Source organism: Dermacentor variabilis, chromosome 1, assembly GCF_050947875.1.
Source record: "Dermacentor variabilis isolate Ectoservices chromosome 1, ASM5094787v1, whole genome shotgun sequence".
NCBI lineage: Eukaryota > Metazoa > Arthropoda > Arachnida > Ixodida > Ixodidae > Dermacentor > Dermacentor variabilis.
Genome location: NC_134568.1, coordinates 209,373,914 through 209,518,092, shown reverse-complemented (window position 1 = coordinate 209,518,092; position 144,179 = coordinate 209,373,914). Strand labels below are relative to the sequence as shown.

The window sequence follows — 144,179 nt, the reverse complement described above, 5'->3', positions numbered from 1 at the left end:
ATACATCGTGTAAGTGCATTATCGCATATAGTCACAACTGAACAGTCAACATAACATAATCCACAAGCACATAGTTATATACAGCGACATTGAAATTAAAAGAACGTGTTAATAACGGCCAACAATGCCGTTGTCTTCGAGAAAAGTCATTAATGCTTTTAAAGCGCTCTTCTGCAAGGCCATTGTTGGCCGAGGACCCAGAAGTTTATTTAAACTGAAAGGTCTGCGGTCTAATATGATTAGGGTTGATTTAAGCCGGCGTCTTGGTGTGTCGTGATGTGGGCAATCTAGATGAAGGTGATGTATATCTTCATCTACAAATCCACAATCACATTCTGGGGTTTCCGCAAGACCAATTCTGTGTAAGAAATGTTTTGTGTAGGCCGTGTCTAGCCTTAGTCGATGAATAAGGGTTTCCATATTTCTGTCTAACGAAAACGGAAATTTGAATTCAATAACCGGATTGATATGATACAAATCCGAGCTCTTAGAATTCTGGTCAAACCACGCATTTCTACACATATTGAAAGACGTTGCCCTTATAATGCAGCGTAATTAATTCGTTGATATTGGGAACGGAACCAGATCACCTTGGAGGTGTGCTTGTCGTGCTGCTTCATTGGCTGCTGTTTACCGGGCATGTTACAATGCCCTGGTGTTCCCTGGAATGCTATTTCATGCTTCGCTTAGCTTGCCTTTGTGAGCTCTTTAAGAGTTTCGTATATTATACTTTCACTGATTGTTTTTCCTTTTGCGCTGCAGAGTGATGTTAGAGCCGCCTGTGAATCACTAAAAATTACCCATTTTTGCGCATCTTTTACTGACGTTATAAATTTTATCGCACACAGGATTGAGAACAGTTCAGCCGTTGTGGATGAAGTTGCACGAGATAACTTAAATGATTCTTTTTGATTGAGGTGCGGTATAATGAATGCTGAAGTTGAAGAGGTTGCTGTACTGGAGCCATCTGTACTGACGTGTCTCTATCCTGAATACCGCATATATACCTGGTAAAGTGCTAGTTGTTGAGCAGCTTGAATGAACATGTCTCTTTTTCTGAATATCCCGTCTACTGACAATTTGATCTTTGGAACTGTAAGCAGCCATGGGGGATATTCGACATCGAAAATTCATTTCTTGTCAATATATGAAGTTTTTCTGGAATTTCTTTATGAACATAACTTCTATCTCGTTGCATTATGTCTTGAGCCAATGGGTGGCTTTTATGCTGTGTTTGAAGACGGAGATGATGTCGGCATGTTTCTGTAGTTTTCATAACTGGAAATAGTCATTGGCGAGCCTCAGCTATTACAAGATAGCTAGAAGTCGCTCGTGGAACTCCTAGACACATGCGTAGTCCTCTAGCTAAGTCTTTGAAGTCGCTCTTCTGACGTGCGGGAAAGTGCGTGTAAGACGGACGCGGAATACGCAATTTTTTGCCGTATTACTGCATTGTAAACAGTCAGCATGAACGATACTGATCCGCCCCATAATGTGCCTGCAAGTCTCCGAAGTACAGTCACTATCGCATTGACCTCGTTTTCGAGTTTCTTTATGTGGGGTGCCCAAGATAGCTGCTGATCAAGTATTATACCAAGAAATGCATGCTGTGTGCCAATCATTAGAGGCTGTCCTTCCAGATAAGGAGTGAACATTTTGAACTGCCTCCGAGGGAAGGGCAATACAGCTGTTTTTGCGTGTGATAGAACCATTCCTCTCTCTCTCTCTCTCTCTCTCTCTCTCTCCCTCAAACATTGGTTAATGATATTTATGCCGTCTTTCAATGCCTTAGGAAGTAATTGATCATCAGACCCAGATGTCCAAATACAACTGTCATCTGCATACAGTGAAAATCTTAACGGGGATGGCAGTCTTCTTGTTAAATCAGCCATTACCCAGTTAAAAATAAAAGGGCTGAGTACGCTTCCTTGTGGTACTCCCTGTTTGACAACATGTTCAGCACTATTTCCTTAACCCGTCTGATCAAATATTTTGCGGCCTGATAAAAATTCAGAAATCCATCGCAAGGACCTGACAGACACTCCAAGTTCCTACATACTTAGCAGAACATGAACGTGGCTAACAGTGTCAAATGCCCTCTTGATGTCTAGGAATACTGCTATCGCCAAGTTTCCACGTGCACGTTCGTATTCCACACAGGTTACTATATCTACTATTGCATCCATTGTACATCTCTGTTTTCTAAAACCTGCTAAGTAGTTGGACAACGCATCCGTTTCATTACACCACCATTGAAGTCGCGCGTCAATCATTTTCTCCATTACCTCGCACAAACAACTAATCAAACTAACTGGGCGGAAGGATTAAAGGCTCAAGGGCGTCTTACCCGGTTTTAAAATTGGGATGATTCAAGCGACTTTCCAAGAGTCGGGCACAGTTTCTTCTATCTATAGATTATTGCAGATGTCTAAGTGAGCATTTTTACCTGTCGGTCCGAGGTTTCTTAGCATAGTGTGCGTAATGCCGTCCCGCCCAGCAGCAGACTTTTGGCGACATGATGCAATTGCACATTGAAGCTCGCTTGATGTGAAAGCATGATCTAATTGAGGATGTTGTGCCCAATAGCAAGCAGTAGTTTTCTGCTTAACTAACACTACTTAATTATCAAATTCTGCACATTGTGATGGAAAAGCAGGTCTGGAAATAAGCTCGCACAATTGATCTGCAACTATTATCTCACACGTGTCCTGAGCTACATCGAGAGCACGAAATCGGAAGCACTGTGTTACAGGTCCGCTTAAAGAACGAATTACTTGAAAAATTCGTGAGACAGACGTTTCAGGCGACAAAGTGCCGCCGAAATCGCCCCAGCGCCGTTTGCCTAAATTTTCCATGCGTCTGCGCATTACATTGTGAATTTTCTGAGCGTTTCTGTATGCTTCTAAACTTCCGTTTCGTCGGTACGCCCTTTCGGATCGGCGCTTAATTGACGGCTCTTAGGTGTTCATACATTCCGTCAGCTGCAGCATAATATTTTGGAATTTAAACCTCCTTTGTACATATGTTCACATTCCCCTACAATAAATTTATAAATCTTTCAACTGTTGTATTTTGATTAATTTGATTCGTTAGGCGGTACCGAAAAGCTTTCCAATTGGTTAGTCTGCTAACGCCTGATATTAATGTGCATGCTAGGGTGATTTACAAGGATGGGAAAATTATCACTTCCGCGCGTTTCCATATCCGTTGTCCGTCCCACACCATTCACAAGATCTTGTGAACACAGGGCAACATCTATGCAGCTTGAATAATTGTATCCACGAAGAAATGTTGGCGATCCATCGTTCAAAACAGTCAAATTGCATTTATCTGTGGCGCACTCAATAACGTTACCACGTGCATCACAATGATCACTGCCCCAGCTTATTGCTGTGTGCATTGAAGTTTCCACATATGAATACATTAGAATAAGCTATTTTGAAGATCTCTACTAGCGCTTCTACTGAAATACGGTTTCAAAATTGTAGTTATAGAGTAATCCCTGTTATGTACAGCTTACCAAAGCATAGTTTACAAGTGATGAATTCCGGAAAGTCTTAATCACTTGACTGAATTTGATAAGATGGCAAGTCGTTTCTGACGCATACGAGCACTCTGCTAGCAGCACCTTGACGAGATGTCTTGTATATCACATAATTAGAGAGACGAAAATCGGCACACATTCCCGCCTCTTGAATGCAAAGTATTGGAAAGTTGTATTGGGGGGGGGGGGGGAGGGAAGCAGTTTACGAAAGTTAGCACACTTCGTACGAATACTTTTTGCATTCCGCTGAAATACGGAGACATTGTTGTAGCGGTTATTCATGTACTGATTGTTGACAGAATAGTGCTTCCAGAGGCAACAAGGCTTTCACTTCTGGTAGGTTGTTTGCTTCCGGCAGAGCAGATAGGATTGCCTTAAAAGCTGCGAGAAGCATTGGCAAAATCTGTTGCGTCACCGAGGCTGTGGTATGGTCGCTATTAACTGGCGTTACTTCTGAAGTAGGTGCTGCGTAAGGTCGCTGAGAATAATCAGTGCGAATATTCGAGCTTTCTGGTGTACTACTTTCTGCATGTTGTCGCGTGTTTTTCCGTAGCATTCACGCATAAGGCTGTGCGCTTGACTGTGATCCTCTTGACTGGTTTCTTGCTTCCGTAATGATCACCACCAGCAAGTACACCCTTAGCTGGGTAACCCTTAGTATAGGTGCACAAATTCGCATTTATAAAGTACATTGCAGCTAATACAATATATAAGGTACATTGTTACCCTCAAAAATGTTAAAATTTTGAGGTTACGCCATAACTTTCTATTTTCTAAAAAGCGAATTGAGCCTTTAATAGACCTGTTAAATTTAGCGGTTACTTCAGCTACTTATACGAATCTTTTTCTTTTTGATTGCACTCTATTTTATGAGAACCTACAAAATTCACATTGTTCCACTTCAAGATATTTTGCATCTCGAATCGGGCCGATATTGTCGTTCCTGCCAGTTAACTGGTTTTTTCTCACCTCAGATTGCTATGCAGATCTTTAAATTGTGGCACTAAAGAAGAGACTTCCATTGTCAGTGCATTTCATTAAACCTTTGAAGAGAGCATGTAATTTGCTCGAATTGGTATTGTACCCCGACGTTTTTCTTTCAGTCCCATAATTCATACTTCTGTGTAAGAATCTGTGGTGGGATCAAATCAGAGGCAACTGGCAGGCATCAGAACGTTGGCCCAATTCGAGATGCACAACATTTTGATGCATGACGTTGGGCTAGATGCTCTATAGGTTAGCAAGAAAAATATAGCACAATCAAAATACAAACGTCTGTGTAAATCGCTGAAGTAAACCCTTAATTTAACATATCCTTTTGGGTACACTCCCTGCTGGACCGGCCACATAACTGAGCTGTAGGTTTCAAACATATACTGCCTGTGAGTTATTCTCCCTCCAAAATATGTGGAACCCAAAAATACTTCCAGTTCCTGCAGTATTACATGTGCACAAGAGCCACTATTTAATAAAAATCCATCCTCCTTCAGGCATAAAAATATCTGAGCTTGACCTACACACTCAACAAAAAAATCACTTGTGGCAGCAACACCTTGGTGGGTATTGCAGGTTGGCTATAATAATTTAATGCAGGTGAGTATATTGCAAAGAGCTACTGGCAATAATATAGTAACAATGAATTGTTTTCATGTATTTAATGGCAACATCATGTTTCACTTGCTAACTACGCGCCTGAGAATTTGTAATAAGCTGTTTTGTTAAATATTTTGTGAATGTTGTCGAAAAATAAATTGGAGTACTCTCGGGTACGAAATTCTTTATTATAAGTATTTTGTTCAACAAGACGTAAACAAAAAATACCATCCTTGGGACTTCCCATGTGCTGTCAGGCCACCACAACTGTGTGAAATGACAAAAATATCACAAATGATGGTACATAATAACAACTACAACACTAGATTTCTGCACAGATGTAGATATACACTCATCTGCTAGCACTGAGCAAGGAAGGGCAAATAGTGCACATTATTTGTTTGCAAAACAGAAACATCTACGTGGGTCAACGAAATGCATAGGCTATGTTTCTAAGAAATTGTGAAACTAATAAATACGCAAGTAAAACAAAATCAAGCAGCCTTCACCACAAGTGAAAGCAACAAATGGCTAGAGGCAAGTAAATGCACCACTGGTGACTAGAAGTGAACAATATTCCTTATACTTGTGCTTTGCTTTGTACCTTTGATTTGTGTACCCCCTTTTGCTGTGTGTGTGGCACCCTTGATTTTGTACCGCACTCCTGCGATAACCCTCTTAAGGTTGCAGTATGTATAAACAAAATAAAATAAAATAAAAATGCATGATGTGCGAAATCAGCTGCTTATGGGTTTAAGCCTCTCCCAGCTTTGGAGCTAACCAACAGTATTGAAGTAAATCACATATGTTGTTATTTCTGTCGCTTCACAGTTGCTAAGAAACATGGAAAGCAGCGAGAAGAGAACTCCCTAGATTACATTTTTCTTGCTTAGGAACGGAAAGAAACGCTTCATAAGTTCAGAAAACAGTCCTTTTACTACCTTGTCTCCTCGCAGCACAAATTTTTGCACGAGATCAAGCATTTGGTAAAACGCGAACGGGCATTCTAGGTTCTTAGTGTAATACGTCAAAAGACAAAAAATAAGTAAAGTAAGTATCCATTGTAATCCAGATGTGGAGACAGTGATCACTTCGGCTTGGTTGCCAGCAAAAATGCAGATCCTGTCAAAAGCACAGTAAATATGAGGTGCTGTTACTTGAAGCTCATCAGTTGGCAAACAATCTAGGAAAAGAAATTAAGAAAATCACTGCCCGGAGTTTGTTCATGTAGTTTAGAGCACAGCCTGAATGTCGCATTTGCCCACACAATAAAACAAAAACATGTAGCAACAAGGGCAAAAGGAGAAAAGTGAGTTAGTAATGCTGGAACTAGTAAACTAGACAGGTGTGTTACACAGAATCAACCCACAATGATCGAGCCTTAGTAGTTTGGACTTGCTACTTCACTGACAACACCTCTAATGTAATGCTCAAAACTCCCGTAACATCACAATTAAATTTTTGTCACGGGAACTCCCAAAAGGATGTGTCTGAAATCTCGTTCCATCAGTGAAATCTTGGAGGAGGTAACTTGTTGAGATGTCCAATTTGGACTTGAAGCAATGGAAAAAAATTTGGGTGGTGCAGCAGATCTTTTAAGCACGCTTTTAAGAGGAATAATATTGCCTTTACTCCCACAATCAAGGATTACCTCTACTGGAGGCACATATATACCTTCGGAACAATAAAATGCCTTCCTTGCACTGGAATTATGAATATCCGAAACATCAAGTGCAACGCCGGCTGCTGCCGAGATATCTGCAACTCAATATGCTACTGCGCCTGCAGCCGATTTCGTACAGCGATGTGTGACTCAAGTCACCGAGCCAAACATGAATGTTTGGTAACCAGTTGAGGGCTTGAAGCCTGTGTCTCTGCAGCACTAATGTTTGTGCTAGCCTTAACGGTCAGCTGCTCAGCTGAACTAGGTTCCGCATCCATCATGTACGAGGCGCAAAAAGACTGGCTGCCAGCCTGAGTACCAGACATTTCCGAGTCAAGCATATTTACAGGTATTAACATGTTATCAACAGCAGATGACGAGCAAGGTTTTTCTATGTGATCCGTGTAATGTTTCTTGTGGGCATACCGCATGTGGCATATTGTAAATTCTAGTGTTACCTTGCTCATGTGCACATCTTTCGTGTGATGTAGAAGACCATAAAAATATCTTGTGGTGAACTGGCACACACTGCAGACTTCCTAACCTTGCTTTTCGTAGGTAGCAGTGGCATATCATTGGTGCTTCTCGTAGGCGGCAGGGACAGGTCACGGGTGCTTTTCTTAGGCAGCAGTGACAGATCATCCGTGCTTCTTGTAGGGAGAAGGGACAGGTCGTTGGCGCGTCGTAAGTTGCTGTTCTCAACTGTTTCACCAAGAGATGTGGTACGTAAGTCTGAATTTGCTGAAAACTATTAATAAAGTAGCTTATTCTATATATAAGCGCTGATTTCAGACTACTTGAATAAAATGTGGCAATGCATGTTAAAAAGATGGAGAAACAGTGCCAGTTTAATGAATTATAAAAACAAATATCACAAAAAAGCAAGCTACAGCCAGATTTAGCTAAAAGTCCACAAATTTGATGCATCGAGTATACTTGGCGCATCGAACTATTAGGTTGAGTTAGGCTAACCCGTCATGCTTCCTTTAAAATTGATACATGTCCACTAAGAGGACAATACCCTGCTTCCTTATATATGGAGTCATATAATATACATCAAGTATTATATACATCAAGTATTTCCAGCAACAGCATAGCACTGGGACACAGTAGACAGCAACAAACATTTTAAAGAAACAAGTGTATTGCTACCTTGTTGAACAACAATTAGAAAACTTTGAGGTGAGTCAAAACAGGAGTTTTAGCAAACCAAATTTAGCTAATTTTGAACAGTGAGGTATTTCCAAAAGATATAAACCATCAGATTTTTTATATTATTGTCAGTTTAACCGGTCTGCCACTGCATTCACACTTAAAGGATTAGTCAAGATATTTTTTATATCCACACCACATTTTTCTCCAGAGTCTTGCAGTTCACTAGCCTCAGTGGCATCTGTGCCGTTCACATGCCAACCCATAGTCCAAGTACTGCTGCGGGAAAGAAAATTTGATCATGAGTGATAAAACATCTTTATATTTGACAGCTGTCCAACCTGTTGAGCAACCAGGCAGCGAGGAAGTTGTCATATCGTAGTGGTCCAGCACACCATGAGCAACTTGGCCGGAAGAAAATTTCATTTCTGGTTTCATAAAACACCAAAGAAAGCACAACGAATTGGGCATAAATTTCTACTGCACTAACCATTATGTTCTTCCCAAGAACCACTGTGACTTTCTGTATTTGCATCATATGTCTCTTGTCTGTTCACTGCAGTAAAGCAAGAAAACGCCAAAATAAGTTACTCGTAAAAAATGCGAGAATATGGAAGCCAATAATGCGACATACCAGCGGCAACTATATACGACGTTGTGACAGCACTTCTGATCGACATTACTGCATTTTCTAAATACCTTGAAGTCACTGTGGAAAACACGGGGAATGCGGGAGATGGAAGTCACTGTGTACTTTCACAATTTTTACTACAATCCTTTTTATTTTTAAAACGTCTGGCGAGAATTTTTGAAGTTCAACATATTTTGTTTTCTGTATTTTGTTTTCTGTAACGCCCGACAAACAGTGCCACCTTATCACGTAATCCGCTACGAGTGACTGCTCCCTGCGAAGTTTGGCAGCAGCACGTCGCTGATATACAGGGTGTTTTTAATGGGTCTGAAATTTTATCAAAATGGGAAGACGCTTTCAAGAATTTCCAAGCATCGTCGATAAGTTCAGGAGCATGGCGGACACTAAGTGGGAATTAACCGTGAAAGTAGTAGTAAACTGATTATTTTTATTTTGTTTGTATTTAGAGAATTTCAACCTATAGCCAAACCACTCGCTGGCCCAGCGGTTAAATTTCAGCTATAAATTTCATACTGGGCGCCAAGGGCCTAGTAAGCTTTCCGTTAAGTGTGCCAGTAAACCAGAACTGAGCGCGCAGAGCGCCGATGGCATCCGTCTGTTGCGCCCACTAAGTATCTTACAGTCGATCTTTACCCTCTGGGCTAGCTTTCACTAAGTCAGGGCCCCAATTATATCAACAAAATGTGGCCCGCAAATAAAGAAAATGTAAGATGTAAATAAAATTTACGTAATTGGCGAACTAATTATTGTCATTCCACGCCTTCCTGATGTTCACTATGAAATTCAAGTTATTATTGATTCTCAGAGAGTCGTATCCCACGTTATCTTTTTATTGAATGCTGGACCCACTGAAATCACCCTGTACAAAAAATGCCCGGCGCGAATAGCGCGAATGTTGCCTGTTATAGCATACGCTGTAAAACAAACATAGGAAACCGCTTTGCTAAGTATATACGTATGTATTTATTTTGTGCGAAATTGGCTTTATATACTCACCATGATCGACGCTTACAGCTTGGCTGGAGTTCGGCGCATTAGAGACATCATTAGAAGCTACAGCCGATTCCATAGACGCTACAGAACATTAAATTTATCAGATTATTTCTTCGCACAGAAGGGCATATACATGCGAGGCAATGGCAATATAATGCAGAAGTCTGGTTAGAACGCATGGTACAGGTTCCAACGCACTGGAATGAATTCGCGCGTTGGAACAACCGTGTTGTGCAGTATAGCGATATATGGAGCGCTGCAGGGGTTTACTCGTACAGTTCCTTAGTACGCAAATAATAATGCGGAAAACGTATCAAGCGCATCAATGATTGCATTTTGCTTGCTCCCGTTTCGCACCTCGCCTGCAGAGAGTGTTTGCTAAACATGCTCAATCAGTATATCTTCCGTTTAGGCAACACTCATTAAGTGCTTGGGGCGCTTTCTAGGCAACGATGCATTTCACCAACTGGTGAGGAAAATGTTGATACATCAGTCCGCGATTGAGCTCGCTCGATGAATACACGCACTTGGTAACCACGACAAAGGGGCCTTCCAGTTTCCTACCATATAAACCAAAATAGTAATGATGCTTTATTTCTCGCCTCGTGAACAAACCAGAAGTGCCAGAGGGGCATTATTTTGTCACGAAATAAAGTTAACGTGTGTCAAAAGCGGTCCCCAATCCGTTTATTTGTGAATAAAAACAAACATCAGCAAAAACATTTGCGCGGACATGTGTCGGCTTATCTGGGAATTTAAAATGTTATATACAACCAAATCGCGTGTAGCGACCGAATGTGATCCGGTAGAAAAACGAGGCAGCTTTCTGCAGGACACATGCGGGGCCTGTGAAAAGCGCTAAATGTGTAATATTTGTTCAGTCGGTGACTGTACTTTAGGCAAGAATCGATTGCAGGACATTATTTTCTCCCTGGCTACTTCCGTTATGCAACTCTGCTGGCTCAATAAGTAATTTGCCCTCAGGCAACATTTGCGTCTGAGCAGCCGTACACGTGCTTATCAAGCGGATGAACCATGTGTGCACGCAGGCAACTTATCCTGCGCTTCGATGATGTGTAAATTGCGAACTTCCACTTCCTATATGAGGTCTCCGTAAAGTCTCGGTTAAAGGCTACATAGAATTTAATAGGTTACGATATAGTGGTTACATGCGGGCAGCAGATCAATGTAACTAATAAACAGCTCCCGTCGCACTCAGTTGCGTCATTGTGACCCTCAGGATGAGCAATATATTGAAAACATCAAAAGGGTGGACGATGTAACCCTTATTTTATTTGTTACTCATGTTTATAGGTAAACTTATAGGTTACCGAGATTAGAGTGTAAGCTGCGATATGTACACCCATAATGAAAACAAATGAAAAGGCTCGAACGCTAATGTCAATGACGCAATTTATCCTGAAAATGGGATGTGTAACCTTGCAACCGCAGTCAACATTTATCGATACTTCTTAAATGAAAACGGGCATTGAACTATACGTATTGCAACTATGCATTATGATAACCTGCATTTGCAACGCGAAAACAGTCAAGCTCAATACTGGGTTTGTTGTCCATTCGTTTGTTGTCCGTCTATCCGTCCGCCCTTTGGACGACAACCAGATCACAACCTCCTCAGCTTCACTTCCTCAGCTTAATGCAGAAAAATTAAAGCAGATAAGAGGCACAGGCCGTTGCTTTAGACAGCACACGCCAGCATATATGCTCCATTCGCTCGTGCATCAATGCTCAGACGCGTCAAACCGGTTTTATAAACATTTCATGACTCCTCCCCCTCCCCCTTGTTAGCGCATCCTCCATGCGTAAGCTTCTCGCGGCTAATCTTCGCTTTGTGCTTCAGTGACATGTTTGACAACCCTGCATGCCTCCGTCGGGAGCGATGGCTGCGTCGACGGCAAAGAATTCAACGGAACGCTTTAAGCTGCCCCGCATGGATGACATTCCAGTAGGATCTTCCAAACGAACAAAAAATGCTTGAATCGGGCTGGTGACTATACAAATCGGCGACCACGCGCAAGCACACATTTAAATGCCATATACACTGTAAACGGAAATAACTCCGAGGTGGGAGTATACTGCTTGTCCTATAGCGACCCCCCGGTTCGGAGTTTTTTTTGCTCCGTATGATCGGAGTAGAATTTTTACTCCGTACGAGCGGAATTTTCGCGTGGAATTATGGGAGTTTTTTTTTCTGTCTTTTCTTTATTTTTTGCTTTGCTATTGACGGAGTTCTTTCGAGGTGCAATGGGAGTATAAAAAGAGCCATCGCGTGAGTTTGCGCGAACATTTTTACATGCAGAGGCTGCTGGTCAAATTTCGAAATATGCACACGAGACCGCGTCGAATTCGACGGAACAAGTCAATGAAAGCACATATATCATGACATACATAAACATTTCAGAAACACCCAATGCAGAAATTTGAAAGACATCACACGTACACGCGATACTCAAGAAGCAACGGTGCCAGTATATATAGCCACGATATTGTGTGCCTCGAAACCGCCTAGGGAGCAGCTGTGCTGTTTTCAGAATTACGACTCACATGCTCGTTCATACGAGATCTCTCTCTCTGAAATTAACAGAATACCTTAAGCAACACAAAACTGTTAATTCAAAATAGTGAGAGAGAAAAAGTTAATGGCGTAATTTTTCAAAATTATCATGCCATTCTGTGAGTGCTGAAGCGACTTCGCACACTGCCGGCGTTCGCGGCCAAAAAGTAGTGCGTTAGTTACAGTAAGCAAGAAAAATGTAAGTGCATGTGTTGCATAGCAAAATTAAATTTTTGCGATATAGTGGTAGCGTAGCAAGAAATTATTACGTTTGAGCATGACCCGCAGCAGCCGACATAATTAACACCGAGAAATGCGCAGTCATACATTTTATACACCGCACTACTTGCTCTGCGTCCGAGCAATCTGTCTCGGTTGCGAAAAGGAGCTACATCGCTGATCTGTCGAGTGAATCCCTAAACTCGGAGCCAGCAGGCATGCGTCTAAATCAATGTCTCGGATAGAGCGTAATGTTAATGCAATATAGGAAGCAACGACGTGACCAAAACATATATGCGCGATAACAATTCGATTCACATCGCTCAATAAGAAGCTTTATTTTCAGTACGCATACTTATGTCCTACCGTTTTTCTTCGGGCGAGGATATCCGTTCACAGATACATAAAAACAGTTGCTTGCACTCCGGTCTTTCTCACTGGCAACACAGCACCGCAACGAACTTGGGTTACGCCATTCATGCGCGACTAGCACGGATGTCGTCGCTCGAACAGTGGCTACTGTTGCCATTGCTACGCGGTCCTTTCAAACACTACACTGGACGTTGTCAGCATGTACTAAAAGGTCATAGAAGTCGCATTTCACGTACTGAAGAACACAAGACAGGGTGACGCAGCACGAAAACACAGCCAGAACGTGAGCCGACATCACGAGCCAGTGAGCAGCTTCGAGGTATACCTAAGCCTTTTTCCGCACTTGAAAACGTGGTTCTTGCAATCATCGTTGTCAGCAAAGCGATCACAGCTAATGTACTTGATGCTGAGATACAGTGAGCTTCAGGCATGCCAATAACACTTTCTGGAAGGAAATACGGGAAACAAATTGACGAAACGCTGTCGCGGAACGACACTTCACAGACGTAAACAAACCGTCAGCCATGAGCACTGCCCGCTCCGCCGAACGCGCCCGGTCGCTGGCGAGGCGCACAGCCTCATGGGAAGCGCCACGTGACCAACCTGTATCGGCGGATGGGAGTTTTTTTAAAACTCCCTGTCGGAGTTTCACGGGAGAACAAGATTTTTAAGCGGAGTAAAATCGCGTCATGTCGCCTTAATACTCCCGCAGCTAGCCAGCGGAGTGAAACGAGGGGATGGCGCTGTTTTGCTCCCATACATCGGAGTAAATATTTGAGAGGGGAGGTTTTAGGGCACATCACCTCTTAAAAACTCCCAGGTGGGTTTATTTTCGTTTACAGTGTATACTCGCAAACCTACTTGCAACCACTTTCACTTTTCCTTTGGCGCTCAGTAAAAGCAGCTTCTGCGGTAACCTACTGTATTTTTGAGCGGGCCACCTGCACCAAAAATTCGAAAAATTTAACAGTAAAGTCAAGGTGCGGATTACATAAAAATTTCGCTTTGAGGTGTGCCTTTACGTCAGCGTCGCGCACGCTGACGTGAAGCCACATCTTGAGGCAAAGTTCCCCGCCATCTAAAGTTTCGTTATCTCCTAAGGAGAGTTCCAATCGGTCGGCCGAAGTGAACGGACGTGTCGTCGGCGCGCTCCGCAACCACCGAGACTACGCGACCTTCACCGACCACCCTTGACCGCCCTTGCCCGGGCCGCTTTCGCCGGGAGTCGTATGGGAAGCGGCTTTCTCGCCGTTTCCCACCGACCGCCTTTTCTTCCCGGGACTTTGTTGCCGCTCCCCGCGCCTCTACAGCTCTGAAGCAGTTCCAACGCGGCTGCCCCTGCCGGGGCCATAGCTGCCTTGGCGTGTTTTCTACACCATGAACCAAGAGCGCCAAGCGACCAGCTCTTCCGATGCCCATGTTCTAAAAGGGCGTGCAAAGGGCCTTCGACCAATTCACCGCTCTGTTTCGATGGAGCATTTATCTACCGCAACGTCATTTTCCAACGAGCAGAAGACGCAATCGGCGACGGAGAACGCCGACGCGCGTTCCTCGACAACAACGAAGACGCCCGAGGTCGATACCGCGGGAGTGGCCGCCGATCCCATCGTCGCCGATTTTCCCTCCCAACAACGAGAGGTAGACACTCCGACAGGGGAAAGGATGGAGGAAGATGCTGCCCCGAACATTTACGACGACAAAACTAACGACGACACAGGTGGCTGTTGGAAGACAGTCATACATAAGCGACGCAACCGTCAAACGCGCGCTAAGACGCAACCCTCCGAGAACATCTTGGGCATTCCGGATGCCTCCCAGCCTACCGTACGCAAAGGATGGAGGAAGATGCTGCCCCGAACATTTACGACGACAAAACTAACGACGACACAGGTGGCTGTTGGAAGACAGTCATACATAAGCGACGCAACCGTCAAACGCGCGCTAAGACGCAACCCTCCGAGAACATCTTGGGCATTCCGGACGCCTCCCAGCCTACCGTACGCAAGCGCATTCGGAATCAGAACCTGCCTCAACTTCCTTTGCACGATGAAAAGATAATTCTGCGGTCTTACGGAGGACTTTGTCTCGATAAGTGGACGCGCCCAGAACTCGCCAGTGCTCTATGGAGTGCTGCCGGCTTGACCACCGAGGATCGTCAGGACATCATATTCCGACTGCGACCTCAGCAGAACTTGGCAATCATCAGCACACCCCAGTCACACGTAGCCAACGCATTGTACAAGGTGAGGGAGCTGAACCTTGGTCAGCGGGTCTATCCCATCACGACATATTTTGCGGCCCCAGACAACTCATGCAAGGGAATTGTTCCTGGCCTTTTACCCGGTACATCGTCATCCAAGCTAGTGGATGAGCTTGTGGCTCCTGGAACTCAACTACTTCAAGCACGAATGATGGGTCAAACCAACGTTACGTTGGTAACATTTGAAGGACTTAAAGTGCCTCGCTACGTGCGTTTCTATGGTGCCGAACTCCGCTGCTACCCCCATCGACCACGCCAACTGGTTTGCAAGATATGTCACAAGCTCGGTCATTGGGCTGATTACTGTCCTACGCCGCACGTGGTCATTTGCGCGACGTGCGGGACTGACAACCCCACCTCGTCACATCCGTGCACCCCACACTGCAGATCCTGTGACGGCACCCACCCTACAGCGGATCCAAACTGCCCGCGGCGTGCTAGGCAGACACTGAACAAAGCTTGGGTGCGGAAAGCTCTCGAGAAAGAGCAGCGTGAACTCCAACCCTCCAGCGACCCGACCACTACCACAGATACGGCGGAGACCCGAACGTCGCGCGCCCCAACGAAGGAGACCAGAAAAGTCCGGTCGGAGACCCGTTCGAGCTCCCGTCGCAAGTTCCGGACCCGCTCCAAGTCTCGGTCCCGATCCCACGAGGCATCGGTGCGCCTCCCAGAGAAGCGCCCTCCTTCCCCATCTTCCCGACAACCCTACAAGAAGGCCCTGCAGACCAACGCCCCAGCCAAGGTGACCCTGGTCCCTTCAGGGGTGCAGCGGACCCCGGAGAAGAAAACAGCAATGGAGGCGCCTCGGGAGGTAGGTCGGGCGAAGGGTACCCCACAGCTCGCTCCGCCCAGTAAATCTCTCCCTACCCCTTCCCCTATTACCAATTCGTTACCAAATCCCGATCCTCTAATAGAAATAGCCCGCCTACGTCGTGACATGGAGGCGCGCTGTGAGCGCCTACAAAAACAAATGGACGCGCTGGTGGCAGACATGAGCACTAGTATGCAGGCGGCTCTGGACAGGATAGAACGCCAAATGGAGGCCCTTCAAATAGGGATTACGGAGAAAGTAAAATCATGTATAGAGTGCACTTTCGCACGCATGCAAGTTCCTGAGCTTAGCGGTAACAACGAAAGCGCGCTTTCCGACCAAGGCTCTCGGCCGCAACCTTCAAATGTGGGCACCCGGCGCCCGCATCCCTATGCACGACCGCCTGCTTCCTCTCGCGATGATGATGGCGCCGCGTAACGCGGAGCAACTAGTGGTGTGGCAGTGGAATTGTAGGGGATTCCGCCGAAAACGAGGTTCCCTACAGCAGTATATCGCCACATCCACGAACCCTCCCGATGTCATCCTCTTACAGGAAGTCAATTGCACCCCTTCTTTATCCGGCTACAGCACGGTCTCGGGTGTCCCTCCTCTTGTGGGAGCCTTAGTTTCGAAACATGTTACATGTCGCATGCATACCACTAACAGTGACATTCCTCACCAAATATTGGAAATAATTACGCAAGGTAAACGCAGCGAGAGTCTGTTTATACTCAATGCATACAGTTCCCCCCGTTCGCGAACGCACTGTTTTCAGCACCTACTAACAGAATTTGGTAGGTTCGGACGGGTTTGTGTGGTGGCCGGCGACTTTAACGCTCCGCATACTGCATGGGGTTACGTTAAATCGCAGGCTAAAGGGACCCGCTTATGGAATGCCATCTGTAACATGAGATACACACTCCTTACCGACCCAGAGCACCCCACTCGGATGGGCAACAGCGTATCTCGTGACACCTGCCCTGACCTTACCTTCGTGCGCAATACTGGCCCAGTCGTTGTTCACGGGCCTTTAGAGGAGCACCTTGGTAGTGACCAGTACATTGTGGCGACCACCTTGTCATTACGGGGTGCGCGCAGGCCCGAGCGAAATGTGCGTATAACGGATTGGGCGAAATTCAGGGAATGTCGCCAGGACCCACCTGAGCGCCAAGGGTACGAACGCTGGCTTGACTCTCTCGCACAAGATCAAGAGGCCACCACGAGCACACTGCGCACCACAACCGAGACACCAGACATAGACCCGCATTTACTTCATCTTTGGAACGCCCGCAGAGGGTTGACACGACGATGGAAACGACAACGCCTCAACCGCAAACTTAGGAAACGTATAGATCAAATTACACGGGAATCTCAGGAGTATGCAGAGATCCTTACGAGGAATAACTGGCGAGGATTTTGCGATCGCCTCTCAGGCACATTGAGCACAGCAAAAACGTGGTCGATTCTTCGCTCACTCACAGATCCCACCACAACAAAGGGAAAGACATTTCAACAGCTGCACATCCTAATGCACGAGTACAGGGACGATGTCTCGACACTCCTCAGAGAGCTAGAGAAGCATTTCATACCCACAGGCCCGCCGCCGCAGTACCCTGACTATCCTTATGTAGGCGAGGCGAACGAATTGCTAGATGCGGACATCACATCTGACGAGGTGCGGGTGGTCCTACAAGACCTACGCCGCAACACGGCACCGGGAGCCGACCACATCCGATTCGCCACCCTTCGTAACCTCAGTGATGCGGATATTAACCACCTCACCCATATCTTCAATGATTGCTGGCGCAAGGGCATGCTTCCCCAAGCATGGCGACACGCCGACATCACACTGATCCCCAAACCGGGCAAGCCTGTTAAGGTTGAAAACTTACGACCCATCTCCCTAACATCCTGCATTGGTAAGCTCATGGAGCATGTACTCTTGCGGTGTCGGCAGCCCTTCCTCGAAGAAAAATCATTCTTTTCTAACTCTCAATTCGGATATCGGGCTCATCTGTCTGCCAAAGATGTGCTTTTACAATTGCGGGAGGAAGTCATAGGACCTCCGTCGTCCACCCAAACGAGAGCACTCATAGCCTTAGACCTAAAAGGTGCATTCGATAATGTTGAATATGACCTCATCCTTCGCAATGTTGCACATTCACACTGTAGAATTCGTATGTACAACTATATCCGCGCATTTCTTCGAGATCGCACAGTCACCGTAGGAATGGGACCGCATCGATCCGGTACGATTCGACTTGTAGGACGTGGGACACCCCAGGGCTCAGTTCTTTCCCCTACTTTATTCAATATCACGCTCGCAGGACTCCCCCGACTACTCGACCAGATCCCTGATGTCGCCCACGCTATTTATGCGTACGACATTACTATCTCGTCGACACGGGGTTCCGACGGAGCCATCCAGGACCGACTGCAGCAAGCAGTCGATATAGTTTCCGAGTACACGAGAAAATGCGGATTAAGATGTGCTCCGGAAAAGTCGGAGCTCATAATCATTCGCCCCCGGAGCCGTTCCTCTACTCCCCCTATCACTGTGCACGTGGATGGCACACCGATACCACAGGTTAATCATGCTCGTATCCTCGGCCTACACATCCAAGCGGATGGCAGGTCAAACTACACTGTTTCCCTTCTATCCAGACAGATTGAGCAAATTCTGGCCATGATCCGGAGGGTCTCCAACAGGCGCTCGGGCCTTCGAGAAGAGGACCTGCTGCGCTTGGTGCAGGCATGCGTGATCACCCGCCTTACATACCATCTCCCATTTCAGCGGTTGACCCAAGCGCAACAACTTCGCATAGACGCAATGATTCGCAAAGCGACGAAGCTGGCCCATGGCCTCCCGAATTATACTTCCACACACCGTCTCCTTAACTTGGGGACACATAACACACTAGGCGAGCTGCTAGAGGCACATTGGGTCAGCCATCGCCAGCGCCTCCTACTCACTCCTACTGGCCGCCATCTTCTCACACGGCTAGGATACTCTGTCCCACCCCTTGAGTCTGAAACCCGTCCAACGATCTTGTCGTCAGCGATACGCCAAGCACTAAGTATTCATCCATTGCCACGTAATATGCACCCCGAGCATGACAAAGGGCGGCGCAAAGCCCGTGTACGATACATTGGCCGCATGCTTGCAAACATCCCGGAAACACACACTTTATACACGGACACATCACGCACTCAAGAGGGCTATACCTCGGTAGTTTTGGATGGCACCGAATCCCTGAGAGACTCTGCTGCAATGCGCGGAACAAATGCCGCTTTTGGAGAAATTCTCGGTGTTGCTCTTGCAATTCGATACGCCATCCGTGTTCCTGATGAAGTGTATATATTGACGGACTCGCAACCGGCGTGCCGGGCGTTCCTATCAGGACATGGCATCCCGAGAGCGGCGCACCAAATTCTCAAACAGATCCCGCAAAATACACTAACCACACCTCCCCGCATCCACTTACTCTGGACCTCTGGTCATACCTCGCTGCCGGGTAACGAACGCGCACATGCGGTTGCCCGAGAAATTTCCCTCCGGGCGACTCGGCGTGGTGAGGCGACTAGTTCAGAGTGGGGGGATCCCTTGCTCCGTTATAAAGACATACTCCGTCATTATACACGCATTCGTTGCACCCACGCTGCACCACCGCCGTCCTTCTCGCGGGAGGAAGCAGTGGCATTACGCCAGTTACAAACCGCAACTTTTCCTAATCTTGTCTCTCTCAATAAATTCTACCCACACTGTTATGCAGATCGTTGCCCTGGCTGTGGCAGCTCGCCCACAATCTTCCACGTCACGATTGAGTGCATTGCAAACCTCTTTCCTCCCTTGCCAACTCTCCTTTACCCTCTACGCAACAAAGAGCTGTGGGACGATGCCCTCCGCGACGGACCTCCCGAGGTCCTCCGAGCAGTGATACAACGGGCTCGAAACATCGCCGGAATTGTCTTAGGGACCCTGGACTGAGGGTTCCTCCCACACTGCTATCGCCATTCAAATATTATTAATAAAGGTGTTTCACTCTCTCTCTCTCTCTCTCTCTCTCTCTCTCTCTCCTACGGAACACCATCCTCGCGTGTTGAAGCTCCCGTTCCCGTTCTTACAGAGTCCGACCGTGCATACTTGAGCAAATGAAGAATGTATGGGACACGCGTAGCTTGCCAGAAGAATGGAAGACAGCCAGCATCATTTTCATTCCGAATCGCGTCAAGCCCCAAGCCATAGCGAATCTGCGTCCAATATCGCTAACATCATGCGTCGGTAAACTGACGGAGCGAATTGGGCTCAACAGACTTCTTAATCGCTATGACAAAACCCAACACCTACCCGCAAAACACCGCCATGAACTATTACCAACTCGCTCAAGCTTCCATCCTTGTACCTGCCCCATAATTTGATTGGATGCAGGCATCACTTAAATACTTAAGACGTTCTGCTGCAGCTCCAGGAAGAAATCCCTAAGGAGCCAAGTAGCGCTCAGCTTAAAGCCATTCTTGCTATCGACCTCACATAAGCTTTTGATTGTGTTAACCACAACGTTATGTTGTAAACGCTCGAAGCTACGGGCTGCGGGACCAAGCTTTATGATTATATCAGGTATTTCCCATGGAGCCCCATTTACACGCTAAGAGTTGGCGACACCACATCACAACAGTATCCCCATCCGCAGAGAGGTATCCCGCAGGGTTCAACAATCTCACCCATAGTGATCTTTAATCTTGTCATATTTGTGGTGCATAGAGCGCTACGAGACATCCACCACGTCAAATATGCGATCTGCGCAGATGACATCGCCATATTGGTAACGAGGGGTTCGCCAGGACACATCCAAGGAGCTCTCCAACAGGCAATAAACGGGGTTCATGAGGCTGCTCAGAACATTGGCCTTAGATGTGCGCCGTAAATATCCGAGTTGCTACTGGTTCACCACAAAAGATGGCAACCGCCCACCACAAATCGTAAATGAAGGCGTGCCCATTTCCCAACCAAACTATATTAAAATACTCGGTCTCCATATCCAGAAAGATCGAGGTCCGGCTCAAACCCGCCGTGGTTGCTCAGTGGCTATGGTGTTAGGCTGCTGAGTACAAGGTCGCGGGATCGAATCCCGGCCACGGCGGCCGCATTTCGATGGGGGCGAAATGCGAAAACACCCGTGTACTTAGATTTAGGTGTACGTTAAAGAACCCCAGGTGGTCGAAATTTCCGGAGTCCTCATACGGCGTGCCTCATAATCAGAAAGTGGTTTTGGCACGTAAAACCCCATAATTTTTTTTAGGTCCGGCTCCGATGGGGCAGCGCCTGCTTAGGCAAGGAGAACCGTTGCTGCACGTGATGCGCATAAGGTCTCCAACCGAGCCAGAGCGGTGAAGGAAGAGGATAGGCTGCAACTGCGAAACGCACTACGTTGCGTCTGCGGTACCACCTGCCCTGCACCAATCTCCACCAGCAAGATATCAATCGCCTTGATGCTTTCATCCGAAAAGTGACAAAGCTGGTCATCGGCATTCCATTTAGTGCCAGCAGTAAGTTCTTCCTTGACCTGGGTTCTCGTGACACGGTGGCGGAACTAATTAGTATTCATCGCCGTCGACAAGAACTTCATTTGCAGCACATATGTTCAGGCACATACATCTTACATAGCATCGCTTAGCTTCGCCTATTGCGGTCAGGCGCCCAATACATCCGAAACAACGCGAACTCCTAACCATAGCTCCACTGCTACGCCCCATGAATTGCGAACGAAACAACAAGTGGCGACGCCAACGGGTTGCCTACTTCAAGAGGTACACAGCAAGGCAACCTAATGGTATCTTCTATTACGCTGATGCTAGCGTTGGGGCACAGAGCTCCGCTATAGCAGTCGTGAATAACAACCTCCAAACTATACAGACAGAGGTTCTCCCAGAGACAGCTCCGACCTTAGCGGAGCTGACGGCCATTGCAATCGCGATCAAACACATGCCCCCCAGCAACTCGGCCTACCCAACAATCATATTTACCAACTCCATGGCAGCATGCAGGAAATTGTTGCGCAACGCGGCTGACGCGTCGGAACGCAATGAGGACCACATTGAGACGGCACACGCAGCGGCGCGAGCGCTAACCAACCGCTCCCCGGCGACAGACCGTCCGACGTGGTTCGGAACCAAGGACCGCATGACGGATTACAACGAAATCACGAAGGCCTACCGCCTGGCTTGCAGGACTCTCCCACCCCCGCACCCGAGGCTGCGTCGAGCGGAGGCGGTACTACTTAGACAGCTAAAGACCGGATCACTACCGAGCCCGACACTGATACATCGCATGTACCCCGAGACATATCCGACCGATAAGTGCAGAGTCTGCCGGAGGGAGACGGCAGATTACACGCACATCTTGTGGGACTGTATTAAAAATCCAGTAGAAGCAAAATCAAGAACGCTCCCACCGCGGCTCGAGGCAGCCGCGAAGAGCTACGACCGAGACGAACAGCTCTGGGCCATCCAGCAGGTCCTCAAGGCGCTCGAAAGGCAGGGACCCAGCGAGCCGGCAACGGCCAGCGGATACCCGCGCCGAGTAACGGCGACTTCGTAGATGACGTAGGCCCTCGTCGGGGTGCGCGAGAGCCCAACTGCAGGCATAAATAAAGTTGGCTCCAATCCAATACAATGCGCAACCATGTCTCGGCCCGCATCTCCACACTTATGCAAGAGCACCAACAGGGTCCTTTAGAAATCTTCTGGATACTTAGTCGTGACGGGATGCCGGGAAATGAAAGAGCTAATCAGCTCGCCTGAGAGACTGAACCAGGCACCCGACATTCCGCGACTAGCCCGCTCGACAAGGTGGGCTCCCCAGCTTCTGCGGCCTTATCTGGAGGCAAGACGCATTTCCCCAAGCTAAGCAAAGCGCTCACCCATGGGGTCACCCATAGGGTGACGCATCCCACATCTTCTGGTCCACGGGACCTACAAATCTTTGCCATAAACCTCATGCCAGATGGCTGACAGAACCCACCAGCGCCGACCATCCTCAGTACCCTGCGGCGTTTGTCAGTGCTAAACTGAAGAATGCCGCAAGCGAGGCTCTCAACTGAGGGCCTTTTCACCATACCCACCCAACATGAAAATAAAGTTGCTGTTGTGCTCTCTCTCCCCCCTTTTTGGTGGTTGCCCGTTATCTTCCTCTTTTCAGATCGCCATTTTAAGGCTTAAGTGGCTCATGCCGCCGATGGCCTAGAAGAAAATGCGTAGTCCGGTCCAATGGTACAAAAATTGTCATCATCAGCAATGGCTCATACCCTCCTAAGTAAGCAAAAAAGCAATGACTTATCCCTCTCGTATGCAAAGGCTACACACACTCATCAAAGTGAAGCGTACGGTGCATAAATTCATTGGAATCGCGCATGCGACGTACAGAAATGCGGCGTCTAGTGCAATGGTACAAAAAAAAGCCACGTGACCTTCTCAATGGCTCATACATCCTTAGAGCAGAGGCTACAAGCGCTCAGCAAAGTGAAACGAACGGTGCATACATTCATCGAAATCACCCATACAACACACAGAATAGCATACGTTTCAATCCCCTGCTGAGAGCATGCAACCTAAAGTCGAAGAGAAATGTCGTTGGCGCGAGTCCAACCACGCTATATAGTGCGCGAAGCCACAGCTCCGCGTCGAAAAGGAGCAGAAGAAGCCTAACTGCGAAAGCAGCAACGCGACGATGCGAGACGGCGCATTATTAAGTGTGCAGCAGGTTTTCGCATTCACGTGTTACAGGAGTGTAACATGCTGCCGAATTTTTTTGCGTTTACTGCGCTAGCAGTTGGCAAATAATGTACACGGCGCCAGCGAACTCAGATCACGAGAGCTGCGCTGTTCTTTACAGCGTTGCAGAATATGATGAGCGTCAGCGAACAGGCGGGGAACAGAGCCGCGAGCCAGAGATACGACGTGGATGAGTCGTTCATCCGCGAGGTTCTTTTTACAAGATTTGAGCATTTTTGTGCTCAGTGGCAGTGACAAGAACTTTATTGGAGTATCCTGAGGAACTTGATTGGGGGGAACCGAAGGCTCCCTAATCAAGTTGGTGGTTCCGCCCACGACGGGACAAGGAGGTGGTGACTCTCTGCGACGTCGCAGGCCCTCTGGACGGCCTGTAGTTGGTTCGTGAAATCCGAGCTCTTCAGCAAGGTGTCCCACTTGGACTTGTATTGAACGTCGGAGTCCGCGTTGTACGGGCAAAGCCAGAACATGTGGTCGAAGGAGCAGCACGCGTGACCACATTTGGAGCACGATTGCGGGAAGTTGGGGTCTATCTACTTACTTCTGCGAGTCATACGCGGGCTTTTCCTTTCATTTTATTTTCTTTATTTAGAGGGGGGCGGGGGAGTTGTAATTGGGGGTGCGTGTTTACGAAGACGCTGGTTTAAGCAGAAAACTATGGGAATTTGGTTCAAAAATTGAAATAATCCGTTTTCTTCTTCGGCGCTACCTTTCTGCGGCGCCTACTGGCATTGAATTTTTACCGAGCTGCTTGTTACAAAAGGTGAAATGAGAAATGTCTCACGGCTTGTTTGCAGAAAACGTGGCATGACCGTAGTTCCAATGGTGGCACGTTTGTACAAGTGGCAGCACACTGGGCAACATCTCCGTCAACACCGGCCGCGATAGGTGGTTTTTAGGCGCGTCTGTATCGACAAAGTAACAGAAATTATCTCGATGCATGACGAGTACACGTATCGTGATAATTTTGGTTGCTTCGGTGCAGCAAGACGAGCTACAACTTGCGCGTTCCTACACCTCCATGTATACAGGGCCCGCTTTCGGTGCTCCAACTTCGCCGCTTGGGCTAGTAGTAAGATGGTCACTTTCCTGTCACTCAGCTGCTTGTCCGAGTACTGCCCACTCGTAGTCGTCCTACAGTGCCCCCTTCTGCGCAGTGCATGCTACACTCGCTGTTTGTTCGCGTCAACTACGAGGCAGAAGCGGGAAAAATGCCACGTTTTGGGAAAAGACCAAGGAAAGCAATATAGCGAGCCGTGGATTCCGTTTAACTGCTGATCTTACCACCAAATTTTTATATCTGTTTGTTTAAGGCAACAAATGAGCGTCAGCAGTAGATACGATCGAATCAAAATGCCAGCTCATATTCGGAAAATGGTTTAATTTTCATTAAGTAGCACGTCTTGGCAAGTGACCGCACTCACGTAGTAAAGTATAACTTTGTCGTCTTGCAAAAAGAAATAATAAAGAACAATCTCGAATCCCTCGGCGGGCACTTCTGGTCGTCAAGCAGTGGCGGCTATGGGCGTAAAGCTGGCGGCCTCCAAGAGAGACGTGTCCTTAATATCAATGGCCTTGAAGCCGTCCACGTCGGTCAGTTCCTTGGAGTTGAATTTGGCAATGATGGCTTTGGGTCCAGCAGTTTTGGGAGTCAGGTAGAAGGTGACCTTCACTTCATCACCCGGGGGAATTTTCCTGGAAGAGAAACATCGTGCAAGAGGGTCACCGAAAAGAATTGGATCTGCGAGTCAGGTGACCTTGGCTTTAATGTTGGTAATGGACTGCTTTTCCCTCGTTCTCTCTTAAAATGAATCTTTATCTCGAGGTTAACTCCGACTTTTCTGTTCTATTACGCGTAAAACGCAGAAATGCTCCCATGAGACAACCGCTGGACCAATTTCAAAAAAAGAAAATTGTTGTTTTTGAAAGAAAACAATTGTAGCAACTGTAGTAAGGAGTATTTTTATTTAGGACTTCATATGCTTTAAAAAAATTGCCGAATATGAGCAAGTGTGTAAAAATTGAAGCAACAAGTTTACAAATCTGTAAAGTTGCACTAAAAACAGATATCGCCGTTCTGCAAACTGCAGCTGTTCAAGTACATGAGCGAACAAATTGGCTATATAAGTTTACAGCGTACGTGAGACTGTTACAATGCTTACGAAGGTTTTACAAAAGTCCTGCTGACAAATTAGTGTTATGCTTGAGAGTGGTGTACATTACATTAAGTTTGGCCGTTTAACATGTATAAATAAGTGCATTTTCATGAATTGTGATGTCGTTGTTTATAGCTGAGTTGAAAACTTCGTACTTAAGTTTTTATATTTTTATTTAGCAATTTACGAAAATTTAAAAAACTGACGGCCTAATAAAAATCTAGGTCCGTATTTATCAAAAGGTCTTGCGCAAAGATTGATTGCAAGAGCAAATTCTAACCAGTCGTCATGGTGGGCATATTATTAGCGAAAGACAGCCGGTCCATGGAAACTGTTACGAACAAAAAGCTTTTTGAATTCGTCCCCGGGGCCCGCCCGTATTAGCAAAAACTTCTTGCGCTAGAACTGGTCACAAGAGCGGCTACCAGCCAATCGGGATGCTGAACATATAATCAGCGAAAAGCGCCGGCCAATAGCAAACACCTCTTACGAGCAAAAAGCAAAAAATTAAGCCCCTGCCTTCCTAGTGTCACTAGAGTTCAACATTTTCTTTTAAATGCAACAAAGCTTATCAAACTGGATACACTTGATGCCGAACATTGTGATTTCTTCGTTCATGTGTATTTTTATAGAAACTACCGGGCTAAAAAAATTAGCTTGAGTGGTCTTATTAGCATGACGATTAGCTTGACCACCGTGAGAGGATTTCTTGTGCGACTATACGAACTGAGGACGTGTATTATCCCGCGCTTTAAGGATGTCTTGCTTTGCAATAACGCCACATCGCTTCCCTTGCGTCACTTGGGGTTTCCAGCTGCCAGTATTAAAGCGCGTGCTGCTGTAACCATTATTTCCCGAATGTTTTCCTGTACTTCACTGCGGTCATTCCTCAAGTTATAACACCCTTAGAGCATGCCCTTGAATACGCTGTATCGGCAAGGGAAAGCGCTCCTAATTTGGACTATCTCAAGTGCATGAATTGCTAGAGCAAGTGTTCAATGAATGTACGGACATATAGATCAAATAATGAAAAAAATGCATTATTTGATGCTTACGATGATAAACTAATTAAAATCTAGGGTTTTACGTGCCAAAACCACGTTATGATTGTGAGGCAAGCTGTAGTGGAATTTTGACCACCTGGGGTTCTTTAGTGTGCACCCAATGCACGGTACACGGCCATTTTTGCACTTCGGCTCCATCTAAATGTGGCCGATGCGGCTAGGAATCGAACCCATGACTTCGTGCATAGCAGCGAAACATCATGGCCGCTAAGCCACTACGGCGGGTGCTCCTGAGCTAAAGCTTCCTCTTAAGCGACAACGTACAAAATGATTTTTTAAATGGTGTACTTAAAAAACGTATGCTTAGAAAACAAGGTCTATAAAAGTTACTCGAATAAAATGTAGGTTAATTACCTACACAGGCAGACATCTCGTACGAAAGAAGCGAGAGTACAAATCACTAATTTAACTAAGTGCATCAATTACCTTCCTAATTACGAACTTTACAGTGGATGTTTATGTTAGTAAGTGGAAGGGAAGAACGAGATAACCGCCACCATGCCATTCGTTAAATTTACCTCGTTACGCACGGCTCGCTGTCCAACCCATTTTTTTTTTTTACACAGAAGGGTGGCATAAAATCAAGCTGCCTTGGTGATTCCTTCTTTCCACGAGGTTCCATTGCAATTGCCACCTTGCGCACTGCCGATCATCAACACGTATAGTCACTTCAGCAGCAGGAGCTAAGGCGGGCTGCTTTTTATCATGCGGTTCTGCCCCACAAAGCAGCGTGAGGTGTCGGAACGCTGAATTGTTAGCTGGAATTTCAGACTGCCTTTGGGAGACTGAGATTTCAGCTAAGAGAAACCCTAGCTGTAAGAATTGGGCCTTGGGCAGTCTCAAAGTCGGCGCTATCTTCTGCATCCTTGAGGGAGCACGGATCTGCGAGGAAGTCTCATAGGTAGCGGTACGACATCTTTCGTGGCCGAGTCTCAAGTTACCAAGTCTGCCACTACAGGTGACAACCTATGGCACAATTCTAATACTATAGTCTTATTTTTTTTGTAATTTCTGCCTTCAACGATGAAGATACGAAGGGACGTTCTGGCGAAGCCTTGTTGCCTTTAGAATTTTTGTTCTGGTATAGTGGACTAGAAGCTCTTAGATGCGTTCTACTTCCCAATTGTGTTCCGTAGTCTACTTACTGCTTGACGTCCAGCCTCAGCGGTTCCGTAAGCCCCGGTCCCTCGATGAGGAAAAATCCTTTGCTCAACGACTTTGGAAGTGGATTCCTGAACCAGGCCTTGACAGCCAGTGGTTTCTTTACGATCGCATCACCATCGGCCTGCAAGTCACACAGGTTGTAAGCATATATACTTTCATTTTCGTGCAGGGCAAATTTCCCGCTGGGTAACTGCATGAAAGCAGATTGGTCCTGATGTTTGGAGGACATCTAGAGACTTATGCATAGAGTGATAAATTGTCAAAATTTCTGAGCGCGCTCGAAGTAGTGCACACTTGCGCATGCTCTTCGTAGCGGAATACTCGCAATGAGACCGAACCATGTCACATCCCTGGCATATTAACTGCCAGGGCTACGACACGGTTTAGTCTGATGGCAACCGGCTGCGTACATTTCGTTATCATACAGGGCTCACACTGCTCATCGAAGCTGCGTGCTTGCCGAAAAAATCAAAGAGCATCGTAAGGTTTAATTCTAAGCGGCCTTAAACTTTCGCACGGGCGGCAAAGAGTGGCTCTCGACGGGTCAACTGCATGGTTGGCGACATTCATGCCGGTAAGCTTCTTTCTTTTTCAATTTCTGCAGGCGCGTGCTCTCATCACATAACCCGCGCTCCAGCTTGCCTAATATATAAGCCGGTTTGCATATACTGTTCAAATCTACGAACTGGGAGATGTCTGAATGTGGAGTCACACGCATTTTTTTTTTCTAAGAACGGTTTCATCGTCCATTATCTTCGCTCTCACTTCTGTTGTAACACGTGGCCGAGGCTTGTTCATGCTAGCCTTACTTTTTGCACAAACGAGCTACATATTTCGCCCCGGAGCGCACTCCGTTGTCAAGCTCCCTGGATTTTAATGATGGGGTTTTACAACTAAAGTAAAGCCGAGGCTATTACAAGCGCCGTAGGAAAGAGGTCTCATTATTTATTACCACTTAGGCCTGCCGCCTTGCTGCGATAAAGTACTGACCTCAATTTTGACGTCGGGCATGCGCACCCTGAAGTCGTCCTGCGCAAAGTAGTCAAACTTTGTCTCCTTGATGGTGGCCATCGTGGCAATGTTGAACATGGCTTGGTCCAGCAGCACCTTTTCGTACTCCGGGTACGTCACCTCCATGGATACTTCCTCTCCTGCACGGATTCCAAACAGCCACTACACTTAAGGTGGGAAAATCAGCAGGAACAGAAAGACATCCGCGCCGCAGTGGTACTTCATTACGTCCGTTAGAGTTGCGATATGATCTACACAGGCATACACCCTGGCATATGAACTAGGCATACCAAGCGAACGCAAAATGAGTACAAAATGAACATCACGAACAATATATTGCTGTTTTATATGCGTTGTGAGGCATTCACATGCCAACAAACGAGCTAAATCACTAACTTCTTCGCCGGTTCCACGTTTTTACTACAATTCAAAAGACTGAGTTGGAAGGCATTTTTTCTCTGCTGATCGGTCGTCGTGCAGTCAAGAGTAAAATTAAGTAAATAAAAACACCCGGCTGAGATACGTGAACAATGAGACTGCTGAACTGAAGGCAGAGCGAGAGTGTTGATAGAAAACTAGCGGCCGCGGAAAACAAAAATCAAACAGTTTCTTACTCCACTCTGGGACGCAAGCGCTTCAAGGTCATGCGTTTCGCATGTGCTGTCTTTCACCACTGCAACCGCCGACAATTTGTCGCTTTATTTCTGTCAACGGCTCAACAATAGAAACACGTCATTGCAATGTTATTTTATTGCATTATAGCTTAGTGACAGCACAGAGAGCATCGTTAGGGGAAGCACAACGCAACACAAACTGTGTAGTTTACCAACAGTGTCTCAACACCTTCGCATATTTAACGTATCTCTGTACTTAACAGCCTGAAAAGCATTACCGCCCCATTTCCGCCTCAGTTCTTGTGCTGCTCATACATGCGTGGTACTGCCGGCGACAGCAGCACGTGGCTCTTGGCTCGGCCACTGTGTCAAAGCGATAGTTGAGGAAAATTCAGTAAAGCTAGATTGATGGAATAGAATTGATAGAATGGGCTGAGGTGTGGTTCTCCAGACAGAACGCAACAATGGAAGACGAGTGGCGGCGCCAGCTTTGCACTAGCTTCTCATGACGCCATTTATTTTGAAGGCTAGCTTCCGCTTGTAACTAGCTGTCTATCGCTACAGAGAAAAAATAAATAAACCGCCGTTCGACAGCACGCAAATATTAAAGCTGGCATTCTTCGGAAGCTTTTACTGCATAAAAGCGACCCATATAAAGATAACGAAATACTGTTTATTGCATGACGTAACACTGACATCGCTAGCGCCACAGACTTGGGAGCGGAAGTGTTGCGTTCATTTTTCCTTTTTTTTCCGATAGTTAACCCTCTGCCACCAGAGGAACTCCGTTAGGGTTTTAGAAGACTACCACTGCAGTCTCAACTGACCTGGTGTTTCTCTCTAGTGCCTCAACCTAATCACCCAATACATTTTGGGCCCTATTTCGTCCATAACTTGATTCATTGTTTGACAGGCGTTGTGCCCCATAAATATATCAAGAACCTATGAAAACTACGGGCGGAGTGAACAAAGTCGCGGCAGTCAGGCACAGATGCAGGCAACGTTCCGGCCCCTTGTGTAAGGTACTGCACACGGCTTTCAGCGGCAGCTATGTCATTGCGGAGACGCCTCGGGTGCACGTGGGATTGCTCAAAATTGCTCAATATTACGCCACGATTACATCACGGATGAAATGTTCGCAGCACGTGACATGGTGGGAGTAAAGCCCAGCGCCTAAGCAGTTCGAACGCAACGGTTGCAAAGGACGCCAGTGAACCGCACGGCGACAAACTCCAAGCGAGAGAGAGAGAGAAAGCGTTATACAGCACGGCCCCACTGTGTTTAGATGGCACAGGGGGACAATGGCTACCCTAACCATGCGCCGAATAAGAGCGTTCGTGCGCCATTGCAGAAGAAGAGCTGACAGCGGTTGGGCGATGGGCAGGAAAGAGGCGTTGGACTAATCATATATATAGCGTCGCAGCTAACGTTAGCCGAGCTGTTCAATGAAAAGAAATAAGATTTAAAGTCACGGTGCCAGATACAATTTTCAGGCCTACTATCGTCAGACTTCTGACGACCGAACGCCGTAGGTAATATAATTTCATCTTGTACCATGTTCTTTATATCTATATTTCGCTGAACAGCATGGCTAACGTTGACTGGGACACACGGTATAATAAAGAAATAAGAAATAAACAAAATTAGACAAGCAGAGGTGGAGGGAATGCTCACTCGAGTTTGGCTTGATGTTGATATCGAACTGACCGCTCTTGACCAGTTTCCTCTTGTTGCCCGTGTAGTGGGTGCTCTCGACGCGCATGACGACGTGTGCCGAGTACTCTTTGGTCGGGTTCTTGTTCCTGGCGCTGAGCTTCACCTGCACAGGATGGCAGATGCACGTGCAGTAAGTAGTTCGCTGTTCGTATTTGACGCATGAGATTGTGGCAATAAGATATTATTACATCTTGCTGACTTATTATATCCTGGTGTTACCATCGTGCAAAATGACGGAAGCGCTACCGAGTTCGTGTGCTGTTTTGGCCAGCCACTACACATTAACCCCGCCGCCCACAAAAGGTTTGAGGAGTAAACATGTCCGCACAGTCTCCCTCGGTACGATCTCTTTTGTTCTTTTTCATTTAGTCATAGGTGCACTCTAACAGGTGCTGTTAAGTATTTTTAATAGATTAATAAATTTATTAAACCATGCGCTGGAATGGAAAGCGAAATCGCCCGCAGTTCAGGCCTGGCTAAGGGTCTGGTGCGCGCACGTGTAGCTTTCTTGTCGTACTTTTGTGGCCTCGTTCTCTACGTACAAAAAAAAAGAGGACATAGGAGAAAATTTTTTCTTTCCTGTATCACACTACAGCATCTGTCAACGTAAAAAATGCGCCAAATGTTACAAAATAAAATTAATCGACGATTACGATACTCCGTAATGAGAAATTGGGCACAGCTTATACGCGTTTTCATTTCGCGATATATTGGCTGGCACGGACAATCTGTCCCTTGCGCGACGTTGCAAACGGAGCGAAGTGTGGCGCGAGCTGCTTCGCTATCAGGGAGATTGCGAGAGGTAGCGCGTGGGTGACGCGTGGGCGCAATTCATAGCAGCCGCCGCAGACAGACCTCCGCTCATACAGCGCTTTGTTTCCATATATGGTATCGGTGGATGTCATCGGTGAACAGACGTCGGCGTGCTACTCTGGCGCCATCTCGTAGCGGTCGTCGCCGCAGAACCCGTCTTGCGCGGCACTATGCTTTTTTTCTCACTCTTTTGCCTCACCATCCTCCTGCACTTTCCTCCTTGCACTCTCTTCATTATTGCCGTCTTTCATCCCCAGCTGTGCTCCGCGTTCACTCTTTCATCGTTCACTGTGCTCGTTCGCTCGGTTACGCCAAGAGACGCCGACGCTCAACGCAGAAACGGATGCCTAAGAGCTGCGCTCTAAAACACACACGCACACAAATACGAAGAGCACACACACACACACAACGAGCACAGTGGGTCATAACGTGTGTGCTGTACGTAATGCTTGGCACAGTTTTCACGACGTCGTGCCAACATAGCCTCGTTCTTCCCTCTAGTGAGGCATCCGTCAGAAGCATTTCGACTAAATAGAGTGAATAGAGTCACTATTTCCGCCCAGGTTGTTACATTGCGAAACCTTGAAGGCAAGTTTGCGTTCAGCAATAAAAGAACCACCGCAATTTTGACCCGGGTAGCTTCAATTTTGCAGCATCTCCTTCCGAACAGAGTCGCGGCTGTCGATCCTGTCAGGTATGTGGGGGTCACTCCAACGCTCTTCACACCTACTGGTCCCCTTCATATTACCTCTTCCCGCTCCATACCTGCCAACTCTCCCGATTTTTCCATGAAGCTTACGAAATTGTAAATTGAAAATTTTGTCGTCAGGTTATACGAAAAATAGATACTGTTCGCTAAAAAAAAACTGGTTTAGAAGCATTGAAGGATAGGGTGGCGCAAGATATATTTAATAAGCACACAAGAAAGGCAAGATCATCGTTAATTAAGTACGCATTTATCCCACAAGAAGTGTACGCTCAGGGACAAAATTTAAAAACAATTCGTGCCGTACCCCCGCCCCCTTTTCTTCATTTCCGCGGGACTTTTACGAATTTTGAAGTTCACAGGTAGACAGGTATGATATTACCCTCCTTCAAGTGCCTTCATTGGAAAAGCTGGACAACCCCGTGATAGGATGCCCAAACCTTGCTCTGCAATCGATGTCCGCACATTAATTTCGTCCAGGGTACAACTAGCCGTCCCCAGCACCAGTAACTTGCTGATCGTAGACACCATATCTCGGATGACAACAGGCAATTTTATTTTTCAAAGAAGCATTATCTCTCTCTCTCTCTCTCTCTCCGATGCGACTTCTCTACTCCAGTTATCTATACAGTATGTAATGCATTAGACAAAAGAAAAGGTCGGCTTGTTAGTTGTTACCATTATACATCATTTCTTCACCACCATCGAAACTGACCGGTCAGCAGAAGTACGCGCACAAGATAGATGCTAGACTAGTTTGTCCAACGTTCATCTTTCCTCTTTGCGGTCACATTTCACGTTGGCGAATCGCGGCGTTTATCTGCCGAGTACGCGTTGTGACCTCCCATCCGGCGACAAGCTCCGGCGACATTGACGTTCGGATGCGACCACCACCGGCTCGAGCCCTGCAGTCCTCCTGCCTTTGTTTCCTTAGTGTTTTGTTTCAGCAAGCATAACATCTGTTTTCGTGTTCTTCTTTTGTTGCATCTGAGTACACCGTGGAGGTCTGCCAGTGGAGAAGATTAAACTGGGACTAACAACCAAGGTTTGGGTATGGGCTAGTTCGTATTCCATTGTTTCAAACATAATTTACAGCGCATACAAAGACAAGGGACCAAAAGAGTTCTTTTGATCCCTTGTCATTGTATGCACTGTAAGTGATGTTTGAAACTAGCAACCAACAAGTGCATTTCGCCGTCCCTTTTCACCATGCAAAATGCTATTGTCGAATGAGCCGAAGTGTCCGATGTGCGTCGAAAAACGCGAAGACGTTTACTATGTTTAGTATGCAATCAACTGGGGAGAAAACAGGTAGTGCTTCACCTCATAAATAGTCCACAGGAAATCATGCTACAGACAGGCTGTCGCGCACTGCTCGTTTCTTTTTACATCTCTTCACACAATAGAAAGCTTTTTACTTGAAAACTTTCGGGAGAGTTATATAGTGACAAGAACAAAAAAAAATCAAGAAGGACCACGAGCAATGCCACTTGCGTTCGCATGAAAAAAATAGTATTCTAAGCATTGCTTAGAATATTGCCTATTGCCATTATGCCATTGCCTATTATGCCATTGCTTCCCTCGTCAAAGTTTCGTGTTACGTCCCACAAATCACGAAGCTGGTCCGCATAAGCATCTCCATGGTGGGCTACTGTTGCGCGCAGCGTACCGTGAACTGGGAGCCGATGACGATGTCGTCCAGAAGCTCGAAGTCGAACGTGACGTCTTCCAGTTCCTCGTTCAGATAGTAGCGGGAGTAGGCGTGGTTGCACTTGCGCAGGGCCTTCAGCATGGCGTCGCGCTCCTCTTGTGTGTCTGCGCCCGCCAGAGACACACACTACGTTAGGACCGAAGGAAGTACGCTGGCGTGCTCCGGCCTAGAGCATTCTCTATGTTCATTGGTGTTTAATGTGCACATAGATGGCAATACGTGGCTGTTTTCCCATGCGACCCCGACAAAACGCGACCAACTTGGGCTCGGATCGAAGTAGCAGCTTCCTTCCAAGTTGCAGCACACCATTGCCGCTTTGGCCCACTACGGTGTGAATGTCTTCGCTACTCCGTAAAACTTTCGGACACTGGGTATGCTACGAGAGCCCCACCGCTCGTTCCATAGCTTCAGTGACACGCGAAGCGGCATGTATGCATGGTTTTGATAAACTCAGTCCATTTGCGAAGACGCACCTTTGGCTATGGGCACGGCTCGTTTATGTGAAAAGTCAGGAAACAGTTATCCTCTTTATGGAATTAAACTTTATTGTACGCAAACAACTGTGGACGTGGCTAGTGACTTAATTGTACGCCACGTGAGTCTGTAGAAGTAGCCGATTCGAAAATCTACGAACGAGCTACTTTGACTTGGCGTTGTATTGCCCCCTCAAGTTTAAAAAAGCTGTTCCGGCCTCCTGTTACCGAAGCGCGTCGTGACTTTCGCAACTTAGATGCGCATGTCGTTAGCCAAACTGCCGCTTAAATTCTGTATCAAAGAAAGTTCGAACATGATTCAGTGATTTACTTTTTTCAGGTTACTATCGGCGATGGATCGCATTTTTTTCTTTAACTAGCGGTCAGTATACATGATAGAGTGCGTGAGCGCGACTGAACGAGGACGTAGAAAGAAATAGATACACAGAGAGAGCGCTTTTTTCTACGTCCTCGTTCAGTCTAGCATACGCACTCTATCATGGATTCAAACCAACTAGCCCGCCAACACATTTTGGCCAGTATACGTTGCTATAAAAAACTGCCATGCTGCAGCGTTTCGACCAGAAGTCACACTTGCTCTATTTTTTCACCTTCTTTAGTGTATATAAAGCAAATATAAATAGTAATTATGCAGATCCAACGCACAAGTTGGAATCAGTTGTTCTTATCGTCATCTGTGCAACGTGTAATGCCATGCATAATTCACGTTTATGCACCGTACCGGCAACGACATTATTCTGATGCAACTTTCATGTTTACGTGCGACACCGTCCATAATCTAAGCTGAAATACAAGCGCCAGCTCATGCGAATGCCCACTGCGAGACGCTGACGCAGTGGTGTTTGTAGAGGAAAGAATGGGGGGGGGGGGGGGGCGGACAGATGGCTACTGAGAGAAGTAGGACGCAAAAGAAGGCGGTAATGTGGTTGGATAATATTTTTTTTCAGCTCTATTCTTGCGTCCATGGTCCAATGAAAACTGGCGCGTGCACACGTGCTCTCGTGTGAACGTGGTTTCGCGCGCACATGCTACGCGACGTGAGTCACGCGCCTATTCGGCAAGACAGCAGCAGCCACCGTCAGGAAAGCCTGGGAGGGCCCACTAAGAAAGCTTCAATTTAATAAACGAAATCTCTATTTACGCCACAACTCCTTCGTGAGGCGTAAAAGGTTTCAAGTTCAGCACCTTCGCCCTTCAATGGGCGCAGTAAAAATCACCTCTATTGTGCTCTGCTCTGACGTCTGCCCTGCTCTTGACGGCATGCTGCCCACGAGACTTTTGAGTTATGCAGAAAAGCCCGCTTTCGCCACCAGTTGATAGTCCGCGGGTTACACTCTTAAGCAAAATCACACCCTTTTGCCACACAACAATAATCGTCATCTGTCTTGTCCGCATTTCCTTTCTTTAACGCGGCGAGCCCGGTACTTTCCAGTAACGAACAGCATGCGCGTTATCAGCATGACATAGCATTCCCGACAGGAAAATAGTTGGCCGCGGCGTTTTCAAGAAAGGAAACGCAAGCAAGGCAGATGACGATTATTGTGTGGCAGTGATACACACCAAAGGGTGTAACTTTGCCTAACAGTGTAGTGCTGAGAGCACGCCATACGCACCCCTATGCAGCCGCACCTTCAGTGCATATTAAATTGTATAAACTCTAGGAGCTGAGAAACGCTGCGTTATATTTGGCATGTCGAGTTGATCACTCGGTACTGTGTCCATGGCAAACGTATGAGACCTCGTGACATGTTTAAGCACAATATTGCATATACAGCTGAGTTAGCGGAAAGGAAGAAAGGTCAGCCAGCTCACGTTCGGGGTGCTTGTAAGAATCTGTGATGTCTTCGCGTTCAAATTTCCCAGCGGCTTTCGTGCTGATACACTGTCCAATCCTAAAAGAAAGAAAAATAATAAAACGCACCACTGATTAATCCTATAGCAAAAGCATTGTGAAGAAATATTCTGGCGCGCATATTGCTAAAACGCCCGATATGACAGAAAAAAGGTCGGACTGGGCGAGAGCCCTGTTAAAGGCGAAATTAACCAAACTTATGAAACACCTGACTGATAGGGGCATGTCTGTTGTACAGAGCCGTACATGTAACAATCTGCTTTATTTACTCGCTTAAAAATATTTTTGCTTGCTTTTATCTCTCCATTCTTGTCTTTGCTTCTCTCTGTTCATACACATGTGCGTTTAGCAAATTTCTTTTTGGTACATCTTCAATGCTCTTTCTGTAATGCTCAATAAGTACAGTTGAGATTCGAAGCATACTGAGCAAAACGATTCGCCATAGAGCACTGCCGGACGGCGCCAGACAAGTTGGCCAGAGTATGAAGATGCGCCGATTCGTTCCGCCTTTCTGTCGTGGGACTCCATCACAATGAAACCAGTCCAAATGAAAATTTCGACTGCGCCCGATGGGGAACCAGCGACGTGCGGTGTATCGTGCTGAAAGTGCGCCCACTCGCGCTACTCGCTTGTGGAACCGGCACGAGACGGTCATAGCGCTGCCACATTCAGGCGCTTGATGCCAGTTCTTGTCAACGGGTGTGGGACAGCATACGGCCTTTGGTGAACAGGCAGTCGTTACAAAGTTGTGCTTGTTAAAGGGACACTAAAGAGAAATAATAAATTTGTTTAGACTTAATAAGTAGCTTTCCTTTGAAAAAGACAATTTTTGTCAATCTCGCGATAATAAGTTGAATATCGAAGAGGAAATGAAGGTCTAAGTTCTATTTTTTTTTAATTTTGTGTGAGAACCCCAGCGCCGGTACGTCATCGTGACGTCACGTAAGGGTTTTTTTTTTCTTTTTTTATTTCTTCTTGCATTTGGGTTGAATAGGACTCAGTAAATGTTCCCGAAACTTCATATATGTTCAGTATTTGGTCCAATTAGCACAGAATGTATTTAATGTTTACCGAAAAAAGTCCCTAGCAGACGCCTTCAAAATCCATGATATCACGGGCAACTGGTGCGGGAACCTCAAGGCGATGTCGCCACCAGTCTTTCGTTTTGGCACCTTTTTTGGATGACCAAGCCTCTTCTCGCAGTAAGAGTGGTGTTTTTGGTATTATATGAGGGTAATCTATTAATACAGGTAAAATCATATTTCCCTATAGCGTCCCTTTAAGCCCTCCATTCATATTAAATTAAATGTTCTTTCTTTGCATCTACCGAATCATGCCACTAACCGGATTAAGTTCTGAGGGCGGGAAGTACCCCCTTCTGCAAGTTTCTTCCCAGGTGAGCACTTTTCCGACATAACCCAAAGACCGCGGAAGCTATTAACCTGCCCTCCCGACTCCAATACATGGTACCGTGTTCGGCCTTGTATGACCGTTTCTACTGAACTATGGCGTCTTACTTGTCTGTGGCCTTGCGAATGAGCTTGAGTGGCTGCATTGGGCCCTGGTAACGCCAGTAGATCTGGTCTGCGTTCACTTCCGCGAAGATGAACGTACCGTCGTAAGGCTTCAGAATCTCGGCCCGCTTGATCGCCTTGACGCTAGCTGGTCCACAGCGGTAGATGCCTGCATAATACGAGGCCCACATAGCAGGAACCAGTAAATTGAGTTACGCTGTGCGCCCTGCTGTTTTGTGTCGTAACCTTATTTCCAGGTGCGAAGTGCTCGCGCAGAAAGCCAGTTCATTCGCAGCTGCGATGGTGATTTCCATGGTAGCCGATCGCATTTTGCCTACAAATTTAGCTGTATCATGTTATATTACACTTTAAAGGGACACTAAAAGCAAATACTAAGTCGACGTGGACTGTTTAAATATCATTCCAGAAACTCCGTAACGCTTGTGTTGCGCCAAGAAAATACTTAGTTTACGAGAAAATTGCATTTGAAGGGTCCGAATGCCCTTTTCGAAATTCAAATCTCCCGCCACCCAACGGGGGGTGAATGGTGACGTTGCATACGCCATCACCACCCTTTGCTGCTGTCGATGAGTAAAACCCCGCGCGACAGACTGCGCTACCTAGCCAAGACAGACTCAAAGGGAAGCCCATTACTTTTCGAAGCGAGATCAGGATGCCTTAGAACACGCACTTATAAAGCAAGATATAAGAAGGAATAAGAAGCATGTGCTTACTGCGATAAAGCTAGGGAAACGATGGAGCACGTTTTATTCGAATGTGAAGATATCTGCCCAGTGGTCGATTTGGGCACCTCTGGCCTCCTTGAAGCCCTTGGGTTCAGCGAGAGCAGGGGGACAGTAAACATGTCCGCAATAGAGATTACTAAGAGGCGATTGGAAGGTTGGTGGAAGTAGGGAAACGGACAAACAACGGAGACGTACAAAAACAAAGTTGGTCAAGTGGCGTGGACAGTTCGGGCATCCCGCGACATCACATGGAATTTAATTCCCTGCTGCTTGCAGTTTGTGCTAGTTTCGCGAGCCGGTTAAACCTGCGCAGCACTACGCGATAACGAAACTAGTGAAACGCGAAAGCGTTGGCGGCGCGGAGTCGAGCGAAAATGAAACCTTTCGACCACCCGCGTCGTTGTCAAAGGTAATTTCAATGGGTTACTTTTTTCTAAAAAAATGAAATAGGATTAGACAAGTACTATTTTATTTCGTCTTATAATTCAATGCAAGGATGTTTTTGCAATGAATTGTTGAGTACTATTGACAGAATTTGATTGAGGAGTGCTTTCGTCATCGGGCAAGTGGTTGAATGTCCCGGGGGAGTCTCTAACCATGTCCTGCATTTACCTCAATTTCGCGATTATTAAGGCTCCGTTCGCTATAATATTGGCGCCTTAGAGATTCTCGAGCACTAATGTATCCCTTTAGCTTGACTTAATATTGCCTTTAGTGTCAAAAGCCCTAGAGTAAACCGACTTGCCCTTCGTCCTATCCTAAGCTCTCTGCGTAAATGCCACACATTATATGCCCATACATCATTTTACACGACCTCAGAGTCACTAACTAGATTTGCACCAACACTGCGCTTGCGGCTCACCATCCGAGGCTTCCTGCGGTGTGGCATCGATGGCCTGCCAGCCAGAATAGTCTCCGGGCTCCAGGTCAGGCCGCGTCATCCACGCCTCGTTCCACACATGGAAGTTCCTGAAAATTCGCATACCTTTGCTTAGCCCACTCTATAAACGTTGATTTAATAGGTAAGCAGTGCTACCCGGCCTTGAATACAGTTAATCATAATGGGACGTGCGCTGTGCACATAAGGTCCATTCTCAGTCAAACTTCGTACCAGATCGAGTCCTTGTTCAGCTTTTCAATGGCCTCCCCATTGTCGTTGTAGAACTGGTCCACGGTCAAACTGCTGTGCGTGTCGTGGGCCGAGTAGTAGTTTGTCACTGGCCGAGACGGTATGCCCAGGGCCCGAAGCACTGCGGTGCAAACATTAGCATCTGAGGACACAGTGCTTGCAGTGTGGTGTACTTCACCGTCCTGGTGTCAATGCCGTGCTTACGGCATTTTCTGTGCGTGTGTGCATGCTCGTGTGTGTGTGTGTGTGTGTGTGTGTGTGTGTGTGTGTGTGTGTGTGTGTGTGTGTGTGTGTGTGTGTGTGTGTGTGTGTGTGTGTGTGTGTGTGTGTGTGTGTGTGTGTGTGTGTTTGTGTGAGTGTGCATGAGTGCATGTGTGCAGTGTGCGTGTGCGTGTGTGTGTGTGTGTGTGTGTGTGTGTGTGTGTGTGTGTGTGTGTGTGTGTGTGTGTGTGTGTGTGTGTGTGTGTGTGTGTGTGTGTGTGTGTGTGTGTGTGTGTGTGTGTGTGTGTGTGTGTGTTATCGTGAGCAATTGATAGCTGAATAGGCTGTCCCCCATGTCGCTCTTCGATTTCATAAATCTAAGACCTATACTTTTTCTTTCTTGCGAGTAAAAACTGTGGACAGACATCAGTTGCTTATAAGGTCTTAACGTTCGGTTAAAGCAAAGTTTTGCAGGATGCTTGCTAGAAAGCATCAGTTGCACCCAGCGGCTTTAGACCAGGGAGGATAGAGGAAGAATAACTCTCACCAGTGGTTGCTACGCCTGCGAAGACCCAACACTGGCCGTACTTCACAGGCTTTTTGTGTTTGTAAAACTGCTGCAATATTGAGGCGCTCCCTGTCCACCCTGTTGGAGGTGTGCCGCTTGAAAATTTCTCTGTCCAGTTGCCCACGATGACACCTTCGTCGTTCGGAGCATTGACCTGGAATGACGTGTACGCCAAGGTCGGTAATTTGTGGTGCCGCGGCGCGCACAGCAATCGAAGTTTTGTGTAAAGTACTTTGCGGCTGCAAAATTGGAAACAGGTTATTGCTCAGCCTGCAGGCTGGCTCTTACCACCGCGGAGACGTGCCTGGCAACCTTTACAGGATCCGCACACGCTGGAGACGCCAGCCGTCCCACGTGTCGCAGCAGGTAGACGCAGCATTCGAGCACGTTCCTCTCGAACTGAGCCACGGAGGAGGTGCAAAGAAAGCCAGAATTGGATCCTGTATTTGTAATCTGCTTGGGTCACTTGACCGAACTCAGTACACGCAAGATTATTTGTTTGCGGCTGTTACATTACTCCTCCAAAGAACAAGTGAAAACTACCCTCAGAGGATATGGCGTTGTGCTGCATGCAGAGCGCGAGGTCGCTGGTTCAATGCCCAATGCCTTATCGACAGACACTAAACGCAAAAACGTTCGTGTACTTGGATTTAAATGCACATTAAAACTCCACGTGGTCCAAATCAACCCGCAGCTGTTCACTACGGCGTCCCTCATAACCTAATGCGCAGTATCAGGAAATAAAGTCAGCAAATTATTTTTTTAACGAGGCGAAATTTCCACCGTTAAGCAATGCTTCTTTTTTTGTATCTTGGCTTCAGCGTTCAGTAAAGAAATATCTCGAACAAACACGATATGAAGCATTGAAGGCATACCACGCGCTCGCACAAGTTGCATGGCGCAGCAACGCCATTCACCAAAGTATTGGTCTGCATGTGTTAACACTAGGCATAGTCCTACGACACAATGCAGGTGTAAATGAAAACGTATTCGCAGCGGCCCAGCGCGGTTTAAGAACAAGTCAACGACACGCTTGTCAAACAATCTATTTCTCGATTTCGGTTTTCAGTTAAATGAAAAGAGAGAGGGCCGCACTCTGCAGTGGTTTGTCCTCTTAATACACTTTTGGTACAGAAGTAATCACGAGGAAGCCTTGATTGCTTATGTTTTTCTGGCGATACCTTTCTTTCATAAGGTACCGCACCATCCTTTGAATCCTCTAGAAAATGAATTTGCTTTTATGAAAGCCGCTTTAACGGCAATTAAAGGCATTCACTGCACCTAAAGAGAAGTGGGCGTTGCTCAGCTTTTTAACAATATACTACGCTAATAGAAATGAACTGTCTTTATTTTTTTTTTTTTTGCGTACCTGGCCGTAGCTCCACACGGTAGGCCTAAGTCTGCTGTGGCTTCCTCGCCAGATGAGGCCACTCTCCATTAGAACGCACTCATACCGCATCTGGATATTGTCCATGTACACAGTGTCGGCTGCAGAAAACAGTGCAAGGTTCTCACGCGTTAATTACACGACAGAATAACCGCGTAAGCGAAATCCATGTGGCCAGGAACTAAATTAGTTTAATTGCTTTAAACACAGAACTAACAGCGTTTTGCACTTTCAAACGCTCGGTGCTTACCCCTGCTCCAAGGATTGAAGAGAATGTAGACTGGGTCCCTGTGTGTGTATCGGAATCCAGTGTTGTCGTTCTCAGAACGGTTCTTAGTATCAATGTCCATGATCCAGTCTCCGACTATGACATTGGCAGGAGGTGTGATCTGCAAACGGGCAAAATGCGTGTAGTCACCACGTTGACGGTGCTTATCTTTTGTTCATATTTTTCATATCGATAATTTGGTTCAACAGCAAGACAAACAAAAAAAACTATAAAGTATTCCGAGCGAGCACCTCAATTGGAAAACGGTTGACTGAAGACTGCGAATTATTATCGAATCCTTATTTTACGGCGTACGACTTGCTGGAAGACGACTATGTCGCGTTCTGCCTCGAAGCATTTGTTTCATCTCTCCCTCGCTTTCTCTTTGCTATAGCCTTATTCTTGGTTAAGGTAGAAATAGTGTAGTAGTAGTACAACAGCACAAATGCAAGAAAGACGAGACAAAACAGAGGGCAGGACACAATTTTTCAACTTTTTACCAGGCCTTTTCCTGTCTGCGTTCATTATGGCAAAAAAAAAAAATTTTTTTTTTTTACAGCGAAGCTGTATATGGGGCTAGGTTGTGGGGGAAAATGCGTACGTCTATCGAGCCTTGTAGATCGAGAATTTCTCCGCATAGGTGGGCCGATCCCGAAGATGCGCAATACCGGGCCGACCCGCGGTGGAGGTGAAGCAGGATTTAAGCACTCCGCCAACTTACAAAAATACGTTTAATATCTTAGGTCCAAATACAACCCGTATCAGATTAAGCTAATAAGAACAGATACTATACTTTGACCCGCGTTGGCCATGTCTACGTTCGCACCACCCTCTCTTTGTCGACGTTCCAAGCGTTTGCGTATCTCCTTTGCTTTCCTTCCGCTCCCTCATGGTGGCGGTCCCGTAAGCGTGCTGCCCGCCAGGACCGCGAGGCGTAAAGAAACGCGAACCATCCATGTGGCTCAGATCCCGAAAACTTGGAACGTTTCATCGGAGCCACGGCCAGGTTTCAGAGAGAGTTTGTGGGGAACCAATTGTGGGGAACCAACCTTGGCTACGGTGAAGCAGTGTGTGCCCACGGAAGGCGGTGAGGTGCACGTTTGTTCTACGTGCCGGGATTCGTTAGTAAAAGGTATCGTGCCGCGTTTTGCAAAGATGCATGGGCATGTATACCCTCCGGTGCCTCGTCATCTTCCGAGGCTCAACATCGTGGACGAGCGACTATAGTCGTGCCTCGTAGTCCATTTTGTGCATACGGGGTTTGGCGCACAGTAATGCACGATTCGCCATTAAGCGGTCCACATACACAGCTTCGCTGGTCATCGACCTTCACAGAGTGGAATGGCACTGAGTTTTTTTTAATCGATAACGTCGATATTCAAGGCGTTTCGCAATGTGAAATAATGATGATATAGGCGTAAAATGAGCGTTTATCGTTCTCTCCAGGACAAATGTCCAACTTCTCGCCATGGCGTATTGAAGAGCCTGTGTGACTTCGTGAATTCCCACAACAGCGTCCAGTTTTGTTCTCAGATCCACGTACTGGGTGTTTCTGCGATGACTTTCAGAATTTCTTTATAATGTCATCTGTGGCAGATAGCGCAATTCTACTCTTTGAATTGCTGCACTTGAAGAGGCGGACATTACTTGCACAATAAATCGCAATGCCCAATCTACTAATTAACAGTAATTCAATAATTAGGTTCCTAACTAATTACCTTATCACATAGTGCAATTTACAAATTTCAGCTTGTGGGACTGCAAGGCATATCCGCTTGAATACAATGCTGAGGATGACATCTTTTTAGAGATATGCACCACCAAACTTGCTGTAAAAATGCGCTGTCGTCCCACTTACTTTTTTACCAAAACGCTGTTTTGTGCATTGAAACACGAAAGTAACTGCACTGCCTATGCATTTCTTCTCAAAGTTCGGGAATTAATATCTCGAAACTCGTGCAATCCTGAGAATTCATTCCAATCTACTACCTATCTAATAATATCTACCTTGCGAACTTCCAGGCTACAATTTATAAATTGCAATATGCGCTGTAAAGTAATTGGTTAAAATATAATTAGTGAACTTTTGCTAATTATTTCATTATGCATTTCGATTTATCTCCCAGATAATGTCCGCCTGTTTGGGCAATCCAGATCGAAGATTATAACTGCGCTATCTGCCACAAATGATTTTTTTTAATTACTGAAAGTCTTCGCAGGGACACCCAGTATATTTGACCTCATACTGCCGCATTAACAGGACACTGAAAGAAAACGCCTATGTCAGCTTAGATTGATAAAGTATTTTTGAAGAACTCTATCTTCGTTGGTATTGCGGTAATGGTTGTTTTATCGCGGAGAAAATTACAGTAAAAGTTCATTTTTCGAATTTCGTGCCAAAAGTCATGCGATGGTAAGTCACTGTGACGTCACATATTTCAAAGTTTTTTTCTTTTCTGGCATTTGGGCTGCTGCGGCTCATTCAATGTTCTTGAAACTTCCTAAGTTCAGTGATTACCTTATTTTTACAATAACAACGTAGTCAATTTTTGCCAATAAGAATTTAACAAGGCCAGAGCAGAGGCGGTCAAAAGTCATAACGTCACAGCGAGCAGTTGCGGAAACTTCAAGGCGGCGTCGCCACTCGTCTTTTGCTGCTTCTTTTCTGGCTTATCACGCCTCCTTTCATGGTAGGGGTGAATTTTTTGGTATTGTAGAAAGGTAATTTACAAACATAGCTAAATAATGTTTATCTTTAGTGTCTCTGCTCCGTTCTAGCCTGGTACGTCCTGTCTTGTTTATTATTTGTGCGTGTTAGACGTCTCTCGCGACACAATGTCTGGCAAACTAGCTCGCCACCTGTAAACAACCATGTCCTCTTCGTTAAGCACGCATGCCTTAAGCTATTCTTCTTATTATTCCTGTCTTTTTTTTTTTTTGCGTTTCAGAATTCTAAAAATCACAAGCCTCTATAGGGTTGTTCCAGTCACATTCGCACACCTGGCACACACTACATTATAACTATGAAGTTAAGAGAGTGCATGATCGGATAATGGATGTTTCTACCTCGACGTCGATGACGTTGTCGCGAGCCCTTGTGACGAGAGCCGTCCAGGAGGAGACACTTCCCAAGTACTCGGTGGACGACCGGTAGCCGACGGGCACCACAGCCACGGTGTTTTTGGTGTAGGACGGGGCCTCTTCACCTGCGCATGCGCACACGCACACAAAAGACGTTTCGCGAAGCACAACTAAAATTTGGGCTGGCTGATATAAATTCCTCGTGATGTCTTAGGTGCCAAGTGGAACACCATAGAAAGAGGGCCGACGGGCGCCGTTGTCCGTTCTTTGTTGCGTTCTGTTTGGCGCCTAAGGCATCACGCGGTGTTTCGTGAAGCGCGCATTTCATCAGGCAGCACTTTTACTGCGCGGCTTCGACAGAGACGATGACAGGATTGAGGTTGGTCAAAGCGCTTTCTTGTCCCTTTCTAAAACGAGGCTTCTCCTTCCTTAGCGCATGCGTAACGGCAGCCGGGTGCCTTGCGTGCGCGGATACCACTGTTCAAACCGTTTGTGGTGCTGCGTAAAAAAGATGAAAACTCTCGCCTTTTCTTTGTTGTATTGCGGCTGAAATTCGGAATGCGTACGCACTTTGTTCCATGCGGAAGTTGTGTATAAAAGGTCAAGGGAAAAAACCTGGGATTATAAGCAAATTCTAACAAATTCTAACAAATTCGTTCATTAAAGTCGGTGTTAACACCTTAAGATATCTTGTTACCTATTGTTGCTTATTGTGGTGAATGTTTACTATATGTTGTACCTATTGTGACCAAAGATTCTGTATCAAGGGTGTATTCGTTAACTCCTCTTGCGTAAATGCCATCCGGGAGCGGCAATCGGCGCAACGATCATCACGCTGATCGCTGTCATAGGTGGCGTGTGAACGAACTCGAGATATACGGAAATACTGTTACGTAGCAAGTTTTGAAAATGGGAGCGAAGTTTCCTACAGGGCACGCATTCACAAAACTTGTGTGAATAATTTGCTGGGGCTTGGATGACCTCCACTCATAACAGCGATCGTAATCATAATGATATCTTCGCGAGTATGGCCAGACATAGATGGCGCTTAAGTAAAATTGAAGGAGGAAATGGGGGAGGGGGGGGTGTTGAATTGAAAGCTCGGCCAGCTGAAACTTAGGTATCTCAGACATTCCCCGTGCTTAAAGGGCAACTCCGGCGATTTGTCAATGTTCAATATACGTTGTTTTGAATATACACTGATTCTCTGTGCCGAACGATATGACTGCAAGTCATTTAGTTTTCCGGAAAATGAATTTTCAAAATATTTTGCGTGCTCCCGACCTACGCCCACGAATGTATGACATTTTACTGGCCCACTTGTGGTTGTGACGTGAGAGACTACACCATCACTTCGCTGAGGAAAACGAAGCTGATTCCTTTATCTACGAGGCAACGGTCGACAATCATCGTTCTGATAGGCGTGATAACCGGTGCTTCTCTTCGTCTTGCCGCAGCACAATGCGTTGAGCTTGGGGCACGTCAGCTGCCTCGCGCGGCGGAGGGTCGGAAGCAAACGGCAACCCTTAAGCGCCCATATCGTCACTGAAATTGTCGCTGAAACCACCGCCCTCAGAAGACACCGTCAGCTTGGCTTTTCCTGGCGTTAGCACCATGTGTACTGCGTGTTTAGCACGCATTGTGTGTGTTTACATTATGCTAGAGCGTGGGATCTGACCTCATTGACTCATGCTGACTTTACACGAAGCAGCTACACGTTGCGGTTTCAGTACCTCGTTTACTGATTATTTAAAATTATAATATTATGAGTTTCTAAGCACATTGAACCACAGGACTGCCAATGCCATTTGAGAATGACAATATCGTAATATGGTTAAAAAAACGCCGGAGTTGCTCTTTAAGAGGAAGGAAACCACCTTAAAAGACAGAAAAGACGACTGAACAGGAAGTAGGGGCTCAGTTTTCTAGATCTCCAGTTTTAGCTTTCACGCTGCCTTGGCCGACACTTATCCCTTCAGCGACCTCAGCACGATGACCCTCAACAACTTCATACATACAAGAACCGTTCCATGCCACGCCTGTTTAACTATCTTCTCAGCCACTACATCACACAACAGGGCTGCGCCATCGCTCAGACAGCTATGCGCACGCTCGCGCGTCTAGCGTTAGCATACGTCGGTGGCATAGACGCATCGCGCAGCGAAGCATAAACGGAACGCGCGGAGCGGTATATATTTTTTGGTGACCGAACTTCTTCCGTAGCTTCCATAACGTTGCACGTTGAGTATTAAACGGAGTATAGGTCTCGACGCCGACAGGCGTCAACAAGCGATGCAGAAACCGTGCCTTACGCTGAACGCGCGTAGACGCGGCGGAGCGCGTGCTGACGCGTTCCAGCTCGTACGTCTGGTTGAGATTTTAGCCGCTTCCTGTCACGTTCTCCCTCTGCATCGCGCCCGTTCAGAAACCCGCCAGCGTATACCTCGCCATTACTTCCGTTCTTTATTTATATCGTACAAGGCGCTCCTGAAGCCCTATATCGGTGCGTACTGAGATTCAGCTCTTTGTGAAGCGTTCAGCCCTATAACTTCACTCCTCTCTTTGCAACGATTGTTTGCGAAAAGCAAATACTTCTACGTCATGCGAGACAGCAATTATGTCAAATGTATAGTCATTACTAGTCATAGCTCTGAAAAGTTGTAGCTCACTACCAAATTACTGTGCCTGTAGCAATCATTTGAAATCTACAGGCTCTGTGGACACACGCACGGGACGGACGTGGAAGAGGATGCTGCAGCAAAGGCGAGAAACTGGAATTTCGAAGCAGCCAAGTTGCACAACGACTTCCAGGAGTGCCCTTTCGAGTCATATATCCAGGGAAAGGACGAGCGCCTATTTTCATAGGATAGTTTGCACGCTAAAGATCGTAAGAACAGGCGCCGACGAGTCGTAAAAGCGAACATAATAGCGAAAGTGCCCAGCCAATGATAAACAGTTCTTACGAACGAAAAGCTTAGCGAATCCTGTCCAGGGAGACAGCGCGGTTTTGCGGCCTCACCCCTGACGGTGAAGACGAAGGTCAGGGTGTCTCTGTCCTCGTTGTAATGTCGGCTCAACTCGAGGACCACCCTGAAGGGATCCCCCCGGCGCACCACCAGCACCGGGTCGTTCCCCTTGGTCAGTTCATAGTCCTCGGTGCGGTGCTTCTCGGCGTTGTCAGCCACGCGTAGGTCCACGCTGCGCACCTGCACAATGCTGTCGCCCTTGCCCTCTGGGCAGCAGCGGCAGTGTCTCGCATTAGAAGTGACCTGCGCACTCACCATTCAACCGTATACAACACAGGTGTGATAAAGAAGTAGGTTAAAAAAAAGCAAGAAGAAAGGTATAAAACCTTGGCCCGTATTCAGAAAACGTTCTTGCGCTAGAAATATTTGTAAGACCATTTTCCAGTCAGTCTTAATGCTGGGCATAAGATTAGCGAAGGCGGTCCGCCAATGGCAGAGATCACTCACAAACGACAAGTTTTGGAAACTCAGCCCCTGTAGCCCTAGTGCGCGAACACTCCTCCAAACAGAGTGTCACAGACCCTGCCCCCACCTGCGAGAAGTTGTCGCTTCGTCCACTTACAACTACCTTCCCCGATGATTTCTCTAGCCTCTTTGTTCGTTACTTCGGGTCGAAGCACACAAAAAATGCGGAATCGCTTTTTTGTTCAGACAGCCTCCATTCCTGTTATTTCGGAAGACTAAGCAAACGATTTTTACTATCTCTTTTCCAGTTACAGACACAAACTCAGGCCTAATTTGTAGATGCGTCTCGTACACAGTGCGTGCGTGTGCGTATGTATCCGTTTGTTTGTTTGTTTGTATGTTTGTTTGTGTTACTTCGAACACTTTTTAAACAAAGCCTCCGAAATTTACTCGAATCATGTGACTACAAATGAATCATCGGCTCAGACAGACACCAAAAAAAAAACGCAATCCATTCACTATATACGCTACTTACATAAATTAAATTATTAGTTACAAACAATAAGGCACAATGTTATATTGTAATGTTGAAGGGAATTATCATAAGTATGCGGTTCGGTGTTTTACAATCAATTCAAAGCGGCCATGAGAATCAACATAACTGGCGTCATATTATTCGTTCAACTTAAGAGGAAGCTTTAGCTCGGGCCCAACTCCGACGCGGCCTATTCAAATACATGTAAAACGCAAAAACGTTTTTATGAGATAACCCCTGGACCGATTTTGATGAAATTTGTTGCATTTGAAAGAGAAAGTTCAATTCTAGTGACCGTTGGAAGCCGAATTTCGATTTAGGGCTTGAATTTTCTTAAAACGATATTCAAATATTTGACCGTTTGAAAAAAATAGAAGCACAAAGTTTACAAATTCATAGCTCTGCATCAAAAACTGATATCGCTGTTCTGTAAACGGCATCTATTAGATCATTCAAAGCGGACAAAATCAATATGTCATTTTACATCTTACGTGAATTTGTTACGTTGGTTACAACGGTTTTGCAAAAGTTGTATTTTCCTATGATTAAATTTTTTTATATTCATGTGTAACATATCAATTTTGTCCGCTTTAGATGTACTATTAGATGCAATTCACGGAATTGTATTATCGTTTTTAGTGGTTGAGTTACAGAGTTGTAAACTTGATAGTTTCGTTTTTTGAAAATGTTCGATTTTTGCCAATTTTTAATAAAAAATTGACGACCTAACTCAAAAATTCGAAACCAACAGTCACTAGATTATAGGTTTGTCTTTTAAGTGCAACAAACCTAGTCAAATTTGGTGCAGTGGTTGCCGAGAAAAACGAATTCTCCTTTTACATGTATTTAGATAGGAGCACCCGAGCTAAAGCTTCCTCTTAACTGATTACGGGCGCGTCCCCGCGAAGCACGGCTAACCGTCTGCAGCCTCTCCGTGACGTAGAAAGGTGCCGTTAAATAAAGGTTCGCCATTGCGCGCGATAGAGGTGTATAACGACCCCCCCCCCCCCGGCCCCCCGCCACACACACACACCTAAAGTCATAATTCTAACTGCGAGCCACGCAAACCACCAATCCGAATGAGTTCGTGGGAAAAGGAAAGTGTGACCGCAGCTTCATTTGCGTCACAGAGGGTCATGGTCGGAGACCTGCACTTCGCGGTGCAGCGCATGTAATGAGGTAAATTTAAACGAACAATTTAATGCAAGTTATTTTGCCCACTATGGCCATTTTTGAAATGTAGAAACCTGTAACTTAATTTTTATTAGTTTCTTTCAAATCTGATGTAAGAATGAGCAGTATATATAAGGTTTGTAATTGGGATGTTAAATATTTAACTCGTTTAATTAGTGAATGAATTACTTTGTGTTTTCTTGCAACTGATCTCCGCCTCAGGTAGATAATTCATATGTATAGTGACGTAATTCGAGTAAAGTTTTTAGTTGGTAAGTGTGCGTAGTAAAAGAGAAACTGTGTATGCGAACATTTCCCAGTGCAAAACAACAACATACGTAGACGACGCGATCATCGCATAGGTCTTCACCATAAATAAATATTACGATTGCCAGTCAGCTCTCCCGCATGTCGTCTGCGGTTGTCTTGGTCTTGAGTTGTGATTTTCTTACCCCACGTATGCACCCAAGAGGCCCAAACTAACACTCCGCTGACGTGTGTATATTTTCTTCCCCTCTTAAAAAAGAAGTCGTTCCTACTGAACTGTAAAAGAAAAAGAATTCGGCAGAGACACTTAAGACTGCTTACGTGTGGGAATGCGAAAGCATTACAGCCGCTTTGGTGAAATGTTTTTTTTTTTTCCCGCGTGTTGCTTGTCCGCGCAAGCTCTCGCCTGCGTTCTAACCGCGCCTCGGTTGAGGCCAAATCAAAACGTGCCAAGCGTGTCAACGCGCTCGCTTGCGTGCAAGGAGTTCATGACTCGAAGGACCGTTACGCGGCGTTAACCGTTAAGGTGTCCTCGGATTGTTTTCTTTCCGCAAATCATAGCGAAAAGAAAGGAAGACCTGTTTAAGAAGTTCAATATCAAAGTTGAGTCGTTGTGAATGAGAGACACGTCACGAAATGGAGAGTTGGTTTAGTTTGTTCTTGTACTCCGCGTAGACAGCCAAGCATGAAAGTGGCCGTAGAAGCATTCGGGCCCAATCACGTTGCATAATGTAAGCACGATTTACCAAGAGACCCTCACTGCAGTGCGCTAGAGTTCGAGCATATTCTAGCAAGCCCCAGCTCTGATGCTATAACGTATCAAAAAACACTACGTGTTTGCCTCTAGGTTTCCTTGTATGGGATACGAACGACCTGTTTTTTTCGTATTTAGGCGTATTGCAGTTCCGTTCACTTATTGTATACACACGCTATTTCGCTATTCCCGCTCCAATTAGGTCGCAGAAGTACTTTTTATTCGTATTTCTGCACCTTTCCGTGTTTTCTTGCTTGCAAGAAACTTCACTAACAGGGTAAATTACTTTCTAAGGGCACTGTTAATTATACCTACAATGCTTTCTTCTTCTATTCACACCCCAAGCTAGAAGAAAATGATCAAGCATAAATATCAGGAGCGCATAGACGAGTTAAATTCATTTAACAATGCGTTCAGTAATCCAAGAGCGCTTGAGTGAAAATGCTCCCTATTCTATTCTATTCTATTCTATTCGGCACTTTTACAATATGTGCTCTAAATGTGAAATTGCTTCAATACGACAGGTTGGACACTTATGCCTTCACAATGTTACTGGTACGTCCGGTGCAACTTTAGAACCGCCCTGCTCTGCTCGCCGTGGATAGTTGTCGAAGTTCTGGCCGCCCCAGTTCGGTTTCTTCACGTGAAGTCTTTTAGCTAGGCGACCTAGAATTCATTTCCTCTTAAGAGCAAAACTCGCACCTACAATCTACACGTGACATACGCCGATCAAACTCCGAAACACTTACCGCGGCCTGGTGCCCCCACACGCTGCGTTCTAATCCCAGCACGGGCAATTCAAAAATACAGTGGATTAGAGTATTTTAATTAACTTACGGCATTTAAATTACGGTATCTTTTTTTTTTCAACTTCGCGCAGTAGGAAGACAATGGGCAGGATACCGAAAGCTGTCGGTCGGTATTGACAAGGCGTGTCTTACGCTAAAACTGTTTCTAAAAACAGGCGTCTGTCGATCGTAATAACATATTAGCGAGTGTGGTCGATCAATGACAAATACTGCATGCAAACAAAAAGCTTTGTGAATGCGGCCTCTGTAACGTACGGAATTGCGCAGAGTCAGAGCGTTATACCCCTCTTCTGTACTCAACATGTATTCCTGAACAAAAGCCAAGACCGGCAAGTATTTGTGAGGCGCTGGAACTTCATAAGCTTCGGTCAGGCGTCTTGCTGATCACTCAAGGTCAATGCGAGGCTAGGCAGGCAGCCTTCGCCTTTCGACGGTACGCACGTGTGTTTGTTGTCATATCAATGCCTGAGTTTGGCGAGACAAGCCATTTCCAAAACAAGCCCCATTGTGTACGCAACGCACAGATGTCCAGTTGATACCGACACCAGCTGTTCGTGGCATACATTTGTCATGCTGGACGTTTGAAGACAGGGAGGATCTGCGTTGTCACTGAACTCGCGTCAATGACTGATAGAACGATGGAGGTAAATTGCTACGCTTCCATCGCGGGGCATGAGACAGCTTGGACTGCTTTGGACAGCTTGATTACATAAGGCAGCACTCTGTCATTGCGAAATCAGTACCGATTGTCGCTGAAAGAAGGCTCTAAGGGAAAACTATATGTATATCACCTCGATGTTTGGCTATATATATATATATATATATATATATATATATATATATATATGTCCCCCTTTTTTACAATTAAACGACCTGCAAACAGCAGAACCTGCATAACTGGATATCGCCTGTATATACGGTATCGCTGCTCAAACGGGTCGGCCCTCTGAGAGCTTTCATTCCGTCTAGACAATGCGAAAAACATATATCGATAGCTGTGCGCTATTCTTCCCAGGTGGCTATATTTAGGACTTTTTTTCCTTTCTTCTGAGCAAGGCCTGGCTAAGCTTAACACGCCGGATGTCGACACAGCGGCACACGCACGGGAATAAAGTCACTTGCAACACGATGTGCCACAAGCAAAAGCAGCTTCACGAAGATTCTCTACAATGTGTGCTTTGTCCGTTCATCTTTTGTGTTTAAGGCAACAGCTGGCCCTCGAAGGGCTTGCGTTATATGAAATACTTGAACAAGGTAAAGAGGAAAAGGTCTAAATACAGTAAAAGACAAATGAAAAGAAAACGGAATGCCTTGCTTCCGATGCGCAGCCTGATAGAAGGCACGGTTCTGCAGTTCCTTGAGGTGTGTGCGTATGTGAATACACGGTGCATGCAAGCGTCTACAGCTGTCCCACCTGCGGCCGTTCGGAACTGCGAGCCCACACAGCTGATTTCCGATCTCTGACCCGCATCCGAGCTCCGCTCAGTGCGGAATTGGCCGTCAGCAGCGATCGCAGAATAAAGCGACGCGTCTCGTGTGGGCATCATCTCCGCAGCCGTCCATCGGCGACGTGGGAGGCGTGTGCGTGTGTGTTACGTGCGTGAGGGGGCAGACAGCGCTTGCGTGCGCACGCACACTTCTTCTCGAAGCCAAGGCCGCGCTGTGTCTGCTGATCGTGAGAGGCCCACTTCTTAGAGCGCACCGGAACTCCCGCAAAGGAGCGCCGTTGCGCAATGCACTCCCTTTCCCTGCGTGTCCCCTCAAGGCCGGCAGGGGTCAGCGCTTTCGCCCGAGGCAACAGCGGCAGCCCTTTGTCGTCGCCTGACGCCTTTTGCGGCAGCTGCGATACGTTTTAGCGCAAGCTATGTGCACTTTCACGCACGACTGGAGGACGGCATGTGGAATTTCTGGCCTCGTATAACACCCTATTATCGGGCGGTAAAAAGAACCTAGCAAGCAATGTCCAGTCTCACAGCAACAACATTGTCCCTCGTCAATCGTATTTTCTCTCTTATCTTAAAGGATAATAAAGAGTAAATCTAAAGAAGTTTAGATTCATAAAATATAATTCAGAACTCATTTTTTTTTTATTTTTGCAGTCATAGAGTGATCATTAGACGAGAAAATTAAAGCCAAATTTTCATTTATTTAAATTTTGCGACGTGGTACGTCAGCGTGACGTCACGAATTTCGAAACATTTTTTCTTATTTGTGGCACAGTAAAAGTTCTTGAAACTTGCTAAGTTCAGTCTGAATTTTTTTAGATACGTTGTAGTCCATCTTTACCAGTTAAAAATTAACTGGACCCGCACAGACGCTGTCAAAATCCGTGACGTCGTTATGCGGCGAGCTGGTACTGGCACTTCAAGGTGGCGGCGCCACTCGTCTGTTCGTTTTTTGCGTCTTTTCTGACTAACGAAGTCTCCTTCAGGGATTAGAGTGTTTCAATGTGATTTGAAATCTCTGAGAACGTCACAAACTTTAGGGGACTATGTTTTTGTCAGGCCGGGTCTCCAACCGCTTTCTGCCCAACTTGGTTCGCTGGGTACTCCATGGTCTAATGGGTACAGCACTGAGCTGCTGTGCTCAGGGAACCTGGTTCGAAACCAACCGTCGGACCAATTTGGGCCACGGCCCATAGCCCACTATGTCATTGGGTATGTGCCTCTCGGTATGTGCCGCTCTTAAATGAATCCCTTTGACGCCAACTTGAGCCACTGGGTATGTGCAAATGTGTATCTTCCACTGGGCATGGGCCACTTCTCAGTTTAAACAAAAACATTCCTTTAAGATTTATCTGGTGCTGGGCAGAGTAAATCCTGCGACATATATATTGAGGCAATCTTGTCTGAATAAGCATTTACGAAGGCGCCACGCGTGTAGTTTGCGGCGGCACCGCCAGAAGGCGCAGCATGTTCAGTGGGAAGCGGGAGAGAGGAGCCCGGCTGTAGTGCGCGCCTCACGCGTGACGCGTTTCGGTGGTGGCAGTGCGGCGCGGCGTTACATTCATCATCATCATCAGCCTGGCTACGCCCACTGATGGGCAAAGGCCTCTCCCATACTTCTCCAAGTACCCCGGTCATGTGCTAATTGTGGCCATGTTGTCCCTGCAAACTTCTTAATCTCATCCGTCCACCTAACTTTCTGCTGCCTCCTGCTACGCTTCCCTTCCCTTGGAATCCAGTCCGTAACCCTTAATGACCACCGGTTATCTTCCCTCCTCATTACATGCCCATGCCCATGCCCCCATTTCTTTTTCTTGATTTCAACTAAGATGTCATTAACTCGCGTTTGTTCCCTCACCCAATCTGCGCTCTTCATGTCCCCTTAACGTTACACCCATCATTGTTCTTTCCATCGCTTCAGTACTAATCGCAATGGTAATGTTTACATTGATCGTGAAACGGTTGCGTCAGAATTTCTTCTTCGTCATTAATCGTCGGCACTGCGTCGTCGTCGTCTTCATGCATATAGCCGATTTTGGCAAGCGAGTGGCTTAACGAAGTGGGCTCATGCCGGAGGCAGTGGAAGCCGCATATGGCCGAATCCACGAAGGGCTTAGAATTAGCACTACATATTCTTAGTAAACGTGTCCTCGGCAATAAGGCGTGTCGCTGCATTGCATGAATGCTAATGGCATTACCGCCGACAGTCATCTTGTAAACACGGGTGAATTGCTAATACAGCACAAATAGCCTTTCTTTTTAGTCTCTATATTTAAAAGTCAGTTCTGCCAGCTCATTTGCGTGTTGGGCAACCAAGAGCACATCTCGGCGTGGCTGGTTTCTCTGAAAAAATCGCAGACTGCATGTGCATGACATGCTGGGTATCCTTGCAGACGAGAATAAAAACGTTATAATTATTGGCGACATTAACATTAACCGAGACGACAGCTACGTCTACTTACGCCTTACAATATTCAAATTGTTTCAATAGCTTCGATTACGAATGCGTAATAAAAGTGCCTACGCGGTGCACTAACTACGAAGAGCGTACAATAATCAATCATGCGCTTTCAAATTTGCTATCTCCACCAGACGCAGGCGTCCCGTTGCAAAATCTGACTGATCACTACCCGATATTTTTACGCTTTCAGAATAATGAAAACTGTCAAAGCCACTTACACAAAGCTAACACCTGACAAAGAAGTTTTCATTTATTCACTGAGCCAAGCTTATTGTCTTCTATAGCAGATATGAAAGATCCACAAACGGCCTTCTCATTCTTTATAGCTGTACTAAAATGTTATTTTGACTGCCGCATCCGCAAAGTCGAATGCAAGAAAGTTTGCGTCCCCGCAGGATCCTTGGCTGTCAGATATTCAGCATTGATTCTCAAAAAAGAAAATTTGTATAAGAAAACGAAACTACGGCCATTTAACGGCAATTTCGCTAGGGGGTATAAAAAATTTTCCAACTTTCTTTTTATCGAACTAAAAAAAGCTAAAAAACTTTATTACGAGAAAAAATTATTAGAAAGCGGATAAGACATAAGTAAGAAATGGAAGATGGTAAATATTTTTAAATAGGCGAAACAATGGCGATATTTTAAAGGAAATTAGTCATAACGGCGGAGCGTATATCACCTCAAGATATTGCTGATGCTTTTGCAGAATTTCTTCAGTAGCGATTCGCATATATCCACGCAATATAACCACTTAATGCAACGCTTACCTCACTCATTCTTTTTGTTTCCAAACACACCACAGGAAATAGAAAACATTACAAGAAATTTAAAAGCAACCCGTGCATGTCTTGATAATATGCATTCGAATCACATCAAGCTAATTGCGCACCTAATGTCACACGTTCTCGCAATATTTATTAACCTAATGTTTAATACTGGAACCATCCCACAAGAACTAAAACAAGATAGAATTACTGCAGTATTTTTAAAAAGGGTGACCATGCCTTGATTACTAATTATATGCATTCTACCCCTTGTTAGCAAAGTTATTGAACGGCTGGTAGAAACGCGCCTTACTAAGTACCTATCTAAATTTAGTATTATTTAACCATTACAAATCGGCTTCCGCAAGAGCTATTCTAGCGAACTTGCTCTCACCGCCCTAACTGAACAATTAAAGATGGCAATTGATAAAGGCATGTATGCTGAATCAGTGTTCGTGGATCCAACTAAATCCTTTGAAAAAATTAACCATCGCATTTTATCCTTTAAACTTGAATCTATCGGAATAATATGTCCTGCTTTAACTTTAATACAAGATTACTTAAAAAATAAAATACAAAGAGTAAGAATTGACGGTCAATCAATGATAACAAACTAAATCAATGATAAACATTGGCGCACCACAGGGATCCATACTTGGCCCATTCTTGTTTTTAATAAATGTTAACGACCTGCCTAACTGCCTGCTTATTTCTAATTGTATTCTTTACGCAGATGACACAACTGTCTTTAACTCTAACAATTGTGTAAAAAACCTAGTTTCGAAACTTAATACTGACTTAGACAACGTGTTAAATTGATGCAATATTAACCAGCTCAATATAAACTCGTCTAAAACTAAATTTGTTTTATTCACGTCCCACCAACGCTCGTCCGCATTCATTCCTTCGCTTTACCTTGGTAATAATCTTATCGCGCATAGTGCTTTCTGTGATTATTAGGGTGTAGGACTTGATCCTAACTTTAAATTTTATCAACACATAGCCAACGTTAGGCAGAAGGCAACCTAAGGAATAACGACACTTTTAAAAGCTCGGTATGTATTTAACCATAAAACACTACTCCCTTTATGCTACTCATTTATCCATTCACATATAAACCATTGGATTGCATGCTGGGGCAATACGTATGCTACCCACTTACAATCATTACAAGTATTACAAAACCATGCTGTTAGAATAACTAACATTTAGTCCTAACCTTTTCAACCCTGAACAGTTATTACATAGCTATAGCATTCTTACTGTAGGCGAACTTATTAACTTTAATCTTGGTATGTTTTTATACCGACAACTAGATAACGCACACCGCAACAGTCTGATATCTCCATCTTGTCTAACGGATACTAATCTTACGCGATTTGCACTAAACAATAATTTTATTCTTCCCAAGGTACGCTCAAATTATAGTAAGCAGAGTATCCATTTTTCGTCCGTTTCTTTCTGGAATACATTAACTCCTACTATTAAGTCATGTAAATCATCTCAATTTAAACGAGAACTAAAATACCATATTTTATAATCTGCAACCACTTAGTTATGTCTTTGTTTTTTCCGTTTCTCCCTTCCAAATGTACATTTTGTTAATACTTACGGTACACAAATGAAAGTTTGGTTGGTTATGTCTCATTATCCATTTACTTTCATAACGGCATTATAGTTACTTCTATTTCTGTAATTAGTCGAATGTACTAATAATTACATTTTTTACTAGCATGTCTGTAGCTGAGTTGCATTAGTACTGCTAAGCATAAACCAACACTGTGTTTGCTATTTTTTCATTATTTGTTGCAACTGTTTATATTTTTACTTATACGCTGTACAGGAGGCCCCATTACAGTCTGACCTCCGGACCTCCCCCTGTATAATAATCCCTTATACTGCATCTTTTCTATTAATAATAAAACCTCATTCAAACAGTGCAGGTGAGAGTAACAATTGCTATACCATACAGCAATATGATTGTAGTAGGCGTTGTGCTCTCAAATATTCAGCAATTCATAGCAGCACGAAAAAGGCCGTGAGTGCCACTTGTATACGCCTCCGCCCCTTCACTGCAGTTTACTGAGATGAAACGCATAAAACAAGTTCACCGAATGGCAGCATACATTTAGTATAACGTTTCATTTGCACGCTTCATTGCTACTTAAGTGAACATCAGGGCAGGAAGCCGTATTTGGCTGCATATGGTTAGTGCAGAACACGTCCGGTTCATATCGGAATAAAATAGCCGGCTGTCGTCGTCGTCGTCGTCGTCGTCGTCGTCGTCGTCGTCGTCGTCGTCGTTGTTGTTGTTGTTGTTGTTGTTGTTGTTGTTGTTGTTGTTGTTGTTGTTGTTGTTGTTGTTGTTGTTGTTGTTGTTGTTGTTGTTGTTGTTGTTGTTGTTGTTTTGTTTCGACCCTCTCTGTAGGGTGTACGCACGAACGGCGGCGACTAGGCAGTGCGTCATGTTGGCGCACTCTGTAACGAGAACTCGCGCACGCGTGTACTGTAAGCAGGTAAGTGTGCGTCGAATAAATGGTGTCATGTGCTGTCATGTGTTGCAGCAATCGTTCCAAAGAAAAAGAAGATAAATTAAAGACAAAGTAGTGGAAATGTGCTTTTCTTTAGCATTTTGCGAAGTGTGAACGCGCGTGTGCGATAGAACCAGGGCACTTTCCGAACAGTGACGACGCGATGGATCCCCCTGATCAACATGCGCGGATCAACTCGCCGTGAACCCTACAAATTGAAGGTTTGTACTCGGCACTTTCTAGCAGGTACGTGAACCATCGGTCGTTCGACTACGCCTATTCGTCCCGTGCAAGCGTGTCGGATCGTGTCCGTGCACATTTTTCACTGCGGTTTTCCAAGCGCAAATGCGCAAATGCGTAAGCGCAAATGCGCAAATGCGTAAGCGCAAATGTAGCACATTAATGTTTACGTAAAATCGGCGCCAGTATCACTTCTAGCTTACGCGTGTCGCTGCATAGTGTTTGATTCGAAAACGCGGCATGAAAACGAGGCTGCGCTTAACTACATTTTAGTGTTGTAGGACGCCCGTTGGAACTCTTCTATGGCTGCAACTTCGACTGGGCTCCGTCGCGACATATGTCGAGAATAGGACAAATGCACGCAGGATGGTCAGCGTCTCGTGTGCAGAATGTCCTAACCTCAGACTGCGGCAATAAGACGCAGTGCGCGTCGGTTACTTTGCTGTACTGCGTTAAATCTAAACTTTTCTGCATGGATATTCCAACAATCGATAGTACCAAACAATGCATTGATTGCTCCACGTTTACGCCTAAGCTATATGGGCTGTGCGGGTCACCAATTCCCGACCGATGTGACCGACCAATGTGATGAAAAGTGGAATCCAGGCTCTCGTAGGCGAAACTAATTAAGGGGTTCTTGAAATGGAACTAGTCTGAGCAAGCTGCATTTATTTCAAATGCGTGTGGCTTTAATCCTGCGTACCCTGTTTCGTTTTGTCGTAAGTAAACTGAACAGGAAGCTCTTGTCTTATATTATGTATACGACAAACCCGAAGCGTTTTGATCACAAAGTTGTTACATCGGTACAAATGTGCGTGCAAAACACCGCAATAAATAATGAACTGGACTTCCGAACACATTTCGCATCAACGCTTTTTTATTTTTTTTAGCCCGTTTGGTTTACTTTTTGCGGCGTCTGGTCGTTGGTAAGAGTTCCGGCTCGCAACAGCCCTAAAAGACAGGGATGCAAGCGTAATAAAAAAGATAAGAAGGAAAGAAAGCTCGGCCACAGTTTTCTCTTTGGGAACTGCATACACGGAGGCCGTCGAAGCTCGTATGACCCACTGTTCTTTGTCACAGAGCAGGTGTCCTGCTTATTCCCCAAAATACCCGCTTTCAAGGGAAATTTTTTGGCTGCATTTCTCGCTCTCAGTGCGCTCCGCTAGACACGCGCCGCATGCACACAATGGCAAGACGAACTGCTCTTTCGCGCACATAATTCATGTGACAAAGCTTAGCTCACTAACATTTCTCTGATGGTTACTGATCCTCAACGGTGTCACCGGTGGTTGTCATAAGCTTTTCAAAAGAAGGTGGTGGTGGTGGTTTGCTTTTGTTGCTGTTGTTGTTGTTGCGGCTGCGGTTGTTGTTGCTGTTGCTGTCGCAGTTGCAGTTGCCGCTGACGCTGTCGTCGTCGTCGTGGTTGTTGTTGTTGTTGTTGTTGTTGTTGTTGTTGTTGTTGTTGTTGTTGTTGTTGTTGTTGTTGTTGTTGTTGTTGTTGTTGTTGTTGTTGTTGTTGTTGTTGTTGTTGTTGTTGTTGTTGTTTGCATGAAAGGTACGGGAGTGACCATCGGCTAGGATTTATGCCACGTAACACACCATGCAGTCAAGAAATAAACCGATAAAATTTTGGAAGGCAAGCGGTCAGCCTTAGACTTTGCGCTTTAATAATTTAACGGTGAATAAAAAATTCACCGAAGAGTACGATGCTCCCTAATCCGAAATTTGAGCGCAGCTCTATGCGTGTTTTCATTTCGCGACATATTGGCTGGCGCTGTCGAGCAGCGAAGTGTGGTGCGACTACCTCGCTAATCGAGAGATCGCGAGCGGCAGCGCCTGGGTGACGTGTGTGCGCAATTCAAAGCAGCCGCCGCAGACAGACCTCTGCTCATTCAGTGCTTTGTTTCCGTATATGGTATCGGTGGACGCGCTCACCTCATGCCCTATCGATCTCGTCATCGGTGAACAGACGACGGCGCGCAACTCTGGAGCCATCTCGTAGCGGTCGTCTCCGCAGAGCCCGTCTTGCGCGGCATATAGTTTCATACGATAATTACTAGAGGGAACTCTGGCGCTAGTGTCTACGGAAACTGCCAGCGTGGGAATTATGGGAAGTACATGGATTAGCCTAAATTTTGTCCTTATGGCTTCAAACGACCTCGTGGCTTTGTAGCCTCGTCATTTACAACAAATTACTGCGTAATAGATAATTGCATAAACATTATCAAAATTGTCCGACGGCAGGATTCTAACACAGGACCTCCAGCACAGAGGCCCGATATTGAAACCATTACGCCACGGGCGCATGCATCGACAAACTATATAGAACGCCCTTATGGGGGTAAGCCAATGACTTGAGACGCTTGGCGCGTTTCGACTTGGCCACCTCGACAAGCTGAATCGTTTGCAATTAGTAGCGATTGTGCGTGTTCGCAGCGTCTTCTACACTTCGAAAAATATAGATTGCTCTGAAGTTTATGACAATGAAGGCATATAAAGTGTAATAAACAAAGCCAAAAGAACGTCTGAATCCACAAGCACGAAGATCAGACAAAGCCATGTACTTCCCATCATTCCCAATGAGACATTCATTTGAAGGATCACCAGCCGTTTGTGCGCAGGCGCGAGTAAGAGTGGGCGTGAGAGAGAAAACCTGGCGGTTTTTGCTTCTTGAATATATGACTCTGCCTAGGCACTACGAAGGAGGATTCTTAGCGCGTGTTGTAGGTTTTTATCCCTAGGAGTGCCGGCATATATGACTCATATATGGCGCAAAAACGGCTGGCGATCCCTCAAATGCACGTCTCGTTCATTCCCATCGTGGCTGAACGATTGCTGCGCCAGAATTCCCTCTAGTAATTGTAGGAAACTATGTTGCGCGGCAATACGATTTTCTTCTCACGCTTTCTCCACACCCTCCTCCTCCGCTTTCCGCCTGGTGCTCTCTTCGCTATCGCCATCTTTCATCCGCCGCTGCGCTCCGCATTTGCTCTTTCATCCTTCGATGTGCTCGTTCGCTCGGTTACGCCGAAGACGCCGACGCTCAACGCAGGAACGGGCGTCTAAGAGATGCGCTCTAAATAATGTATGTGTGCTGTCCGGTCACAGATAACGTATGCGAGCTCCACGCTAGTCGCGATACGAAGGCGAGCGTTGCTACCATGCCTCACAAGATAAGGCGCGCAACGCTAGCACGTCATAGCTATCTTCGGTCCCACAGCAACCTTCTGACGTTTCAGCCTTTTTTACCAACGCACGTAGCATATAAAACAAGTGCGCGGCTTCATCTTCCCTCATGTATGCTTGCTCTGGTGACATAGTTACGCCCACAGAAACTTGGCTACCAGAAAAAAAATACCCACAATTAAATACTCGACTGCGAGAAAAAGTACAATTTACTATAGGAATGAACATGACACTCGTGTCACTGCAAGCAGGACACTGCAAGCAACGAATTTTTGTCGGTCAAACGAAACGAATAAAAAGAATCTGCAGCGATGAAAATGATTATATCCACCACCTAAATGACCTTAAAGCAACACTAGCAGAAACAAACTATCCACAAGTTCCTCTCGACAGCGCTCATGACGTCGCGTCAAGATTGGAGAGGCAGTCGGAATTTGCTAAGCAACAGCCTACACCAGAATCTGACAGACCACCAGCCTTCATAACAAAATATTCTAATGTCCTCCCAAACATAAACGACATCCTACAAAAATACCACACAATATCGTCAAGTAACAAGCGTCTGAGAAAAGCGTTCCCGGATGTTCCAAGGGTTACCTATCGCCGCAACAGAAACTTTGAAGACATGTTAGTGCACGCAAAAGTCATCCAACATCGTTCACCCGTAATAAAAGCATGTTGTCGCCCCAGGTGCAATACCTGCAGGCACCTTCAAAGTGACATAAAAATTAAAAGCACCGCAAATAGTTATACACACGAAGTGAGAACTAGTGTTACTTCTACAAGTTCGGATGTGATTTATATGTTGAATGTTCCTTCTGTAAGAAATAATATATCGGTGAAACGGGACAATCAACGAACGTCAGGTTAAACATACATAGCGCGGACACAGCTAAAAACCTTCCTAAAGCCGTCGCCGAGCATTTCAACCAAACAGGTCATAACTTTGACGAACTTAAACTCTACATCTTATTTCCGTTATGAACGAGAAAGAAAATACAGAGAATCATACCTCATCCATAAATTCATGACATTGAAACCAATAGGCATAAACGTTTCAAATGGAGCTTTAGAATCCATTCGCTATGCTAAATTTCAAGCTATAGGCAACAGCACTTAGATATATTTATTTGGTTTCTTAGTGTTTTTTTCCTCCCTTTCTTTTTTCTTTTATTGATATATTTCTTCCATTTTAGTAATTTTTTCACGAGCACTGCTTTTATTAAGTCTTTCAGAGAGACGATAGCCCACTGACCTCCAGCGAAGCAGATAATAAAGGGGTGCCACGCACACGGCCGTTGACACGCCAGCTGACACACGGCCGTGTACATAGCACCCCTTTATTCTCAATTCTACTCCCTCGCCGCTAACAGACCCTCGGTCGTTGCCTCGCCCACCCGCCTTACCCACTCTCCCCTTTAGAAGAACCCTGGGGAGGAAAGCATATGTCGCCTTGTCACCTTGGTCTTGTTTTGCTCATCGTCTTGAATTTCCATCTCCCGCCTTCCCCGTGTTTTCGTGTAGGAGGTGGTGTTTTTATTGCTGTTAGCGATAGAATTGTCTCATATACAGTACCAGTCGTGTCAATCCTTGAACTTGTCTGTGTGCGTGTTGTACTCGACTATCGCCAAGTTCTTTTCTTTGTTTGCTATGGATCCCCGAATGCCGCTTCCTGATTTTGCAACAACCTTCATGACGTTTTATGTGGTCTAGCACTCGGTGTCCTAATTTACCCTTGTTTATGTTGGGATATATTAATTTCCCGAGAATTGTTTGGCAGGAGAATTCTATTACATTCAGGCAAATGGTCTTCAGAGTGCACATAATTTGTTAGCTTATGTTCCGACTTCAATCTTACACAACTTGTTCTTAAACCAACCGGCACAATTGCGTCCTGTTCCAACAAACTTGACCTTGTCCTTACTAGCCCACATGATCTTGTTTCACCTCTGGCCTTCTTTCAAAGGGTAAGCGATCATATAGCCATGCATTTTACAATTAAAATTCGAATATCACATCCAATAATAAATAAATTAATTTATAACTATAGCAGAGCCGATACACCCTCCATCACGGCCGACATGGAAAATTTCATTGTTGATTACTCGGCGAGTTTCGAGAGAGGATCTTGTTGAGGGAAACTGGGCAATTTATAAAGATAAAATACTGTCCCTGATTGATCGCTTTGTACCTAAATTAAAATAGTATCTAATGCACAATCACCGTGGTATAACAACTTGTTAAAATGGCTAAAGAACAAAGAAAAAGGCATATATCCCGTCGTTCAGAATGTACAGACCGGGATGACCATTGGTCCGCTTACTGCCAACTAAGACCGAGTACAATCAAGCTATTTGCGATGCAATGAGCACCTTTTTTGTCCTTACACTACCAGAGCTTTTGCATACAAAACCTCGTAAATTCTGGAGTATATTTAATGGACCTACTAGTAATTCGGTTCAGTTAACTCTTGTAGAGGGCACTAATGTACCTCCGAATCAGTGTTGTGCAGTCTTAAACAACGTGTTTTCATCATTTCTTTTTCAAAAAAGAACGCTCCACAGCACAATCCCCCCCTGTTCTTATAGTCACAATCACGAACCAATAGATCCAATTTTGATCGATTGGGTTGGTGTCGGCAAGCTGATTTAGGATCTCAAATCGTCTTCCTCCTGGTCCCAATCTAACAAATTCAAATTTCAAATTCAAAGTTTACAGAGGTGATCTCGTCTCTAAAATTATCGAAACTTCCCTCACATTCGTTACAGTGCTCAGACCTGCCCAGTGAATGGAAGGTAGGACAGGTTTTTCCAATCCATAAGACATGTAACGTACAATTCCCCTAAAACTACCGTCCAATCTCGCTTACTGGCATTCCATGCAAGATCTTTGAACACATCATTTTTTAACACGCCATGAGATTCTTAGAAACCAACTCATTCTTTCACTCCTGTCAATATGGTTTTTGTATAACGTTTTCCTGTGAAACACAAGTGCTATGTCTTACCAACGATTTCTTTGCTAACGCTGATCTGGTTGCCACTGACTGCATTTTTCTCGATTTTCCCAGGGCCTTTGACATCGTACTTCACGAATTGCTCTCTGTCAAACTAGATGTACTAAACCTTGCCCAAAATGTTATCTCTTGGATCAAAAACTTTTTGATATGCCGTTCACAATACGTAATTGCTAACAATATTCCTTCCGCTTGTTCACTTGTAACATCTGGTGTGCCACAGGGGTCTGTTCTTGGATTTTTGCTATTTCTTATTTTTATTAGCAACGTGCCAGAAAGCGTAAATTTCTCCTCTATTAAAGTTTTCACAGATGATCGCGTGCTATACCACAGAATTACTAGCCCTGATGATTCTGTTAACAAACTGCAAAATGACATTGATAGAATTTCTTCTTGGTGTAATAACTGGAGCATGCAACTCAAAACAAACAAATCTATGCATCTATCTCGCCGTCCAAACACCACAACGAACGCCATTCCTTACTTTCTCAATAGAACCAAACTTGACTCTGTCGTTTCGTACAAGTATTTTAGTCTTCACATCACCAACAACCTTCCATGGAACGTACATATGAATTACATAATTAACAATGCCAATTGTGGACTTTGGTTCCCTACAACGTAACTTCAATTTTGCGCCAAGTCCCAACTTAAGCTAAACTTCTACGAAACGCTTGTTCTGTCTAAACTCGAGTATATGCTTCGGCTGTATGAGAACCTAAACAAACTACTTTAATTCAACTGATTAAAAATGTTCAAAATCGTGCTTGTCATTTAATTTTGTGCAATTATTTTCGTTACGCTGGTATTAGGTCAATGAAACGCGCTCTTAACCTACCTGAACTGTTATTCCGTCGCAAGCGTGCATGATTACGTCTATTTCATAAAATTTATCATTTCAACCCTACACTCAAGCAGCAGCTTATAACACTTACATCGTACCTATCATCCCGATCAGATCACAGCCTGAAGATAGGTGTGCCAGGATTCTTTCATCCCGAGAACAGGTCTCCATTAGAACTGACTGCCCTCCTGCATCGCTACCATCCCGGACGCTGCAAGTTTGAAGACAGCCGGGTACAACACATTTTGTGAAGTTTATCGCAGCACATACTTGTTTGTGTGAACCACTCCTTTCTGTAATGCCTTCGGGCCTGGAAAGTATTTGAATAAATAAATATAGCCTTTCTCGAATAAGCGACCAAAAAGAGAATAATTGAGGCTGAACATTACAGCATTTTTCTCATTTCGAATTTGTAAAGATGAAAAAAAAAATAATTGAACAACTAGAAGTTGCGAATAGCTTCACTCCCCACTCCCCCCCCCCCTTTACTTTTTATTTTTTCTCCTAAGAAGCCTGAAAATACGTATAATCAAAGGTCAAAGAGCTGTAAACATTAATAATAGGCAGAAAAACATAAACAAAGCAGCAAGAATTGCCATCGGCCTTGTTTATGAGAAACGTTACGCCCATATCACGAGGTTGGGTCCACACCGGAGCAGCTCCCATGTGCTCGCAGACAACGATGAGCCGCCTGTCCGGTAATATGAGACGACGTTCGTGGAAACCAACCACGACAGCGGTGCGATCCGTATAGGTGCGCACGTGGTGCTGACAGATGACCGGTCGTCGCCGGCAGGCAGATGAGCGCTAGTGGCATGTGTTCATTGTTATGCACCCCGTTGAGCAATCGCTTCGACTGGCCACCATAGCTTAGCGAGCTGAAGTATGCACACACCTTGTACTGCATACGCAGTGAAGGACAAACGGGAGCGTTGCGTCTAAAACAAGTCAGTCTCGCGTGGAAGTTTGAGTGAAATCGAAGTTCCTCGCAACAAGTATGTAGGACCATGAGTCCAGGTTTCAGAGGACTCATCGTCGTTTCCGCGCACAGCGGGAATGGCGGCAGAAATGAGCGACGGGAAGATGCGTAATACCGTGCACAACGCAGATGACGAACTCAGAGCACAGGATCGGCCCCGATTATGGGAACAATTCGCAAGGCATACAGCGGCATTTCGTCTGCGACAATATAATTGTGTAGCATCGCGCGAGACGCTCCCTAAACACGAGAATGATTTATTTTATACCAGGCTGAAACAGTTCTTGGCAGAAAAAAAGTGCCATCATTGCTGTTCAAGCTCCATGACCTCCGAGTCTATTATTTCAGTGTCGGAATCTTAAACAAAAATGCCTGACTATGCCCTATAATTTTCGGCCAGCACACTCGTGCACTCTGTCCCGGCAGTATTTACTGTCCTTGGTAAAGAGGACTACAGAGTCTTGTTTCCGACTTGTGGGTTTTATCTACTGCGCTATGAACTCATCACACTTTCGCAGCTTCTCGGAGGAACTCGCTAGTATGGTCGAGGCACTGACCGCGCGTAGGAAGAGCGAACACATCAAGCCGACAACGGATGATGCAATGTCGACGAAGAAGTTATCTGTCGTAAATCCACTGCGCATGCATGGGCATCGTTTCTGGGTTTTTATGATTCTCGAGAGTGCATTCCATGTGCAGTTTCTCGTTATGTATAGTGCGCAGATATTTGGACTCGGTGAGTTTCTATGTCCAGGGCTGCGTTGTGGGCTAGCTGCGCCGTAGGAATCTGGCTTCATTTTGACCACTCAGATCACATTACTGTGCGTCAGAATCAATGTACACAAGCGTTCTTGCATTCCACTCCCAGCAGAATGTGGCCGCCGCTGCCTACAATGAAACCCGTCACTCCGGCACAGCAGGAAAAAGCCACATCCACTGAGCCAGCGCGGCGCGGTGGGAGTCCAGAGGAAAAGGAAGGTGCGTCCATGGGCCCCGAGGCGCGAAACGGACACATTAACGTCTTGTGTCACGGATGACCGAGCTTGCAGCATTGTACTATATTGACCTTGCAGACCAAAACCTTAACAGTTCATTACTCAAAAAATATTACGCTCTTATGATTCCTAAAACACCTGCAAAAACAAGCATTTAATCTCGCGGCTACACCTAGCTAGTCCAAGGCACTTAACATGAAGTAAAAAGACGCACTATAAAACCATGACGGCCACAATTTATATGAAACTCGTCTCCGCCGCGATTCAGCGCCTCTGCGGTCGCGATGCTCAAGCCAAGGCCGCGAGTTCAGCTCCGCGCAGAGACGGCCGCATTGTGGTGGTAGTCAGAATATTAATTCGCAAAGGGTGAGTAACCAGAGATGAAGAACACGAAATTAAAGTCCCATTTCACCGGCTAGTTCGCTCACTATAAACAGATGGCGCTTGCACCGCGCCTAGCCATTTGTTGCCTCAACACCCGCTGCTTAGCCTCCGTGGCGGTTCAATCCCTAGTCGTGGCGGGCGCCTTCCGAGAGGGGTGAATGCAGAGCGTTCCTGTACCTAGCTTTAGGTGCACGTTAAAGAATACCGGATGGACGAAATGAATCCGGAGCCCCGGTAGTATTGCGTCGCTAATAACCCACTTTGCAGTTTGGGGACTCTAAATCCCACATTTTTCTTTAAAGGGTTCCTGAAACGGTTCGGACAAATTTTGTGGCGCGTAGAGTACAGCTAAAGTTAATCATTCGCACCACAATTTGTGTGAAACGTCTCATATTAAGAGAGCTACGGACCATTTTACAAGTTATCCTCCTCCATAGACATGCATTTTCCCCTCAACTCGTTCGCCGAGTGATCGGGGTTAAGCTCCGCCTTCACTGGCTCTGCGTCATGATGGCACGTCGTGTCGTCGAGTTCCGGTTCTCTAGGAGCGAGCGCGCGAAGCCTCTCCGAACTCTCCGCCAGCTGCTTGGCAGTCGACCCCAAGCGAGAGCTATCGAAGCAGCATACGTTGCGAGCATTCTGTCGCAGCGCCGAACGTGTCTGGTATTCTCGTAACTAAAGGCTAGCCGGGTGTTTCTACGGAACGGTGGAGGCATAAACTCAAGCTGATGAAGGAACTTTAGCGTAGACGTACGTGAGTTGCCTGATCGGTCTCCACGGTCCAGCCACTCGTTGGCGCAGAGCTTAACCAGCCAAACAAAGAGCTAATATTGCTCTAACCAAGCGTAAAACATTTTAAATATTTACAAAAACAACGCGTTAACGATTACACTCCTGCGAAATATTTACGCCAGCCGCAAAGAAAAATACATTTTGTTACTGCTACTGTGTGTGGTTGAGCTCTGTGCCACCAGGTGAATGCACCGTGCAGACCATGCACATTTGCGCTTCTTTTCATCCCCTGAAACGACACGCAAGAGGACACGGTCAAGCCTTGTCCCCTTGCGCTTGCGTTTACCCTAATACCGGACTCGCGAAATGCTATTGTGTTAGTAATCTTCCGGTGTAAAGTTACGGCCGCAAACGCGCAAATCCTGGCGCCGATCGGATAGCGGCGGTCCGATGCGCTGCAGCCAGACCGTTCGTCTGCTGCCTTGCAGAGGGACGCTATGTCGCAGCTTGACATATTGCCAGTCGCTTCGTTTGCAGTCCACAACGCAACAAAGTAGAACCATAGTGGTCGCGAAAAGACTGAGACCGACTCTGACCGCGGAGCTCTCGTCAAAATGGAGCACGTTGTAACACAAGCAGACGACGCTTGCTGTGTGCCGGAAGTGCTTAAGTGTAGTGAGAAATTGTTCGTGTGCATTCTCTTTCTGTTACTTTCTTTTTATAGAAACAAATTAACTAACATTCCAACTATTACAAACATTATTTTTTCACCATAAAAGTGGAAAAATTAACGATGACGCGCCCTGGGCAGCCAATCGGATAGCTTGCCTACATGATGTCATATGGGTGATTTACGTCATATGGGTAGGGGCGGCTGAAAATTCCACCGAGCAGTGTGCTGCTATTGGCCGTGATGTCCATTTTTAAAACCTTATAATAAATTACACGCTTTACGCGGAGCACTTAGATGCGTCAATTAATGATCAGAAGGACCCACTCTAACGACTCAGTACGTTTGTACAAAATCGTCAAAATCGTTTCAGGGTCCCTATAAGCTTTCTATATATGCTGTACGCGTACACACTTGAGTAAGGCTGCTTCCTACTTAGTGGACTGACAACTGCAGCATTATCACATGAACCTTTGTACTAAAAGCTGATAAGCTCGCCGTGGTCTGTGCTTATAATGGAAAAGCATTGAAAAAAATGTACCCTTTCTTAATGGTGTTCTGTTAACTCTGCTTTACTGTAGATACCGCTCTCGCAGTTTTTCGTCGTCCTACGAGTATCTTTGCGCCCACAATTCTGGAATAACATGTCAGACCATGGTCTAAATAAAAGCAAGGTTTTTACTGTGGCAACACAATATTAAAGTTATTTACATCAAACACAATGTTGCCAGAAAAATGTAATGACCAGATAGCGCTACAAATATAGCAAACACTCGCTCGAGCTTGTTATTTTTCTGGCCTCCACTAACATCCAGCCCCATTCAATGAAACTCGCCGAGGCTCACAGTCAGGTTTCAGATATGAGTGCACTCGTTAGTATGCCGACCAACAGGGGCGTATACAGAGGGGGGGGGCACTTATGGGGCGTCAGCCCCCCCCCCCCCGAAATTTTTTCGTGATGTCCATGCGCCGTCGACCAAAGCAACCCCCGGCGCCGGAAATCATTCTGGATTTTGTCTAGAACGTCTTTTTCACGCTCGAAAAGACATCTCACCGCTAACATTGCGAAATCGAGCTGGATTTATGTGACGTTTATGTGACCGTTTATGTGACCGTTTATGTGACCGTTATGTGACCGGGAGTCACATAACGCACGCAGCCCCATCTGAGCACAAAGTTTCAAGGCGTTTTGGTGGCGAACGGGCTCGCCGCGGAATCGCGCGGAGGCCGCGGAATCTACGGAGTGCATAGATTTCAATTCCAAAACCTTATGGGCATAACGTTCTTATAAACTTTTGATGCGAAACGTGCATTGACATTTCCGAAGTGCTTCAGAGATTCAATTGCGGAAGTTTGTGGGTTTAATGTTGTTATAAACATTTCACGCCAAAGGTGCATTGACCTTTCTAAAGTCTTAGACCGGAACACAAAACGAGACAAGCCAAATCAACACACTGTCAGACAATTTGACAAAACACGCAGTGAGATCCGATGAAACGAAGCGTTGTGATGGTTCATTTGTGCCGTCATGTCGCGTAAAAAAATATCAACATCTTTTTTTTCACCTACGCCAGAGCATCCATGTCAAGACACTAAAGCCAGCCAGGGTAACTACGTGCTTATTTATTTCTTCTACTTTGACTTTTATTCGTGAGGACACATTGAGCCTCATAATTTTTTTTATTCTCGCTACCCTACCAGCGGGCTGCCAGAGCCAGCCAGAGCGCATGCGTTTTTTTCGTCTTGCCCCGACCACCGCGCTATGCACTTCGGTGCGTGTTTGGTTTTCTCTGGCCGAGTAGATTTTCACCTGGCAGTGTTTTGGACGCCTTCTGGCTAGCAGACGAGAAAAAGAAACAATGGTCGCCCACCGCCAACACTTTGAAGACTCGACGGATTGCACCGCGTTCGCGTGAGCGCAAACTCTCCGGAAAGTCTTGTCTCGCCGGTATAGGATACCTAGCAATATATGCGTATGGTTCTCGGTGAACCAAACGTCTCACATTTTCTTCGATATTCATTCGGTAGCCACATTAAGGGGCAAAAGTAGGCATTGGATTGTGGCCAACACACTCTCCTTTGCGTTCTTTTTTTCTTTCATTTCGGTGCCCCCGTCCCACAAAAGAAAAAAATATACATTGTTGCGGCGCAGCGAATTGTCGCATGGTGACAGCTTGTTACTACCTTTGCGGGAAGTAATCAACCACGGCATGCTTCGGTTGCTGGATACCATCATTATATTATTGCGATAGAAACTATATGAATACTCCAGGCGCATTCCTGCTGTCGGCGTCGCCCTAATGTTTCGTATGACGTCTAAGCGCGATAACGTCGTGACCACGCGCCGCATGCTGTTTGTGCGAGTGAAAGAGTAGGGGGGGGGGGGTAAGAATAGGTGAGCCGACGATGGTGGCTATGTCTTGTGTGCGCAAAGGAGAAAAGCGGGAGCAAGTGCGCCGCCTTCCATCGCGCGCGATACATCGAGGGGAGTGGATGGAATGGGGGCGGGATCTAGGATGTTGTGAACCTGTGATAGAGCAACATGTTTATTTGCCTTGTTCGACGCATTATATACACTGATATTTTCTTAGATACGTAGATTTATTGAAGACTTATACGTATATTCAAATATCTTGTTGCGAGGTTTTGTGTGTACGTGCAGTGAACTTTCTTTCCAGTGACACTTTTGCCCTTTATCAAGCATTTGTATATTCGCATTTCTAATGAACGAGGGCGAGTCAGATGAAAGTGAGCCTACCCACCCCGCGCAATAATGATTTGGTTCGTAAAGTGAGCCTACCCACCCCGCGCAATAATGGTTTGGTTCGTTATCTGCGAGGCATGCGCGTAACACACAGGCCTTTTTCATTTACACAAGTGACACGCAGGTGTGAGGGTAAATGTTCCTTAATGCTCTCATACATTGGGTTGAACATGGTTGCGTGACATAATGGACGCTTCAGATGTTGAGCAGCGTGGTGCCGTGAGGTTTCTGACAGCTGAAGGTGTTTCCCAAAAAGAAATTAGTCGCCGTATGACTGCCGTGTACGTTGAACATTGCATTTCATTGGCCACTGTGACGCGTTGGAGCAAACGGTTGAAAGAAGGACGTGAAAGTTGCAAAGACGATCCAAGACCGGGCTAAGGCCATCGTACAACCACCCCCAACAAAATTGAAAAGGTTGATGAGCTGATGAGACAAGAACGGAGGATAAGCATCAAGGAACTAGCAGAGCGTATGAACAACCGTCATGGTTCGGTTCACACCATAATTCATGAGCATCTCGGTTATCGGCTCTTGTATGTGCAATGGATGCCCAATATTTTGAACCACCGCCAGAAGATGGAGAAGTTCGGCGCTGCCTTGACTCATCTGATCCGGTATCACAATGAGGGTAACAACTTCTTGTCTGCAATTGGGATCGGGGACGAACCATGGTTCCACTACTACGAGCCTGAAACACGACGGCAAAGCTTACAGTGTAAACATTCGAATTCACCACCCCAAAAGAAAGCAAACACTGTCATTTCTGCCGGAAAAGTGTTGTTCACTTTTTTTTTATCGTCAGGAGCCATTACTTATAGAATTTGCTAAAGCCCGAGAGACTATCAATCGTTTCCGATATTGTGAAACGCCGGATCGGCTGCATGTCGTAATCAAAAACAAAGGACGTGGAAAATTGACGAATGTGGTCATCTTGATCCACGACCTGGCTATTATGTTGGGCTGCTGAGTACGAGGTCGCGGAATCGAATCCCGGCCACGGTGGCCGCATTTCGATGGGGGCGAAAACGCCTGTGTACTTAGATTTAGGTGCACGTTAAGGAACCCCAGGTGGTCAAAATTTCTGGAGTCCACCACTACGGCGTGCCTCATAATCAGAAAGTTGTTTTGGCACGTAAAATCCCATAATTTAATTTTTAATTGTTCCACGACAATGCCCGTCCCCACGTCGCTGATGTGGTTAATACAAAACTGGCAACGTTCAAGTGGGAAACGCTGCAACATCCCCCATACAGCTGAGACCTGTCGCCTTGCGACTTCCACATTTTGGGACATGAAAAAACAGCTCAAGGGAAACAGATTCGTATCGGACGATGACGGGAAAGAGTCAGTTGCAGATTTTTTGAAGCAGCAACCCAAGGAGTTTTATGAGATGGGAATCACCCGACTCGTTAGTCAATGAGACAAATGTCTAAATGCTGATTGAGACCACTTTCAAATAAAGTACTCCGTTTGTCATATATTCGCATTGTCTCACTTTCATTTTACTCGCCCTCGTATATTTTGCAGCACGGCTTCATATACGTCTCTCTGTTGGGACAATAATTTTGGTGCAATTACTCACGATACACGACCGGTGACAGCTGCTTCTGCGTAATACATTAGAATAAATGACAGCGGCACTGCAATTTTTCACTGGCCGTTGCATATGTACAGAAATGTAAACAAGGTTCTTGAATGACAAAGTTTCATTAACATCTTTGTCCTAGACTTGTTCATTTCATGCCGATTTTTAAGGACCTAGTTTTTTTATGGCGCAACACAATGTGCACCTCCGGTAGTGTTTACACCTGCAGCGGTTACTTCCAAAAGCTCGTGGATATTTAGTAACCTGAATTTTTCCATCTGAAAATTTTTCATATCAATGGCATGCACTGCTTTGCTGGTTTCATATTGATATAGTTCTAAAGATTGTGTGATAATTTTTTTACTTATTAAATAGACAAAAACATATAATCATTGATATCAGTTATTTGGGGCACAATTTTAGGCACATACGAGTATATCTTTTGACGAAAAAATACACATAAAACTTGTTTTGACAGTGCGTAGCGTTCAAGAATTTATTTGCAGCGTCTTTGGCGATGGCAATGCAGTTATTACTCATGTATTTGAACCCTCGACAAATTGTTTAAGAGGAAGCTTTAGCTCGGGCCCGACTCTTACGCGGCCTATTCAAGTACATGTAAAACGCAGAAAGGCTTTCCTGAGATAACCCCTAAATCGCTTTTAATGAAATTTGTTGCATTCAAGAGAGAAAGCTAAATTCTAGTACCTGTTTGAAGCGGAATTTCGATTAAGGGCCTGAATTTTGTATAAAATATTTTGAAAAATTCGACAGAGCGAAGAAAATAGAAGTACCACGTTTACAAACTAATAGCTCTGCATCAAGAACAAATATCGCGGTTCTTCAAACGGCATCTATTATAAGAGTCAACGCGGAAAAATTAAGTATGACAATTTGTACATTAAATGAATTGGTTACGTGGTGTACAAGGGTCCTGCAAAAGCAGTATTTCGATAATACTAAATTTTTGAGATTCATTTTGACATATGAATTTTGTCCTCTGTGGATGTACTATTACATGCGATTCACAGAATTGTGATATTTTTTATTGTTGAGTTAAAAGAGTTTTAAACGTGATAGTCTAGTTTTCTGAAAATTTGCGATTTTTGCCAATTTTTAATAAAGAATCGACAACCTAAAGGAGGAATTCGAAACCAAAAGTAAGTAGAATTTACGTTTTTCTTTTAAATGCAACAAACCTCGTCAAATTTGGTGCAGTGGTTGCCGAGAAAAACGAATTCACCTTCTACATGTATTTAGATAGGAGCCCAAAGCTTCGTCTTAAAGGAGGCCAAGCTGTAACGCGAGCTCCCCCCGAACGAAATTTCTGGCTACGCCACTGCCGACCAATGAGTGGTTTACATCTGTTACGTAAGAATGTTCGAGTTGAATGTTTTGTCACGAGCCACACGGTAAACGAGTGACGAACGATATTACGTGTTTTCTGTAAGCTGTACTACAAAACTTCGAAGCATGGATGTCTACTGCACGGAGGGCAGCACAAAGAAATCAAGCGCGATCGACACATTCACGTGTGATCGCGTGAGAAAATAAATAACGAAATGAAATCGCACCGAAAAGCGCTACTGAACCAACAATATGACAACCTGTGGCTTCCAAGACATTGGCTATAAATAAAGTTAAAACGATGAGCGAATGACAGTAAGTGATTAAATACAATGGTTAATAGTACGTACCACTGTGTCTTGGAAAAATATTTCTAGCCCTGCATCGTACAACAATGCTCTCACCATTGGGACAACGCGTGAAGAGCTCGAAAGGATAGATGCGACACCTGCATGTCTTCTGAAACTTTGGCCAACGTTGTGTGCCGTTCACGCAGTGACTGTCGGCGAAAAACGCCGAAACAGCGGCTTTCTGTGCCGCACCGGTGCCGTGCGCTGCCGTTGTAAACAGAAGCAAAACGGAGGCCGGCTGAGGCATGTAATGGACGCGTCAACCACGGATGCGCGGTGAAAAGGGTGTATAAAAACAGCGCCGGCGCACAGAGATGTTAAAATATAGTCCAGAAGGCTGGAATAAGACAGATTCCATCGGAGTCATTTTAGGCGTCGAATGAATCATTTACCGAACATTCAGTCAAACACTCGATGCATCGAGTAGTAATCGATCCCTATGGGTCGTGACATGGTGTAACGGTGACTTGCGGAATCACACCGGGTGATACACGGCGGTAAGAAGCTGCACACCCGCGCGCGGCGGGCACAAAGGCGCTTTCCGAAGAGCGATCTTTCCAAGCATGGCCCGCGCCGAGTGGTCGCGCGCCCGGCTAGGAGCGCGGGAGGAGCACACTAGACAAAGTCCAGGTGCCGGCCGTCGCAAAATAACCGCGTGCTCGAGCGGACCTTGTAAAGCGCCTCTGCCCCGTGCAGCTCATCTTACGCGCGGCGCCCTCGCGAGGTCGCTCGGACGCGCCGCCTTGTTTTGCTGACTCGCCAATCTTTCCCTGGCTATGCGCAAAACAGTGCTGTGGCATTGCCAAGTACAACAACTCGCCCCGCCAAACATGTTTCAAAATTGTCCGTCCACCTTAGGCAATACGCAAAACTCGAGTCGCGCCGGGCGCCTCGATATTCCTGCGAGCAGAAAAGCGGTCCTATGCGTCAACAGTCGGCCCTTGTCAGCAGTGACAATGGCGGAGCGGAGCGAAGAAGCACGAGTAAGCAGTGCAGCACAGTTATATCAGGCGCGTTTTTTCGCCTGATATATCTTGCGCGCACAAGATTGTTTACAGCCATTAATTATTAAGAAGCTTAGCAAATTTCTGTCAAAATAGTGACTAAGTTTTTGGTATCTATGGCTAGTAATGATAGCATAGTTATCTTGGCAACTAAGCGAAAAAAAGAAAGAAAAGAAATAGTAAAACAGCAGATTCACCGATTCCTCCTACCGTAAACCCATTGGCTGTGACAGGAGTTACTGCCTTGACTTTTCCGAACGCCTCCAACTTTGTGCAAAGCAAAGTCCTGCGGAACGGTCCTGCAAAACATATTATTGCAACCCCCTCCAAAGTTTGCTGGAGGGGGGGCCCACCCCCCGGTGATACCGAAGTCTACCCCAACCCCCCGCACTAAAGTGCAAATACGAGAGTTATGTTACCCACATCATTTCAGGTTTATTTTTGAGTTGCGTCTGCCTTTTACAGCGAAGCTAGGATCCAGGGATTTCTTCGTAGCTTAACGTCGACAGACACAGAAATCTATCATCTATGGCTCATACCCTGTAAGGCCGAGGCTAGAAGCCCTCAGCGAAGTGTAATGAACAGTGCATACGTTCTTTGGAATCACACATACAACATACAGAACAGCATACGCTTAATTAAATAACAAGCATCCGTGCCACATAATTGAAGATGAGGCGCTCCTGCGCCTACATGCAATGCGAAGTACGTAGCGCTCTCCACATACGTTTCCCGGTAAAAGATTACTGTTGCGCAAGCTGCCGCGGCGACGACAGCTTGACTGTAGCATAAGAAGCGGGGAGTGACGTAACTACACTTTCGTACGTAAAAGTAGGCCGCTCTTAGCAATTGATTTGTGATGTGACAGTGCTATGGGAGGTCACATACAGTGAGGACTCCTGAAGAGCAGCGTGCATACGAGGAGCGGCGAATTTCTCTTCTCTCTGGTCCACTCATTGTAGATGCACCAACTAGCCGTCGAAACTTGTTAGGCTAATAATTAGGTAAAGTGCGCGTGAATGTCGCCACATGAATAATTTCAAGCAACATCGCAATGGGTAATTGTTCTAGTTGTCGTTTACAGCTTCGCTGTCCAACCACCGTCGCAGCGTGGATTTGAGGCCATTTGTTTCATTTTAAATTTTATTGTGGCTAAAAGCTTACTGCATCATTGTTGGCGCAGACGCGCACGGGTTTTAATTCATACTTGGGTTTTATTTCTGCAAATCCTGACAACGGGATGACAAGCGCATTAGAAGCACCAGCGGTGGCTACCTCATCCGTATATATATTTTTTTCACTTCAACATTTCTTTTTCGTTTCCACTGTAAACACCATGCACTGACAACTTATTTAAATATATACACAGGGCAAAGCTTATTATATTTTTTGAAGAGAAAGAGGTAACCAACCAACAATTATTTCTAATGGTATGGATAGCCTATGCCTAGAGAATGAATATGTTACTGCATGTTCAACTCGCTTCAAGTTGCTTCGTGGGCTTTTTTGACCCCGAAAAAAAGACCTGCAGACATCAGGGAGCCCTTCGGCAGAGTCTTTGATCAACGGCATGTGGAGTGCACGTGAGTGATAAGTGTTTCAGTATTGATTAATTCCCTTTCCAGTAGTCAATGGTAAGGACTCCACCTCCCCTCACCCCGCACCCAGAAAAAAGAAAAGCTCTCCTAATAATTTACAACATTTGTTAGGGATGGAAACATCGCCATTTGCATTCAGATGTCAAATATATATATTATATATATATATATATATATATATATATATATATATATATATATATATATATATATATAAATTCACTCAGCAACCAAAATGAGTCCAAGCCGGATTCATTAGAAATCAGAATCAATAGCAGACATGCACAGCAGCGCTTATACTCAGACTCACAGTAAAAAGAAATAAGAAAAGAGAGGCTGCAGTTTCGCCGGAATGGCGAAGCGGTTAAAGTGATAGCGAAGTATAAGACAATTACAGGAGGGAGGATTGCACCACCGAGAGACGCTAGATTCCTGGTGGTGCTAGGGAAGTCTGGCCTAGAAATTGGACTCTCTCCTACTATGAGGTCTTGTAAATACTCATCACTCCAGTGAACAATTCTTCGAGGTCACACGAAGTTTCTTCAAGTGCAACTGTTATTAAAGGTATATATATATATATATATATATATATTTACGGGAATTTGTCGTGCCCCAACACCCCCTTCCCCCCTCCCCGGTAAAATGAAAGCTATACGCCTATGGCACTGTGCGATTAAGGATTATGACACACAGCTAGCTCCTCGCGGTTGGCTCGCCGTGTTCCCTCCGCGAGCGCATTATCTGCTTTGCATATTTCCTGGCGTGCCTCCTTCTAGTAACGACAATCACGTTCGCTTTCTTCTATTTTTGTATTTTACGGCTGGTTTTTTAGTTTTACGACCAAACGATGATGTAACACAAATGGTGATCCATCGGAGACTTGAAAACCATAACCAAGCTGGCATGGTTTGATTTCTGAAGTATAGAAGTGTCTCGGCCCTAGGCGCCTGTAGTTTACGGTATATAGACAACATCTGTCTCGAATCGCGCGTACAAACTACTGCTGGGCAGTCAAACTGGTTGTTAATGGGGTGTGCCTGAGGAAGGACAGGAATGTAGTTTTGGTAACATAACGGGCATTTGTTGGCTACCGCGCTGCCCTGTAATGCCTCACTTTTCTTTTTTATCATGAGCGGGTAATGGTTATACTTTTCTGGTGCAGGTTCGGCTCGGGCTCAAGTAACTACTAAATATATTGATCCAGTTTTGGAGTCACTTCCCGCCAAAGTTTCAGTTCGGGTACGTTTTCAGTTCATATTCGGGATCGGTACCCCATCCCGCCAGCAACGTAAGCTGTGACAACGCGCTTGGAACGGTGACCACCTGTCCCCACAGTTATCTACGAACGCCTACGAACTTTGTACTCTACATGCATGCGTCTAGTATCACGTCGTAACTAAGCACCAAAACAAGCTAGAAGGTGGATTTCCCTTTTCCTTGTCGCTATATGTTGTGGGAAACTGCTGTGATTAATTGAGGCACACTTGGTTAATTCTACAGCTAGAGTGCAATTATATATCTTCAAGATACAGGCCGATCACACATCACAATACAAAGTAATTAAGCGTAAGCAGCTTTCTGCTTCTTTTTATATACCCGTTCCCTTTTCATTCCTGCGTGACAGTACGTTAGTGGGCATGAGTGCAGCTGCTTTTTTTTTTAGGACGTAAAAAGACGTTCAAAATACTGTAATAAAATCCATTAGGTGTTGAAACTCATTCTCGTCTTTTGTCACTTCTCCCATAATTTCTATTTCGCGCTAGTGTCTCGATTATGTCAATGCTGGTCTCGTGCGCCGGGAAAGACTGGGAGAACTCAGTGGCAGCATAAAGCTAAAACCCGAAAACAAGCGAACCTGCTGCTGCACTCTAGTCCCACCCTTCACCTTCACCGCCCGAATGGTCTCCCCGCACTGACGCAAGAACAACAATCGCCGGATGGTTCAGAAATAACCCGACGAGTCGACCGTCTGGTCCTCCCTTGTGAAAATGCAGCAGTTTAGGGCGGATAGTTGAGTGAACCGCAAACAGGAAACATGCCCCGCATTCCAGGCAGCGCTGAATACGATTCTAGCCAGAATGGTGAATTGGCTTGCTGCCCGTCTTTCTCTTGGACTGCATTAACAGGAACAATGGAGGTGTTGAGTTGGTGCTAATCGAAAGTCGGCATTTTACGCAGACTCGCCGTAGCGTGCAAGAAATTTTCTAAGGTTCCTAAATATTGTAACGCGATTCTGTCAAGGCACAGGGAATCTGACGGCAGCAAAGCATTTTAATATTCGGACGCCCTTCTTCCCAAATATGTCTCAGTGTTACGCCACTGCATAGGAGCTGTTCTCTGACGAGATCTTTCTGTCGAATTGAGGAAAATATACTTGACATGATTACTTGCCCAGAACTCTAACTGTCGCGCTATCTGCAGGTGAGACAAGGTCTGGGTGGAGATGGACGCGGTGGCCCACGAATTGTCTAGGTCAAAGCGTCGCAGTGCAAGCTTCTGTTTTATTTCTTTTTCTCTTAGTAAGAGCATGAATTTGCATGCTAAACGACAGAGAAAGGAACTGGACATGACCGAATTTTGAGGGCGTTGCGCGAACGGTATGGTTGAAGGCTTCTTCACAGGAATGCCGCTCTAATAAGTTGTATCTGGGTCCACAATGTCAGCACCGATCGTCGGTCGGTCGCCGAAGCGCTTCAGTGACGCCTATCTCTTTCACGTTTTCCAGTGTTGCCTTCGAAGCCGTTAGCGACAAGGCGTCTTCGTTTGCTGTCGACGGCTTGTTGGCAAAGGTTGCAATTCAGTAGCTTTCTCTTTCCCCGATGGCCTCGGTCGGGAGGCACGAGCAGCAGGCGAGCAGCGCGATCCGCTTTACGCGCGCTGCGCGTGGCGGCGGTGATGTATGGCAGACGCGAGAAATGCGGACGATTCAGACGTGAACAATGCGTGCCCTTTCTGCTGCGTAGCGGAAGACGACGCACCACCTCCGCCTGGGCGTCAACCAACTGGGCCTACGCGCCTCATTCCGACCATCAGCCCACGCGGACGTTTTGCTGGAAAGATCGTGCACCTCTGGCTGGTGCTTGCCTGGCACACTCGGCCACGTCAAAATGGCTTGGGAACAGTGTTTAATGATGCAGCAGCAAGGATGAAGGCATCTGTTGCTGGGCCAATTCTCACTTGAACAATTCATGGCAGAGCGACCGGGGACAACATGAACAAAAGACATGACAAGCGCCACTGCGCATTATTAATAACGGAATGGACAAGTCAAGAGCAGCAACAAGTGACTTTATACTACGTTTATTGAACTGTGAACCCTTTTTAAATAAACTACTTCACCATATCGACTCTGTTTTGTCTGTGGCCCCTGTCGCGTCTTTTCTCCTCTGTCTTAAGTCGGGGTACTGCGCGTTTTTCGCAGCACCGAGCGGTCATTAAGGGAGGGGAAGGCATGAAATGATAGAGTTCCGGGGACCGGAAAGTGTGTATTGTGTGGATTCGAGATGCCTCGTGTGTATAACTGAAACGATCGCTTGATGCGCGTTCGTGCCACACAGCGCTGCCTGTAGATGCACACATTTCTTGTGCTCGTAATATCCGACTCTGCCTATGCAGAAATGTGATTCGTGTGACGTGACCACACTAACAGTCACTCGAAACTGTGGATCCACGTTCGGCGGTAGGACCTTTTCATCGGGCGAGGAGGAAAGGGCGCACGGCGAGCCTTTCCTCCTCTCTGGCTTGTTCGATCCGGCGCGGCGCTGCTTGAAAGTATTGCTGTCGCGTGCTGCGGAACGATTTCGAGGTATTTTGGACCGTGCTTTGTAAAATTTGCGCAATGTCCGTTCATATAAGGTCGTCAGGGAGGCCTTTCGGAGCAACGCTAACTACAGTATACGCGGAAATCTCTTGAGGGCGCAAACATGTGACGCGTATTATCGGCCGCGGTGTGTGTATGTGTTGTGAACTATTTTGCGTATATCGGTTTTGATTCAACGAAGAGAACCGGTGACTCTGTATCACCAGCATGAAATGGTAAACCTGCTCATTATCTGATCGCTTGGCGTAGGGACTAAAACATAAGAGCGCATGGTCGTGTATGGACAACCTAAGGCAACCACGAAACATCTAAGCGGCAGGCGCTATCAAGTATTTGTGATACACCGGCATCGTTCTCACGCATTTCAAGTTTAGTAGGCTTGAAATCACTATATTTCTACGCTAGCCTTCCTTCATGAGGCCCATGGCACTGCTCAACACAGCGATCACTGCGGTTGGTAAACCAGCACAATGGATGTATAAGCTCTGTGCTTCGGCATTGCCTTTTTGCCCTGTAAAGCCATAATATGTGAGATGGATCGCATAAAAAGTATGCGATGGCTATTTTTGAAGGCAAAATTTTAGTAACACGTGTTAGTGCGTCGTAGAGAACGGAACGAACACAACCGAAAAAGAAAATTTGGTTATCATCCTCTTTATCGAAAAAGAGAAAACGGGCTAACGCCGCAATGCGACCTCGCGTAGTCACGCCACACAACGTTTATAGATCTATAAACGCTGATGCCGTATGCTTGGACCATGTGCTATATAGAACAAAGATATCTGTAATACAGCACCTACCAGTGCATATATGAAGCTCACGCAGTTCGTAAATGGCCGCTTTGATGGACAAGCTTAATTCACACTGTAAGGTATGCTATTATTACTAACCAAAACATGGGTGAAATTCATGGGTGAAAACCTCATTCACCGAACCAAGTAGTCAGGCAATGTTATCTGCAGCCAACAGTTTGAACGCTTGTCAAAGTATAACAGCACAGCTACTATCTTAGCAGAACGGTACCCACGCTGTTACGATCGTCGCGTATGTTTCATTGCTCCTAAAGTGCAGCTTAGAACTAGAGAATAATACTGCAATAAGGTCACATTAGTGAACGGAACTTTCAGAAATGCACAATTGATCTCCGAGGTTAACTGTATAGCTCAAACATGCGCACACACATCGCGCGGCGTGCTCCGTCCGCCTCAACGCCAGCAGAAAGTCGGGCCATACTGACTTAAACCACTTCAGTACCTCTCACAGAACCTTTTTCCACGTAGAAGACGCCACGTCACACTAAATAGGCCACACGAGCGCGAAAACAAATTCCAGCAACTACCGCCGAGCGTATACCTGCCATGCAAAACGGAGCGCTCGCCCAATCCAGCATGTCGACTGCCCATAGATGACGCCACTGTGTAGCAATATGGTGGCGCCCATGAAAAAACGGTCTATATTCATTTACTTTTAAGCAGCACCTCCAAGACAGCATGGCTTGTTCCTGTGGTAGCGCTATTTCAAATATGCATGACCTTTTAAAAAAGGAGTTAGTCTGATATGCGGCATGGAGAATTGCACGCGTCAGCTGATTTCTCCAAGATTCCCTACAGCTTCTATACCTTTAAGAGTTCTAACTTCATTAGTACTCGAAGCCACCTGGATTTAGAAGCAGCACTTTGTCGTTGCGTCATATGTTGGTAATGGCGGCGAGGACTTACGAAGTCGCCATCTGTCGGAAGCGCTTTGTTTGCGTAATATATGAAGGACATGATGAGGGGCAACGCGGCGCGCTCCTCATAAGTTTGGCTGTCGGCGCTCAATAAAAACACCACGCGGGAGACGCCTCCAGACGTAGTTGAACAATATGTAATCATTATGACAGCCTTGAGAGCACTGAAATATCCGACAAGAGAATTCCACAGAGAGATGTATGAAACTCTCCTGTCAGATATTTCTATGCGCCCAAGGCTGTCAAAATGGTTACATAGGTTTGAACTACATCTTTTGTCATTGAACGTCTAGATAGAGCTCCGTTGTCGGTCTCTACAAATTTTTGTAAGGCCCTAACGGTAAGGGTGTTACTAGTGCGACAAGAAAACACCCTTAACGCTGTAAACATTCTTACAGTGCAATGTGCTGATCGTCCTATTGTCAGGATTGGCAGAAATAAAACCAAACTATGAATTAAAAGCCGTGCACGTCCGTGCCAACAATGATGCAGTAAGCTCTTAGCCACAATAAAATTTTAAGTGAAAGGGTAGAGGCAACTCAAAAGAAGCGTCTAATGATCTGGGTAACAGAACTCTGGTAATGACACTTGAGGGGTGGGGGAGCGCCTCCCCCTCCCCACCCCTTCGTAGTCGGCGCCTATGCCTGGAGCAGTCATGCCCTACCAACTAGGCCCGGTCGAAGCACTTTTGGAGCAGGACATTTCGACGATTGTAAACACAGCCCACCGCTCTTCCGACCCCACCTATGCCCCACACTTTTTTTTTTCTTTCTTTCGCACAGCGAGCCGACCAGTAAATAAAAGCATGCTGAAGCAGCAGTGTCGGCCTGCGTGAGTCGACGTCAAAAGTTGGGGAAAAAATAACAGCTAATGTTTTAGAGCAATATATGGTTACATTGCAAGTGAAAGTCCATAGCAACAGATTTGTTTCAGATCTTGTCAATGCATGATCTGGCCTGAACCTAATTTGTGTATTCCCAAATTATACACAAGGCTCGGATCCGAATGTATGGCCATAAGTTGTGAGCACAGAGCACTGTCGAACACGCTGATTTCCCGAACCTACGTCCTCTCCGAGTGTATAGCAGGGTGCGAGTCCAGAAAGCTTTGCGTTCGTCAGAACTGTTTGCCATTGGCAAGTCGCCTCTGCCGACAATATGTTCAAAAGCGCCATTAGCTGGAAACATGCTCGTGGTTAGCGTAAGAACTTTATTTCCAAATACGGGCCCTGGTTCACTGGGCCTGTAAGCGTAATGACGAGGCGCACGGATCATCAATTTCCATTTACCCTAAATTTTTCCAGCAGCCCTGTTCTTTGCTTCAAACTACTGTCCCTTTCAAACCACAGAGTTATTTAAGGACGTGCTCAGTTGGTCTGGGTGGTATGTGCATCTTGTTAAAAAGTAACTTAACAGCATGACAGAGAACAACAGAAAGAACCACAAGAACACAGCCTATACCTTGCGGTTCAGCACCGCGTCCTTGGAATTCTTTCTCTGGTGTCACCCAGTTAAGTCTCCTTTTTATTAGCTGTTTTTACGCGTATTTTTCTTTATATTTTATTATTGTTTTGTGTAACGCTTGCCCACAGTTTTGTTTTTAAACCATTCCAGGCATCATTTTAATTCGGGTCTGCGATAGCAGTTGCGCGTTACACAGGTGTCACGTGGCTTAACGTGTGCGGCAAATAAAGAGTAGAAATACTGTTTCTGACGCCTGCAAGAAACGCTAAGCCACCGCCGCAGAGTCAACAACGTGCGCCGACAGCTCGCGGAAGCAAGAATAACCGGAAAAAAAGGCGTCGTTTCCGCGAAATTTCCTTCGGCAGGGTTAGCCGGTGTTCCGTAAGCTATACGTGCGCAGAGGGTAAGGACGAGAAGATGGGGGCAACCTCGCGCGCAAGCACACAGCCGCGTTGCGCAACCCGTCCGCCACCTGCCGCCACGCGTGCATTGAGACAACCCCTCATAGTTTCGCGAATGGCCAGCGCTTCCAACACACGCATACGCACACATTACGGCGCCTATTTTTCCCTCCTAGAACCAACACGTCTCCGCGCTTTCACCGGAAAAGCCGGCAGCCCGTCGTTTGCCCGGCTCGCCGTGCAAACATGAAGCGCCAGGAAGAACAACCGAAGGTGGGAGTTCCAATCAAAAAATATACGCAAGCCAGGAACGGCGCTCAGTAGACTGCGGGGCTCCGTTCATGTGGCGCCACTAATATGTCCCCGCAAGGCGAGCAGGAGACGCAGATCACCCCCGACTTCCGGCGGCGCGGCAGCAGTGAGGATTTCACAATGGCGAACTACGCAGCAAATGTCCAAACACTGCCAAAGCACTTTTCTCGCCTGTATTTCACTGCAGGTTCTCTGTCGCCCACGTGCAGCGTCGGAAGCCGCTGCGCGAGGCTCGAACACGGTGCGGCCGACGGTCGCGCCAGGAAGCGCAAAGAATTCGTCGCGAGCGCGCGGGCCGACGTGGGCGCGCAACCTCGCGCCTCCGTCGTCGGCGCGCGGTGGGCGAGGCTCGCGACGAGCGACGCACCAGCGGGCCGCCGCGTCATCGGCGCAATAACGCGTGCCTGCTGTACCCCCCGCTCGGGCGATTAGGCGACGACGATTAACGCTCGGCGGCGGAGCCGAGCGAGAGCTCAATTCGTGGCCAAGATCGCGTTGCTTATAGACGAATGCTAAGGAAGCGAACAGGTGGAAGATACGGGGGATCAGTCCTCGATTCCCACCAATGGACTGTTTTTGAGCGGTCCGGAGGAGTTTCTGCTATTGGGAAAGGTAAAGGGGGTGCCTACCTCTTATGAGCCACTGCGCTGGATGGAACAGTGAGGGAGCAGGAAAACAGGCCGCACGAATGCAACTCGTGAGCAAAGCTGCGTGCCATTATAATGCGGACGATTTGAAAAGGGTTACGAAACACGTGAGTCGCGTAAAATCCTTCGAAATTAAATGTGTACCGCACTGTTCGCCCAATCGAATGGCGGGTGAGCCACCCCATACCTCCATTCATCGTCCTTCGCGGGATTCCGCGGCCTCCAACCGTACTTGAGGAGATGCATATACACTCACTGCAAGTCGTAGTTACCACTAGCGGCAGCAAGTCAGCAAAACTATAGGCAAAAAGCAAAACAGAAGTCTGGAGCCTTACAGCGAGCTCAGTTTTCTTTGCACAAGAATCCGTCTGCCGGTCGCCGTATTGGTAGACAAGTTTCGACGAATAGAGGATCACAAATAGCGGAAATAACTCCCTCGTACAAGTGATTGCAACGCTATGTTTACCTAGTTACGCTGAAGCGTCACTAAGCGCTTTCTCAAGACAAGGAGGCCGTTACGAATGGCCTTCTTAAAGCAGACGTCCATATATGCGAAATTCTAACATGCGCGGTGCATAAATAAATCTGGCATCGTATCGAGCTGCAATATGTGGCAACTCATTTTATTTTTTACTCCAGCAAGTTCCGCAACCATGGCCTCATCACCATTAGTCTTATATCGCAATAATGCATGTCTAATAAACTGCAAGTTTTATTCCGTAATAAAACTTGTACTTTTGAAGAATCACAGAAAAGTTCATTTTGCACGTTTAACTTCCTAACATAAACCAAGTTTAATTCAAGAGTGATTCACGGTTCTCGTGAAAGAACAATAATCGATCATTCGACGTAATGTCCCTTTTACGGACTCGTAAGATATGCTGTTATTCATAAAGCAGTCCGTACACCATAGCATTTCATAAATAGAGAGGTTCACCAATCGTGATACTCAAGTTATTAACGAAAGTGGCTGTCCAATGAAAAACAACTATTTCAAATCAAAAGATTCACGTATTCTGTCCCGCCATCGTACGTTTCTTTTGCTCTAGTGCGTCGCTTTCTCCGATTCGTGTGCACATCGTGAGCTTTGTTTGAACTGTTCATGCCCCCAAAACAGCACGGATTTGGGCTCGGGCAGAAGTGCTCACGACACCTTATCTGCATCCGACACCTTATCTGACGCCGCCCCGAAATCTGGCGCGCATCATTGTCAAGCACAAGCTCCGCAATGTCAGAAACAGAAACAAAAAACGAGGTTTGGTTGCTTTACAATAACACGGGATAAGGGGTCAGCCATCGCCACTTCCTTCACTTCAGAGCGCCACCGCGGGTGACTCGCGCAGTTGATTCGACACTTTTAGCGAAGGCTATATAATACTGTGTCTTACTGAGTACGCTAGAGAAAGTATCGCAAAGGTTTATGTGCCTAACTTAGGTCAACCAAAAGGCTTGATAAAGCTAGGTTAAACCAATTCAATTAAGGGGTTTAACGTCCCGAAACTGCGCAGTGGATTATGAGGAACGCCGAGTGCGTGGAGCGCTCCGGAGCAATTTTGAACAACCACAGGGTTCTTTAACGTGCACCCAAAGCACGGTACACGAGTGGCCCTTTTCTTTTTCCATTCCGCCCCCATCGGAATGCGACCGCTGCGGCCGGGAATCGAACCATCGACCTCGTGCTTGGCAGCACAACTCCATATAGTCACTCAGCCAATGCGGCGGACGGTGATACTTAGTAAAGTTGATCAAGACAAAGTGAGCGATATCCTCTCTTCTTTGCTAACTTTATTGTTAATTTGCTATTACCATAAGAACACCAACGCTGAAAATTGAGGCGTTGTGACATCGAGTATTACAGTATACAAAGTACCCGTCGTGGTTGCTAGGCGGCTTTGGTGTTGCGCTGGTAAGCAAACACGAGGTCGCGGGATCAAGTCCCGGCCACGGCGGCCGCGCATCGATGGGGGCGAAACACAAAAACACCTGTGTACTTTGATTTAGGTGCACGTTAAAGAACCCCAGGTGGTCAAAATTAATCCGGAGTCCGCTATACTACGGCGTGCCTCATAATCAGATCGTGGTTTTGGCACGTAAAACCCCATAATTTAATTTTAAAATATGCGAAGCGCAGCCAGTGCCGCAATTTCACAACATCCACGTGATGACGGTGGAAATTGTTCTGAACATCCTAGAGCTATACGGGCGCACCAAACACGGTGAGTCTGGGGCCGAATTCAACAAGCATTTCGGGCGTGAATGCTACTTGCCTTTGGCTGGCCGCTTTCTCTAATGATAAGTGCAACATCACGAATGGCTGGAATCTGCTCTCACAAACAATTCTAGCGCGCAAACGTTTTTGTAAATGCGGGCCCTGAATTCCAGTTACGGGCTATTGCAGTTAGTTGTTACACGCAAAACCTAGCCGCAGTCATTCCGTTATACCACGTTCTAATTGCGTATGCATAAAATGTGATGATTTTCCTTGCAAATGAACCGTGCAAGAGAAGTTCAGATTAACCACATCCACAGAATGATCGCGCAACTACAGCTTGTCTCTTATTAAATAAAGGTGCCGGGAACCTAGCAACAAGTGTGACAATAAATGCTTCATGATTCCGCGAAGTCTCTTCTTTTCTCTCTCTCCCTCTCTCTCTCTCTCGTTTTTTTTTTTTTTTTAGAGAGCGAGAGTGCGCTCACCTTTCAGAAATACCGTCTCGGAGATTTAATGAGCTGCATGCCGAGAGGTAGACAGCCTCGTTGTTGTGCCTCCGCAAGCCGTCCTTGCGTAAGCAACTCAAAGTTTCGGGAACTGAAGTGTGTACCAGGAACGGTACCCCAAGTTGGGAGCGCAATCCCTCGCCGACACTTCCAATGTCACGCACGAGCCGTCTATATTTCGCCGCGAGGTTTACGGCTTCTTCGCAAACGACGACCAACGGCTCGTGCGCGGCCGGAGCTTCAAACAAAGGATGCGCCGCTCCCACCGCACATAAACAACGCCGCCGGCGCACGAGTTGTGCGGGCTGTCGAACCTGCAGCGCGAAGCCGGCGCGTGCGCGGGAATCCATTGCGCGCGGCCGACGTAAACGCCAACGGATCAAATGCGCGTGCTGCTGTGGGACAAGAGAAACGACGAAAGGTGGACACGCCCGCCTTCTCTCGATCATGCTCGTCTTGCTGAATTATGACTGGTTGAGGAAAAAAGGGGGCGTCGTCCCGCGCCGCGCTACGTTTCGACGTGTCGCGACAAGCGTGATAAGTCTATATGTGCGTACGAACTACAAGTCACGATGCAGTACTATGGCAGTACCTTGGGAATTCGCGCATATCACCCAACGAACTATAAGACTGATTCTACAAGGGCTCGCTTTGCCCAAAAGTGTGCGTATAAAGTCTGCTGTAAAAGTACTGAAAGTTGGTACTGTAAAGCGTGGACCAACAACAACGAAATAGAGAGAAAGAGAAGAAAAAGAAGCACAACTACGCTTATGAATAAGTGCTTGAAAGCATCTGAGTTGTCAACATCGGATAGGACGTTCAACAAAACAGGGGCGGAATTCACAAAGCTTTCCGTTCGTAGAGGCTCTTTGCCATTGGCCCAGTTGCCTTCATTATTTATTTATTTATTTATTTATTTATTTATTTATTTATTTATAGTGTCCAGCATCAGGATTGGCTGGAATGTTCTGTTGCGAAAAATTCTGGCATGGGGGCTTTTTGGGACTACGGGCCCAGGTACCTCTAAAAGTAACCTGAACAAAATGCCTCAACGAATTTTGATGACTTCTGCAGAGATGAAGGCCACAGTAACGGTAGGAAAGGGGCGGAGCGGAGGGGGGGGGGGCTGGGCAACAGAGGGCGGGCTGAGACCGCCGCCTAAATGTGATTGACTGTGTTACGTAAAACGCCACTAGCTCATCTTAAAGGGACACTAAAGGAAAGCACTAAGTCCAGCTAAATCGATATAGTATTGGTCTAGAAGTCTATTATCATTTTCTGCATGTCAATATATCAATTTTTTGCCTAGGAAATTGCCGTCGAAGGTCCCGCTGCTGCTTCTCAATTTGAACCGCCCGCGCCAGAGCGGTGGACTTGGCGTCATCGGCATGTGACCACCCTCTATACGGTGGACTCTCTATTTAGCTATATATACAAAGCGCACTGCTTGGAGGGTGTAGGTGTTCCGCTTGCGTGTATCTGTGGCTCTGCTTGGAGTCAGGTTACCAGTTGCGGTCACGTGAGCCTCCGCTGCCGGAGCCGGCAGGGTGGTCAATTGCCACACGTTGCCGCCTCAGCCGTTGTAAACAGAGAAAAGCGATGCCGTTCGCAGTGGCGGGTCACAGCCGCTCTCTGCGAATCAGAGGTGCTGATTCATAAGAGTTACACATAAGAGTTACACATAAGAGTTACCATAATCGACAACAGATGGAGCCACTGCAATTTTCTATTTTGGTCATTTTCTCGTTTACAAAAGCTCTGTTTTCATTACCAATGAAGAATTCGTTATAGAATCAATCTTTCAATCTAGCTCGACTTAATATTTACCTTTAGTGCCTCTTTAAGCCGCCCCGTAGGGCCCGACACATTATCAAAAAAATAAATCCACTTTCGCTGCATAAGACTGATATACTTCAAATCCGCGCCGCAACGAGTACATAAGACATACCCAGCACCTAATCGGTCATGTAACAACACTATAAGCTAGAACAACGCGTTCGAGGGATGTTCGAAATTATAACGTGAGAAAGACTGAGGAAGCAGTAAAAAATGAACGCAGCCTGAAAACAGTGAGAAGGAAACTGGGCATCGGACAAACCAAGATGTATGCACTGAAAGATAGGCAAGGTAAGGGTATCAGCAATCTCGAAGATATAGTAAAAGCAGCGGAAGAATCTTATACTGACCTGTACAGTACCCAAAGCAGCCACGATACCTCCATTCGAAGCAGTAATGAACAGGTTACAGAGGCTCCTTTTATAACTAGCGATGAAGTTAGAAGGGCCTTGCAAGACATGAAACGGGGAAAAGCGGCAGGAGAAGATGGACTACCAGTCGAGTTAATCAAAAATGGTGGAGACATAATGCTTGAACAACTAGCAGCCCTTTATGCGAACTATCGACTTCAAGGGTGCCAGGGAACTCGAAGAATGTTAACATACTAATCCACAAAAAAGGAGACGTTAAAAAATTGAAAACTTATAGGCCCATTAGCTTACTTCCAATATTATACAAAATATTCACCGAGATAATCTCCCATAGAATAAGGGCAACACTGGACTTTAGTCAACCTAGGAAATAGGCTGGCTTCAGGAAGAGATACTTTACAATAGATCACACCCACGTCATTAATCAGGTAATCGACAATTCCGCAGAGTACAATAAGCCTCTCTATATGGCTTTCATAGATTACGCAAAAGCATTTGATTCAGTAGATATACCAGTAGTCATAGAGGCATTACGCAGTCAAGGAGTACAGACCGCTTACCTAAATACCTTGAAAAATATCTACAGAGATTCCACAGCTACCTTAATTCTCCACAAGAAAAGTAGGAAGATGCCTATAAAGAAGGAGGTCAAACAAGGAGGCACAATCTCCCCAATGCTATTCACTGCGTGCTTGGAAGAAGTATCAAAGCTATTAAGCTGGGAAGGTTTAGAAGTAAGGATAAACGGTGCTCTCAGTAAGGATCAACGGTGAATATCTCAGCAACCATCGGTTTGCAGATGACATTGTTCTATTCAGCAACACTTGGGACGAGTTACAACAAATTATTGAGGACCTTAACAGAGAGAGTATAAGAGCGGGGTTGAAGATTAATATCCAGAAGACAAAGATAATGATTAATAGCCTGGCAAGGGAACAATAGTTCAGGGTCGCCAGTCAGCTTCTAGAGTCTGTGAAGGAGTACGTTTACCTAGGTCAATTACTCGCAGGGGACCCTGATCATGAGAAGGAAATTTACAGAAGAATAAAAAGGGTTGGAGCGCACACGGCAGACATTGTCAGATCCGGAATGGAAGCTTACCATTATCATTAAAAATAAAGGTGTACGATCAGTGCATTCCACCGGCGCTAACGTATGGGGCAGAAACTTGCAGACTGACAAAGAAGCTCGAAAACAAGTCAAGAACCGCGCAAAGAGCGATGGAACGAAGAATGTTAGGCGTAACGTTAAGAGACAGGAAGAGAGCGGTGTGGATCAGGGAGCAAACGGGGATAGCCGATATTCTAATTAGCATTAAGAGAAAGAAAGGGAGCTGGGCAGGTCATGTAATGCGTCGGCTAGGTAACCGGTGGACCATTAGGGTTACAGAATTGGTGCCAAGAGAAGGGAAGCGCAATCGAGGACGGCAGAAGACAAGGTGGGGTGATGTAATTAAGAAATTCGCAGGCGTTAGCTGGAATCGGTTGGCGCATGATAGGGGTAATTGGAGATCGCAGGGAGAGGCCTTCGTCTTGCAGCGGACATAAAATAGGCTCATGATGATGATAATGACATGGAATCCTTATACATCGCATCTACTGGACGCAATTTCAGTACCCTCAGTGCAACGTACCGACACTCCTGCGCACCTCTTCATCGAATGTCCACGCAAGACTCGCACCGCGAGTCAAACAGATAAAGATGAAGGCTCAGCAGAACACGCCTCGTCTGAAGCTCAAGAACTAGACAATTAGGCCTCAAACGAGCGAAGAACTAACAGAACCAGCCACAAGAACCGAAAACGACCTCGTTGAAAAGTGGGAAGAGCTGCTCACTGGCAGGAGCCTGGATGATCAGGAATGTAATACTGGCCAACCGGGCGAAACTGGCAGCAAGCACCAGAGGTTTTCTGGAATAAGAAGACTATCCACGTAGGACGGGCGAGGACCTTCTTTTTCAATCAATAAACGCTTTATTCAATCATTCCCGTAATAATTGCGCGGTAAGAGATGCCAGCGTGAATTGCGCCAACGATTGCCTGGAACCGAGAAATCGCTGGGATGAACGTGTCTTGACGTGCTTTTTTTTTCTTGCGACTGATGATGAGGCAAGTCATCGTAAATCCTTCGCCCGCAAGAGACGCCTCCCCGTCAGGCCCGAGCCCCGACGCGACTCGCGTAATCCTAGCGCCGTAGGCCAGCGCGGCAGACCATTACGCATGTACCGACCCGCGCTGCATCCGTCACGGAACAAAGGAACCGAGAAAGGGATTTCGCGCTCACATGAGTCGTGTCTGCGCACTGCCCACGTCTGAAAGCAGCACGCGGCGTCGCGTCTGGCTCGCGTGCATCCATGGCGACTTGTTTGTATCGCTCTCACCGCGATCATCAAGGTCGCCGCCAACTTCCTCTACTTTCGAAATGCGCAGCTTAGCGGAATTCCGCACGCAGTTTTGAATTAGTTGTATTTATATATTTTTTAAAGCATACAGATCCCAAAAACTGCATATTGCGCTGTGACAGACGCATTAGCAATGACTCCCGACTGGCTTCAACGGTCGCCATGCAAGGAAACCTCAGCGCTAAGGCGCTTCTAAGTTTTGTCCGCTGTGAAATGTGGCCTCCAGGGAAAGAGTTGAACTTACGGCTTTGCCTTTAGCAACAGAATGTCATACAATTACCGTAACATTGCGGCAGGTCGTCTGGTCATAGCAATAGCAAAATGGTCAATTGGTCGATAGCCAAAATTTCTCACGGTGTTAAAGGTGGTGAAACCAAGTCGATCACAGACGCCAGCGCAGCTAACGACAGTGATGCAGTGACGCTTCAACTAAATGTGTTTGGCACCACTGTAAGTACACGTAACAAATACTGTAAATTCGCACTAGCGCACGATGTACCAAGGCTCTCCTTTTAAGTTATTGATAATTTTCGCAATTCTTGCGTTACAACGGGGAACGTCTGGCGTCGAAAAAAGTGATGAGCAATAAAAAAAAGCAGGCTGCAGATTTGAGTCGCGTCCCTGCAGGTATAGCTGGTACCTATGCAAAACAATAATGCGCATTTATGTATATACTTCGAGGGGTTTCTTCCTTTAATTTATTTTCTTTTTCTCCCCGATAGTGAAAGGTACAAGAAAAAACGTTTCGTCATAATATGCACGCATCTTCGAACCTTTAATAATAATAATATTTGGGGTTTTACGTGCCAAAACCACTTTCTGATTATGAGGCACGCCGTAGTGGAGGACTCCGGAAATTTTGACCACCTGGGGTTCTTTAACGTGCACCTAAATCTAAGCACACGGGTGTTTTCGCATTTCGCCCCCATCGAAATGCGGCCGCCGTGGCCGGGATTCGATCCCGCGACCTCGTGCTCAGCAGCCCAACACCATAGCCACTGAGCAACCACGGCGGGTTCTTCGAACCTTTCTATCGTTGCCATGGACCTCTCTCACACAACTGTGCATGGCCCAAGGTAGTAAAGTTCAGGGACCACTACATTCTGCAGTCAATCTTCAGAGTCGCCACAGACACCGGCCGCCGTCTGGACCCATTGATGATGGTAAGGCGACTTCGGTACGCTTCCACAAACGTGCGAACCATGTTGAACTTCTGTCACAATAAAAAGCGCGAGTGGCACAGGTCTTGCTGACTGCGGCGGCAGCGCCCAATCGTTGAAGCTCTCAGGTGCGTACCACAGCGCGAAAGCGAATCCCTGGGCCGCATTCTGAAACAGCGTCACTTGAGACAACACTCTTCTGTGACGCTATACCCTAGCGCGTTGCTTCACTGCATCACGGTGGGCATTTCTCGCTGTTTCTGCTGTTACCAATGGTGCAAGTTCACTCCGGCGCGACTCCGCTGAAAGGGGCGGCTATTGTCCACGAATTCCTTCCGGTCGTGCGTTTCCGTTAGCTTCGACAACACACGCGGGCTGAACAGGAGAACTGTAGGGGTCTGTGCGCTTTTCCTGTTGAGCGACAAAGAGGGCAGGCCCTCCTTTTACCACTCCGTGTGTCCAGCGTCGTTGACATTTTAGTGACGTCGGTGTTCTCCCATTGTGCTCGCCAGTTGGTAACCCACCGGAGAGAAAACGGGTGCCCCCGGACAACGAACTGGCGCTGCGTGCACTCCGACGGAATGGATTCGCAGTGTGTGGTCTACGAAGCTTGTGGGGTGATCTGTGGGGCTAACCTCCCTTCGTATGTCAGGACCAGACATTTACGATTATATTTAAGTTTCATTCAAGGCCGATTGTTCTGTCCCTTCGCACATCGCTCATGTGATATCTTGCCTGCGTTATTATTAGACTCGATTGTTCAGAGTGGAGGTGGATAAAGATAAACTGAGTAACTTTCCATCGTAAGTCTACTGGATCTTTCAGCGAAGAATTCAGTGTACCCTTAGACTGGTCAGTTCGGAGAGTACCAGCAGCGATGAAAATTCTTGAAAGACAGCCATCAAGCTGTACATTGAGGTTAAGTGAGGTCTAGCAGTGATTATCAGACTCGATTACGTATATTGGAGCAGACTTTGTCTCGTAATAAAGCCTAGTCGTTGCCTCACACAACCTCCTTAGCGCTGCTGAAGCGCTCTGAAACGACGAGGCCAAGATGTCATAAGAGATACTTCAAAACTCTGCAGTTAAGCCAGATCACACGCTTTATACATGATGGGTAAGGGGTGGGGGCTGATCATTGGCGGCAGCTTACGTGAGGAATTTTGCAATGGGCAATAATAAGCTCATTAGTTACTAAGGGCGATGAACTCACCTTTTAATTAATACCAACGACTGTTGAAAGCACGTACATTTTATTTTAGGCTGAGACCAAGATTTATTGAATAAATTCAAGTGAGTGAAATAATTTGTAAAGAGACATTGCGTAAAATATAAACTAAGGTCCCAAACTCAAGGGCTCCGACGATACCATCGGTTAATTTTTACAACAAACTAGACTACTATGCGCGATGCCTAGACAGAAAAAAAAAAAGATCGACCTTGTAAAAATTTCGGATTCAAATAAATACTACAACACAAACGTAGCACCTGAAGTAAAGAGTTTATAAACTACAGGAATCGCCAGTTTCGATATGCCTCCTCAAATGTGGAGCAACATACATTGGTTTTCCATGTAACAATTTTCTCAAAAGCCTTTCTTTCGCGTTGTCTGAAAAACTACAAGTCGCGCCTATGTATTTCGCGCTACTTTATCGGGGCAGGTGTCTAGAAAATAATAATAGTCTCAGATTACTAGTAAGCTCATGCGACGTTAGCATTCTCTGGCTTCAATTTAGCAGTTGTAATATGTTCCCCAACGCTATGAATTAAACGTTTTATCGGTGAACTTCAGCTGATTAGCGAGTTTATCGGTGATAATTGTGCAATTGCCTACGTGCGTCGCCGCCAATAATGCGCTATCAAAAAAAGAAAGAAAGAAAACGCAGCATCACATTTATTGCATTGCCTACGGGAGTTGCTTAAAGCCTTCGCTTGAACAGTGCGCATAATTGACCTGAAAACAGTCCTGAACTAAAAATTACTAATGAGCAGCCACTCTTCAAAAGTAAAAATGGGCCATTCTGAAGACACTTAGTAGTGTATTTTTATGTATACACTTGCTTGGTAGACACATCTACTTAAATTTTTTTTCTTCGACACGTAAGTTTGCATCAAACTGTTCGCGTTAAACTGTCAAAGACATTTCTAGCGCTTTTTCTGTTTAGCTGTTCTAGCGCCCTTTCTATAGCTGTTTTTGCTTGTAACAAACGATGTTCCCAACCCACTTCGGCAACAACTCGATAAAAAGAAAGCGCTGACATATTTGTGATTGCGAAGAAGTGAAGTTGCATGAACGCGGTCCTTTTTAAGGAAGACGCTACGCCGGCGGGAGAAATGATTAAAAAGAAAGAAAAATCGATAGAGACCATTTGTGTTGTGCTGTCTGCCAACGCACGATCACACGTCGACGCGCGTCCCACACAACACTAGCCAAGCTCGCTTTCCCCAGCAGACGTCGTGCCATGCAGGGCAGGTGAAATCTGGGCAGGCGGAAGCTGCCAATCGTTGTTCGTTGGGGAAGTGAAATGCACACAATTTTACGTCTTTTTTGGCCCCATCTACCTCGTAAGATGAAGCACAAATCAATATCGTGTCATGTCGGCGGGTCTTAAGTCTCAAGTCGTGTCGGCGGGTCTTGAGTAAGTAAGTAAGCAATGTAATAAGTGGTGGTGGCATTCGCGCACGGACGAGAAGAAAAAAAATTATTTTGAAATGTCAAAGTTAACTGTGGAAAGCAGAGCGTGAGCCAAAATTCTTTCAACCCCGTGAATTGCTTTAGTTCACGGGTTTTTTATAGAGCTTAATTTTTTCTACGCGCGCTCTCTGCAGCTAATTAGGTAAGCGCCACGTACATGTCTTCAGATGTGCGTCGCAGACACTCTGTTTCATAGGTCACTGGTGCCCGTGCTACGACTCTTCAGTGAAATTTTTATTCTGTGTGTGTATTCTCGCATGCCAGACATGCAACGAAGTTCTCGGGTTGTTTTCGTGACCTCTAGACTAATGATAACCATGAGAAAGTTCATCATGGCTAAATAATTCATGGTTGCCACGCCAAAGTGAGCTATAATGTTTGTTGCTACACTATAGTACGATGTGCCATGCAAATATGTATGTACAAAGATGCAAAGTGGCAGCAAACACCGAACATCAAAAGGCGCTAAGACGAACAGAAGAGCAAACAGCCTATAGGGCGCTGTCGCGCGTCTGTCCGTGAGTGCTCTCTTCGCTGCCGTCGTACAGTCTGTGCAGCCTAAACAGCTTACTAACGAAATTACCATTTACGCCACCACTGCGAATTACAGCGGGCTGCACCCTGTGCGAAAACAAAGTGACTGTGACCACAGTATCACGGTCACGAAAGGCGAGTGTGTGGAGAGCCACATCATTCGACGACAACTTCCGTATCGCTTCTGCCTATATGCTTCGGCTGCAAAATACATCATCAGGGTCATCGGGATGGACATCGACTTATGACGTCTGCCCGAAAAAACTGTTGAGCGATAACAAGAGCGCAGTAAAAGACAAGGACAGAGAGGCGCAGTTGACCACGAGAGCAATATTGCCACTGTCTCCTCGCCTTTTTTCTCGCTCTCTTAGCGTAGGCAGCTACGAAACCGAAAAGTCCAGTGGAGCAGTTATCCTGGCCCAGTGAGACTCGATTGAGAACTTGCGCGGACAAGCTAAAATCGGAAGACGCTGCTGTTAAAGAAAGAAAAACGAGGAGCGGCATGTAGTTTAGAAGGTCCTCTGTATAGAAATACACTCACCTGCCGGTGGCTGGGGTGCTACTGGGAGCAGCTTGTGCTCGGTCTCGGCCTCGCTTGGTGAAAACGAGCCGTGGAAGCAGGAGAGGACGTTTCCCATGGCTCCCCTGCGGCGATGCTCGGCCGGACTGGCGCTCCTCTTGGCGCTGGATGCAGACTTGGCCGCAGTCGTCGCCGAGCGCCCTCCGACTGGGCCCGACCAGGGCGGATGCCGGTCCGCCTCCTCTCCGCCGCCGCCGCTGCCGCCGCTGCCGTAGTCCTCCTTGAAGCAAGCTGCGCCACCAGGCTCGTCCGTTAGAATCGCCGCGTTTCACTCCGCGCCGCACGCCCACAAAGCAATGGCGCGAAACTGGCGTGGCGCATGCTGTAATGTTAATGGTGTCAAGGGCCCGCCGGCACGATCTTCAAACTGCGCGGAAGTGAAGGGTTTGCACATTCTGCTGCCAGTTGCGCGCACCCTCCTCACTATTGGGACACCGCGTGCTTTCGCTTTTGCAGTCAACGTTAAAATATTGGTTCAGGGTTTCATCCTGAACCGAACTCGTATCAAAACTATTGTATCGTACCGTGTTCTGCAACGCGGAGTCAGTGTTTTACCTAAGTGTGTATCGAAAAAAAAAAAAGCTTGCTCTGCCTCAAGGGTGATCGAATCCTGAGTGCTATCGGTAAGTGTGTGCCCTTGAACTACCAGACCTTGCCACAAAGGTAATTCGCCCAATAAATGCTAGTTTTTCGCAAACAGTCTAATGAAACTGGCGGCATTGTCTCTACAAATCAAACGATTGCAGCTTCCAAGCGCCTACTTGCAAGAAAAAAAGACAGGGAAAAAAATGAAACGATATAACCGATTACATTTTCATTGGACCATGTCTGCGACTAGTGAAAAAACAAGGAACAAGAAGATCGCAGGCGGTGAAAAAGCTTAAGATGAATGACAAAACGCTAACGTGATGTACCCCTTCAACAGCGCCTTTCGAGGCGCGAAGTGAAGCCGAACTAAACAGGAATTCGGGGACGTTTAGTCAAAGCTCTTCGTTAGTAAGTGCTGTTTGCCATTAGGTGACCCCATTCGCTAATTTTATGTACAGTATCAGGATTGACTGGAATTTGCTCTTGCGAACAATTCCAACGTTATACAACTTTTTGTGAATACAGTCCCAGGAGCCAAATTCAGAACGTTTTCCGTTCGTAAGTGCTGTCTGCCATTTTACGATCACTTTCGCTAATGATATGTCCGACATCATCATTGGATTGCACTAGTTCATATTGCAAAAGGCGCGTAGAACTTGGCAATGTAAAGGAGGAAAACAGGACACGTGCGCCATTTTTCTCCTTGAGTTATAATTGTCCCTCATTCAAAAGGTTTTTTTAATGAACTAAAACCAACTTTATAACTCTGACAACCATGCTAGTAGGCAATGATACATTATGGGTACGGCAGTGCAAGACAAGACGAGGACAAGAAAGGACAAGGAAACGTCCATCCTGTTTCCTTCCTTGTCCTCGTCTTGCACTACCGTACTCATAACACAACCAACTCGCCCAGTCCGCTACTATTCTCAGCTGGCATCAACTCTTTACGACCAGTTCTAGCGTAAGAACATTTTTGTGAATATAGGCCCAGAGGCCGCATTCGCAAAGACTGTTTGCCATTCGCCCGCCGCATTCGCTAGTCATTCGCACAACATGTACGACATGTTCAATGCATAGATTTTGAGCAAAAATGCTCACACGTCTTCTTTTTATTATTATTATCCTTTTTGCACACGTTCGCGCTGCGCTACTGACTCAGGGCAGTATACGTACGGCAATCAGACAACTCAGGTGGCGTCTGCAGGCAAGAGTGTGCCTGCACTGTGATCACATGGTTGCATCCAGCTAGTAAGGTCGAAACCGCCGGCTAATTTCAGCCAACTTTCCGGTCAGCAGGCGGAAAAAAAGAGGAGGGAGCAGGAAAAAAGAGGAGGGAGCATTCCGCAACGCGATTGAAGCCTAAATTTGCTGGGCCAGTGGAGGCCCAACACGTGATCGCACGTCAAAGTGTGCGGTTGGTTTTATTGTTCCCGCTCTGCAGGCAGAGCCACGGCAGGGCAACTGAACAAGCGCGCACCGAATAAAAACTACTGGCAAAGCTAATGGGAACCAAGCATCTCAGAAAATCTCAATTTTTGCTCCGCGAACTCGACGCAAGAAGTCACGTGTTGGGCCACCACTGTGGCTTCACGGGGCCCCTTCACTCCTTTTTGCGGAAGCTACAATCGTGCCAACGAAATCGCTAGGCCATGCATGCACTGAAAGGCTGTCAGCTTCGCCTAATGTTGCCTTTCCATCCGTGATTCTTTACATGTTACAGATGTACAGCCCTGTCCCCGCCGCGTTCAGCGCCGTGCTGCAAGACGGTGCCCTTGTCCTGTGCCCGACCTGGACCTAGTGTGCGCTCACTCTGTTAGGACAGTGCGGTGGTACTCGGACTCTGCTGCTGATGGCTCGTCATCGGGGACCGGGTTGGACGCTGAATGAAAAGCTGCTGGACCCCTTCGGTGCCGCTACATGTCGCGGACGACCTGGGCTGGGACCGTGGTCCTTCGGAACCGCTGGGCGCGTGACTCCGCCGCCCCCGCCGCCGCACTGGTTCTTTTGGACCGAGAGCGCGCGACAGCGCGCGCACACGCGGTGAAGGTCCATCGTCTTCTTCCACGTCGCGTGTGCCCAGTCCGTTCTGAAGGCGCTAACGAACCGCCAACCGAAGGGCGCCGTTCACAGCTCTCAGCGCACTTCGGAGCTTATCTCCTTGGTCGCCGTGATATGAAGTTAAACGCTGTGTATGCGCACCTTTATTGCCCTCTCATCAGCTTAAATTTTCATTCCCGTCTAAGAACAACTTTTATGGCGTATACTCTTCGAGGCAATCAAAATCGGAGGCGAATGTAGAAAAATAAGTAGTCGGGACTGGGCAGGGGCTGAGCGGAAGCTTCCTATATACTAAGACGAAGGACCACCGCTTACCGAGGTCCAGTCCAGACCCAGTCGGCCCCTGTGACAATCCCCGTGGACTCGTTCGGTTCTCCGCCCCGGTGTGCCCAAGCTGGAGTTTGCTTGGTGGTTTGGCTGAGTTTTGGGTGGATTAGACCTAGTTATATCACTTATCTAATTTTTGTAGGACTTATTTCGTTATTGAATCAGCACTGATGTCTAAAAACTCTCCTGGGCAAGGGCCCAGCTCTTGGTCAGCCTCCCTTTCTCCTGATGATTTGCCTTTGCAATCTTTCTTCCGCAGCGGTGTTAGCAGCATCCCTGTCGCGCTGGTGCCCTCGAACGGTGGATTCATCCGGCTGAACAACCCACAAGCTGTTTAGGCCGAGCTCCAAGCCATGACGCATCATTTCCAGATGATAAGCGATGTCCGACAATTTGGAAGAAGTGGGGTAGTTTGTAGGTCATCAGATTCGACCTGTGTTGCAGACCTTTTAAAGTGTAAGACTTTCGCATCTGTCCCGGTGAGTGCGTTCATTCCTCCTCATCTAGCATGCACTAAAGGCATTGTCCGGGGCGTAGACTCTCGATTGAGCCCAACTGAGACTCTGGAGAAACTGTCTGATGCTGGCGTCATAGCTGTATACCGATTTAACCGACTCGTAAACGGGGAAAAAGTTGCCACAGAATCGGTTATTGCTACGTTTGCTGGCATGTCCTGCCCATCTGAACTAAAAGTGTGGCCACTTATTTTTAGAGTGGAACCTCTCGCTTCCCGTCCACTTCAGTGCCGGAACTGTTGGCGTTTCGGCCATAGTGCAGGAGGCTGCAAATCAAATGGACGCTGTCGCGCCTGTGGTGACGATCATTCCCCCAATGAATGCACAGCTGAAACCGAGACGTGCTTCCTATGTGGAGGAAACCATGCGGCTGACTATGGAAGCTGCTCGGCTGGAGCTAACGAAATACAGTTACTAGAGATAATTGACAGGCGACGATGTTCGCGGCGAGAAGCTATTGCAGTCGTCAAGGAAAGAGCCTTTGGATACGCTGGCGTCACTGCGAGGCAATCTACTTTCCATGAAGACAACTTGCCTAAACTTATTGAATCAGCAGTAGAAAAAGCAATGACAAAGGCTATGCAACATATTGTCACAAATGTTACCGAATGTATTTCACAAGTGTTTACTGCGCAGATGACACAGCTGCTGCAAACAGCTGCCACACCAATCACCAAATCGATTGTTTGTGCTGCAGAACAGGTTGCCACTTCAGTCCTAGCGCCGAGTACCACATCGGACCCAACATTTGTAGGATCCGATCCTTGTTCTCCGCGTCAGTCAGACTCGCAGGTCGACATGGAAACGGGTCATGATGTCAGGCCGCAAAAGCGAACTGGGGCTCCAGTAACTACTTCTTGTCCTTATACCAAAAACAAAAAGGGTAATCCTTTTTCTCATTCTGGCATCCAAGAAAGTTCATCGCGACGGTAGTCGCTGAATATCAATTAGATCATCACCATAGCTTTTTTAAAAGTGCTACAGTGGAACTGTCGTTCCTTGTTCTCTGCTTCAACAGACGTAAATTACTTAACAACTGAACTTAATCCTGATGTCATAATCTTACAAGAAACCTGGCTTACTCCTGAGAAAAATTTTCATTTTAAAGATTTTCGATCTTTTCGATTAGATCGCCTTTCACTAGGAGGTGGTTTAATGATTTTGTTATCATCTAAATTCTGTCATAAGGCGAAAATAGCTTTCAGGTTAATGTCTCCAGAATGTGAAATTTTGGCAGTGCACCTTAGCATCCCAGGCTACCGTTCATTTTCTATTATAGATGCTTATTTCCCTACGGGCGTACACAGTACATACCAATTGGATAGTGCGCTTGCCAACTGCAAAAATGAAGTCGTCCTTACTGGTGACTTCAACTCGCATCACGTGTCATGGGGTTACAAAACAGATGCATGTGGGACACGTCTATGGGACTGGACCATAGATAAAAATCTTTCATGCCTTAATGTCAGACGACCTACTTTTATCCGTGGGCAATCTCGCTCGGTGTTAGATTTGACGTTTTCTAGTACAAGCGTCGCCGTGACATCTTGGACTACGATTGATTTCGGTACAAACAGTGATCATCTTCCGGTATACTTTGAAATTGCATGCCCTTTAACATCAGTTGATCGACACGGCAGAATATTTATGAATTGCAAAAAATTTAAAGACTGCTTGCGCTCCACCATTGCATCATTAATAGTAGTAACGAAGAAATTGGCTTGAATATTTGTTCAGCATTACAGATGTCCCGACAAAAGTCTGAATTTGTAATTCAGACCGCTAAGCGTTCCCCATCTAGTCCTTGGTGGAACAGTGAGTGCACACGAGTTTATCGAAGGAGGAAAGCTGCTTGGGAAAAACTTCTACATAATCAGAGCCCACAAAATTGGAAAGATTGACAATTTATTTCGGCAACCTTCAAACGTGCTATTAAACACGCAAAAGATGAGTACGATAAAAACCATTTCGATTATCTATCTAAATCCAAAAACAAACGTGCTTTATTTAATTACCTTTGGTTTAGAAACAGACTCCCAATGAGCGTTAATGTAGACTCAATCGTCTATACCTCACAGGAAATGCAGGAGTCCTTAGAGCTATCGGCTAAAGGATTAGAGAGCCGGTTCGCAAAGCGCCTTCAAGCTTCTGTTTTTACTCCTGCATTATCGCACTACAAAGAGATATCCTATTCGGAAGTAGTACAAGTTATGTTACGGTTGCCAACTACAGCGCTTGGCCCGGACGGAATAACAAATGCAATGTTAAAGATTTTCTTTCAAGAAGCTCCACGTGAGCTTCTGAACTTGGTAAACTACTCTGTTAGCAATGCATGAATTCCACAAGAATGGAAGATCGCCAAAATTATTCCGTTACTTAAAAAGCACGGGGCAGGGTGCACTATCGACAACATCAGACCAATTGCGTTGACATCAAACATAGTGAAACTTATTGAAAGAGTGCTTCTCGGACACATAATAGAGTTTATTGTCGAAAATCGATTGTTGAGTCCTTGCCAAATTGGATTTCGATCTGGCTATTCAATATGGCACGCGCATGTAGACCTTGAAAGTCGAATTAACATCGCCAGACAGAAAAAGCAATACGCAGCTTTAGTTACCTTAGATATATGTAAAGCCTATGACAGCATTGAACACACAATTTTAACAAATCGGTTACAGAGCCATTGTTTTCCAGGCTATATCGTAGCATGGGTGCATGAATTTTTAAAAGACAGGGAATTCTATTGTTTTCGAAGCGGCTATTCTTCTAGAAAACATAAGCAAACAAGAGGTGTGCCTCAGGGATCGGTACTCTCACCAGTATTATTTAATATTTTACTGAGCAGAATCCCCGTTCACCCAGGAGTCAGTACCTACGCTTATGCTGATGACATTGCCTTTTTTGGTATGGCTAGTGACATATACTCTCTTTACGAAACTTTGCAGTCGTATCTAAGGGAACTGGAACACTGGCTGGATAGCTTACACTTAAACCTGAATGCTAATAAGTGTGCTATACTTGTTTTTCCTGTTAAAGACCCAGTATACATATCGCTGAACTACCATCTCGAAGACATCCCACAAGTAGAGTCATTAAAGTAACTTGGAGTTATTTACAACGGTAATCTTAACTGGCCGCCACATATTGAATATATTGCGACAAAAGGAGCTCGTACAATGGGCATTTTGCGCAAGTGAAGCAATCGAAGAACAGGTATGCGTAGAAAATCCCTCTTGATGGTATATAAAATGTGCGTTCGTCCGGTGTTAGAATTTGGATGTGTTTTATTCTCAGGTGTTCCATCATACAAGCTTCGGCCGCTAGTTTTGTTAGGACGAGAGGCACTACGTCTCTGCTTAGGCCTTCCAAAATACGTTGCAAATGCCGTATTATACATGGAAGCAAGAATTCCACCCATATTATGCCGATTTCACCTTATGACCGTTCAGACCTTCTTAAGGCTATGTCAATCACCATTAAACCGTCCTCAAATTATTTTCATCTCCGATCCAGAATTATTTTTTCCTGTTCATTGGCCCAGGTTTCATAGACCACAGATTATATTTGTGCAAACATTACTTGAACCACTAAATGTGCAAATTCGTGATGTGCTTCCTAATAATACGCATTCAAATTACCCAGAGATCAGGTTCGACGACATTTTCCCGAACCACGTGAAACTACTCCCTTACGGCATCTAAAACGCCATGTTGCAAGACCACCTAAGTACCCTAGAAACAAACATTATCATTGCAACAGATGCCTCACAGTGCGAGGAAAAAGCTGGCATTGGAATATTTTGTCCTGCGCTCGACTGGTCTTTTTCTTTAAGATTGCCTGATTTTGTGCCTATTTTTCTGGCCGAGTTGTTAGCAGTAATCCTAGCTTTACGTAAATTAGACCAAATGATTACAACGGCTGCTATTCTTACTGACTCCCTTTCTGTATGCTCTTGCCTTACCGCTACTAATGAGTCACCCATGCTAAAACTCTTCCACTTACTAGTTCCTGCCCATGTGCAATGTATTCATTTGATTTGTGTGCCTGGTCATAAAGGTTTGTTTTTTAATGAAACTGCCGATTCACTGGCACATGCATCACTAGCGGGCCCTGTTCTTCCTATTCTACAAGTGACAGCACAGATCACGGCGGCAAGATTTCGGATGAGATCAATTAGATCAGCCTTATCACACCCACATTTGACAGCTTCTCCAGAGTATAAACACCTGGCATTTCCCTGGCATAGCGAATCTTGTTACGCAAAAATGCTTGAGGTCTGCCTCACCAAATTACGCTGCCGCATTCCCTCCCTAAATTTCTATTTACACAGGCCGGGTTTGGTTCCGTCTCCCCTTTGTTCTTTTTGTGAGGAGGAGGAGACGATACAGCACTTTCTTCTATCTTGTCGCCGCTTTGCTGCGTTAGGAAAAATATTGTTGGAGATAACTTTTCCAAGAATTGGCCTGGACTTGACAGAACCTGCAATTCTTTCGTTCGGGGCGTCCACTTTGGTATTCAGCCACAGGGATGCATGCTTCGCTGTCCAAACATTCCTTACAGAATCTAAACGAATGCCCTGCTAAATTCTATTTTTTATTACTTTTAAATTAATTATTACTCATTCAACAGCACCTTCCTGATTTCATTTTAACCGGTAATTCAACCCTATTCAATGCTATTCCCATAGATATTAGGAAATTTATGCTCTATATTATTTTGGAATAATCCACCCATTTCTTGGCCAATCCCCCATCGGGGGTAGGAGCCACACGTGCCACAGGCTACAACAACAACAACAACAACTACTACTAAAGGAGGAAGAACGACCTGCAACAAAAAAAAAACCATCACCACCTCTACGCAGTGCTTGTTGAATTGTGGTTTTATGTCGCCGCAACCGCTTTACCAAAAGGGCTCTAGAGCCCAGTATTCAAAAAAGAGCTTTTACGCTGGAACGGTTTGTAAGAGAAAATGTCATTCAACTATCATGTCGGACGTATTATTAGCGATCAAATGCGGCCAACCAATTGGCAAACAGCACTTACGAACCAAAATGCTTCGTGAATTCGGCCCCAGAATATTATTATGAGAAAGTAGAAATTATAAAATTTATTTGTCACTAACACCAGCCTATAACACACCTTACATTACTTACATTTCCTTTATCCTTCTATCCATTTCTCTCGTGCGGGGTAGCGAACTTGTTAGCACCGTGCTTTTTCTCTATCGATTTCTGTTCCTGCATGTGATGTTTGCGGATGCGAGGAGAACATTGCCCACTTATTGTGCCATTGTCCACAATTTCAAGCACAAAGACAGTCTTTGTCCAACACATTGAGGAAACTAGACGATCGTCCTCTGAATGAACAGACCATATTAGAGCACCGTCCCGACCGATCATCGGCTCAGAAGGCAGTGAAGGCACTTTTGTGTTTTCTCAGAACTTCTGGTTTGCTCGAGAGACTCTAACTGAAGTGCTGTCCGTACGCGTATCTACACCTTCTCTCTCCCTTCTTTCTCTTCCCCTTCTCCCATGCCCCAGTGTAGGGTAGCCAACCAGACTATTGACTGGTTAACATCCCTGCCTTTCCTGAATTCTCCCCTCTCCTCTCTCCTCTCTGTTCCTGCGACGCATTATTCGCATAGTGTCGCGGTCAATGTGGCTGGTGTCTTAGCTTTCCTACTATGCCGCCCCACCCTTACATTCCCCCTTCCCTCACTGGTCCCTGATTCCGTGCCTACAAAGCGCGCATTTAGCGAAAAGGCCATGTGGTGTGATTAGCAGGCAGGCCTGCTTCCAAGGGCTGTAAGAAGACTTTGGGGCATCACCCTTTTGCGCAGATTTCTGCACATTTCAGCAAGAAAATAATTTATTATAAGTTTTAGCGCCTAATATTACCAGAGCTTGCCCAATTTTATAAATAAAAAACTCAGTGCCTTTCTACTCTGTGAAGAAGGATGACCAGCGAAGCTCTGTATATACGCTCTGTATATATATATGGGCCCCTTAATGCAGAACTGTACCGGTGCAGTTCTGCCGCGGGTCATCCGGCATTGCACTATCTTTTGGATCAGCTCACATATGGGGAGTGTTTAACGCCTGCTTCACTTGCGCCACGGGTCGACCAGGTATTGTACTATCTTCGGGATCAGCCCACGTATGGGGTGTGCTTCCCGCCTACGTCACCTCCGCCGCGGGTCGGTCCGGCATATTGCACTATCTTCGGGCTTTTTTGTACACGCGGACACGATAGTGGGAAAAGTAGCCCTTAACAGCTTCGCTGTAAAAGCATGCGACAGATATTCGCCAAGCCGTTCTCATATAAGAAAAGTTGCGAAGAATGCGTATTATCGAGATACCTTGATTGTAGCCAAGGTCAGGCCTTCAGTACTCCTTTCGTGTCACAAGCGTGGCACGTTCCCGCTACCTTAGTTCGTAGTTTTCAGAAAACCGATGAAAAAGAACGACTTGGTCCGGTTTCTACACACTTTGGGCCTAATCACACACGAAACGTGCTTGGGCCGCCTGTGATGTGAAGAATTTCAACATGCAGGTGTTACCTTTATGTAAAGTACATTGGCCTCAGTTACAACTGCCATGATATGGATCGCTTGATCAGCACGACGAGCCCACCAACGCTCAGTATACGGTACCACAACACAATGGTGGGTGACAAAACATGACAAAGTAGGTAGGTTGCGGTTGTTCCTGTCGCAGGGCTGCATTGTCCCCGTGCTTTTCTAACCGTGCTGCCTTGACCTGTGCTGATTTGTCGCGACACCATTTCGTAGAACACTCGGCACGCAATGTTCCCATGTTTTTTTCAGCCTTTATAGCGCAAGCTCATGCTCAGAGGTGACCCCTTCACCTTGCTCGGGGAGATGGGCGGGGTAGACGTCGTCGTCGTAGAAGGTGGAGTCCTCGGACTCGAGCTCCCGCAGGAAGCTGAACTCGTCGCGGATCCCGCTCTCGAATGAGTCGTGCAGCTCATCGGACGGAGGGCTGTCCAACGCTGGCGCCGGCTCGGACAGCCGCGCCGGCCTGCGGCTGCGGTACAGGCCGAACCCCAGAGGCGACTGTATTGCTGCAAGAGGGCCTTGCCGAGCATGCGCGGCCCGCCAAGTGGCCATGTCAGAGAGCAAAGTTCGAAACTATCACGCGGCACTACGCGAGTTTTCCTCACAATCACTGACCTTGATTGCTCCACTCGAATACGTGGGGCCCAACCCATGCTAAAACCGGTTGCCATTATCTTTGGCTGACTGATATTTATATGTTCTTGCTTAATCGGAACGAACAAAGGTAACACTCAGGATTCATTTAGGTTATAGGGCTGGGTCTATCCAGTGCATTACCTAATTGCACAAGGCAAGCGACGCCCGATGTGCGTAAATATCGAGGATAGAATAAAACTGTTCCTTCCGTTTATCTGTTAGCCGCTGTTAAGAGCCTGTATCATTGGCTGAACCAAATACAAGACTTGCCTAACCAAAAGTGTATGTTATTCGCGGATGTGCCCCGTATGGAGTGTTTCCAAAGATTACTGGCGGTGACTCGACAGAACGAGATGGCTTAACAAGCTACATCTTGAGCACAGCGACAGCGCAACGCTCACGGTATTCCACTTCCGCTCACAACCCCCCACCACCTATTCAACCCCCCCCCCCATCTCCGGATATCTTCTACAATTTACTACTGTCCGCAACAGCATAGAAGACTGGTCATAGTTTTCCGAGACACAGAATTTGATCCTCTGACTCTTATCATATAGAAGTTTCTTTGAGACATAGATTCACAAGATGATGGACACTTGAAGTGATCAACAGTGGCCAAACAAGGAAAGTCTTAGCTTGAATCCAAGGTTTCCACAAGGGGATTTGCCCTAACGAAAGCAGGTCTCCTTGTCCAAACGTTGGCTCCAAGTTGAGGCTTCCCTTTTTCGGCAACTGCTGACCAGACGCCTTTATGGACACATGTAAGGGCGCAATCAAAGAAGAATAACATGCAGAAGCCTAGACGTTTTGTATTTTAGATACCTGAAAACTTCGATGCTCTAGCCTACTTCCAACTGCAACAATGCTGTGGTGGAAGAATTCTGCGCAATATTATTCAGCCAAATCACAGTCTCCAATAATTTACCCCATACCGTCATCTCTAAGCCACCATGAAGAGCTGACGTCAAACTGAGTAAAAACTTCCCTTTCATCATTTAAGACAACTAGAACATCTTTCTGGCGCTTACATTTTACTTTTTATGTTTATTTCATCATAGCTTTATCAGTTTTGTCGCAAGATGGAGCTCACAACACGCACTGGCTTAAGTGTTCGCACGCAAGAGCGCATCATAAGAACTGTCATGTTGGCTGGTTTTGACAGTGAACGAGAGAAAGAGAGAGACATAATTTATTACAGAAAAATGCGGAACAGTCGATTCGAGTGGGTGTGCACTAGCCCGCTACTCTGCGCAGGAGGAAGAGTGATGAAAAATAATGAGGCAGAAAGGAAAGATACGTATATGCAACAAATGCATAATACAGATAATTTCTGAAAGTCGGAGTTTAGTCCAGTGTAGTGCAAGGTATTAGTCATAACTGACAGCAAAAAAGGAGCTAAAAGCGATCAGCCGTGACCGCCTCCCGTGATTGTCATTCAGAGACCAAGCAACTAACAGGGTGCAAACGAAAAAAAAGCAAAGCTGACGTTGATGCCTCGCTCATCGGTTTTGTCGTGTCGCGCCAGTCTCAGCCGTCGAGTACAGATAAATATGTTCGTCGCTGTCTCCTTTCCTCAGCAACCTTGCTACAAATGTAGAGTACGTGGCCACAGAACGAGAAAGATCCGTTTGTGCCCCTTTATTGTCGAATTAGGTAGAGGAAACACGTTGAAGTCGCCCCATGCAAACTTCATTTATTCGACGCCTTTGAAAGGGGCGCGATAGCACGCAGACGAATAGTTAAAGAAGGACCGCAATGCGTCGACAGGAAGGAACACAGTATTTCTGTGCGACAAGTTACTGTTTTTTTAGAGCGCAGCTCTCAGGCGCCCGTTCCTGCGTTTAGCGTCGGCGTCCCTCGGTGTAACCAAGCGAACGAGCACAGCGAAGGATTAAAGAGCGAACACCAAGCGCAGCGGGGGATGAAAGACGGCGATAGCGAAGAGAGTGCGTGGATGAAAGTGGAAGAGGATGCGCGAAAGCGTGAGAAGAAAAGCGTAGTGCCGCGAAAGATGGGTTCTGCGGCGACGACCGCTACAAGATGGCGCCAGAGTAGCACGCCGTCGTCTGTCCACCGGTGGCATGCAGCAACCGCGTCGACCAATACCATATATGGAAACAAAGCGCTGCATGAGCGGTGGTCTCTCTGTGGTGGCTGCTGTGAATCGCGCCCACGCGTCACCTATGCGCTGCCGTCTCGCGATCTCCTGATTAGCGAGGCATTCGCGCCACACTTCGCTCCGTTTGCAATGTTCCGCACTAGACAGATTGTCTGCGCCAGCCAATATACATCGCGTAATTAAAACACGTATAGAGTTGCGCTCAAATTTCGTATTAGGGAGTATGGTAATCGTTGGTGAATTTTCCCCTCCCTTCTTTGCGCTGCACGTACACTAAAACTAACTGCGCATGTTCCTTATAGGCGCAAGTGTATCAGTGTGCCTCCCCTGAAAACGCACCATCACTCACCGGCGGCGCCTTGGGCTTCACTCACGAGCTGCGCTAGAAGCTGACAGGACTGCATCTGGGCGCGGCACACTGCACATAGGCACAGGTGCTGCAGGAAGCCCAGTTCACCCTCGGGTGTCCCGATGTCAGTCGAGTTGCGCCTCGATGCCTCCTCGGCCACAGCCGGCAGTCGTGATCGTTGACGCGGCTTTCCGTACGGCAGGCTTGAGCGCCCAGTGCTCCCTGCACAGTGGCACGATCTCGTAACACTTGCTGAAACCGCACTAAGGTTTGATCAGCCTCAGTGGCAACGTAACAGTCTCGTCGAAGAAGGCGCTGCTGTCAGTTAACTGCACACAATGTACCGGGGGTGATGGGCTGAAGTCATGTACAGTAGATATCAACACGTTCATGTCTCGCTGTGACGCGAAAAATATTTTCGCACGACAATGAAGACGTAGTACACATTAGGTTCAGCGTACCTTTGGAGCACAAGCACCACGGCAGGAAATCGAAGGGCTTTGGCTTGGAGACTTTCGTAGGCTTGTCGGCAGGAACTGCAGCCCCCATTTCAGAATCGCGGTTTCGCAACTTCGGCCTGGAAACGTCTTTCTTTGACGGAATCAGCGGGGCCGCAGATCCTAGAAGAGGCACATTAATGTTCGTTCTTGGCGTCCATCATTCAAATTCAACATGTTTCCTTTTTGCGTTGCATACATTTGACTACCGAATGGAAACTAGGAAGTATGTAGAGGAGGGGAGTTCAGTCTCTAGAACAGGGCCTCAACTTTTTTTTCGCTCTTCTTCAATAACATGGCCCGCATATATCGCTATAGAATTTGGCAGTTGGTCCAGTGGATAAGAATAAAAGGGAACTGAACGATAAGAGTCGTCATATTACAGCGAGCTGAGCTACGGATGCAAAATGCCATTGTTCGTAAGCAAGACGATGAGCAAAATGAGAACAAGGTGAAAGCAGGAGCCAACGTTTCGACAAGTGGACTTGTCTTCTTCAAGGCCTTGAAGAAGACAAGTCCAGTTGTCGAAACGTTGGCCCCTACTTTCACCTTGTTCTCGTTTTGCTCATCGTCTTGAATTTCCATCTGCCGCCTTCCCCGTGTTTTCCTTGTTCATAAGCAAGAGAGATTCGTGAGAACGGACGCAGGCTTTTTGCAATTGAGGATGATTTGGCTAGCAAAGCAAACGACCAATCAGAGATAGCTCTTCATAATGAAATGCTCTGTGAATACTGCCACAGATTATTGAACGAGAAAGCATTTGGCACGATTTCGTTGCATTTCACTATAATTTGAGGACCCAACATGACGTGTCAGTCCCAACCTTCTCCCTCCCCCCCCTCCCCTCCACGCACACATTTGAACGTAAATGTACCTACAACTTGACGGTAGCGATAGTGGCAACATTGTCAGCGGTCTAATGGCACGGGTAACAATAATTAAATAATCAGCCCCCTATTTTGGGGCCTCATTGTGCATTCTATAGATCAACCGGCTGTCATCGAGACAATTTGAGAATGCTCTCGCTGCTTCGCGCAAATCTAATAAAGACGAGGCCTTCATACAGCAATTAGAACACTCGTGATGTAATAACAATCGGGGTCCATATTTGCAAGTGATTGTTACGCTAGTTAAGTTTGTAAGAACAAAAGCTGTCCAGTAGTGACAGCGAACATACTATTAGCAGGGTAGCTAACCGGATAGTTACTCTGGTTAACCTCTCTGCCTATCGTCTCGTCTCTCTCTCTCTCTCTCTCTCTCTCTCTCTCTCTATATATATATATATATATATATATATATATATATATATATATATATATATATATATATATATTAGTGATGGCAGTCGACAAGTCAGACATTACGAACGATATCATTGTGAATGCGACCCCTGACGTCGCCAGGTGTGTCTTGTGCAAAATAAAAATATGAAACTAAATAATGACCACAGAGAGAAAACAAACAAGGGAACATTTTGGCGCCGCAAAAGCGAACGGTCAATAACTATAAAGGCAAAGTGACGTGAAATTCGTAAAGTTCCCCTAAATGCGCGACAAAAAGTTAGGCACGGTCTTGGTAACGCGATAGCCTCGACACCCCACGACGGGCAGTGCGCTCGGTTTCCCCCACTGGCCGGCGAAAAAACAGAAAGGTCCCTACTGCGGACGCTGTATAAATGTCCTGCTCCGATTGAATACATTAAACTCCTGACTAAATATTTTGGACATTCAGGTACGCACGCACAAGAAAGTCAACATTTAATTATGTCCGCAACCTGTCTGCTTCCCGTCGATGACGTCAAATCGAATGGGAGCACCGTTTTCTAGCCAATTCTAGGACCTCCAAAATAGGGGAGGCTACTCGTAATGGAACGATAATTTCTTGGAAACCGTAATTGATAGTTGAGCAAGACAACGCTGGAAAGAAGAAAAAGAAGTCGAAATTTATTCCGACGTTTTGGACAAGACGAAACGTTGTAACAATCGCCATTGTTTCCTCGACGACTTTGTCTGGTGCACGTGTATATGTAAATTTATGCATATACGGAAGACCAACTGGTGTTATTGAACTTCAGGAATAATCATAACCCCAATCCATGATTATTTCTACAGTTCAATAAAAGAAAACAGTTAATTTTCCGCTATGTTCCACGTGCAGCGACCGACTGCTTTTAATATTCTTCCGCCGCGGGCTCTCTGTAAACGTCAACACAACATGGAGCACCCTCGCGACGCACAAAAGCAGAGTTCACTGCGACTTCTCCCCGCCGCAAATACCTCGATGGCCGTAGACGTGCGCCGAGCCGACCGACTCCCTCGAAGAGCCAGCGGGCGACCCCTGGACAAGTGCTGGCTCGTCTCCCCGCACCAGAAGGGGAACATTGGCGTACACGGCGTCGCCGACCAGTGGCTCGACGGTGGGGAACGTGCGCCTCGACACCACGTCTCCCATGCGCCGGTAGCAGCCGTCGTCGCTGGCCGCTGAGGAGACCGACGCGCGTCGGCTGGGCCGCGGAGAAGGCTCCGCCGACGCCACCCCTCTCCTGCGACCTGTGGTGGCGACCAAACGGGACAGTCTCTGCTTTACCCGGTGTCTAAGACCGCCATCACACGAGCGTGCAGTCCCGTCAACCGGTGTGATCTAGTAGGTCTGTTCTTGGCTTTCAAAAGACACCAGTGCTGTACGGAAAGAGTGCGCGGGACCAGGATAGAAGCCAGTGGCAACGCAACGCATCTGGAATTGAGTTGAAGGCGCTAGCGTTTATTAATGCGAAAGCATTATATGTCCCGCGAGGCACAAAATTCGGCGTGATCAAGCGATGGCGCCAAACTGGCCGACGGCGCAAAGAGTAAAAACACGTCAAAAATGCTCGGATTGACGTCGAATTTCTCAGGCAGGTGCCTGCAAACAAAGTAAATAAATGGATTTGAAAAGAAGGTTCCGTACATTCGACGCCTAGGCGGCTCCACGGTTCTGGCTGACTAAAGGTGTGCCTAATGCGTGCGTCATATTGCACACGTAACGTTGCAGCAATCTGGCTGCGACGTTACGTTAAGATGAAGTAAAGTGAATGAAGGTGAATTAAAGTGAATCAAGGTGGATTAAACTGGATTACGGTGGATTAAGGTTGGTACACATTAGAGCAAGGTGGATTAAGTTAGAGTTGTGAAGGACACATGACAATGTATGACGTCACATATCATGGACGTAACCAATTAAAGCTTTCAAAATGCTTCCGCATTCAAATCACGTAAGGACTCTTCGGTGACCGTCAATTTTTGTGTGAGGACCTGTACCCATAAGTCAAGCCCCGCAAAACAGGTGTTCCCACACCTGTTTTGCGGGGCTTGACTTATGCGATAGGAGACAGAGAAAAAGTTGTGCTACGAATAGCTTTTATAAGACTGAAGAAAAAGAAAATAGCGCATGAAACTGGAGCTTAGGTGGCGATTCCTTTGCGTACACACTGCCTTCCTTTGGCAGGAGACATTCTCTTCACGCAGACATATTTGAGACGGACTTCGTGTGGATCGTCATATTAGGTACAAAGCTGAGAAATAGGGTGTTACCGTCATAAATAGCTACGTATACTTAACTTCACTGTTTTTTAAACATGAAATGCGTGTAGCTCCCGTTGTCGGCAACCTTCAAATGACCTTGAACCAAAAGCCAGAGCTGTTATCCGGGCAGTCAAACAAGAGCATCCGAGCAAGTTGCGAGAACAGAACGAGATCATTCGGGCAACCAGTCTAAACTTCAGAAAATGCGGTTTCTGGCCCTCAACCTTTTGTACAGGATCGCATTACATACGCTAGTTACCGCCCAAACAAGTTACAAAAAATATTGCTTCCGAGTTCTTCCTAAAGTTTGTTCACAATATAACTCAAGTTGTAACTCCTAGTACGCTGAAGTTTTATTTGTCATTTCCTATAGGCGACGTTCAAAAGCAGACACAGGGTACCATGCACTTTGTTGTCATTTTTTGGCGCTGAGACAGGGTTGCTTGTTCAACACAAGGGGTCCGTGAGTTCCGCGGCGTGGCTTTTGCGCCGGCTAGAGAGATGGCGCCACGCTGCGTGAGCAAGCCGTCAGCGTCCGGCGCGCTGCGGACGGCTGTTTGGCCGAGACGACACTTGGGGCGCTATAACGTAAAACTATCCCAAACTTTTCTATTCCAATTCTGCAATCAGCCCTCTGCAATTGGTGAAAAACTTTTTTGGACCACCCCCACTTCACCTGTCTGTCACGCGACGTCACGAAAACCACGCTAGTTCCCCATCTGATATTACGTCTACACACTGATTATGCATGATTTGACCGAACAAACGAAAAATAGTTATTTCTGATTCGATGCCTTTTCGACATTAGCCCTCGGCTATTGGTCAAAAGTTTTCGGGCTGCACCCACTTCACACTTCACCTACCTGTCACGCAACGTCACAAAACCACAAGAACTCACCGCGTCAAAGTGACGTGAACGCGTTAAAGATGCATTAATATGCCGAACAAAACTGAATTTTTTTCTGAATAGCCGCAGCCTGCCCCGTTCCGGAAGGAATAAAAGATGGCTGCCGCCGATCGCTCAGGCACTGGCTGCTCGCACCTGCCGGAGAGCATGGGTTTATTTGCGTACAATAAAACGTTTTGCGTGGCAGTGTAACGTTTTCGAGCACTTTCGGCATGTTTACGCTCTCGTTCTGCCAACTCTTCTTTGCTGAGGATCCGTTTTAGCATCATTCTTAAGCTTCCGTTGCATGCCGCCGGAACTGTCGACGAGCCGCCGTAAGCTAAGTAAGGGAAAACGGACCAATCACAGACGCCGGCACCATCCTCTTCATCCTGTTATCCATTTTCGGCGCAGTGGCTCAGCACAATCGAATCCCTCTCCGCTTGAGCGTGCTCCTCGCCTCTTGTGAACCAATTAGTTAAGCCAAGCCGCTCAGTGTAGCAATGTTATTTGTTTTTCAAGCAAACAAAAGTGACATCCTATGAACGAGGAGAGCGTTTGATTGGTCTGTTGAGACAACCCTGCGGGTGACCGCCCGATGAATGCGTCGGTGGTTACGCACATTTGACGTCAGGAGATTGGAATAAAAACATATTGGAATAGTTTTGTTATAGGGCCCTTGCAATGAGATTTAGTTCGAAACAGGTTCGTATGCTGTGGTGTGGTGTGCACACCACACCACGCCGTTGTGAGCATGCACTATATGCATCTTAATATTAAGGCTAGTATCATCTCCAACCAATCTGCTTTGCCTGTAGCCATTTCATGCTTGCATATATACCCCCGATTGCGGCAGAGCCATCATTTTTTCCTTTGAAACATTCTGCGATTGTTTGTTTTCCTGCCCGGAACCATTCTTAGTCACGATCTTGTAGCGATGCCTTTTCCGATGCTATTCCTTTTCGTACTGTTCGCGCTTCGTCAATTGGTCAGAGCGACGTTCCGCCCGCGTTATCAGTGGGATCCGCCGGCCTTGAACGATGGATGGTAAGAGTGGCATAGAATCGAGCTGAAGACAGCGCTATAAAATGGCGGCCCTTTACCCGATTCGATGTCGCAAATTATTATTTTCAAATAGTCTTTGTCGATTTAATAAGAAATTATTCTACAAGGAAAATCTCATTAACACCCATTACTCAAAACACCCATTAATTTGGTCACACATCGGCGCCCATCAGGAAAGTATCAGCATCCGACGGTCTTGAGTACAATATTCCATTTTCCAACATACAACATCTGTCTGTCTCCGGGCTTAAAGTTTTCCTCCCACTACGGAGGACTTACGGAGCGCCCTCCTGAGCGCTCCGTAAGTGGTCACTTTACCCGCGACTCGTTTGATCTACATCGTAGTACGTTGGGAGCAACAGGGCGCCCCGTGCATGAAAGGTTTTGTCTGCTGAAGATTTTGTCTGCCAATTGTAAGCTTTGGGAAACAGTGTCTTTTACTGAACGTAAACGTCGTGCTGCGGTTCAGCGACGTTACCGCGAGTGTGTGCGCGCACACATCTATTCACAAAATGGTTGCAAGGCTTAACGCAAGAGCACATAGATATATAACGCAATGGTCGCGTAGCTTTATGCGTGATTGCAGAGTCATGGCCGCGTAATGACCCATACGTTGCAGCTGCAGTCTGTGCAGTGCCTATGTACAAAACTGGGCCTCTTTGAGCCTTTCCTTAACAGTGCAGAAAGCACTCGTTTTGGTTCGCAGCGGAAACGGTATGACCGTCAAGGTAAAGAAGTCGTGTGATCATGGAGGCCTAAATTGATTAGCAGTAGACAAACAAGAGAAGCCTCAGTTTGTAACCAAAGTTTCGACAAAGAGACTGGTCCTGACGAAGAAAAGTCCCATTGTCGAAACTTAACTCCTGTATAAGGGTTTCCTGGTTCGCCCACTGTTAATCATCGCACGGCGTCTCGACTCCATGCATGATGCATGTACAGAATTTTGGTTTAGGTAATTATGGAAGAAATTATGTTGTTGATTGTTCGCAATACCGTAAGGTTTTGGTCCCTCATGGGACCAAAAGACCATGGACCATAAAGCAGTCCATCATGCCCTTACGGGCATGAGGGACTGCCTCGAACGGTACCATTAACGATGAAATTGAACCGATGTTGTGTCTGCTCCTAGCGCCCATCCCCTTTGCTGCAACGTTTCTATAGATCTATTTTTTTAAACAGCTCCTCTTTTTGCCAATTTTCAACTAAGAATCAAGCAGGCACGCTCTCTTTCAGTTTACGATATTTTTCTCATGTCGTGCGTCGAACATCCACAGATGAGTTCGCGAGGTGCACTGGTCATGTTTGTTTTCAGGCTGCAATTCGGTTAACTGCGCAAACATGTACGTACGGATGCGAGTGCATGATGTCACCTAATAAATAGCGCATCACTTTCTTTGTTCATATGTAAAACAACCTCCCTGCCGACCCCAATAAGGTTTCCTTTTTTATTTGGGGGGGGGGGGGAGGAGGGGCGTTATTGAAAAGAGATGTCATGAAATGGGTGTTTCACTACCATGAGTCACGTCCCGTCGTATAAGCAAAACAATTTGTACGTAGAATTATACGGTGGTACAGTACTAGCCCGTACTGTTATTGCGTGAGCAAGTTTATTGTGTATTTCTCACACGGAGCACACGTACACTATTTGACGCATGTGTGGGCAGAAGGTTTGATTTAAGGAGAGCCAAGCAATAAGGAATGGTGTCTTTTATGAATCATAGGACCAAGGAATGGATAGCTTAACTATTATTAGTTCGTCTGACAAACACCGCCATGCTTATATCGTAACGCTCCGGAAAACATCTGTTCAAGTAGCTCTGGTCAAAGTACATGCCATGCACAGAATGCGTTATCATATGTTGTCTCATGTATTCTGCACAACGAGCTTGTCGGTGCTGCGCGCCAGCGATGGTCGTTTGATCATGTCGGAGGTCCGCTGTACTCATGCGGCACGCCATTCGCAGATTTAACGCGGAGGGCAGTGAGTCAGACATCACTGCAACCCAGCAGCCAATCGTTGCTTACTACGGCGGTGTCAGAGCGTGCGAACAAAGGACATCCGTAACCCACCTGTGGGCACATGGCTGAATTCCTCCAGTCGATGTGCTCTGGACGGCGGTGTCCTGAAGCGAGCACTGCCATTTTCGGAATGAAAAGTGCTCAGCCTTGTGTCGACATCCACACTCTCGAAGGCTACCTTCAAATTCTTGGGTCGGTTCTTTTTTGACGGGGATGCAGTAGGGGCGTGCTTCGGCACACACGGGGGCGTCTGTTCCTCGGAGTCAGACGTCCGCCTTGGAACACGCCTTGAATCTTGCGAAGAGCTCCTGAAACCTGCGTTGCCATCAAAATCCTGTTTTACATGCCCAGTATAGCATATGTTACTGCGCTTGTACACGCAGAGAACTTTTTTTGCGACTTTTTTGTACCTTGTTACAACCACTGCCATACTTGGCACGAAGCAGAAACATGCAGAAGCTTTTCTTTTTCTTTTTTTTTACACACAAGGATGTAAAAAGCAAGTATCGACGTCTTCTAGAAGAGCATGGACGAAAACAGCGCGTTCAAGACCCTTTGATTACCACAGTTTATCTCGCTCTTCACGAAGAAATTAGAAGCGTGTTGTTGCTGAAGAAGGAGAGGAAGGGGAGAAATAAAAAACGGAAATTTTAAAAATAATTTTCCCTGGCTGGCTACCCTGCACGGGGTGAAGAGGAAATAGAGGCGGTATGCGCTGGAAGGGAGAAACGAGAGGGGGAGGGGATAATGACAAAAAATTAACATAGTTCATGCTGGGACGAACGAACATATGTATTTGACAAGTTCGAAACAAAGCATGCTCGCGCCGGTACTAAGCTGGAAACCTTGGCTACAGGTAGTCCTCTTAATCTAGCAGGGATTTCTCACTTAGAGAAGAAATGTTTGACGCAATGGCGTTGCATTACTTGCCAGAACAAAACAGCTACAAACAAGGCTGCCAGGGTCGAACACACATGCATCAACACCAACGTGCCACATTCACGTCCTCACACATATTAAAAAAGGCGTTTTTCACACTATGGAGTACCCTTACAATGGATGATTGTTCAGAACGGTAAACTTCCTGTAACATCAAGGCCTGTATTCACAAAACTTCTCTTGCGTAAGAGAAGATTTTAATTGCGTTGTCTCCTTGGCCGATGATCTGTACGGCGATCACCGTTCATGACGCCGATCGGCATAATAACGAGGCAATCTCAGTGGCGTTGTCCAATAGCGAGCGTCGCTTACGTTAGATAAGTTATTGTGAATACGAGCCCTTTTGGCGTAAAAGAGTTTCCCGATTGGCCGGATATCGGCACACTATAGCGAGACGGTCGCCGCAGCGACCGTGTGCGGCATTTGCGTAGGACAATATATCGAATCTTGAATACTTTATTCAAGTATGCATCTTCACACTTAGGAACAGAGGACCAAAGACAGAAACGGAGGGGGGCCCTCCCACCTGTGGCGACAGTTACAAACAAGCTGTAACCGCAGGACGGAAACGTTGCTCCCCTCTAGTATATTTTTAATAAATAAGTTCGCGCAAATACACAATCAAAAACAGATAAAACTGAAAGAACTCATAGACATCCGTATTCTTGCATGGGTTTCGTGAATACGCGGGCCCGGACTAGTGAAAGTGCTATGGCGCAATTACAGTAATACATGATGCAAGAAAGGGTGTAAGGCGTGCAGAACGGACACAAGAGAAGAGAAGTGGACAACACGAACGCCGACTAATGGAACATAAAAGGTCGTTAACCGGTGAATCGCCTTCTAATCTTTCCTTACATTGCCAAGACTGCCAAGATTGTAACTGCACACCTGAGTTAGATGAATGCGCGATATTGCACAGACATAGGAATAAAGATACGCGTCTTATGGTCGAAGCATGCATGCAGGCACGTACCCAAGGGGGGCCCGGGCCTCCCCGGGCCCCCCCTTGGCAGTCGTAGCTGTAGGAAGGAGCTTGACTCTTCGTCGGGACTTAGGAGAGCAGGATTTATTTACATGTTATTTACAGTTGAACATGAGATACATCGACAGTCTAGTGTGACTCCCAAATGGAGCCCGCAAGACGAGCATGCAGCAAACAGCTTACGAGCACACAGCTCACGAGTACATTTCGAGCACGACAACGAGCACACTCTAGCAGCCGACAATCGCTGCTTATAAGCACTCTGCTCGACGTCATAGTTCGACGTCATTGAAGATGACCCGCCCTTTTGGAGGAGGAGGAGGGCTCACATACACGTGCCGTACACACATACAGGTGTAATGGTCCGAAGCCGACGTCAGAGGAGCTTCGTAGAACTGTGAGCCTACCCGGGTTGCGCGTCCGAGTAGCACATTGTCTTGCGTCTTGGTCGGCGCGTGGGAAGGAGCCTGCGACGACGTTCCCGCGGCAACTCGCCCACTCATAGCAGAACAGGGCGGCGTTGTCGTGTTGCGCACAAAGCCTGCTTCGTCGAACTCGGAGCCGTCCCGGGTGGCGCGTCCGGTTATCCCATTGTCTGGTGTCTCGAAAAGCGCATGGGGAGGTTCCGCCAATTACCTCCCCTCGAGAACTTCCCTGAGCTGACCCCTCGCCGCGTGGCTGCCAGTTATCCGCAGTTCTCTGAAATTCGCCACCGTCCCGATTGGATCGGAACACGTGCAGCGGGCTGAAATAGCTGCAGGCCGATCCTAACAATACCTATGATACGGGTTTGAAAGGTGGAAAATAAGATCATGCGAAACAGCGTCCGTCATGAAACCCTGCAATATAACCGCTAAACACATAAGCAATATGAATGTCACCCGTTACCTCGTCTGGTTTTTCTCTAATTGTGCAGCACTTTTCGCGCAATTGGCAACTGGAAACAAGAGTCACAAAGAGTTCAGAAATTGCGCGATCTTCTAAGGGAGAGAGCCGAGGCAACAGTCAAACAGGAAGGAAAAGCGAAAATTAAGAAATGTAACCGTTGTTTATGAAAATATTTATGGATCAACATCTTTTTATTTAAGAAAGGAAGTGATTAGAAAACGCCGACGGAAGTGGGGAATGATTCCGTGTATTTTGAATGATGCATCTACATTTATCAGTAGAGCCGCCTGACGTAGCCCCTTCCCTGCTGTGCTTATGTATTTTTTATTTTTTTTCTAACCTTCCCTGGAGGGCGCAGTACGTCTAGAACCGTAGCGTCCGGCGCTCTACGCGGTTGTACCGGACCGGCCGCCATGCATCGTTACGGAACTTCCTAAATAAGAATACGAGTCGGTTTTGCCACTTGGTAAAGCAGTAAATGATGGACTCGAAAGAACTATGATTATTCCGCAAATATATATTTCTCTATAATTCTTCCAGGCCTAATTGAAAAAACTCTACTAGAAATTTTTATTTTAGGCTTTCTATTGTTTGTTCTTGGCAGTGTTCTTCATGCGCTTCTTTCCTGAGTGAGTCCATTTGATGTGGTTCCTTGTTTGTCAAGTAAAGGAGAGGTGCATCTCACAGGCGTAACTGTGAGATACACCTTGTTTCATTTCTCTTTTGTGGGTTTACATGTCTGTATGGAGTACGGTAGGCATTATTCACGTTTGTACAAGTAAAGGTAGCCCCCCCCCCCTCATTTTCATAGAAAGTTACCTTGTGTTGGGCCCCCCTCGAAAAAAAATCCTGGGTACGTGCCTGCATGCATGGCATATCAATAATGGTGGAAGTGCGTGCGTGAGTCAGCCTTCGATTACCTTACATACGGAAGAGATTAAATGCCTTAACAGTTACCTCTCACGCAGACCGGCACGTGTACGCGATTGACGCATGCTGCTGCCATTCCAGAGCATGCGCAGATGCGTTTTGTGTCTTCTTTCTTTTTTCGTCTCAGTGCTTCCTTCAGTTGATAGTCAGTATCCATGTTGTCCACTTCTTTTCTATTGTATCCGTGTCTGCACGCCTTATCCTTTTTTGCATTATGAATCCTTACCAACTAGTTCAGCTTTCTGTCGTTCTAATAGAGTAACACGTCTCGTATTGCAATAATTACGAGACGAGAGGGTACGAAGAAAACAAACATATATATGGTAAGAAACTCGATCGAAAAACAAAACAGTGCCCCATTTTACGGCGGCCCCATCGTTTATGTTTATTTTCCTTCAGTATTAAATTACTTCCTGTGTCATACTGGGAAAAGTCTCCCGTCACCTAATAAACTTTTGTAGCATTTCTCAATATTTCTATATTAAAGCGAAGCTTTCTTTGCCTCTTCTCCCCACTTTGCGAGTGCTGGCTGCTGCTGTTCTGCCGATTATATAACGTTTTGGGCCACCGTATTCTGCACAAATAGACAGCTTGTGCCACTGGGTAGGTGCCCGAATACACAAGAAGAACAAGAGGCCCGAAGTGAAGAACGGTGGTCAACAAAATCAGAGTGTGGAGAAAGAAGCGAAGCGAACCGACTGGAACCAGAGCGTGCATTGAGCAAGGAGCGTTGAATTATAGAGCAGCGAAGTAGTCGGCAACAAAAAAAAAAATTGATGTCGGCTAGGCAGAAGTGACGAAGCCGGCAACAGCAGCTGCCTAGTGCAAAGAAAGAAGAGAAGTGAATAAAATGGGACCAGAGAAAGCACTGAGCGAGGAGCGTTGAGCTAAGTAGAAGTGAAGGAGGAGAAGGAAAGACATTTCAGTAAACATCCAAGAAAACTTCACTTATAACCTATTCCCACATATGCGTGAGACCCGCCGATTTTTTAAAGAGGATTTTCGTCATGATATTCATATGAAAGAAGAAACAGTGGTCATTCGAAATATGACACTTCGTCGTGTTTTGTTGCAACTTATGCCCCATTTTCTGTAGTATTTTGTCTTGTCTTGTTGTTATTCTAGTTTGTCTTTGCTGTGCACTGTCGGAATACGTACTTTTAAGTTGTGGTTTTTAGAGGAAAGGTACCTTGCGCCCATATTTGCATCGAGTTCACGATGTAGGCTTGACTTCGATATCGTCACATTTACCACTACGGCCTCAACCATGTCTTTTAAGGGAAATGTTAGCGTTATTACGCGCACAAGACAACCAATCACAACAAACAAAACGACCCTGCACACAACTTAATCTGCATGACGTCATAAGAGATACCGCCCCCGCATCACCATCATCCTCATCATCTTAATCTATGTCCTCTGCAGGGAGAAGGCCTCACCCAGTGGTATATAATTTTCCCCTCAGCTGACTCAATCCCATGATAGCAAATGTTCTAGTCTCATCACACCATGCACCTAGGTCGTCTGCCGTCCTCGACTGCGCTTCCTTTGCCTTGGCACCCATTGCGTTACTCTAATAGTAGGATATGTATACCTACTCTACGCATTACACGTTCTGTCATACTCAATTTCTTCCTCCCTCTATCAGGAAATCAACTACTCCCACTTGGCCTCACATCCGTACCGTTACCTCCCTGTGCCTTAACGTTACGCTTACATTTTATCGTTCCATCGCTCGCTCCACGATCCTTAGCTCCTTCTCAAGGTTCTTTCCTACCATATCTACTACATCATTGCCAAGCTTACCATATTTTACCGCAGGCTACCAAGAAACCACACCCTCAGAGACATATCTTGCAGATCACCCAGGATCGGCTTGGTGACCGCCTGTGTGCTTTGTAGTTTGTACTATAATTGTGCCGCCATATATATACGCGCATTTATCAAATCTGTTATGGTCTACATACTCCGGGTGGTGAGCAACGCGTAATTCTTGATTTAGTATACCATCGACAGGCTGGTAGAAATCATTCAGCATGGCTATCGATTTCAGTTTCACTTTATACTGAGCATTCTTTTTCACACAATGATGTGTTAAAATACAATGATCCAATATTCATATACAATGATAGTGGTTACATACAAAAAAACAGAAAAAAAAACAGAAAATTTCAGTCATTTGGGGCTTATCTTGTTCTCCAACAATAATCGTCGTCTATCTTGCCTGTATTTTCTTTTTGCGGCTCCGCTACTTTCAATTTACGAATGGCAAGCGCGTATCAGCGTGGCAAAGCGTTCCTGGCAGGAAAGTATATAGCGAGCTTAGAGCGTTAAATAAAGAAGGTATAGTATACGCGAGATTGATGACGATTGTTGTTAGGGGACAAGATAGGCTACAAAATGCGCAAAAAAAATATTTGTGCATAGAGTGAAGTTCTACCGCACTATGCATATCTACGTCCCCAACATACACTTTTCCACTCGTACACTCTGTACACGTGTATGCCAGTCTGACAAACTTGCGCAAATTAAGGGTGTAGTATAGGCGTTTTTTTTAATGATTATGACTTACAAAGAAAGTAACTCCTTAAGATCTATGGAGTGCGAAGGGCATCTTTGAATTTTATTCTGTCGTTGAGGGTGTAAGTGCTTTTATACAAAGTAGCTTTCAACATCATCACATTTTCCCCGACTTCGCTATAGCAGCTTTGAATTCCTCATCAAGTATAGGGTATAGACTAATGAGGCTCGTATAGCGCTGTCCACGACAAAGAAAGCCGCATTAGTTGTGGCAACGATTTCCGGTTATGAACATTGAGTAGAGTTACTCGACGACAACCCAGGAGTCTGCGCCCTCCTTCAGTTCAATAAACTTGCTAGCATTCAGAAAAGAAATCGTGCGGTTTTCTCCTTCTTTAGGCTGGAGATAGGATGTTTAGGCACTAGAGATTACTGCAGATCAGATGTTTAGGCACTCAGAAATGGTGTTTTAGGCGCCGATAACAGGCATTAAAGCTGCCATTTAAGGCATATAGGCGCCAAATACTGTCATCTAGCCTCTCCTCCCATGCAGAGGCTCAGTTATAAAGAGCTTCTGCTGTGATTATCTGAGATACGATTTTCCAAGAAACTCAGCCCTCTAAATTCCTGTTTTGCGAACTTCATTTTTATTTTCTAGATAAAGCGGAATGAGGCCAGTGGTGTACATTACAAAATTTATATGAAATTTAGTGTGCCTAGACACCACAAGAAACATTGTGAAAGCAGTGACAAACAAGCACCATCTCAAGATTTCCGGGTTTCAAGTTGCGCCTTCTTTCGCTGTGTATTACTTAAGTGTATGCAGGAAAGGAACGCTCACCACCGAAGTTAGCGGCACACATTTGCATTTCGGGACGTTAGGAGATTCAATGCGTTCTGAAACTGCAGTCGCCGGTCAAAACCTTTGAAAGATCTTTCGGTACCGAAAAGTCGAGTTTTCTTTTTTTTTTTTTTTTTTGTCCGAGAGATTGATGTTTCGAACTATATGGGCAACTGCATGTTCGTTGGGGATGGTGGCGAACCTTTCCTGAGCATCCAAAATGAGCCCCGCATTCCGAGTTAGAGCTGCGCCTGAGCATTCAAGTTTCTCGATCATGTCGGCTAAACATGTGCAGTGAGCGCACAAGCATACTAAGTCACCTTCCAGTGTATCGTATAGCGCAGTTTGAGCCCTTCTCACAGCGTTATTCTCGTCTGCTGAAAAACTGTTAATAACAGCCTTTACAGCGTCAAAGTGCTTGTAGTAACAATCGGCTGTCTTCATTCAAGTTTCCCAGCAAGTGATAACATCATAAACAATAGAAAAGTAGGACAACACAGTGGGAAAAAAGGCACGTTTAGGCTCTGAAAATTCAGTAGAGGCACCAACATCAAAATAGGCATTTATGGGCATAATAAAAGTGCCACAGAAATGTTTATACATCCATAGTTCATGCTTATATGTTAAATAGGCATAATAAGGACGTAAGGGAAAAAACAGACATTTCGATTAAAGTGTTGGTCTCTGCTTATATCATATATAGTCGAGTGAATTGTTTGTGAAGCGCTAACCCTAAACGGTTATAGAAAAAATAAACTGAGAATTCGCAGAAGATCTTGCAGTTGAAAACTATACATTACCTATAGTCTGGAGACTTCCACCATAAACACGCTCCAAGTATCTTTCGTAAGCATATACTGCATAACTCTAGTGCAGAGACAAGCAGAAATCATGTTGAATCTAGCTCATGCTAGCTATTAAATCAGTTATGATTCCTTAGATCGTTTCCTCCTTCTTGGATAACTGTGGCAACTCCAGAGATTCAATCTCTTTCCGAGTGTTACGGACCGATTTTCCGACTTTCCTTACCTACAGGATGTTTCTTTTTAAGAGGAAGCTTTAGCTCGGGCCCAACTGCGACGCGGCCTATTCAAATACATGTAAAACGCAAAAACGTTTTTCTGAGATAACCCCTGGAGCGATTTTATTGAAATTTATTGAATTTGAGAGCGAAATGTATATTCTAGTGAATGTTGGAAGCCGAATTTTGATTTAGGTCCTGAATTTTGTTAGAAGAATTTTCAAAAATTCGAAAGTTTGAAAAAAAAATACTAGCACGAAGTTTACAAATTCATAGCTCTGCATCACGAACAGATATCGCGGTTCCGTAAACGGCATCTATTAGATGATTGAAAGCGGACAAATTAGATATGTCACTTTATATCTTATGTGAATTTGTTACGTTGTTTACAAGGGTTCTGAAAAAGCTGTATTTCCATATTACTAAATTTTTTTGATATTCATCTGTAACATATCGATTTCGTCCGCTTTAGATGTGCTATTAGATGCATTTCACAGAATTGTATTATCTTTTTTCGTTGCTGAGTTGCAGAGTTCTAAACTTGACAGTTTCGTTTCTTGAAAATTTTCGATTTTTACCAATTTTTAATAAAACATTTATGACTAAATCAAAAATTGAAAACCAACTGTCACTAGATTTTAAACTTTTCTTTTAAATTCAACAAACCTCGTCAAATTTGGTGCTGTGGTTACCGAGAAAAACGAATTCTCCTATTACATGTATTTATATAGGAACACCCGAGTTAAAGCTTCCTTAGGCTTAAGGTTAGGGCAGGTTATCTGTGTATGTTTGTCTTCTCTAACAATTTTCCCGCCTACCACGGTCACCGGGTAGCCCACGGTCGAATGGGTAGCGAATAGGGCTGCTGTGCTGAGGGAACTGGGTTCGAAACCAAGCGTCGCACCAACCTGGGGCGCTGAGTATGTGGCAGTGGGGACTTACGTGCCGCTTTCCAACGAACCTGTTTCACGTCGACATGGGTCACTGTAGATGCGGGACTTGGAAGGCACCGCTGTTCGAAGAAACCATTTGACGCCTATTTAGAGTTTAAATAGTCTTTAAGGAGTTTACAGTTTAAATATTAAAACCAGTGACGCCTACTGCTTTTGTTCCACTCGGTCTGTGCTCGGTCTCCAATGAACCTCTTCGATGCCAACTTGGGTCACCGAGTATGTGCCATATATGTGTGTGCCGCTTTAAATGAACGTCTTTGACGCCAACTGGGGTAACCAGGCGTGTGCCACTGGGGATGTGCCGCTCTACAATGTGGAAAAAAGATACTTAAATTTCTCCGAAGTGAGCGGAATCAACCTGCGTCGCAAGGGCCTCGATATTACCTCGATTGAGCTTTGAATTTGGCGATCAATATGTCGAATTAGATGCTATATTCAGGTTCATAAAAATTAAGGTGCATTAAAATGCGACTGCCTCCAAATTCGCTATTTAAACAACTGCTCCCAACGCACCAATAAAAAAGTTAACGTTTGAATTTGTGATAATTATTTTCGGAAGTTAATGCCATTAGCACCAAAGTATGTCTACCTCGCCAAGGGTCTCCTCGGCAAAAATGCCATGTTCGCTGCGCTTATAGCTTTTTTATGAACAATATGTATGGTCTAAAAAACATCTGCATATTCAGGTTCACCAAGGTCTCGATGTTTGGTTTGTTTCTACAGGTGTTGTTTGCAGCATAATGCCTCCTGAAATCTGCCATGGTCGTTCTGGTTAAGCGCGTAAACGCCAGCGGGAGGGATAAGGAGTTTTTGGCGTTCATGCCGTGTACATGTCTATTACGCCCCCAAAGTGCAATTACTTTCTAAAAAATGTATCTTTCATCAATGTTTGCAGTAACTCGCTCGCACTCAGGATACAAAGGTAGAAGCGCTATCAATGAGTTCAAGAAATTGGGTCAGGTGATATCAGTATAGGAGACATGAATGCGCACATGGAGGATTTAGACGGATGTTCTGATTACAACGGTTCTCTAGTGCAAAATCTGTGCAATGAACAGAACCTTATAGTAGTTAACATGGAGAATAAGTGTCATGGGCAGGTAACCTGGCAATGCGCAAACAGGATGTTATTTATCGACTACGCTTTACGATCAGACACGGTTGACGAACGACTAGATCAAATGATGATTGATGGACATAGAAAAGGTAGCCTGGGTAGCGGTCATAAAAGTTTGACCTTAATTTGGGAGAGATGCTAACGCAAAACACCAATCAATATCATCAGAATTTATAAAAATGAATGAAAAGTAAATAACCTCAAAAAACATAGAAAAGAAAATGGAGGTGTTTCTGAAGCAGAAGCAAATGCCCCTAATAACACGGCCGCAGGACCCGATGAAATCCCAATACCGCGCTAATCAAAAACATATGTCCAAAGAGCAAGGTACTGCTGACTAATGCCATTGAGCAAGTGTTTCAAACGAAAAAAAACTCCCCTTAGATGGCGTGAAGTTCTTCATTCATATTCAGTCATTGCATATTTGCTTGCTTACGGGGGTATGAGCCATTCTTGATGATGATATTTTTTGCTTCACTTATTTTTTTGCGTCACTGGACTAGACGCCGCTTTTTTCGGGTATGAGCCATTGCAACGAGCCACCTAAGGCTTCCGCCTTAATATGAAGTGGTGCGTGGAATGTGGAAATGAGTAACAGTACCAGAGCTAACGTTCGCAAATGCCATTCTGTGCTTAAAATCGGATATCTTGTCGGGGTTGGAAGTTAACCAAAGATAAGTCGGTGGGTTGGCTTTGGAAGCCCACGGTAAAACCACAAGTTAGGCAGTGCAGGGTGACATGGGTTGGGCCTCTTTTGAAGTCTAAGAAGCGCAGAGCAAAATTAGCTTTGAAGAAAGACTCAGGAACGTGGATCAAAATAAATGGGCGCAAGTATCTGTACCTGAAAAGCGTGGACACAGAATGGAGGAAGAGGTCAAGAAAGCTGGCAACCAAGCACAGGGTAATTGAAGATGTAAATAGACAACCAGGAGTCTTCAAAAAGAAAGTGACAGAAACAGAGAAAGTGAACTGTATGCACGGACTGGAGACAAGAAAAACATGGAGATTTACAGGAATGAGGAGAAAGAAATTAGAAGGGAAAATCTGTACGGTAACACGAAAGGTAGTACCTTGCTATTTGCGGCTCGAGCTGGTTGGGTAAGGACAAAAGCATACCGTAGAAAATAGTCGCAACAAGTTGAGGCATGTGTATGCTGCAGCAACGATCCGCACATCCTAATGAAATGCGAAGGGATTCACCCGGTGAGACCCGTAGGTAACATACCCTTTCCAGAAGCACCTGTATGTGAAGTGGATGGAAGCATCAACCGGTCAGCAGTCGAGATAAGCAAGAGACGTTTAGAGTATTTTGGGCAGGGGAAAAGGGAAGATATTGATACGACATGATCCATTGCAAGTATAGGTAGCGGTGCAAGGTATATGGAGAAGTTTTGAGAAGGAGAAAAAAGATTAAGGAGACATACAGAAAAATGCTAGGATCAAAAGCATGTATAGCACACCTGAGTAACTCAAGCAGGTTAGGTGACTATTTTTCACCGCCCCATTTTGAAGGGTATGCCAATAAATCATCATCATCATCATCATCATCATCATCATCATCATCATCATCACCACCACCACCACACAAAGCTGGTGCAGTGTGCGGCATGTGCTTGTGCACAAAGATCAGAAAACACCAACGATAACAGGAAACATAGCCTACAACGCTGCATAACCTATAATGGCGAGTCGTATTATTCATTCCAAAGTATACTATAGCTTTTCCTTCTATCCTTTCTTGTAGCTGGCGTTATGGCTACGGCTGTCGCCGTGTTTCTGCACGAAAGGTCGTAGTGCTGTGGACCATTCCTGTATACTATTTCAATGTATCACATTTTTTTTTAACCCGCCGCAGTGGATTACAGTGTCTATGGCGTAGTGCTGCTCAGCACGAAGTCTCGGTGGCCGCATTTCAATGGAGGCGCGGAGTGCAAAGGTGCTCGCGTACGATGGTTATTTTGGGAGTCAGTTGAAGAACTCCAGGCTGTATAAGTCAATTCACCCCCTCCCCCTCTTCAAACAACACACAAGCGCTACAGTGTCTTAGAGCGCGTGAATCGCATTGGGCATTAAGCCCCATAATTCAATTTCAACATTTTCCTGCGTATTATTATTATTATTATTATTATTATTATTATTATTATTATTATTATTATTATTATTATTATTATTATTATTATTATTATTATTATTATTAACCAAATCATGATTCACCGTTACTGCCTTTCAAATTTTTATTATGTGACTGAGGAAAGTAGGTATTATCTAACATCCCGACATGGCGGCATAACTGCGACGTCAGCCGGATTCCAAACGGCAGCTTCCTGTGCAGTCGACGCATCATGGTGCACGCTCGTTTGCCCCGTGAGCCCACTAGCACGAGTGCGTTGCGCCGTCGATCTGGAAAGTCGTCCTATCGATGACGCACGTCTCGTGCACTAAGCAGAAGGTATTATTGATAAGCACGACGGGGAGCGATCTCGGCGCTCGAGCTCAAGCCAAAAATAGTTATCCGGCGAAGTACGCTTGCATACGCACCCTGAAAATGGGGAAAGAAAAATCGGACTCACGAGCGGATCTCGGGGCATCCATTGCGGCACGTTGAGCTACATGCAGACACAGACTGGCAAAGTAGTTTTCGAGACGTCTCGACGTAACTCGACACCTTTGCGCAGCGAGTCGACGCGTAGAAAGTCCTGGTGCCAGGCTCGCCGGTTGCAACGAGAGCGGCGTCAGGGTGGAAAGCATCCGAATCAAACGCGAACGAGAGGTAGGTGGTGCGGGTGGCCAGCTTCACGTGACAATCTCGCCAGTGCCTTTCCTGCGCAGCTCAAGCGCGTAATGAGATGCACCTGCGGGAAAGCGAAAGCGACGAGACCGTTGTGCTGGGCTCCGATATGTGGGTAAGCAGTGCAGGATGCGCAGCGGGGCCAGGTCGCGGTTCCGAGAGGCCTTGAACGCGTTTATACGCATGGCGGCGGCCAACCTCCGGATGATCCGCTGCGACCGCGTCGTCGGGTCACTCTCGTGGCTTGCCGTCTCGACCCCTAACGACACAGCAACACAACGCATCAGCGCAACCAAGGCGAATGCGGAAAATTGGTTCGCGTGTTTACTTACCCTGGAGCAATTCATTGACGTCAGACTGCAGCGGCAAAAGTGCCCTATGGATCACACGCGTGACCGGTAGTTTCATATTATTTCTCGATAGGCTAGGACTAGCTTTAATTATAAGTACCCATGGATGTATTCCGATTCAAATCGATTCCAGTTAAACAAACATTAACTTCATCAACCGGAAAACAGTGCACAATGGTTTCTTTCAAGCTTTACTGTCCCGCTCCCATGGTATATATAGGCTTATCAGCCACACTTGAATAAATGCGGATCGCACCTGTCCTGTGTCTCTTAGGGGTGGAAACTTGGTCCTTGAGTATGGGACGAAAAGGGGAAGAAGAATATTAGATAATAAATAAATGAACTGAAATGAGTGTACGCGCCTCTGATCGCCTTCCGCGCGACGCAACTGAATTGAAGCGTCACGCACAATAGGTGAGCCCTCCTCTCTTCTGTAGAACACGCAGCTGGCTCTCGTTGCTGATTGGCTCACACGAGCTCTAGGCTTCGCTGCACTACACGGAGTAGGTGAGACGTTACAGCCGTTGCAGTTGCAGTGATTGATTAGTGCCGTCTTAGAATGCTGTGACGAAACTCGCACAATCTTTCATTTCCTGTCATAAAATTTAAGCGCCACCTCAACATGGTCAATAGTGTGCTGCTGATCATGGCTTATTTCCTTCCTTTATCGACAACCACACGCACGCGCCAGTGCGCGTCTACGCGGCCATACGCGTCTGCGGCGGATGCTGGGTGGTAGAAGCGCGGACATGGATATCAAATAACTGTGCCTGTTTTCCCCCTGCAGCAATTACTGTAGGGGAAAAGAGGCACACAATGTATCGTTCTACTAAAATCAACTAAACTTACCCCGCTTAGCTTCCCTGGACTCCTCACAGTCGATCTTCAATTATGATGGAAATTATTCCCGTTCGTATTTCCCTCACCCGTGATTGGATTGCGCTAAGTAGCAATATATCACACAAAAAGCATTGTATCGTTTGACGAAAACCAAATCAATCAAACTTACCCCGCTTAGCTTAACCGGACTCTTCAGAGCCTATCCTCAATTCTGATGCGAATTATTCCCGTTTGCGTTTTTCTCATCTGCCATTGGATTGAGCTTTGTAGCAATATATTGCCCCACGCAGTGTCGGACCACGAGAACCGGAATCCATCTAGAAAACATCTTTTTTCTTTAACGTGCATCATTGACGTGACACTAATTGTTAAGGTTAGCTTCTACCACAGGTTCCTTGCTGCAGGTGAACTTGAGCTAAAAAGCACGTTCGCGCGCAATTAGCAGTGCTACATCTTCACAGTTGCTGCATTGATGTCCAGTGGATATGATGTGCACATGCACAACCAGGACATGGATATAGGATGTCTTGAATATGTCCTGCGGATGTCCCTCCCACGACCGTTTGGTCGCACTTTCCGTATCCTGCGGTCATCCCTTGCAAGTTCGCGAGGGACATCATGGGGACATGCTGCGCACATTTCACGGACATGTCAGGGCCTTTTGCGCAGTCTTTGCTATAATGAATATCGATCACGTTCGCAGCGCACGTTGAGCGACATGTGTAAGGGGCAGAGTGCTCGCTCAGCAAGAACTAATACACAGCGTGCACACTACGCGAGCACGCACGCATGCGGAAGCGCAGTGTGCTCCTCATTCTTCTAGACCATCTGGAAGGCACAATTAAGTGGCATATTCAACTAATTGAAGCTATCAAAATCAATGGCGTCAGAAAATTCACAAGACGCGCATGAGACGCAGAAATGATAGCATGAAATTGTAACTCCAGCACACGATGTAAACACAATTCTCTTACGAAGAAAATCAAAAACAAAGCTTTTTGGAGGACAATTCTTCACGTATAAGCTTGAAAAAGGTCCACATGCTATGTATCCTCGGGACGTGCATGGTCGGACATTTAAGAACAGAGGTCCGACGGATGTCCTGTTCGTTTCCGAAACGGTGCACGGACATTCGGACATGATTTGGATGTCTGTCGAATTGCCGCCAGGCTCTGCCTCTAAGCCCCTGCGTAACGTCCGCACATAACGGACGCGAGGCCATTGGACACAGTCTGCGACCCAGACGCCTGTGTCGCTTCGGACGAACCACTTTGGTCCATCAGTAACAGCCGGCCCATCCGACAGCAGCTAGCCACGCTGTTCAAGCCGTGCATCGGCTGTATGACGGTACGAGAAACGAGCGAAGGTTGTTGTTACGGAACCACCTTTAGTACAGCTGTTACAAGTGGTCAGATGGAAATGAATGCTTGGTTTGTTGTTTTCTCACGTGAAACATTAGCGTTCTGTAATGTCTGAAAAATTCATATTAATTCGTCTCATTGTAATTTTGACTTATTTTGGCTATGTTCTTTTTGTTGGTGCGCAGGTCATTGTGCTGTGTCATCCCAATGTTTTGCCGGCGTGCTTGTCACATACCATCAGTAGCGTACGTACCAACTACATCTAGGGGGTAAATCACAAGCGATCTAATCTCTCTCTCTCTCTCTATATATATATATATATATATATATATATATATATATATATATATATATGTATATATATATATATATATATATATATATCAACGATAAGAAAGGGCGTTAACCGAGGGGACCCATTTTTATTGGTCATATCATGAGAAGCCAACAAACACTGACACCAAGGACAACATAGAGGAAATTACTTGTACTTAATAAATGAAATAAAGAAACAATAAATTAATGGAAATTAATGTTTCAACTTGCCGCAGGTGGGAACCGAACCCACAACCTTCGCATTTCGCGTGCGATGCTCTACCAATTGAGCTACCGCGGCGTCGTTTTCCCATTCACTTTCTTGGGTATTTATGTGTCCTAGTAGAACCCTGGAAGTGTTAGTCAGCGCCACCACTCAGAGACCTTGGCGGCGGACGTGGAACGTCCTTTTTTCCGCAGGCGTCACGAGAACGTGATCTTTTTGGGTGAAGGCAACCGGTCAATAAACCCGCATATGCTACCTGAAGGCATCAATTTTGCCGGATTCGAGACCCTCGTTATGTAATTAACGAGAAGAAAGGGGGTTAACCGAGGGGCCCGATCTCTGAGTGGTTACGCTGGCTAACACTCCCAGGGTTCAACTAGGACACATAAATACCCAAGAAAGTGGATGGGAAAACGACGCCGCGGTAGCTCAATTGGTAGAGCATCGCACGCGAAATGCGAAGGTTGTGGGTTTGGTTCCCAACTGCGGCAAGTTGTTTTTTCATCCACTTTAATTTCCATTAATTTATCGCTTCTTTATTTCATTTATTCAGCACAAGTAATTTCCCCTATGTTGTCCTTGGTGTCAGTGTTTGTTGGCTTCTTATGATGTGACTATATATATATATATATATATATATATATATATATATATATATATATATATATATATATATATATATAGGGCGAATCAGAGCCTTAGTCGTTTTTTGCCAAATTACAGCTGTAAATGCGAAGTGAACATATCCATTCCCAGTGGTGAACCTTTCTTGGACCGGCCCGGCCAACGTTACTAGACCTAGTCAAGTAACGTTGGGCCCCGGTGGTTGGGCCCGGCCTTATCTGCCGGTAGCTCCGCGGCACGGCGTTACTGTCAGTTGTTGAAGATGGCGGTTGTACACGGCATACGAGCAACTAAGTATGATTCGTTTTCTATAAAGCAAGGGACGAACGCCCATCGAAATTCACAGTGGAATGCAGCCCACGTATGGGGAAAGGAAAGAAGGAAAAAGTGGAGAAGGAAGGCAGGGAGGTTAACCGGTTTGCTACCCTACACATGGGAGCGGGATGGGGGATGAAAGATGGGAGGAGAGAGAGAGAGAGCACATAACACAGCAAACACATCGTCAGTTATAGTCCGTCAATCTTGCGCGGTACGCGACATCACTGTCACAGCCGCTTGTCCAAGCTCGTATCCTTCATAAACCGAAGTAGTCCCTTCGTCGCCTTCAGCTGCGATGTCTTCTGTCGGCGATATGTGAAAATGGTTGCAACTGACAATGGTCTATTGTCCAGGTGCGCTAGAACGGACGCTATGGACTGTCTCTGAACATTATAATCAGGACAGTCGCACAGAATGTGTTCCAGCGTCTCCTCGCAAACACAGGCATTGCAGAGAGCGTTGTCGGCCATTCCAATGCGAAACAAGTAGGATTTCGTGAAGGCCACCCCTAGCAATAAGCGATAAAGCAGGGTGGCCTCACTTCGGCGGAGTCAAGTTGGCATACAGAGATGCATCAGTGAGGGCAGGTCGTGTTGATGATTGCTGCGGTTGGTCTGGCTGCTTGGTGTGCACCATAGAGAGAGCGTGATCTACCGTGCAAGCACTTGAAGTCTGCTGGCTGCGTCGGACCGTGAAAGTGGTATGGCCTCTTCCTGTGTGTCTTCAAGAGCTGTCCGAGCGGCTTTATCGGCGTCTTCATTTCCTATGACGCCGCAGTGACTTGGCAGCCACTGAAACTTCACGTGATGTCCTTTCTCATGTGATGTATGAAGTAGGCATCTAATATCGAGCACGACCTGTTCGAATGGCCCGCGACGCAGAGCTGATAGCACAGATTGTAGGGCTGCCTTTGAGTCACTGAAAATTGACCATTGTCGAGGTGGTTCCCGATTGATGAAACAAAGTGCAGCGCGAAGAGCAGCTAGTTCCGCAGATGTAGATGTCGTTGGGTGGTCAGTCCTAAAGCTGATGGTAATACCTCTTGCTGGGACGACCACAACACCGGACGAACACTGGATGTTTGTGGAACCATCAGTATAAATATGTGCACTGTCCGCGTACCTGTCGTGCAGAACAAGCAGAGACAGTTGTTTCAGCACAGGCGACGGCAGCTCAGACTTTTTCCCGATTCCTGGTACGCTGAGATGGACTGTGGGGCTGACAACGCACCAAGGGGGTATCGATGGTTTAGATGCAGCGGTGAAGCACGAGGGAAGTTTGTCCTTGTACTTGACGATAGTTTTAGAGAATGATGCTTGGTGCCTGTCTGAAGGTAGTGTTGCAAGGTGGTGATAGGGGGCACGTGCAAAATGTCTGATATGCGTTCTGAGGGCTTCCACCGTGATGTGAGTTTGCATTGGATGGTCCCGAGCAATCGCAATAGTTGCCTCAGTTGACGTGCATCTGGGCAAACCAAGACAAGCTCTGAGTGCTTGAGCTTGTGCTGCCTGCAGGACACGAATATTTGTCTTGCAGGTGTTGTTCAGTACAGGTAGACTGTATCTTAAAAAAACCGAGAAAGAGAGCTCTGTAGAGTTTCAGCATTGCGTCTACTATCATCCCTCACGTCTTTCCTGTCAAGTATTTCAACAACTGGGAGGTTGCTGTCAGGCGCCGTTTAATGTAGGCCACGCGCGGGCTCCAACAGAGGTCTCGGTCATGTAATACGATAACGTTTCATGACATCCCCCACGTCTTTCCTGTCAAGTATTTAAACAACTGGGAGGTTGCTGTCAGGCGCCGTTTCATGTAGGCCACGTGCGGGCTCCAACTGAGGTCTCGGTCGATAATTACGCCAAGAAATCTGTGGGTTCTGACATAGGAAATGGTCCGCCCATTGATTGAGATGACATAAGGCGTCATTGGTTTGCGAGTAAATGCCACTAGGGCGCATTTTTCTGGCGATATGCTCAGACCTTGTTCACACAAGTAGCTCGCTATCAAAGTAGCCGCTCTTTGAAGCCGTGCACGTATCTGAGGACGTGTGACTGCCGAAGTCCAGACACAGATGTCGTCTGCGTATATTGAAATTTTGGTGGTAGTTGGCAAGTGTTCAGCAAGTCCAATAAGAGCGAGGTTGAATAGCGTCGGGCAGAGAGCACCGCCTTAAGGAACGCCCCTGCTGGTATAGCGTCGCGTAGTTGGGCCATCGTCAGTTAACACATAGAATGATCTTGCAGATAGGCAACTTGCAAGCCACAAAAATACTCGACCACCTAGGCCAACCGTCACAAGAGCGTCGAGAATCGCCTCATGTAATACGTTATCGTATGCCCCTTTCACATCTAAGAATAAAGCTGCAGATAAACGTTTACGGGACCTTTCGTGCTGGACATATGAAACGAGATCAACTACATTGTCGATGGAAGAGCGGTCACGTCGGAAACCAGCCATGGAATTAGGATAAATTTTGTAGTATTCAAGGTACCATTCCAGGCGGCCAAGGATCATCCGTCCCATTATCGTTCCTACACAGCTGGCCAACGCTATTGGGCGGTAAGAGGTGAGCTCTAGCGGGATTTGCCCTGCTTCAAGATTGGCACCAGGCGGCTCACTTTCCATTCGTCAGGAACATTTCCCTCCTGCCATGAGGTGTTGTAGAGACTCAATAGTGCTATCCGTGCGGATTCTCCGAGATAGCACAAGGCTCGGTATGATATACCATCTGGACCCGGAGATGATGAGCGCCTGCAGAGAGCTAGTGCCGCCTCGAGCTCCTCCATTGTAAAAGGAAGGTCCATGCGGAAATCACGGGAAGGGAGGACGTCATCTCGGGCTGGAGGATTTGGACGTGTCGCTTGGTCTGCCATCCGCGCACAAAAGTCTTCTGCGACATCGATGTCTTGCCGCCCTTGGAAAAGCGCGAGCGCCTTGAATGGGAAACGCTGTTCCGGAAGGCAACGCAGACCTTGCACCGTTTTCCAAATGTGAGACAGCGGCTTGCGGGGGTCGAGTGTCTGGCAAAACGTTGCCCAACGTTCAGACACTAATCTATCCATTTGACGCTGAATCTTCTTTTGTATCCTCCTGGCTGCACTAAGGTCATGGATTGATTTTGTACGCCGATGTCGACGTTCCGCCCGGCGACGAAGTGCGCGAAGTCGCTCTAATTCCATGTCGAAGTCGTTTCGCGTGTAAGAGATCGTCAGCATGCGAGTGGCGTTTCGCATCGTATTTTTAATTGTTTGTTCTAACCTAGAGGGTAGGCCCTCGCTGCAGGCATCTTCCATATCAGATTTGAAGTTGGCCCATTGAATCGTCTGAATGGTATTCCGAATGGTATTGAATCGTCCGAATGGTATTCCGAATGGTATTCCGTTTTGAGAAGTGTCAGGGGGTCGTGTTGTCAGTCCCCGAAAAACCGTGAAGACTTGTATGACAATAGGAGGAAAGTTTTCATTTTCCCCGGGGGGGGGGGGGGGGGGGCGGGGCTCGACCAGCTTTCCGAACACCATATATATATATATGGTGTGTGTGTGTGTGTGTGTGTGCGCGTGCGCGTGCGCGTGCGCGTGCGTGCGTGCGTGTGTGTGTGTGTGTGTGTGTGTGTGTGTGTGTGTGTGTGTGTGTGTGTGTGTGTGTGTGTGTGTGTGTGTGTGTGCGTGTGTGTGTGCGTGCGTGTGTGTGTGTGTGTGTGTGTGTGTGTGTGTGTGTGTGTGTGTGTGTGTGTGTGTGTGTGTGTGTGTGTGTGTGTGTGTGTGTGTGTGTGTGTGTGTGTGTGTCAGCTGGCGGAGAATATGGGAACTTACAAGACCTCATAGTAGCTAGGAGACAGGAGACAGTTCAGTTTTTCACAGCCTGAGTCCTCTCGCACCACCAAGAATCTGGCGTCTCTCGGTGGTGTAATCTTCCTTCGTGTAATCGTGGTACGCTTGGCTATCACTAATATTGCTTCGCGTTTCCGGCGAAACGACAGCCTCTCTCTCTTTCATTTTCTGTGAGTCCGGTATATGCGCTGCTGCGCATGACTGCTGTTGATTCTGATTTCGAGTGAATCCGGCTTGGGCTCATTTCGGTTACTGAGGGAATTATTCAGGGTGCTCCAACTATCATGCACCAAGACTTAAAAAAAAAGAGAAGTAGCGTTACTGTAGCCGCCAGTAATCTTTTTGTTACTGAGATTTATTTCGGTAATTGCAATTATTTATCTAACTCGAGAAGCACTGTCCTAATTGTCAAAGTGTGAATGGGACATTTATAGGCACCCCGAAAATGACAGCTAATTGCGGTGTTTTCAGCGACGTACTAATGGCGTACAATTTTTTCCGATTGGCAAAGAAACATCACGAAATATGAAAAATACCACGCGACTGCGCTACCACCCGCATCATAAAGCAGCGCTCTCAAATAAGCTGATTGAAAGCAATTGCATTGCTTGTCGCAAACCCGAAGAGACAGCGCATCAGCTTGATAATGGTACGGAAGGAGCACCAACAGCAGGTTTCGTGTTTCGCAGCTATTCCTTCCTCTCATTTCAACGACACACTTATTATCCGTCTCTAAAGGGCGACTGCTCACATTGATAAGAAAAGCGCCTTGATAACGCGGACGAAGAACCACTCTGACTACGCACGATATGCAAAAAGCAATGAAATAGACATGGAATGTTTCAAAATCCCGGGTCTGTTCGCACCGCATCGAAAGAGTGAGCGCGCAGCTATATTTCGCGCCATAAGCTTGCTTCGGACTAAAATCAAATTAAAGTGACGGTTATATTTTGCATGAATGTGTATGCGCGCTGAAAAAACAGGTTCGTGGCAAAAAATAAAAGCGAAACAAACAGACCGAGAAGCGACCCACATCTAGAGAAAAGGCAAAACCGATGCGTTCAAGAAAGAAAATACATCACTTCTATATAAGCCGAATTGACAATCAGGATTTCTGCACAAAAAAAAAGCAACATCGGATTTCAGGTTGCCCTTATTAGCTATGAATTCGTAAGGCCCGTTGAACATCAGCTGCTGTCTAGAGGACATGTTCGAATGGGTCCCCTTCTGCAGCTACGCCAGTACTGGGTCCGCTTTATAACATCTTCAGTGGTTTTCTTGATGACCGACGCTGGAATTCTACGGCAGGCATCCGTTATCCTTGCTTTCAGCTAATCTTACGTCCGTCTTGATCATGTAAGCACTCTACCACCGGGCAATTCTAGAGCAGCCAGTTCCAGGGATAAAAGATAGCATGATCACGTACAGGGAAATTGTCGATCATACCAAAGCCGAAAGAAGAATCTTTCCCCCTCCGCATCCGTATCTCTCTCTGGAGGACGCTCGCACTTGGCGACGCCTCCAGGGAAACAATTATACATCACCACATTGGATCTACTTAACACAGACGAGGGACTATAACGACGCCCTCTGCAAAATTTGTAAGCAATAAGGTACGCTAGACCATATAATATGGGAGTGTGCTGGCTTCCCAGGGGCCAAGGAAAACATTGACAGTAGAGAAGCCTGGGAGGCCTTGCTCCAGAGCGAGGCTGAAGACGACCAGCGTCGAGCAATCCGCCTGGCCGTTGAGGCCGTGAAGACTCACCGTCCTCAACG

The 144,179-nt window shown here is 46.2% G+C and overlaps 1 protein-coding gene, 1 long non-coding RNA gene and 1 pseudogene across 2 annotated transcripts; all 3 read right to left on the bottom strand.

The window, feature by feature from the left end:
* Nucleotides 1-5,306: 5,306 nt before the first annotated feature.
* LOC142572838 (uncharacterized) lies at nucleotides 5,307-7,494 on the bottom strand. Its single transcript, XR_012826148.1, has 2 exons — nucleotides 7,337-7,494; nucleotides 5,307-5,404 (listed from the first exon to the last, which is right to left on the bottom strand). It is a non-coding gene; the product is annotated as an uncharacterized LOC142572838 (long non-coding RNA).
* A 17,492-nt stretch (nucleotides 7,495-24,986) lies between these two features.
* LOC142591875 (annulin-like) lies at nucleotides 24,987-134,460 on the bottom strand. The gene is made up of 22 exons (XM_075703963.1): nucleotides 134,322-134,460; nucleotides 121,609-121,872; nucleotides 116,304-116,576; nucleotides 113,992-114,150; nucleotides 113,531-113,752; nucleotides 110,717-110,944; nucleotides 100,315-100,584; nucleotides 48,840-49,052; nucleotides 45,806-45,945; nucleotides 42,722-42,860; nucleotides 42,454-42,572; nucleotides 41,373-41,483; nucleotides 41,064-41,238; nucleotides 40,298-40,436; nucleotides 40,049-40,155; nucleotides 38,444-38,609; nucleotides 36,887-36,966; nucleotides 34,539-34,684; nucleotides 31,309-31,453; nucleotides 29,000-29,160; nucleotides 27,991-28,130; nucleotides 24,987-25,320 (listed from the first exon to the last, which is right to left on the bottom strand). Exons 1-22 carry the CDS (start codon nucleotides 134,341-134,343, stop codon nucleotides 25,131-25,133), a joined length of 3,609 nt encoding a protein of 1,202 aa, XP_075560078.1. The 5' UTR covers nucleotides 134,344-134,460; the 3' UTR covers nucleotides 24,987-25,130.
* On the bottom strand, nucleotides 43,375-43,551 carry LOC142567731 (U2 spliceosomal RNA; annotated as a pseudogene).
* Nucleotides 134,461-144,179: the final 9,719 nt, after the last annotated feature.

What these genes read in the sequence shown, in the direction of transcription:
- LOC142591875 (XM_075703963.1), bottom strand. Translation starts at nt 134,343, where the DNA reads ATGGATGCCCCGAGATCCGCTC. An exon ending in GGATGCCCCGAGATCCGCTC is followed by an intron (nt 121,873 to 134,321) that starts GTGAGTCCGATT and finishes ATGGCAACGCAG; the next exon opens with GTTTCAGGAGCTCTTCGCAA. An exon ending in CTTCGTCTTCACCGTCAGGG is followed by an intron (nt 45,946 to 48,839) that starts GTGAGGCCGCAA and finishes GCGCATGCGCAG; the next exon opens with GTGAAGAGGCCCCGTCCTAC.